This window comes from Nesoenas mayeri (genome assembly GCF_963082525.1).
Source record: "Nesoenas mayeri genome assembly, chromosome: Z".
Taxonomy (NCBI): Eukaryota; Metazoa; Chordata; class Aves; order Columbiformes; family Columbidae; genus Nesoenas; species Nesoenas mayeri.
The window spans coordinates 56,412,409-56,542,684 of NC_137542.1; the positions used below are offsets into that span (position 1 = coordinate 56,412,409).

The 130,276-nt window shown below is 39.0% G+C and overlaps 2 protein-coding genes across 2 annotated transcripts; both read left to right on the top strand.

Moving 5' to 3' along the window:
- The first annotated feature begins 58,976 nt into the window (after window positions 1-58,976).
- DAB2 (DAB adaptor protein 2) lies at window positions 58,977-84,334 on the top strand. Its single transcript, XM_080363035.1, has 14 exons — window positions 58,977-59,023; window positions 70,655-70,774; window positions 71,853-71,992; window positions 72,718-72,816; window positions 73,130-73,261; window positions 75,277-75,360; window positions 75,604-75,627; window positions 76,127-76,189; window positions 77,798-78,433; window positions 79,281-79,434; window positions 80,242-80,769; window positions 81,290-81,381; window positions 82,190-82,257; window positions 82,979-84,334. The coding sequence occupies exons 2-13, from the start codon at window positions 70,681-70,683 to the stop codon at window positions 82,250-82,252; spliced, it is 2,109 nt and encodes a 702-aa protein (XP_080219161.1). The 5' UTR covers window positions 58,977-59,023; window positions 70,655-70,680; the 3' UTR covers window positions 82,253-82,257; window positions 82,979-84,334.
- Window positions 84,335-86,414: 2,080 nt separating this feature from the next.
- C9 (complement C9) lies at window positions 86,415-107,344 on the top strand (the record flags this gene model as incomplete). Its single annotated transcript, XM_080362832.1, has 11 exons — window positions 86,415-86,500; window positions 91,590-91,707; window positions 92,358-92,505; window positions 93,899-94,046; window positions 95,677-95,815; window positions 98,112-98,330; window positions 100,615-100,855; window positions 102,255-102,383; window positions 105,811-105,989; window positions 106,154-106,382; window positions 107,184-107,344. 11 exons carry the CDS (start codon window positions 86,415-86,417, stop codon window positions 107,342-107,344), a joined length of 1,797 nt encoding a protein of 598 aa, XP_080218958.1.
- Window positions 107,345-130,276: the final 22,932 nt, after the last annotated feature.

Here is a 130,276-nt window from a genome sequence, read left to right on the forward strand (position 1 = left end):
TCAAGTCCTCAGCGATACTCTTTCCATGACAGAACCAGCATAGTCTAGAATCAAAGTCTTGCTTTTATATTTGGGCCATCTCACAGACAACCCGTTTCAATTCATCAGTCAAAAATTTTACCTCAGACCTTCCTGTGCCCTGGGTGAGGAACCAGCAGCTGAGGCAGCGATCAAAGGCATTGACTGAAAATTTGGGAATAAGCAATTAACCCAAGCTCATCCTAATGATCTGATAAAGCCAGAAAGCGAATGTGGTCTTTTGCTCTTTCACAGTCATGTATAAAGTAGATTATGAAATAGTAAATTATAGTTGGAGAAATTCTCATGAGACCCATACATCTAATGTATGTACAGAAATACAGTGCTAAGGACTTCTGAAACATGCAACTGGCTGCATTGCTTGACCCAAACGGCTGGAGTTGTCATCAGTGGTACAAACTGGCGGCCAGTTGTGAGTTGAGTTTCTCAGCAGTTGATACTCTTCGGCATTTTTCTAAATGAGCTGAAGAGTGGGGTAAAGTGCACTCTCAGCAATGTTCACGGGGAATTAGGAGGAGCGTTTTGCACCTTGACAGGTAGGAGAGACAGGCTGACAGACACCTCATGCAGTTCAACAAAGTGAAATGCAAAGTCTTGAATCTAGGCTGCTATAGCCCACATGATGATACAGGTGGTGAACTGGCTGGGCAGAAAAGAGGTTCTCAGAGCAGGACCTGGGGGTTGTGCTGGGCAAAGAGTTGAACATGAGTCAGTGGTGTGCCCTTGCAGCAAAGGTTATCTACATCCTGGGATGTATCAGCAAGCATAGAGTCAATAGGCTGAGGAAGTGATTATTCTTCTCATTCAGACCAAACCTGCAGTGTTGAGGATCCCAAAACTGGAAGTGGTACAAGACAGACATTCACATTTTGGAGTATGACCAGCAAACAGCTATCAAGATGGTCAGGTCCTACAACACATGTCATACAAAGAGAGGCTGAAGGAGATGTTTGTCCAATCTTGAGAAAGTTCAGTCTGGTTCTTTGTGCTGGCTACAGCTCCCTAATGGGAAGGAGTAGAGAAGGTGGAGTTTGACTTTTCTCAGGGATAGAACAAGAATCAAAAGATGCAAGTTAATACAAAGTCTGTATTCATATTCCACGCTAGGTCTAACTGGGAGCAATTTTTCTACTTGTATTTCTTTAGTATTAACAACACAATTGGTATTAGAAATGTGGCACTCAACAAGAATAAGGCAAGCAGAACCTGATCCTTAATTGAAGAATGCTATTTATTGTAATTAAAGTTAGCTTATTTTTTGTGAAGTACTAAATCAAGGAAAAGAAGTTTCATGCAAGCTCATGATAACATTCACATAGGAAGGACAACTCTGCCCACTTCAATTTATGAAGCTATCACAGTTTAATTAAGCTCTGGTCAAATGTAGCTATTACTCAACTAAATTAAAAGGTACATCCAAGATCAAATTTTTTCCTAAAAATCATGCATTCCATCTGCAAGAAAGAGGCCTTGTTAAATAATAGTGGGCTCATGTACAGCAATCACATCTGCATTGCAAGGATAATATTGCTTTAGGAAGCAAAGCAGAAAAGCCTGCTTTTAAAGCCATATCATGTGTGTGCACAAAACAAAGAAGGGATGACCTTCAATACATCTCTGTTCAAGAACAACCTCCAAGGCCAAGGAAACACTGCTGAACTTTCTTACTGAGGACTCACATAAACTCTTCCTTCAAGTAACAGACTTTATCATTGACAGGAGGAAATAGGAAGCACATCTATGAACACTCTCTTGATAACTACGCAGATGTCTGGGGTCCACCTGGCACAAAATGAAACAATGTTTTGACCCTCAGCATTAGCTCTGATAAGGGATTTGCTCTACCATTTTGTGTATGTGATCCATTACAGCTCCATTATGCTCTCTCACAGCTAATACATGCCCCAAAAAGCTTCCTCCTGAAAATAACAGGTCTTTCAATATAGCCATGTGTATATAGAGAAGAGTGTCATCTATTTGTATTGTATAAATATCTTCCTTAAATACTGATATGTGCACGAGGTGTTCTTCATTTTTGCTATGGAACGAATGTTTCACATTCAGTTCCTTCCCCTTTTCATTTATGCAGGAGCAATGAACAAGATGCTGCCTGTGGGGTTTGTGTTTCCGACCAGAAAGACATTTTTGTTTTTCTGCTGCTGGCTGCTTCAATTGCAGTGCTTGCAGAAACCCTATATGACATTCCATAGAAAGAAAACACATGTTGTCATCATCCCCCTCACGTACACACATGCATTCTGCCTCCCGAGGCCTGCAGAGGGTCTATGCAATATTAGTACACGAGCACCCCTTGCCTCTGTTCACCACCAGCTTCAGAATTCCTACTGTGTTGTAGCCTGAGATTCATCTTTGCATGTGTCTTCATTTATAATGTGATTGTCTTGTATCAGATCAAAGATTACTTCCTTCACTAGTAGCTTTGCATGAGTAATTTAAGTCCTGTTGCTGTATTTCTTGTATCTACATTGATAACGTATCTAGAAAGGGTATAGAATTCAACAGTAGTCCCTATGGAATGATCCTGTGGAAGGAACCAATGAGCTGAAGAGCTTTCACTGACTTACATACCCAGACTTACATAGCTAGATTACAGCAAATATATAAAAGTTACTACTTTTAAAAAGCTTACTATGCTGGTCTTTCAAAGAAAACGTAGCAATTGACAGCCTCCAGCAGCTCCCTATGACAAAGTCAGCTTCTCACACCCTGGTTTATTCAAAAATAGTGATTTCTGAGTTCTATTTTGGAACAATATTTGAAAATATCAGTTAAACAGCCAAGAGATATCAAACATAGCTGAGCAGGCCACGTGGATACATTTTGACTGCATTTCTCTAAAAATCAGGTGGGAAAACACTGTTATTAATCCCAGCTCATCGTCTGGCTATTTTAAGACATGTTTGTCTCCCTGTTACTATAACAACATTTTTGTTTTGCAAGGAGTCCCTGCTTCATCTATTCCAGGAATAAATTGAAAGTTTTATTTACTAGTTGTCTATATCCAGAAGGGAAACTGCTTCTTTGCACCAGATGAAAACTATCTACCATAAATGAAAATACACATACTCACATACTCAAAGGTTAGGTGTAGGCATAGGTAGATTGCCTACATGTGTTTAATCCTCTGCTGGAGTTACCCATGCAGCTGGATCATTTCTGCCTGTAATATAAATTAGGACATCTTTATTTCAGGGAACCTACTCCAGGAAAACACAGATACCAGAGACACTTTTTCTAGGAAGTGAAAATGAATGGCTTTTTGACTTCTTCTATCTCTTTAAACAGGAAAGTACATCCTAGGTAACATCTAGCCTGTGCAGAAGAACTTGCAAGTACATATGAACAAGCATAAAAGGACTGAAATGTAAAGAACTGGGATGAGAAAAACAGTAATTGTTCCTATAACCATTCTGGGAGTCAGGGGAATTGGAAATACAAATTTAGGAAAATAAATTAGAGCTAGCTGGTATTACTCAACTGCACTGGTATGAATCACATGACTGGATACTAAGCTCATGGGTTACTGACTATTTAAGAAAAACAGTGGGGATATTATGTGGTTTAGAGTTATTAAAGATTCAGAAGGACAGAACCTTGATTGTATACTAATTCATATATTAAATTATAAATCACAAAATGTTATAATGCTAACACAATGTAATAAGCTATTGAATAGGCTGGGGAAATAGAAATAGCATTCCCCCTTCTTGCTAAAACATCCAGGAAAATAATTTATCCATCTACGGAATGTCAGTTTAGGAGGTTTGGATATTATCTAAGGTCAAGTAGATCAAGTAGTTGTAATTTCTTAACTCTCCATCTGGAGATCAATTTAATTTTGAGTACCTGAGAAGATATTAAGCATCCATAAGGCCTATAATACTAGCCGCACCTTGCTAAATATCCATCATGTGATTGTAGTCAGTTACTAAGTATTTATAAGAAGGCCCTTTCTGTCTTTTTCTTCAGTTCATAAAAAATGAAGAAATAAGAAAACATCTCCTGCACCACAAGATGATCATTAGAAATCCTGTAGAAATCCTGAGAGCAGAACAAATACTTGATCAGGAATCCTTCAAACCCTCTTTGGGATATCAGCAAAAATATGAAAGGAATTTGAAATTGGTAAGGAAGGCTTTCCTAGATGCTCCAAATTGACAACCATTGACAACATAGCAGTAACTATAAAAAACAACATCAAGAGGGATGAAGACATTTGTAACAGCTGCTCATGTATGTGGGTATGCAAAACACCAGTCCATTAGAAATAGTAATATTGGATAAAAACACAGGTAAAGGAAAGAGGAAGTTAAAGAAATCAGTGCAACTCCATGGCTATTAAAATTTAATATGAAAGGATGGAATCACTTGAATTTACCAGACAAAATTCATAGCCAAGAGTTCTAAATATGCCAAAGCTATTGAACCTCTTAACTGATGATAGCCACCAATGGAATAATTTATGCATCAATGTTTTTGTACTGAGCTTGAAGTGAAATTGAATTTGGAATTAGTTCCTCTTCCAGCAAAAATTACATAATTTTTATTTCAAAAATAATTGAGAAGACCTTAAACACTTCATAAACTGCATTTTCATAAACTTGCAAAATGGCAAGCTAGCATCAACCACAGGAATGATCACAGAAAGACTGTTCCATCAGAAAAGTATTACAATGTTATAACATAATGAATGAAAAAACTCTTGGTTTATGGATGCCCTAGGTAGCTGATATATCAGAAAAAATAACTGTGAAGGGGAAATGGGTGTTTCTAATAGGACCAGTTCAAATAAAAATTTAACAAAATAATATAGTTCCTATTAATAGATGCATCTATCAGCACAATTCATTGGAGAGCTAAATGAGATGTAAACTGATCAGTTATAAAGGCTGGCCTGACTGACCTCTTAAGACATTCATTTCAGCAGCATCACCTTAACAAAGCTATATGCTATGCCACATACCGAGAAACACAGGCTGCAATACACACTTTTAGGATAGGAGATGTATCCTGTAAAGCAGCAACAATAGAACGTATATTCAAACACATGGTGCCTGTGTGAGAGGCTAAATGCAATTCTCAGATGCATTAGTAGGAAATCTGAAGGTAGAATTAGGGAAGTAATTTCATACAGAAATTACAGAGTGTCTCATTGGAATAATCTTACCGCATCTGATATCAAAACTTTCTTTTCATAAGAAAGCTGACAGCTCAGAAATTTTTCAGGTAGTCCTGCAATAGCGATTCAGGGAATTATAGTAGAAGATGGAGGAAGGTCTATTTATTTTGCAGTTCAAAAGATGTTGTAAAGTAGGTGGAGCAGAAAAATTTCCAGTAAAATCAGAGACTTGTGTGTGAGAGTATTGTACATCATGAAAGACAAAATTTGTCCAAGCTTATAATACATAGAAAAAATACTAGAACTTCAGACTTGCAAAAACCATCTATTACTTTCTCAATTTCTTTTGGAAAATTGAACTAATCTATGGATTTTTGGCTGGAAGCAGTCAAGAGTCAAATTCTTCATATCCATATAAGTATCAAAGGAAGATTCTTCTGATCAACTATGTGTCTGTAGTTTAGAAAGAAAGGGTATACTTTAATAAAGAAATGAAGAATAATTTTGCCCTTTACCTTAGTTTTGAAAACACATGATATTTCACCAATCATCAGTTTTTTGAAAAGTTTCTTGTTACACCTCTTGAGAAATTGAAGAGAACTTTAGTGAACAGCGGGTGTATAAGAGATAAACTTTATATCCTGATAGCATATTATATTTAAATCACATTCAGAACCTTCCCTCCTAAAAACAAAGCTCTATATTACCTGAGTTAAAGGACAGGTAGTTACTAGTGCTCATCTTCTGACCATTCAGGACAAGTCATTAGTATGTGAAAAAAACACATTTGCTTAAACAAAATGTTAGGTTACCAAGTGAGTCCTGTTACCTTTCCAGTAATGACAAAACCATCCCACCTGACCTGTATCATTATTTCACTGTGCTTTGGTGAGGTAAATTTACTGCCATTCTTAAAAATGTCTTAATTTTCCCTGGAGCTGTATTAGGGAGTGACTATAGCAAAGGAATTGCAAATGCATAAAAGAAGAACATGAATTCACTCAGTTTAGGACCTGTAAAGGAGCCCTAGGATCTTGGATTTGCAGTCAGATGCCTGGTAACATAAGTAATAGTAATCCACAAGGGAAAAACATAGGAGAGAGGCATCTTTTGTGAATGTCACAAAGGAAAATCTTATAAGAAACTCTTTCATGAACATCCCACTCTCATGAAACCTAAATCAGTAATTAATGGTTTCAATTTGCTTTTTTATGTCAGCAGCTACTGGTTTAGTAATCATTTTTACAAGCAATGAAAGAGTGGTGAATATGTATTCACAGAACTACAAATTAACCTTAACCAGAATTTTGATTTATTGGTGGCCTTTGTTGTTCATATACAGAAATATGTTACACATATAGATGACTTTTTTTCAACACAGGAAGGATGCACTTCTTTATAAACACATATAGTATCATTTAAAAGAACACTATATATATGATGAGTGGACCATGTTTCTGCACACACTTTTTTCCAGACAAAATCTGAATTGACATCGTGACTGATTTTCTTTCAACAATAAGGCAGCCTGCCACCTGTGGCACAGCAATTGTGAGTGATGTTGAGTCATATTATTTCATTACATACAATGGCATAAATTCAGGTTTACTTCAGCTACAAATCAAGGTACATGAGAGCAGTATTCAGTTTATCACACTTTTGTTTCTGAGAACTTCACATACCTCATGAGCCCTTGAAAACCTGCTTGAATTGTTTTCTTAAGAAAATGTAACTGCAGAGACATACAGATACAAGCATACAAAGGAATGTTAGCTGTGTCCTTGTGAGGGACTGCACAGACAAAAGAACAGTAATTCTTCCTGAAAATTTTTTCTTGTTGAAATTCACAACCTGAAACTATGTAACATTTTTGGTGATGACTTTAACATATGACATTTCTGTTTTGGTGGAAAATGCCAAAATTAACATTTAACTATTTCTCTTTTTATATTATGATGAAATTTCTTGATAAACAGCTGCAACTGCATCTGTATTTACCACTGCTTATTTTCTATCCTGTGTGAAAAAAATACATCTGTAAACCTTTCTTACTTTTTCTAAAGCATGTTTTCAGATAAGCAATGAAAGGAAAGAAGACATATCCATTAAAAAAAAAAAAAAATAAAACCAAATATGAAATTGCTCATTAGTAGTCTTTTAAAGTGAGATAACAGGATGGTTTTCCTGTGTAGGAAATACCATAAAAGAATCCAGGAAAAATTATACGCTGAGAGTGCAATCACATGATTCCCATGGGGAAGGAAGAAGCCTGGTTGTTTAAGGTCACTGCTCAAGGAACAGGGCAGTTGATGTCTGTATCTCATCAAAGCTGAGAGCTTGAATTGAGCTTGTAAGACACTCTATACTGCAATGACAAGTTGTGACTGCTTGGTTGGCCCAAAAAGCTAAGAAAAAAACACCAAAATTTTGTATGTCAGGTTGTTCCTGGGTAAAACAAATCATTAATAATAGAGTAACGATTTCCATAATCCAAGTTTTCAAATATTAGCTGAAATATATTATTGTAAGGGGTAACATTTGTGCAACTGCCTGTGACAGAACTCTCAAAGTAGAGAAATGAACTTCCATTTTTCCAAATATAGCACATTAAGAAGACAGTTTTAAGTGGCAGCCATACAAAAACTTCAAGAACTCTTTTTAAATAGTAGCAATGAGTAAAAGAAATCGATTGGGAAAAAACAGGGGATTTATTTCAAATGCTTTCATCAGTGTGGATTTTAGATGGCCCTGAAGCTTCATTTAACAATATATCATAAAATTATAATTGAGGACAATGTAATGGTATCATCAGTTGTTTAATAGTGTAGAATTTCCTCTTGAATAACAAAGTAAAATCATGACAGAATGCTTTGTCTGAACTTTGTAAATGAGAATTGATATTTCCACTGGAAATACACCAACTGATCATGTTCAGTGAGATCCTTAGCTAGTGGGAAGAAGCACATTTCTATCGAGATCACTGATACACATTTTCCGGGATCATGGACCCATGGTCACTGCTTTTAGAGTTCTGCAAAGAAAAGAAGAAGGTCAAAGAGACATCTCTTCACCCCATAGCCTCTTTTCTAGTCTCATGACACGGATTATTTCAAAGCATTGTTATTTCTAAAAGTTGAAGTTCAAGTCATGCTTTGCTCTTAACCAGACACCTATTCCTCCTAATCCAGGCAATGTTGATGTATTTCCCTACAGTTCCTTTCCTGGTCCTGTAAAATATTTATCAGTGATTCTCAGAAGGAAACTCAGAATAATCACTGAAGTGAGATGGTCCATGCAGGAATCATTTGAGCCCAGTCAATGTCACTCAGCCACTAAGTGCCTGTCTCTACAGACTCAAGTCTGCTCAGAGATGTGTCCTGTGCCATGCTTCCTCACCCTTCTTCTATTTCCTTTGGGTGGCCATAAGAGATGAAAGAAAAAAACTGCAACTGGAATGCTACCATCTGGAATGAAGGATGGTGAATGGCCTGGTTTTGACTTTAGCCAAAAGAATACAGTGAAAAAGGTAGAGATCTTGCCTATATAACTGAGGGGTCTGTTGTGACAACAGATACATTGGTTTACTGGTTTCAGTTTTGATTTTTGTGTAATCGCTAAAACATTTTCTTTCAGAACCTCATGGCAGATGGGTAGGTCTTCCTCTCCCTCTTCCACACTGTTCAGTGCTTAAAGCAGCACCCAGCGTGTAGAATAACAAGTTCACATCTTCTGTGTCCAGCTTGGAGGAAGGTTTTGATTTCTGACTTGTCAGGTGAGCTTCCTAAATTTCAAATAATGTGGTATGAAGTGGAGGACCTAACCCAGTCTGTCCTGTTTAAGGAGCAGTAAGAGGGCCTGAAGCAGCAAGTGAGTAATTTAGAAAAGGCATGAGAAATTAAAATGGAAATGCCAACCTGAAAAACTCAGATTCCACAGCTCTGTTGAAGGGCTCCATTGTCACCAGCCCATGGTGACAATTGACACCACAGTGACAGGGACACCTGTGCACTCAAACACATAACTGGGGAGCTGGTCCAATGGGCATAAGGGGGAAGAGATATTAATCTAGGGAAATACTAGTACCTAAACCTCAGATTAACCATCTTTGTTCCTTGTTTTCAGCATCTGGATTTGGTCTTTATCTCAGTGGTACCTCTGACTTTGAGAGTTAAATCACAATTGCTTAAGTGCAGGAAAGAGAAAATCATTAAGGCAAAGTATTTTTAACAGTGAACTGAGGAACACAGCACTACCAGTGAGGAAGGATCTATCCAAAAATAAAATAATCTAGAATCCTAGAATAACTTCAGACTGTTTCATTTTATAAATGAGGACTACCGGCACAATGTCTGTATCTCAAGGCATATTGTCTAATACAGACAACTAAATAAATGTTGATAACCTCTAGCCTGGAAGAACACAAATAGGAAAGCCTATGCTGCAACACTGATTTGATATATTGTTCTACTTTATTTTGTTTTCGGCAGGTATAATTGGGAGCTTTGTTTATACTGAGAGGAAAATTTCTAAAAGTCACTCTTTCCCTGCCAGCACAATATTTATATTCATGCTACAACTTGTTGGCATATAATACTGGGTACTATGAATGGCTGTGCACTGGTGCATTTTTCTTGAGGAAAGAGAAACATTCCCAGAGAATTAATACTGGCCTTTACTTGTCCTAAAGTTATTTTTAATTTCATTTGTGGAAAATAAAGGAAATTCAGTTCTCACAGTGAGATTCTACTTACTTAACATCAGCCATATGAAAATTTAAAAAATAGTGTGAACCGTTTATATAGCTTCCCTTCAAAATTGGTGATCTATCCACCTAAAAGGCATGTAAGGTGAATTTTTTTCCAATAGTTCCTGTGCCCCTACAGTGCTGGTAGAGGGAAAACTAGTTCTGAGTATCTGTTTTAAACTGCTAAATCTGGGTGAGATAGTTCCCAGGTAGCTAACAGCTGGGTAATAGATGCCAAGGGGAAATTGAAACAACACATATAGATTATATTCATTACCTTGGCATGATACTAATTTTCACTCTTGAAAATCAATCTTTGTCCAGTAAATTACCACTGAGTATGACTAGACATTAAGTGAGAAAGAACTTTATTTGAGGTCACAGAGCAGATCATCCCAAATTTAGCTCCTTTTTTCAGCAGACAGAAGCAATGGCCAGCAGAATCACTTTTCCTGCAGTACAACTACCAAAGCATTAGCATTATATAGACTGAAGTACCCTATGCAGTGTTTGGCACTTGGCAACAAAGACAGTATTTTCTTGATTCAGTTTGCAGAATACTAATACATTATCTTAGAAAACACTTCGCTAATTTGGAGTGTTTAGCTCCATAAATTACAAGAGCGCAATGCTGATTGTCTAATTCCTTAGTGACAGTTCCCCATAAAAAGTGATACTTCATGGGAAACCACGGTATTTTTGTAATAATTCATGTGTATATGCACACAGCCAAAGAAAGTAGCCAGTGGTTTCCACTCTGTGCACTCACCATTTAGCCATGTGAATAGCGACAGAGTTTAAAATGGTATTTAGATATGAAAATATAAATATTTAGAACCAATTGGCAGTTCTCATGTTCACAAATAGTTGTGCTAAGCCACAGTGTGTTTTCCTGATAGCTCAGGGTCCACCATCGCGCTCTGTTCCTTTACAACCCAACAGAAGTTGATGACATAAACATATCCTTTTCCCAAACACTTAGGCTGTGTGTGATTTAACCTTTAACTCCTGCTTGTTATTGTAGGTGAGATGTCAAATACTTTTTGTGAGCCTTTGGCAAGGGTTTGAAAATGTTTTCATCACTCTTCCTCTAAGTAACATAGGCTGCAGTCAGAGAAGTATCACAGCGAGTTATCCCTTCCCCCATCCCTCTGGCCACTTCCTCCAAGCTCAAACAGGAAAGTGAGGACAATGCAGAGGGACCAGCCACAGACTCACAGTAAATCTGCAACTACTTGAAATGTCACTTCCTGTTTTTGAAGCCTGCAGAAGAACAACTATCCTTCTGGGCCGTGCTGTGAAGCAGAGAGGCCCTAGTATGAGCACTCCCAGTTCTGCTGGTGCTGGGGGTGGCAGGAACACAGAGCTGTGCTGCTCAGCAAAACACCCTGACACTTCCAGGGGTGATAATCAATCTTCCTCTAGGGGCATATAAATCCTGTTTGAAATGTGTAAATGGGATTTTATCCCAACTAAGGCTGCTACTTTTGCCTTAGAAAAATTATCTTTGACAGGGGAGTAGTTTATACACATTAGAGGCCAATTTTTACTGCCAATTTGTACTGAGTTTAATTGTCAGAAGACTTGGGCCACGGCAGTCTCTTTCATTTTGTTGCTTACAAACATCTCTGTAAGTGTTTCCAGTAGATCCTGCTGAAAATATGCCCCCCACACCATAACCCCTAATGTTTGGCATGAAGATTTTCCAGCTGTACATGGTCTTCAGTCCCATTCATCACAATGACAAGTGGGCTTGAGCATTGGCTGCAGAAGAGGCAAGAATGGGTTAAGTCAACACTAACTTAATAGAAAGTTACTGATAGAACTGTGGTGTTAGTGCAAATGATATTTCAGCTCTGTAAGCAGTGTCCAAACTGTTGAATAAGAATTTACAGTAAGTTTTGGCATGACATGAATGCTTTCCCAACCCCATATACTTGTAGACTAAGCTCTGTGTTTTGGAGAATGCAGAAGAAAGCTCTGTGAAATACTTTGTCACACCTCTGCTGTGCAGTACCACACCTAGCTGATTGTGCCTTTCTGGATTCAAATATATTTAGTTTGTAAAACAATATACATTCATATTTAATATAAACCCATGACTGAGGACATGAAATCAGGCATAAGGGGGAAGCCAGTGCTACTGGTTTGGAAAGGCTGACAGTGGAAAACATGTTGCTTAAGTGAGCACATATTCAGTAAAGTCAGGAACTGTTCTGTACAGTAAGCATGTGTCAGTCACTGCCTAAACTGTTTCCAGAGAAACCCTGCGTCAAGAAACTTGCTTAAAGTTCTCAAAAAGTATTTAAAAACACTTTGTGGATGTCGTTCCTTGAGAACCCTAATGAACCCAGAAATCATCAGAATTTCTCATTTTTTGCTGTTTTCCTTATTTATATTTACCATTTGTTCTAGTTGCTTTTATCTAAGTAATCATTAGAGAAGTAAAACAAAGACAGGGAAGATTAAAAATCTTCACGATTTTTTTGGGGAGGTTGAGAACAATCAATGATCAAGTGAGGGGGAATCAAGTGCAACCTCAGTAAGTTTGCAGCTGGCACTAAGATGAGTGGGAGTGTTGACCTACTCAAGGGTAGAAAGGTATCTGGACCAGCTGGATCAATGGACTGAGGGTGATTATATAAGGTCCAATAAGGCCGAGTGCCAGGTCCTACACTTGGGTCATAAAAAACCCATACAATGCTACAGGCTTGGGGAAGAGTGGCTGGAGTGGAAAAGGACCTGGGGGTGTTGGTCAACAGCCAGCTGAACATGAGCCAGCAGTGTGCTCAGGTGGCCAAGAAGGCCAACAGCATCCTGGCTTGCATCAGAACTCGTGTGGCCAGCAGGACCAGGGCAGTGATCATCCTCCTGTACTCGGCAATTGTGAGGCTCCACCTATGTTCAGTTTTGGGCCTCGCACTACAGGAAAGACCTCGAGGTGCTGGTGCAAGCTCAAAGAAAGACAATGAAGGGCCGTGAAGGTGAAGGCTCTGGAGCACAAGTCTTATGAGAAGTAGCTGAGGGAACTGAGGGGTTTGGAGAAAAGGAGACTGAAGGGAGATCCTCTCACTCTATACAACTACCTGAAAGGAAGTTGTATCGTGGAGTGTGTTGGTCTCTTCTCTCAAGTAGCAAGTGATATGATGAGAGGAAATGGCCTCAAGTTGCACTAGGAGAGGTTTAGTTTGCATATTAGGAAAAAATTCTACACACAAAGGGTTGTCAAGCATGGGAACAGGCTGCTCAAGTGGAGTCACCATCTCTGGAGATATTTAAAAGACACTTAGACACGGTGCGTAGGGCAATGGTTTAGCAGTAGACTTGATAGTGTTAGGTTAATGGTTGGAGTTGATGATCTTAAGGGTCTTTTTCAACCTAAATTATTCTATGATTCTATAAAATATGCCATAAAAGCCATGTGATTCCTGTTCCAGGGGAACATAAACAGAAGTCTAAGACATTCTTTCTCATAGGACAGACACTGGAGCATGTTCCAACTCCTTCAAGCTTACCGGCCTGATCTGCAAACACTCAGTGAGGTCCTTGCCAGGGCCTCAGAGCTCTAAAATTCCCAATAAATTTACCTGTTTCTCTGGGAGCAGCCTGGGCACTCTGCTTGGTGAGGAAGGACAAAGCTGGGAGCTGCGGGGATAGTGAGGCAGGCAGGACCATGGCCTTGCAACAGCAGCTCTATCTCACAGGGACCAAAGAAAGGAGCAGGGAAGAGATCTGTGCATTTAGGAAACCGAGGCCTTCAAACATAAATGTCCTTCCATAACACTGTTTTATCTAGCTATCCTGTTTTGCACATCGTCAAGGCAAGTAATTGAGGCTTCCAGTGCCTGCACCCATGGGAAATCCAGGTGGGACTAGCACAGAAGTCTAGAGCCCTTTGTCCTTCACTGAGAGTTTCAGCATTTGAGGAGTTCATCCCATACTTAATTGACACCAAATTTCAAAATACTAGATCCTCCATATGGCAAATATCATTACCAAAAACTTAAAATTATATAACCACTGCAGAGACTGCTTGGAAATAGACTCACACCCCATGTTCTGTATTCACATTTTCACTTCATATTTTCTACAATACAATTCTATTTTAATCCTTTTTTTTTTTTTTTTTTTGACAGAGGGTTCTAACGGTACTCCTCTGATACTATTAGAACTATGGCTTCTTCCTGTGGGATACACTTTCATGTCTCAAATACATTCATGCTGAGGATTTAAGGTGAATAAAGCCCTGTTTATGTCCCTTCTCAGCTTGTGACCACAACCAGAATAATGAGAGCAGAGGTGACTCCATCAGAAAATTCTCCATGTCAAGTGCTTTTGCAATTCAAAGCAATCATTTAGGAATACAAATTGAAGTCTTGAACACATGCTAATGGTTCTTTTTTTTTTTTTTTTTTAAAAAAAAGGCATAATTTTTCGTGAACCATTATCCCTGCCAATAATATAAGAAGGATTTTTTTGGAATTGTCCATTATTTCCTACCACCTCACCTGCTGGAGTCTCTGTGCTTTGGGACAAATGGATCACTGAGGTCACATTAAAGTGAGGGATGCCCAGGTTTCCATATTCCCTGTTAGAGAGCTGGAGTCACAGTTCTACTGAGAGCTCTCAAGGTCCATGTTTAGCTGCAGAACTCCTGTGAAATAGTTCGAAACAAGGATGCTAGGGTTTTGAGACTTTCCACACCTTTGCTGGTAACCTAGAAAACTGTAATTAAATTTGAACCAAATTAAATTTGAACCCTTATCATGTTAAAAATTTCTGCTTCCTATTGCAGGACCATTTAGCTCTGGTTTACTCAGTCAGGACTCCAAAGCAGTGAGAGATCTGGGGACATAGTTGTTCTGGGTTTCTTTAAGAAAAATATAAAAACAAAAACAAAACAAAACAAAAATTTACACTTTCCCATAATTATAAAACTCAGAAATTTCCTTTCTGAAGAGATCATCACCATTTTCAATAAATTTGGTTGGTTGGGATTTAATTACTATAGTTTCCTAAGGACAACAAATGCTTATTGGCCCCTTCATAAGTTATATTGTTTAGATTTCAGGGAAGGATGCAGGGTATTTTTTTCTTACTGTTATTGAGGAAAAATGAAAAAAATAGCCAAAATCTACAGAAGCAGATTCACTTATATTTATGTATCTAATACAGATCTGCTGAGTCTCAGTGGGTTCCATCATTTTAAGCTGGAATCACCGATGTTGTTCCACGCAATAACAGGTACAAAGAGTGTTTGAAAGTCAAAGAAACAATTATAATTAATTACTGCAAAAGTCTTAAGGAGATATCCTTTGACTAAGCACAGATTATTTGCTTCAGAGAAGAGCATGGATTTTTAAGAAAAATTGATTGACTAGAACTATGTGTACATTATGCAGAAAAGCAAGATGATGTATTTTTTTCTCTAATTCTGACCATTTTTAACACAGATGTATAAATACCTGGGACTCTATGGAGCTTGTCCTTACCTACAAAGAGATTATCTCATTCACTGGGTCTAATGGCCTGCAAGCTTCTATCACCCTGCTATTCCTACGTGGAGCATAGCAGTAACAGTTATGAACTGGAGCACTCCACAGATGTGCATTAATAGGGATTAGCTGGATTCTGCCTTGATGTTACTTCAGGGCTTGTACAGTTACAATGACAACACTTCTTTGTTTTTCTAGGTGCATTTCTTTGTTGATACTTCGATTGTAAAAAATACATTCAGGAAAAGGGGGTCATATAAGGCTAACTTTGAAGTTGGAAGTGTCCTGCTGTAACAAAAATGTCCGCATATCACAGCAACAGATAGCATAAGCAGGTATCAGAACCATTTATATAAGAATTAACAGAGATCCATCTGCTCTATGCTGTTCATGTCATTTTTTCTTTCCTGTAGATGAGAAAAGAGTACATTTTTTAATTGAAAATCCATATTCTGGTTTGGCCACTTACGAAACTTCTTGATTTGAAAAAACAAAAAAAACAAATCAAACCAAACCAAACCAAACAAACCCAAAACCAAACAACAAAAACAACAACAACAACAACAAATTAAATGGTCATCCTTTGCTGTCACATTTCCTTGCTGTTTTTTAGCTGCTGGTCACAGCTTGATCCAGTCTCCATGTAAGCAGGGGTAAAACTGGAGCTCTGTGTTGCACAGCAACTGCAATACTATGTGATTGATATAAGAGCACCTAGTGAACCTGTAGGGACTAAGGACAGGATCTGAATTCTTCATATCCCTACTCGTAAGAATGAGCCCCATATCTAACCTCTATACTGAACATCCAAGGGATTTTGAAGAATAGGAAAATAAGAATTAAAGTGCACCTGCCTGATACAGATTATAATCCTTTGAACAAATGTCTTTGAAATACCTTTTATTTCTTTTTTCATTGTTCATGTCTGACTTTTTCAGGCTCACTAGACTACCTCACAGGTATTTATAACTGGGAGGAAAAGCAGAAAATCATATTTAGCCAGCCATTCATTTCTAGGGATTGGGTCAAACTGGAGTTCATGCTTTCAGATTAGACTTTAATATTATCACCCTTCAAAATCAGAGGATTTAGAAGACTTGGTGAAAATAAACTTGGTGGAAATAAACTCATTTGTTTCTCACTTCTCTGACTACATTAGATTTTCCTCTTATTATTATCCTAAAAAATATATTTTGTTAGCCAATATCTCCCAGTTAACAGGTATCCCTACCTTGATATTAAGTAGATATAATTTTTTTATGGAGACACAACGGTTAGCAATATTTTTGTAGTGTTTTATGCTGTTTTCATACGGATGGGGTTGGCTTCTCAGATTTCAATGTATTCTCAGGAATGTCCAAGGCCAATCTTAAACACAAACTAGCAGATTATATTAGAATCAGAGAATCAATACAGTTAGAAGGAACCCTCAGGATCATCGAGTTCAATTATTAATTCCATAAAGTATTAAGAGTCCTTATTACCCAACCTTTCTCCTCATTTCCACTTCCTTTTGACATGAATAATGCTTTTGTTATGAAAGCTTTCTGTCCTGCATTTGGCTGGGATGAAGTTTTTTTCCACAGGAAGCTGGGAGGGGACACAGCCAGGACAGCTGACCCAGAATAGCCAAAGGGATATTTAATACTATATGATGTCACACTCAGTATATAAACCGGGGGAGTTGGCTGGGGAGGAATTCACTGCTCAGGAGGGGGCTGGACATCAACAGGTGATGAGCGGTTGCATTGTGTATTCATTGCTTTGTATAATCTTTTATTGTTATTATTGTTGTTGTTTATCTCTTCTTTTGTTGTCCTCTTAAGCTGTTTTTATCCCAACCCATGTGGTTTACCTTTTCTTTTTTTTTGCAATTTTCCTCACTATCCCACAAGGAAGGAGGAATGAGCAAGCATGGTACTTAGTTGCCAGTTGGGGTTAAACCACAACACTTTCAAAAGCATAAGAATGTGAAAAACAGGTAGCCCAAATCTGTTTAATAAACTAGTCAGTGATTAAAGTCCAGGTACAGTGTGGTTTATGGGACAGACTTAATAGTATCAAATAAGCACTTTCATAAACCACAGTCAACCATAGGAAAAACAGTAACTTCTGGAAATGGCAATTTGTTTGTCTTTAGTTCATATTAGCATTAAACATGAAGTGCCTTAAGATTGTAAAATTGATTTTAAATTATACCTGCAGCAGAACAAACTACTGCCAGTAGAAGTTGGCCTTTTAGGAGTAAGGCCTTTCTATTTTACATTACCCTTCACACAAATAAAATAAAATGCAAACTCCAACCAAAACTCCCTATGACCTTCCTCCTTTATTCGGGCTGCTAGCTAGGTGATCCAGTAGTCCTTAAATCACTTGACAACCTACTTCTATAGACAAAGCAGGCAATAAAACACGCCTTATCAACCAAGACAAAAGTCTGAAAAATTCCTGGTAGGACAGAGTAGGATGAAGCCGCCATGTGAGGTAACTCAGCATGGCTCAGTTGAAATCACCAGTTGAGAACCTTTATGCCTTGGCAAAGATTTAAAACAAATGTTTTAGAACATACACAGCCTTTATGCAGACTCTAACAACATAAACTTTCTTTTCAATTTAAACCCTAGTGTGGGTTTGTATTAAACTGCTTAGCTCAAATTAATGGAGTTGCATGGGGTTTTTTTCCAGGCATGACAAATAGCTGCTGCTCCTTCATGATCACTTGAAAGCACTGAAGCTTCACCCAGCCAAATTACGAAGTTGCTGTTGATACTTTATGGCTATATTGTTCAATGGAGGCACACCACAGGATTTGGCATTGCACCACTTCAGCCCTGTCTCACTGGATCTTATTTCAACAAACACATAGGGTGCAGTGGCTTGCAGCCCACTGCTAGCAGCATCTGTGAAAATGCATGTGAAAGGAATGGAGTTTCCTGGGCTTGCCATTGCTTTGAAGGGATGGTCAGATCAGTATGGAGAGGTGGCCTAGTGTAAAAGGGAAAAATGTTTAAAAATACATATTCGATTTATTGTAGATTTTATGTCCTCAGTTCTGGCATTGGTAATATTCTTCAGGAAACTAAATGATGTCATTTCCTTTCTGCAGGCAAGTTACATAAATGCTGGAATACAGCCACTTCAAACAGCCTTCAAACAGATGGCTGTCTGTGTAAATGCCAGAAAGTGAGAGCAGCAACTTGCAGTAAAAAATGTTGCCCCACACATGGTATAATGTTTATTTTATAACCTCTCTCATGGACTTACATGGCTCATTCTTCTAATTTTTCCAGGCACAAATCCCCTAGGAAGTGGCTGTAGAATACCAAAGTAAAATAAATTAAAATATTATAAATAAAGTAACTCAAGCAGAACAAAGCTTAATGTCTCAATAGATATCAGCCACAACAGAGAGCAGAATATGGACAGATCTCAATATCAAACATTTCATTGGTTTAGTTACTCCAGAACTGGACTTTGAATAGTAAACCCATGAGATTTAAGAAAATGCAATTAAGTTTAAAGGTTTCATAAAGCTTGGTTAGAAATCTTCTTAGCTGTAGGTATAATAACAGAATCCCTTGAACACTAATCAATATTTACTGTAACAAGAGAAAACCTGTTCATAAGACAATGAGCTAAAGTCAGATGCTGTACTCTGCCATATAGCAAGGAGGAGCAAACAGAGCAACTTAGTCCTTAGAAACACAGCCATGAGGACAGAAGCCAGTACTACATGATTAACCTTCCTGGAAAAGCTCATTATACAGGGCCCTGAGCAGCTGGGAACTACAGTGCTACAAATCAGAAAAGAGAAGGAAGACAGCATAAAGGAAGGAACCATCTCAGAGGACGCTCTGCCACCCATCCCAGTAGACATACAGCCAGTGCAGCTGCTGTGGGTAGTGCTGCTGCTGCATTTCTCTCAAATGTCCCTCTTCACCTTTTGTCATGGTGGGATGAGAAGCAGGCAATAAGAGAGGTTCAGCCACAGCACTACTCTTCTAGTGTAAGGGAGAGACTCAGGGACACCCTGAAGGGATGGGGCTAACATGAAGGAATCGGGAAGTTCTCGTCTGGGAATTAAAAAGTACCACAATGGTTTCCAACACCGAAATCTTCTGGCTTGATAAAATCATGCACTGAAAATTGTGGGTGGTGTTTTTTAAAAGGAGTTTGACATTTTTTTCTAGTAAAATCTGACACAATGAAAGAATTCCCTGACTTCCAAAAGAGTGGCAGAAGGCAAAAGCACACCACTACTGGAGCTTCTATCCAGGCAGTTTTGAGGCTATTTTCTTTCTTAACTAAATTACAGACAAAAATATTGCCCTGGATCCAGAACCATGGCTCCAGTGTCATGCCTCTCCCATGTGAAAATTCAGCTCTTGAATTTGGCAGACCAGTTTCCCCCAGGTGGGAAAAAACAGTGACAAAGGGGTCTGGGAATATACTTGCAGTTGAACTTGATTTAGTTGTTCATGCCTGGCGAAGAAGGCGACTACAAACCTTTACAGGTAATTTCTTTTTCCAAAACTTTCTCATCATACAGCAGTGTCTGGTTTCCAGGAGGCTTTCCTGTCCATGGAATCTCTTCCAAATACACGGAATAAAGTAAAAGGGAAAACTTCTGCTAGATGCTGCAGCTTATTTCAAGGACCTTTGCATAACACAATACAGCATTTCTTCAGAGTAGATAGGGAAGCTTCCATTTGAGTTCCTTGTAGTAATGATAACAAATAAAGTCTCATGATATTACCAAATATCATATTAAGCTTGTTGGGCAAGGGTCAATGAGGTTACCAGGGGGCTGTGATTGAAGGCAGAGATATTTCACTCTCACTCCTTGCTCTCTACTTTCCAGCCATTACAAAATCTCAGGGCTGAGACCTGTTTTCTGGGATGCTTTACTCAGTTGTAAAGGTTGAAAAAAAACAGCACTGACAATGCCAGGATCTCAAGAAGAAAGGCAATGTACATAGCAGTGTCCTGCCCTGGAGGAAGCAATGTAGGAGATTGAAACGGGAGCACAGCAGGGACAGGCAGTGTAAATCAAAACTGGGTCAAGACAAGAGAAGAACTGTAAGATGAGCCATATGACTGACATTGGAGATATCTCAACAATACCAATGCCAAATAACTTCAGCAGCATCTTATAGCACACTACTTCTACGTTATGTTGCTATTGTCCATCACTCCTGCAATGGTTACAAACTTGCTTGTCTAGTAAGAGCAGTAATTGTGAGATTCTGTCTGTATAACAGTGTCACAACTGTCAAAGGCTGCTATGTAATTCAGTTCTTGGTTCAAACAGTAGGATAACAAAGACTATTCTCCACTATAACAGCAAGTGACACCAACCTTACTCTAAAAGGTAGCAATCTCTTTTTAATACCTCAGTATCACATTTTATCTCCTTGCACTACAACCACACAGAAAGAGAACTATCCCTGAGTACAGATACATCAGCAAAATAAAGTTCCAAACCCTAGATTTCAGTCTTTTTACAGGACAGAAAAAGTTGGTCAGAAGTCCATAAATACGACATTGGTCTGTAACACTCAATTGTATGAAAAGCTACACAAGAACAGCGTGTTCTTTCAGTTCTTTGCAGTAGTGATCAAAGCTAGCAGTATGATGTAAAGACCCTATACAGGATGGTTTCATGCTCAGAGGAGGTGACAGAGTAAATGAGAGAAAGAGTATAGGGCTTGCATAGATTCTTCCACCCTCCTCTAATTCTGTGCCCAAAGGACACTGTGTAACCGTCTGTCCTAGGACTACGCCTGGAGCAGCGTAACCCAGTGCTATCTCTTGCTGTGGCTGCCAAAGCTGAAATTTAATCTGAGTTATTTGTGCAGTTTGCCTTATCGTTCAGCGCTGCGAGGGGAAGGTCTGCTCACTCTGGGGTCATTCTGTGCTCACTGAATGACAAGGCCAAGGAGTCACTTGGAAGAAGGTACAAGCAGGTGCTGGAAAATGACAGCACATTTGTTCCTCTCATCTGCAGCACTCTTTTTTCATCTCCAAGGAAACTGATTGATCCTCATTGCCAATGCACTAGAGACACAGAAATCCACTGCAGTGAAAGCATGAGTCAGAACTTCTCGATACAACTTGAACAGTTAAAGAGCCAAGAATCAATACACTCCACCAAGGAAATAGAACCGAACGTACCAGCCATTGCAGCAATCAAGTCACTACTTTTTTACAAGTTACAAGTTCTTTACTTAAGGTCTTATGACTGTTTGGAATGTCAAACTTCTCCATTCAGGATGTTTCTTGCCTGTATTTTGTATGTATTTGATTGCAAAAGAGCAGTTTAGCAATCCTATTACCTTAAGGTAGAATTGTGTCCTCAAATGTTTTTATGCTTCTCTTGGGCTCTGATGCCTGAACTGCACCAAATAGTCTAATAAGTTCCATATGCCCATTTTTTTGAAGAACTGATTTTCAAAGCAGCAAATGTTTTGATGGATTGGCTCACAGAGAGCCTGAATGCTGTTATACACATCATTTAGCATTCCACAAGGCCCCCACTGTTAAATTCTGGGAATGTGTCCAGAGTGACCTACCTAATACTGCACTAACTAGCTTTCAGGAAAAAAAAAAATAAAATTCTTAACCATTGTGCTGCACTAAAATATATTTGGAATTTGAATGTGTATTTGCTGCCCTAGTAATTTGTGCTTGAGGTGTGTGGGAATTAGGCTGACATATAGCTGCACTAACAGAAATAATGTTTTGCATAAAACTAAAAATATATTTTTAAAGTAGGTCACACACTTCATCAAAAACAGAAACTGGGCCCCCATCTTTCAAGAAGTTAAACACCACCTGAGAAGCTGATCCTCCCCCACACACCAAGTTCAGGCAAACATGAGCCTGTCCAATACTATCTAAAGAACAAACCAATGTATTATAGAGATCGACACTACATTCAGAGCATAGTGGAAATATTTAAGAGAATGGAGCAAACACATATGCCTGTAATTTAACTATATGTTATGAGTGCATCCATGATTGGAAAATAAATGCTCACAGATTTATTTTGGTTAAGGAAATGTTCTAATATTTTTTTTTAGAGACTTATACTCTAGCTTTGATTTTTCCATCTCTTTTTCCAGTGGCAATTTGTTATTTCTCTTTTCATATACTACTTTTAGGTCAAAACATTCTGGAAAGCAGGTGTGCTTTTGCTAATTTCTTCACATGTTGAATACTAGAGACTTGTGCAAACTGAGAAACAATGATCAGTTTAGTACTGATCCCCCAGGCTGAAACCAAATGATGCTTACCTTTTCTGCTGACAGGAAGGAATTACAATGCATTTGTTTATTAGGAAGGAGAAACCTCCTGATATAGCATACTTAATCTGTGTACAAAACCCACAAAAAATTCAACATCTAACATTAGACCAAAGAGAGATAAGAAGTAAGCAGTGAGAAGCATATATGTGTGCCACGATATTCTGCATCTCTGTACACATGGTGAAAGGCAAGGCAGGGTTAATGACCCAGGATAGTTCAGCAAGGTCTATGTTTGGCATTGGTAGTTACTAGACATGTTCTGTAGCTGATGTGGAAATCCCTTATGTATTTACCATAAGACACATAATGGCATAATTTCTTTCACCAAAGCCAATTAGACTGCAAATACAAAAATAATTGTGTGCACACATCTGTATGTGTGCACATATGCATGTAAAAGCAGCTGTTCAATGCAGGAGTACGTATACCTGCAATACTAAACAGGATTTCCAAATCTGTACCACTGTCACACCACTATATTAGTTTCACACCTCTAGGCTTACTTATTTGAGATAGTTTTCACTGAAGTAATGTTTGGTCCAACAAAATGTGTTTTAGAGAGGAAATAATACCTTGTAGACTGGATGGCTTACACAAAATCTGGGGATATTTTATGGGCTCATCTTAATACCTGTTCCACTTTGAATGTAGTCTACAGATTTCTGTTTTCACCAGCGACTATGCTGACCTGTTACCACAGAGGCTGGAATGCTTCTGGCTGTATCTGTTGCCAAGATGCTGGAAGACTGGAAAAAAAAAATGAGACCTTTGCAAGCTCTCAGAAGTCTGTAATGACAAATACAACATGTCTGGGACATGCTGTCAAGAATAAGACACCAGTTCTGGACAAAGATCAGTGGGGGTTGTAAGTATTTGTGCTAAAGTACAAAGGTATAAGTGTGATGTTGAAACCATGTATTTGAATACACAAAACAGCAACAAACTGGAGGAGACAGAATAAGGAAAACCAGTAAATTTACTGTCTAATAGCTCTTCCTTATTAGATCTTTTTTACCTCCTGCATACTACCTTGCACTGCCTGATACAATGGATTGTGTGGTTGTAATAGAAAAAGTAAAAGTTTTACCTGTTAAAAGACAATTGCTTTGGCAGCAATGCAAATTTAAGACACTATTATCCTTCCCACCCATTATTCATTCCCACCCTGTGCCACTCTCCTCAGCTGAGTTGGCACAACTGTTTGTGCAGCAATGCTGTAAGGCACCGTGAATCAGCTTATAAACATACCATTTTTAGAAACACTTCCAAAAACTGTGTTTTCTGAAGCTCATGATCTCCTCAGTCTGATTCATCGACAGCTGCACAAACTGTTGTGCTGGAGCATCTGGAGGGGTGATGCATTAACTTGTATAATTAAATGAGTAGAATTGCCAAAAGCTTCAAATCACAGCCTGCTTTCTATGTGTATTAGATGTTTGTTCTCCTAAGAAACTGATTAGTATTTCTTCATTGAGAACCATCTGGGAATTACTAAATCAACATATAGAGGTTGTATAATACATATATACATCACCCTCAGGTTTTACTGTCATGTGGTGCTTTCTGTAATAAAAGACACTGAGAAGACAAAGTTAAAATTCCTGTTGCAGGAGAAACATAGTGTTTAGAAAGAATACCGCATCTCTACCACTGATGCCCCAGGGCTTCAATGTAGAACACATTTTGCAAAATCAAGAAAAACAAAAGCTGTGAATGTTCAGGAATCATATTCAGGAACAAAGCAATGGTACTTGGTTGCTCTGACCTCATTAATCCAAATAAGTGAGCATAACACTGATTTACAGTTGGTTCTGCTACTTCTGCTACAATCACCACTTTAAAACTACTTTGCTTAGGAAGGTTTAAGGAATAACTTTGAAATTATTGTTTTAGCTGTTATGTATTTCATTAGAATACTTGTTTTCAGAAGGAACAAACCCTCAATATTATATCTGACCAATCTACATTCCACTAGCAAGCATCACCACAAGAAATATTTCACTTATCCAAATGGTGATGCCATCCCAAATTATTTGGATTTATGATGTTCTAGTAATAGGTGGGGTAAAGAAGTTGATTCACATGCTTGTTTAGCTCAGCTGTCTACTCACCCATGTACAGCAATAAGCATTTTTCAGATCAGCCTTTCACAGGCAGTTTTCTGTGGAGACATGATAAAAATAAAGTTATTCTCATGTAACTGCAGAAAAGACTCAGAATATTTATTTCATGCACACAGACTGTAGACACAAAGCTCTGTATTTCAGATTTCTGGATGTGATTTTAGGTAGCCTTTCACTTTAAAATACTTGTTTATTTAAAGTCCTGCATACTATTTGAAGGAATGGGTTAGGCTTTTTGCATTGCGTTTTGGCTGATAAGGAAGTCAGTAACCAGAGATCTCCCTAACCACTGGGAAATCATGAAAAGTCACAGATTATTGCCTGTGACAGTTCTGGGATTTGAAGACTGCCTCTAAGCTGAAAACCCCCAAGATATCACACTGCCCCAGTCCTTAATGAGATGTGGGATTTTCCCTGTGGCCCCAACTGAAACTATGGCCAAAGCCAAAGTCTTTCTCTGTACCAAGACCAGGCAGAAAAAGAAAAAAAGAATATATTTCTCCATCACTGCTCCAGTGTGAATATGACATAACATAATTTATAGAGCAGTGTGTCACCACTCACCATGGGGTCCTATATCCTATGACAAAACCTTCAACATGGAAGAAATTTTCCCTAAATTCAGTTCTGATTTTTTCAGACTGGTCATCAATTTAGCCCTCTCCAACAATCCCTCCTAAGAGGTGAGAGTGTATGTATGCTAAATAAATTTTTCTGCACTTCCTGTCTATCAAGGGATCTGTTAAGAAATGGTGAGCTGAGACATACAGGTTGTTTAGTTCTGCCCTAGGTTGCTACTTGGTTTGGGACTTCAAGCAACTCCAAGGTTATTCGGTTGGCACTGGCTCTTTTATGGTCCACGCTCTCAGTTTTGCTCAACAGAGGTGAAAAAGTGGGTCTGTACTGCAAATTTAGTAACAACCCTTGAAGGAGTAAAAAATGAAATATTCTTCTTTTTTTTAAACTAAAGATACATAAAATACAAAAATGTAGTTAATATATATTTAAGCATTAGCACAGGACATATATAGAGCAATTACCTGTGTAGAGAGGAGAGTTTGACAAGATATTTAACTGTAAAATATAAAGACCTTAATTTTGCCACAACTATGCCCATTGTTCCTTCAGCAAATGCTGTTTCTATTCTACGAAGCCCACATACCCTTTGTTGTTGCTACTTACAGTTATTTGGAATAACCCATAGCAGTTATTAATAGCCAATGGTCTGCTAAGAAGTAACACTTAAATCTTCACCATCTACTCTGTCTGGTACTAAATATTTCCTCTGAAAAGAACTGCAGATGTTCACTTTAATTTGTCTGTGTTTAAAAAGTCATTTATGTGTTGAAAGAACAATACATTTGTAAATGTCCTCTACAAAGAAGCAGAAAACCTGCGAGAAAAAGCAAGCAGGATTTATGTCCTCTGTGACCTCGTTTATCAGGGCGTTCACTGGTCAAAATTTAATGTAAATAATTGTGTCTTCCTCTTGCTGACAGTCTAAGTGTTTTTGCTTGATCAGCACTAATAGGGAAAAGGGTAAGAGAAATATTAAATTATCAGGCCTCAAAGGAAAACTCTATGTGTAATACTGCAGAGCAACAAGGACCTATCAGGGATGATAACTGCATATTTCTGGAGCCTATTTAGCACTGCTGTGATCTTGGAAACCAAAGCACATCTTAATATATCTCATTCAGCTACTGGTATGCTGCATTCCCATGTGATTATTTGAAGTGGGAGATCGTTCTGAAGTGCAGGGAACAAGGAGGAGGTGAGGAGTACACTAACAAGCCTAGCTGGAGGGCCTTGGGGCAGGGGAACCTGGGGCTGGAGTTGTCTAGGCAGCAGGACAAGAACTTCACAGTGCAACAGCAACGAGAGCCATGCCCTTCTGGGCACCAGACAGGAATCGCACCTGCAAATTGAGGCAGGTTAGAAAGATTCACCCACATGCAGCCATGCAAACTCCACCCTGGAGGCTTTGGTTTCCATAGGATGCAGTCACTGTTCTCAAACCATTTTTAAGCACAGCATCAAACTTCCTTGGTCCACTTACGGGTGACAGTCAATCACAGTACCCAAATTCGGATGACCTTCAACTACTCACAATTCATCTTATACAGTGATGACACTCTTTAATTTTACTGCAACAGCAAGACACATCCTGGTGGCAAGGGAGAGGAGGCATGGACAAAGAGGAGGTACATGGGGAGTTCAGATGAGAAAAAGGGTCTAGAGGGGAAGAATATTATTGTAGAGGCTTTCAAAACCTGAAAGGCCTTCCCCTACCTATGTCATCCTTCTGTCTGTATGCTAGTGTTTTTAAATAAGTATACTAACACAATGAGAAGAAATTAGGACATGGAGGGAAGTACTTTACCAGCCATAGGAAAAGTACTATACCTAACCAAAAAGATCTGCTCAGATCCATTTGAACAAATCTGAACATGTTGTGTTTCAGCCGTTACGTACATCTCCTTCAGGACTTTGCAGATCAAGGCAAGAAGTATGTCAAGGCATCAGGGTCAGGATATAATTACCTTGTGACAGGGGCCAAGAAAAGCCTATGCAGCAGAAACCCATTCCCAGGGCCTAGGTGGCCTGAGAGCACTAACCATGCAGGAGCACATCCAGCCAAGAAAAGCTTTGCACACATGAGACTGGGACAGAGGAGAAAGGAGCAGGCAGCCACTCACTTATGCATAGAATGTGGTGAAAGAAGACAAGACTGTGATGTTGCTTTCAGAGTTCAAGCTCCCTTGCCCAGTGCAGCCCATGGTCCTGCCAGGCCCCTCTTTCCCTGGGCTCCTTCCATCTCCTGTACACTCTCCTGCTCTAAGACTCCTCCCTATCACCTGGCACTTAATTCTTCCAGCCACGACTACCTTCCAACCCTTCACCTTCAGTGGTGGCAGCAGAAACATACAAAGATCAGATATATTTTCTGATAATTATCACCTCCCTCTCTTAGAGCATGCCTATTTTTGGTGAACCTGAACACTTACCACGGGAATATATAGCCACCACTTTCTGATTATTTTCTCCTTCTTTGTCTTTCTCTTACTGAGGACACTGCAGTCTGTTCTGATTCTAGTCAGCAATACATGCCCTGTCTGCCCAAGGGTCTCATGGTGAGAAAAATATAGTAATAGATATATTTTTAGTATTTCACTTACATGTCCCAGCTAGTCATCCAGTAACCATATGCCCTGGTGCTAATAATTAAACCTTTGTAGTCTATTACAGCCCACCAGCAAATGCCATGGGACCTGAATATCAGACCCAGCCACAGAACTCTAGCAAAACTTGGCAGAAGTATTTAGCTGGTTCTCTTGCTTGCCTTTTCCTCCTCCACTTCCCTGTCCTGACTCCTTTTTTGTTAGTTTTGGAGACATTGACATATGCGAATATGCTACAGAAATGGACACCAAAATTCCGCAGGGTTCTGAAGGAGCTGGAAAAAACTCATAATGCTTAGGATGGGCAATGTTGTCCAATTCCACACCCCTGGTGCTAATTACAGCAAAATAAAAATTCTGCTCCATCCCAGGGATGGTGCTTGAGCCATAGCCATCATTCTCACTCCTTACCACTTCCACTGCCCAATCTACCCCTGACTCTGAGTCATCAAAATCACCTTTAGCCTTCTTCACTGCTGACAAACAGGCCAGATTTAGGAAAGCAGCAAGGCAGCAACACCAGGATTTTGCAGCACTTCCAGATCTTGGGACTTTAGTCATCCAGTCAGTGGAAAAGGAGAGGAAAGTAGTGGCAACCAAGTTTCACTTTTGTCACTATTGAATATTATGACATAGTCATTTAAAATGACAGCAGATACTGGTACTTCCCAATGCTGAAAAAGTTTTTGAGGTTCCTACAGTGACCTGGAACATTTATCAGTATGAGGAAAAGTAACTGGCCAAGTTAACAGAAGTGAAAGTGCAGGGAGGAAGCTACTGGCCCAAGCTTCCTCTCAGTTAAGGTGCCAGAAAGGTTTCCACTGGTTTCAGCAAGAGGTGTGTTATTACTGCAGGTCTGAAATATCTAAAAGTCTGTAGACCCCATAAAACAAAGAATGACACTTCACCATTACCAAAGACCCCCGTAAATCTTGAATCATGGCACATTGAGAGCAGAAAGGTTAAGGCATATCCATTCATTGCCTGCAAAGTGAAGAGTGAAAGCAGCCTGGGAGCTAGCAGAGATCCCTGTGTGATGGAGATGGGGTGTGGGAAAGTCATTCATCCTGGAAGCATCTGGCCACCCTTTCAGCAGACCACACTCTCCCAGTGCCCAGCAAGACACAGGAAGATAGTAAGTATTCTGCTCCTCTTCCTTGCTGGCAAGGACAAGACACAGGCATTAACCCAAGAGATGTCTCTTACATCAATGTGAGGTCCCAGCTTAACATGGTATTGAGACAATTGAGGTAACCAGGAGGTTAAAGCTGGAATGCTGACTGGATGCTCTAAAATCAGGAATAAGGTCATAGATATCTATAGAGAATATAATTTAATTATGCATTGATGTTAGAAGATCAGGGCTCTAAAAGTTCCCAGAATTTTCTTTTGTTCACCTGTACTGGTAGAACTTAACAGTAGAGAAGAACAGCTACTTAATGACTTAAACAGACATTTCAGTAAGATCCATTAGAATATTTTTCTAACATTAAAAAATTTGCATTTATATCTATGGTTGTTCAGTCTCAAAATGGCTGTTTGCATCTCGTTATTTTGTCGCTTATATATCTATTTACAGATTCCACAAAAAGTTCTGGAACTGTTTGTACAGAATCCTTGAGGATTAATAAACTGCTACCCTAAGAAGTAACAACCAGAAGAAGAAATAGTCACCTCCTTCACACACTATTTTAAAAGGATAAAAATAATTTTATAAAGTATTTTTACTGTCATGAAAAGGATCCTGTGACTGCACCAAAGGCATGCAGGACAGTGATTTTTTTTTTCATATAATGTTATTCAACCACATCATTATGTTGGCTGCTGAAACATAACAAGGAATGTCTTAGGAGAGCTGGTACAATGTGCCCTGTAGGGTGTTCTTACCTCTGTCTACTAGAAAGAATCCCTGTTTAAACATTTAAAAAACAAATCTTGTATTATTTTTAACAGCTGTACTTATGATTGCCTCAAGAAGGAAAGAAAGAAAGGGGAGAAGAGGGAGGAAGAGGGAGAGAAAGATAGACAAAGATAGGAAAAAAAAAATAAATATAATGAAGAAAGAGAAAATAAAACTAGAAGAAAGTGAAAAGATCAGGATTGTTCTTCAGATTACCAAAATGTATGGTATTTGTTTCACATTTTACTGTTCTTCTCACTGACTTGGTGGTGAAAAAGACACCTTGGACCACATCTATGACACAAATAATGCACATCTGAGCAGAAATGATTTAAAAATAAGAGAGAGACTGGTTGAAAACCTGAGGGAAAAAAAAAAGGCTGGTGTGTCAAACAGCAAGATAATTACAGTAATGCTCTGCCACTACATGAGGCTCTGTGTCTGTATCTGGAAGGCAGGACATGGTCTCAATGATGTGCTGTGAGACTTTGGGTAACCTAATTGATCTCTCTCTGTTTTCCCACCTGTAAAATGGAAATAATTATACTTGTCTCCTTTCAAATATTATTTGGGATTTGAAAGACAAAGACTTCGTGTCTGATTCCAAGGGGATCATGACTTCTCTTCAGCCTGAAAAAAAAAATGCATTTTCAGAAGTGCAGAACTTCCAGCAAATGTGACTGAAATCTGTGACTGAATGATATGGAGCTTGTTCACACTGCAAGTGTGGCCCCAGAAGTTTCTATTTGTACTGACAGAAAATAAACCAATTTCAGTCTTATCTGTGGTTGATTCATTATATCTATGGGTACAATACATTGCATCAAAATAGATTTTATGTTAACAGCTTTTTGTTCCCATCCATACAATGCCAAATGGTGGTCGTCTATGTAAAACATGATGATACAGCATTGAGTTAGCTTTCTTGGTTTATTCTTAAGAGACTGATAAACACACCCTGAAGGAGATAAAGAGTTAAAGCAGAATGAACTTCCATGGCTAGTGTATGTTTACATTTCTGTACAGATCTCCAACCAGTTTTCCTTCACATTTGCTTTCCTATAAACACCCCATTTCCTGTTGCATTTATCTGTTATGCCCTGCTATTAACCTAAATTGTGACTGCCTTGGATAGGAGCTGCTTTCTTAGTAATTTTTTAAAACGTTTTGTTTTGTTTTGTTTTGTTTTGTTTTGTTTTGTTTTGTTTTGTTTTGTTGTTGTTGGTGGTGGTGGTGGTGGTGGTGGTTTTTTTTACTGCCTATAGTAAAAAAGCAACTGGCAGAGGCTAGTTTAGTCAGTATTTATGCTAGAATCAATATCAATGATAGGCTGGGGTGTCTGCAAGGAAGGAGCTTTTGCAAAGGCTAAGGATAGCCTGATGTGCTGAGCCACCACAGTGTCTTCCATATCAATGAGCAAGCAAAGCTGACATGGTTACATCTGAGCTGCTCAGGAACATCTGCCTCCACAGACTCTAGAACAAGCTGATGGGGGCTACAGATACTCAGCTGAGGCCAGCCTTAGCTAATGCCCCTCAGGCAGACACCTTGAGCTGTTCAACTTGGCCATCCCTACACCACAGCAAGAGTCCCCCATTTGTATCTTTACATCACGTTCCATCAATTCTAGAAAAAGAAAGCTGGCAGAGTAACAATAATATTACTAATGAAGCCTACTTGTAAAGTTGTGGCACACACATGGAGAGCAATTGCAAATAAGCTCTTCAAAAATTTGTTAACATCACAGAAAGACACCTCATCACAGTATTTCAATAAACAGGAGATTTAAAATTTACTCTTGGAAGTGATGGTATGCAGTATAAGATAGTAAGCAAACATTGACTTCAACAGGAGTAATTAAACATCAAGGTTTATGGATTTACAAAGCAAATATTGGTGCAGGATGAAGGCAAGGTTAATATTTGCCTCAAGGGATAATGTATTTTTGTCATCAACAAAACTTCAAGTTATCCAAGGCTTCCAATACCCTTCAGGTCAGAGTGGTGTTAATCCAGAACTAGTCTATTGAAGTAAATGGAATTGTAGCAGTTTGAAGAGTGCAGCTAGGCTTAACATAGTTCTTCTTTTCCATCAAAACAATAGGCTGATATCATACATATAATTTTGAAAGAATCCTTTAAAAATCTTAGTCTCATAGAAGTTACTGTTAAACATAAAATGTGGAAGTAGATCTATTACAGCATGACATGACTGAAGAATCAGTGCAAGAAGAATTATTTTTAATTTCTGAGATGGCAGCCAAAATAAGATAATATGTAACCCAAAATAAAGAAACAGATAAATATTTGAATAGCTATTAGTTGTAATGGTCATAGTTTTAGAAAACAACAGGTAGCTTCTGAAAAGATTTAAAACAAGAAAATTTGCATTAAGTTCTGAATGCCTGAACCTGCCTTGAGTAGAATCCCACCAAACTGATCTAAAACACTGCTGAATTCTAATGTTAGAGAGTTACCCAACTGGCCTTTTCCAACTCTTCACTAGTGCTAATTTTGCTTACTTATCATATAAATCCAGATCTCTTGTGATTACTCACTCTCATTAGCTGTTTTTGTTACATGAATGTCGTATGAAAGATTTCCACAGAATTAAACCAGTAAAACAATGGAAAAAAATGCAATTGCAAATGAGGCAAGCTCATCTATTTTCTGAAGTCTGCCTTTCCTGTCAGAGATGTCCCACAGGTCATATGGCCTAAACTCTCATTTAAAAAAAAAAAAAAAAAAGACCAAACACTTCAAATGTCCTTTCAAGACTTTCTCAGAAGGAAGAATTTCCTATCATCAATAATACATCAGGTTCTTGTGCAAAGGGCAGCCACGAAGGATTCTTGCAACATCAAAAACAAATCCATCCTTGAGGGATATTTAAAGCATATTTCAAAATAAGTTCTAACAAAAACAACCAGCACACACATGACAGAAACATTTTATTGTCACTTCTCAGCCATTAGGTAGTTCTGTGTGTAAATGATTTCTTACACTGTTATTCTACTACCTGAATGTTATGGTGTTCTCCTCAGTTCCTGAAGAGATGAAAAAGAGGGTTTATTATGTCCCTTTCTTTACATGTAAGACTGATCACTTGACAAATCTTTTGCAATTGCTTTTCCAAGGACAAACAAGGAAGAAAAAACATCCAAATTCATATCATCAACGTGTATGGAGGACTTTGATACCAAGCTGGTTTGCCCAATGTAACCCCAAAAGGCATAGCATAAGAGGAAAACATAGCTCTGAAAGTATATGATGTTGGTGTTGGCAATGAGTACTGCTGAACTGCAGAGAAATACTGCTTCTGCTGTTTCCTTTCTGCAGAATACATCTGCTTTTGGAAGGCTTCTTTTAAGGCATTTTCTGCAAATATAAACTGTCAGTATATATGGGTTGTTTGTTAGTCTGATCAGTATTTACAAATTATTTTTGCTGAATCAGGGATAATTGTGTTTGGCCAGGGTACCTGTAAAGTTGGAAGGAATAGTGAAAGAGATTAAGGTTCTTTTTTTAATTGCAAAAGTCAAAGTAGCTTGTATTGTACATAGAGATTCAAAGAGTTTGGCACATGCATCTATGTAACCTTAAATTAATGGTTATTTGTCCTAATAGAAAACAAAGCCGAAATATTTCAAGTTGAATTCAGATTGTATGCTTTTACTTTCAGGGGGGATTTACTCAGTATAAAACCACAGAATAGATCCCAAAGTCATAAATTATATTCTTCTAATTGCAATCCTAATTGGAAGGAATGAGCAACATCATACTATGTTATAATTTGTGGTTTGTTTGTTAGGTTTTTTTGGTTGGTTTTTTGTTTGTTTGGTTGGTTGGTTGGGTTTTTTTTGATAGTTAAAGTCTAGCAGCCAGTCTTAAAATATCTCAGTAGAGTATTTCTCCATAGAGTAGCTTTAATGGGAAATGGTGTAGAACTGTGCACTGAAGTAAACTCAAGCCTTGTCAAATACAAGATTGTTAGTTCATGACAACCGCAAACATTTGTAGCTTTGTGGCACATTTGTTTCAAAGTGAACTTCAACTGCCTTAAATAATTTTGCAGATGGCAGATTGACTGGCAGAATCTGCAGATTATTTTTATTTGTGTTGGCTGTCTGGTGTGTAAAACCTGGACACATGCACACAGCTTGTGCAGATCAATGAGGCTGCAAACAAACAGCATATCTGACATCTGAATTACCTCTGACATGTGAGCAATTTGCCTGCGTACAAACCTAGGTTCCAGGAGGTAACAGACCTTCACTGTACTCACCAGACCACTGACTCAAGCCCTATCTCCCAAGACATGGGTAGCAATATGAGAAGTTTGGCAGGAGTCAGTCATACTTGCCAACAACTCTAAAAAGCCCCACTTCTCCCTCACTTTTCTGTGGTTTTGGAAGTGTCCTCACAAAAGGTGGGACTTGCTGTGTACATTCTGCTGTGCACATGAACAGTGACCTACTTTGGAAACCCCAGAGGGATCATAGCTGCCCTGTATGATAAGTTCAAGGCACCTTACAATGTGCCAGTTGCATCTCTCTGGGAAGTCACAGTAAAGCCGTTAGCTAGTGTGCAAGAAATCTGTTTTGCACTATCTTTTCTGCAGACAGAAAATCCAGTATCCAAACTGGTTTCCTTAAAATTCATACTTAGTGTTTTTTCCCAGATTAAGAACCACGTAAAACCTAGTTGATCTAATTTTTCTCACAGATCCACTCCAGGCAGCTAAAGTTCTGCTTTTCAGCATGCCTAGAAACATTTACCTTGACTAGTCTAAGTCATTTAGAACTCACCTTCCATTTGAGCATAGATTTCTGTCGTACATCAGCCCTAACCTAGACATGATCTTAACACAGCAGAAAATCAGAGTCTGCATAAAACATGACCAGAAAGAGATGGAACAGATATTCACTTTTAGCCAAAGCTCCATGGTTAGAGCACTCATGTGGGAACCTTGCCCCAGATTCTTGCTCTGAACTTGGAAAGCAGAAACATCAAACCCACATTTTCCACAGCAGATAGATGTCCTTTCTGCCAGTGCAGAAAGTCAAGTACGCCCACTGCTTCCCAAAATTTCATTTTTCTATGGTAAGTGGAAGATCTTCATTGGAAGAAATTAAACCTGATCTCTCACTTTCTCTTCACTAAACAGTCCCTTGTCCTCTATTCAAAACACATTCCTGCAACAAGAGAGGTGGCTCTCAAGCCTGTCAGTTAGAGGAGCTAATACCTGGATGTGTAGAACCTGGGTAAAAGACTTAGCTAGTTACAGTGGGAATGGCTGATGTTACCTTCACTTCTGGAGGTGTTTTAATAATAATTAATTAATTAATTAACAAGAGCTTTATTTCTTTTCTGAAGAAAGACTACAGGCATCTAGTTATCTAATTTGTGGGATTGGAATCCCAAAGTAATTCTAAGCGAAGGGAACCTCTTTGCTGCAACCCAGCACAAGTTAACCAGCTTCTGCTGTTTCCTTTCTGCAGAATACATCTGCTTTTGGAAGGCTTCTTTTAAGGCATTTTCTCTTAGAGGACTTTAGCCCCCAATTCCTTACTGCAAAATCACTTCACATGCTTCAGCTGTGTTAGAGATATTCAGGCCACTTCCAGGGGAGGAAGCAAGTTTATACAGAAGAGTACTGGGCAGACAAATTCATCAGGAAGCCTGAAGGAGCCCAGAAGCAACAGAGCTTTCTGACCAATTCACTTTGTCTGAATGTCACACTGGGACCACTGTTTTATGCCTGGTTGAGGACAACTGTAACTCAGGAACCACTGTCCTGTACTGCAAGTGGAAGTGCCCTAATTCAGAAAATGTGCAAAATGTGAATTGCACTGCCGATTTTGACTTTTGTCTATCCACCATACCTGACAGTGAAAATATGACACCTATTTCATTTGGTCTTTTGTTTTCTAAAGTCTGAATCATCTCTAGACAGAGGGATAGGCTACACACAGAAATTGAATGTTTCAATCATCTTCAATTTAGTGAAATGAGAACTACAGGACAAATACATAGGAGTAAAGTATTTTAAACTGAGTAGTTGTTCTTCAGTTTAGCAGTCCAGTGTTATACCTCTACACAAAGGAGTTGAAATATTGTAATAAACTGATGTATACATGATTTTATAAATCATTTTATGCAATGCCTCCATGTAGACTTCAAATAAGATACTTTTGCATCATGCAGTCTGTAAACTGAAAATAAGCAATTGTTCATTTTCATAATATATATGTAAATTTAAAAGGTGTAAATCTGCTTTGCTGTATATAAGTCCATACAGAATTTATTTACTTTTTCTATATTTAATAAAATGGAAGGTATACTTTTTTTTTTTTAAATAATCATAATCTAGAACACTTCTTATACCTGAGCATGAAGTGGAAAACAAAACAAACAAACAAAAAAAACCCAACCAAACAAACAAACAAAAAAAGACAAACAAAAAACCCCAACATTTTGGCTTTGGCTTTCCTTTGTTCTTTGTTAAAGAGTTTTGTCACACAACCTGTTATAAACAATACCCACATTCTGTGAGCATGATGAATGAAAATTAAGTGACAATGTCCATGGGATTCACCATTCACCATTGTTTATGATGGGATAATAAACTCCTGCTGCCGTATGAATGGGATTAGGCAAACCTGAATCATTTATGGAAAATAAATTTTTGAGACAAAGATTATTATTTTGTTTCTAAAACTGGAGATGCTTTCCTTTTCTATAGATTCTGTTATTTGCTGTATTATATATGTGATACAGCTCTTTATCTATTCAAAGCTGGCCCTGTAGAATAAGAACTTATATTTCCATGCTCTAAGCTCTTTATAAGTCAGTCTTGTACACATAAGCAGTTCTATTGGAAATATTAAAAAGATTTCTCCAAACACAGACTAGCCCAGGGAGTAATGGCATAACACAAAGTTCTTGGGGGCAGATTGTGCCTTTAAAACACAGTTTTGCATTGCTGCAGTTTGGATGTGACTGATCCATATCACAGATTTCTGGAAGTGGTTGTGTATCAAAGAGACAACAAAATATCAAGACAGATTTACACCATATATCCTGACTGAAAGGAAACTGCTGTGCTGCAACCAGTCAGGGACAATGATGGTCATAAATAAACAATTACCTAAAGTGAGCTTTTTAGATTTTGTAATTAAGTCATATTCTCTTCTATGAGTACCCTCTTGAACTCTAATGGGCTATTGGAAGTAAAAGCAGGGGCATAGTTTTTCACAGCAATAGGAAATCAGGACAATAGTTACCTCAGGATGGTCATTTACACATTCAAACAGATAATTAACTGATGACATGATGGCACAAACTGTTAGGGAGAGACCTGTGCATTCCTTGATCTTGACTAGAGAAGAGCTTATTTGTGTTTCAAGTAACTCTGGTGGACAGTCATTATTTTGCACTGTCTTAAAATGAAGGAACAGTGAAATAAGGCACAGTCAATGAAAATGGTCATACGTATGTTGTGTATATGACCTGTTCTGTCACAAAAGAGTATGTAATAAACCCCTGAAACCCATTCTTTCTTATCTTACTATCCTCAGGTATTCTTTCTTATCATTACATTAATTTTTATAAGAGGATACAGAAGCATTTATTGTTGAATAGCATTTAATGGTGAACCCACATGAGCTGAAGCACAAAATCATCACTACCTAAGGATTGCTGGTGCTTTATGTGGTCATATGTTTGGTGGGGTTTAGTCCCATACTTCAGTATTCATGGCAGACACTGGCCAATCAATTTATTTTATGTGACTATCCATAATGTAAAGATCTAAGTTTCATGAAAAAGAAGAGGTTTTGACATATGTTTTAAAGTTTTTGTTTCTGTCATGAAATAAAACCTAAAAGTTTTGAAAAAATATCTATGAGAGGGCTAGGAAAGAGAAAGTCTGCAAGATTTCTGCACCTAGAAGAAGCTGGGAAGTTTTCTAGCTCAGCTGTAGAAGAAGGTTTGGGAGGAGAAAGAGGAATCACCAAGAGGTTGTTTTATTTCCTCCATTTCCCATTCCCTCATCTGTCTGTATTTTGCAATCTGCTGTCCCTAGTGGCTCTGTCTTTCCTGGTCTATCAGCCCCTTGTGCCTAGCATGGTTTAATCAGTAGTCTAAGTTACTCTTTTACTGTAGCAATGAAAGAAAAGCAAATAGTTAAAAAGTGACTAGGAGTCTTTATGATTGCTGACCTTCAATAGTCTCTATAATGTGACTTTAGGCCACTGAGTAATAAATAGACTAGTGTAATATTTACAGACATGTCTGGAATGCAGTGAGTTCCTCTCTTTCACAAAGTCATTAATGGGTCTGTGAGGAATCAGACTACTGCTGTTCATGTTCCTCCAAAACACTTTTATCTCTTGACAGTTTATGCTGATCTTTCTATCTTGTTTTGGTTTGTTGTTCCCTGATCCATTTCCCAAATCTTGGGTTGTACTTACTTTTGTAAGGGGTTAAACATTTTCAGCAAAACATTCTGTGAACATAATCCTAACCATGGATTCCCCAGCCCACTGATCAGACAACCTCTTGGACACAGTGTTTCTCAATCAGTTCCTTTCAGGTGGAAAGGACCAAGTTGTTTGTACGAACAGAAATTTTCCTACTGAAAGTACACAACTCTCCCTCTTTCCCACTCCAGCAGCCAGTTTCCACTGCTTTGAAATTCTGAATACTGAAGCAAACAGGGAAAATAGGAAATGTGTTTTGGAAAGCAGAAATGAAAACATATGGGGGAGCAATTTCTTGCTTTCCTTCTTTCTTTGCCTCCAAGAAAAAATCTGAATGTAATGGTGGCTTCTGAAAACCCCAGCTTTGCAGAAATAAACAGTGGCCTTTGGTTTTTGAGCCATATCAGGTACATAAGTTTTACCTACAAGAGGGAAGGAATTATTTCCAAATAATAAAAATCAGCACTTTTGAAAACGTAGACCAAACTCATAATATTATAGAGTTCCATTAAAAAGTTTAGTAATTGTTTGCAGCTGCCCTTTAAAGCTATTTATTTTAAATCCTGTGGCACCGAAGGCAGAAAAAAGAAGAGTCTTTATGCCAATCCTTATTCATCACAGTGTTGGATATAAACCCCTCTATTGTGGTCCCCAAACCATTTTTGGTTTGTTCGTGGTTTATTCCAAATACGGACAATACACACAACCACTTAATGTTCCAAACCAAAAATAAAATCACAAGGAATTTACAGAATATGCATTAAAATCCTTACAAAAAAAAAGAGAGGTACTGTTGGAAATGCTGAGTACTGGGCAGTCCATTAAATACAGAATCTGTATCCCCATCAGGTCATACCTCCTTTACAAAGGTGACATGAGGCTTGGGTAGACTCCTTGTCATATAATACCACAGTCCAAGTCAAATCTGACATTTTGTATCCAAAGAGATTTTTATTCCAGCTTGCAATTTGCTGGACTGTGACTCAGCAGATAATTTGGTGCATGGGCATATTAAAGAAATGTTGTTCTCCGCTAAACTAATTTATTTTGTAATATTTACATTGTGGAGCTAAATCTGACTTTCAATAGAATGCGTTTACCTTTCACATAACTATTCCATGGCCTAAGTACCCACAGGGACCTCACTTCCTTGGAAAATAACAGCATTAACTAAGCAAAAGCCTAAGGCATTTTGAACACAGCCCAGAGATTTTGGATCCAAACAATATCTATTTTCCAAGTACTATGTATAATGGAGAATTAATGGAAATTTTTTTGAAGGAATTTCTCTGTGAGGTCAGTACAAAGGCGACTATCACGCTTGGTTATTTTTGCACAATAGCAAATAAGGAAATGTGAGAAATCTGTCTCATGTTATCATCTTCCTCTGACATTGGACAAACTATTCTTGGATTAGCTCAGCAATTTCTTCCCCTTCCATTCCTGCCCCCTCCATTTCTGCACATGTGCAATAAACATCTGCGTTAAGGCAATGACACATTTCTCACTTTGGATCCATTCCTTTCCCTTTTTAGGGAGAGCTGTTCTCTAGAGGACTCAACAAGTGTCAGCATGTTAGTATTTATTTGCACTTATTATAGAAAAGAAAAATTTTCACCACTATAATGTCACTGGATGAAAGTGTGAGATACAGAGAGGACTCAGACTGCAATTAAAGGTCATTTTAATCCTGTCTGAATTCAATCCGCTTTGCCAAATGCTTCTCTCTGACAGAAGCACTGCAGATGATACACAGTAAGGAGGAAAAGAGCAAACAGATGTATGTTATCCAAAAACATCTTCAGCAAAGTAAGGGAAAGAGCTGGAATCTTCTCAAAATGACTGTTTTGCTGAGCTAGTCAATGCACTTTGAGAAGATTTCTCTGATGCAGTGATTGGGATAACTCGAAAAGTCAACAGTAGAGGCTCAGTTAAACACATTTTTCATGGGAAGAATTTATCATTGTGTCCCACAGAATCTGTGCAATATATCTTGTTTTGTAACTGCTCCAATACTGATCACACCTGCCAAGTAGCAGTTCTTCCATTTCCCATTATCCTGTGGTGCTCTCAACTATATCAGCACAGCCATTTGTAAAAGGGAAGAACATATAATCCAACTTCCATCTCCCATAGACAGAGATGACTTCTGATACATGGGTTTGTGTTATTGCATGAAATATGTACTACAAATACTACTACAAAAATAAAAATTATTCTCTTAATATAGAAGAAAGGAAATGAGTAGTGCACAAGGTAAGTGCTTGAACAACCTGAAAAGGCATACCACATGAGACAGAAAATCTATGTAAACAATACAAGTAGTGGATTGAGAGAAGAGTGTGCCAAAAGGAGAAGCAAAATGTAAGCAAAAGCTTACATAGTTTCAAATGTATTTCTTCTATTTTGCAAAATGTATTTGCTTCTCACTTTATCTGCTTCATTTCTCACTAGGCTTTTGTTTGCTACTCTCTCCCTCTTTTAGCAAGAAAGATAAATATTTTTTTGTGTAAATATCTGCCCACATGCTGAAAGTATCCTTGTCACATGCGCAGATATTTAGAGCTGCACCTTAGTTTGCCTGTGATAATCTCACAACAGCTAATTTCTCCCTTGCAACCCATAAGTTTTTTTTTGTTTTACTCTCTTCTGCGTATTCTCCTTTTTGGTGGATCATCTGCAGCAGTGCAGGGTTCCTTGCACAGTTGAGTCACTGGGACCTCACTCTGTTCATCTTCAGATTCGACTATCATTTTTGCACAATGAGATGGCTTTGAATGTTTTTCTTAATTGAGCTCTGGATGTCTTTTGATCTTTCTTTTTGAACTACAGCAATGTAGCACTTGATGTTTTCTAGGAAACACACAACTGCACTCAGAATCAACAGATGACTCTGTCTCTAGTCCAGACCTTTCCTACCCTGTCAATTTAGTTTTCAAATGACAAACTGGGTTAATTTGGTATGAACTTAAGAAACCTGGCTTGCAGAGTTTGTACAGTACAATACTGTTCACAGTGATGGCCCAGGAATGTCTGTGTTCCTTAGTTTACTTTCCTTCTTTTTTGCCTTTTTTTTTTTTTTAAATACTTGGAATCAGAAATTGAGTCTTCGTTTGGTTCTCCTAAATTTCCTGCCAGTTCTCTCTTTTTGGAAAAGGTTTTTGAACACTCTCTCTAAAATTCCCCCTTCTTTCACTTCTTCAACTTAGGAGACATCAAAGATGCACTAATTCTGCCATCTGCTAGACTAGAGGCCAGAGACACTTCTAGGGGCACCACTGCATTTTTCATATACAAAAAAAGAAATACCCTGAAGTTTCAGATCATCTTCATAAATCACTCAGAGATGCACTCTCTAAAAATCACTCTCCTGCATTCTCAAAAAAAAAGAAACAAAACAACAACCAAACAAACAACAAAAACACACAAATAAATAAACAAGACTGCCTTCCTTCCAATGGTTGCAGAAATCACACTGTTTTACATTTACCTACATTTTAAAAGTAGAGGAAAATTGATTTTTATTTGTATTGTACAGTGCTCTAAATAACATATCAGACTCCCAGGATTCTTTTTACCATGATACTGGCCACTCCACCAACCACTTATCCCATTATTGTCATCATCATCGGAAGAATCACAGTTCTGAATGAGCTCAAAGGTCTTGCTAGCCTATCTCTAGCAGTAGTCATAAACAGATGGCCGAAGAAGACTACAAAAGAAACGCAAGTGTACAGTATTTCCCGTTAGTACTTTCCTATCTTCCCATGCTTCTCAGCTCAGGATCTTCCCAAGCTAGATATGGTTTCCACATACTTAGTAAATCTTACTGGGTTCTCCCACCTTCAACTTGTTCAGTCATTACTTGAGCCCAGGTGTGCTCCTACCTACTGTACTATCCTTTTGGCTAGGAGTTCTGTGGTCCAAAGAACAACTTTCTCTTGTCTGAGCCTACTTCCTGCCAATCTCACTTGAAATTCTCTGGTTTTTTTACTGAAAGGAAGAGTGGACCCTTTTCACTTTTTGTGCTTTTTCATGCTTTTTGTGATTTTATAGACCACTAGCATATCTCCCCAGCTAGCTCTTTTCTACACTAAACAATGCTGGATTACTAAGAAATTCCCATATTTTTGTGACAAGAGATGCACACACTTAAATATTGAGTAGCCTACATGTCTAGGAATGGAGGTTGTCTCTGAATGTAAATGCTCCTCTGCTACCTGTGAAAGTTCATCACTTTTGTCCTCTAATTCCACAATGTTTATAGTCAGCTTACTTGACAAAGTGTATATACTTACAGTTGGTTTATACATCTCTGTGTTTGCTTCTAAAACCCTATTGTAGATAGAAAAATCTATCTACAGTTTTCTAGCAGGCAAATAGAAGTTCTGTTCTGTGGTTTCGGTGTGAATTAACTTCATTCACAATGAAGAGTTTAAGGACTAAAAGGAAATAAATCCATCAACAATTTCCAGGATGACAGAGTATGGTATTTCTCACGATCCACACGAATTCACAATGGGCAGCTTCTCATATGCACAGGCATATTAATTTGATGCAACACAGAAAATCAATACCCAAACAGTCAGATCATGATAGCCTCACAAACAATGTTTTGACTGAGGTTGAAGTTTCTTCCCGGTACAAGTGGTTGGTGTTGTGATTGAAGCCAAGAAGAGCTACACTCACATATAGAAGGCTTGTATTTGACTCTTCCTGTCTGTAGGGAGCAAACTGGGCTTCACACTTCTTCTTCAGTTGCACTTGACAACACCTCCTCAGGCAAAAAGCTTTTTAGCATCAGTAAATACTGAGTCGCAAAACTGAGTTTTATCACATTGTCTTTCTGTAAGCTAACTAATTGCATGTAGAAGTTTAATTAACCCAGATTCATGGCAAGGACAGAATTATAATGTATGTTCCATTTGTACACTACACCCTAGATGACACATTTTGTCTAGCTGTAGAGACACATAACTGAAAGCTTTGGAATAAACCCACCCATCATCTGATCCACCCGGATGTATTCATCAGGATTTATTTCTACACTTATGTCACAAAGAATTTCTATCACCTACTTTTGAACACAACTCAGCTGATGACTGGCACCATCCTGGCTACATGACACTTGCAGATAAATCTTTGATAGTACTTCAGAGGTTCCTGCAAAGAAAATGCCATCTATGCCATGTGACACCTGCAGTAGAAATAATGAGACTCAAAAATACTAATTACTGTCTTTTTCAACATAGCTGTGACATCAACAGAGACATGTAGGACGGGGTACAGCTGCAGGAAACCACCATGCTGCTGTTACATGAGACATTTTCCTACCTGTCATTGCTCACAGAGGGGTGTTGCATGGGTGCTGACTCTTGTAAGTACAGACCAGTCCAGAGCTCCGTGTCACAGGAAAGTTAAGCCTAAACTTTCCAAACTGAATCCCATGAGGCAGCAATATCCCTGCTATGGCAGACAGAAGCTACTAATATTGTATTCACAGAGCACCCCCCTGCAAAAGCAGGTGGATTTGCTGCAAAATCTAATCCGAACAGCTGGATTTATTACCCTACACAGAGACAAATGAGGAAATCTCCAAGAGATGTCCAGCTTTCCAAGAACACCCAAAGATTTGCAGCCTTCCTATAACAGCAATATTATTGCAAAGCTCCACAAGCTGTGCAGAAGGTTCTCACAGGCACACAGAGCCCAGAACTAGCCACAAGTAGGTATAGTACTGAGCTTCCTTACTGCATTCATGGTGGATAAACTGGTCCACCCATACTCCAGGGAATATAGCTCATTTGGGCACACCCTCCAAGCTGAGTCAGACCTGCCACAGAATGCAACAGGTCCCCCTCTTCTTCCCAAGCTACAGATGGATTTAACCCTTCCTTTACCAATATATGTGCCAATTTTTCTTTGATCTTTAATGCCAAAGATCTTGTAGGGAGACACTTGAACAGTTAAACCCTGTCTCTGAACAACAGAGATTGTAGACAAAAGACTCTGTAAGTATAATTTGTGCTTAAACATGGAGGGTCACTGGCGTGCTGGCAGAGAAATACAGGGTTTTTTTCGCTCACAAGTACCATAGTTAGACACAAATGGATAGCTACATCTGTCACACCCCGTTCAGTTTTAATCTGTAGAGTTTTTCCTTCAGTCCCATAGTATGTACCCATTTATTTTTATGAGGTTCATTTATGCAGCTTCTGTCTTGTTTTCCAATTATATCACACTATAGCAGGATTTCCTCACAGTATGTCAAGTACTTTTCTGTATCTATTATTAACTGAATGCAGATTAGATCTTCATTGTTATACAAATAAAAGATCACCCTGATAGACGATGCATAGGATAAATAACATAGTTAACAAATTAGTATAAAATAGTATAAAATACCAAATTAAAGGTCACAACTGCAGCTACTGATGCAAGTAAATTAAACACACTAATTATAATTTACCTTGGCCTATCTGCTTCATCTTACTAGTTATGCAATTTCAGTCACTAATTATAAACTTCAGAAAAATTTCTTTCTTACTATGTGAATACAAGCTTCAATTTGAGATCAGAAATTCTTATTTAAATTCCCCTGACTATCAAACATATCTTCCTTATATATCTGTACTAATTTGTCTTCATTATCCTTCTAGCTGCACTACAGTTCTCTACCTACACATGAACACATACATACTTGCACTTAATCACATCGAGTTTCCAAGCATATATTTACATACTTTGGGCCCTTTCTCCTACTAAGAATGCACCTTTTAATAAACAGAAGCACAGAAAAACATGAGTTGCAACACAATGAAAACTGCCAGTTTACAATAAACATTGTCTAAGTCAACTCTCCTCAAAAGAAAGAAAAATATTCATGATCTAGATGATGCAGAAATTTGGAACACTCAGTTCCCCCTACTACCACAGCTGTAACACCGAACTGTTAATAAACAGATATCCCTGTGTCACAGCTATCTTTCTCAATTTTCACTTCTCCATGAACCAACTTTAGTCTCAGTCCTGGAAGTGGTGCATGAGTCATGCTGCATTTCCCAGGTCTAGTCACATTCATAAAGCTGCACATGTAAGAGTGGCATCTGACTAACTTGGACCAAATTCTGAGGTCTGTCCTCACTGGGACATGGAAATATTTAAGTGAGATCTTGAATGTGTCTACTCCAGCAATGCAGCGGGAAAGATCTTGCAGGAAGTAATGCATCTCCAGTACTTTGACTGGTATAGGTACTCAAGCTATCTAACAGAGAAATTCTACCAAACTCATACCATCCGTGGCCCCCAGAGGAAGGGGTAGGAGAAGTAGGGAGGTGTGCTGAAGAGGTCTGAGTGGAGGCCTCAGAAACCAGAAAAACAGGTAGTGGAGTCCCACAGAGCAAATTCAAGTCCCACAACAAAATTGAATTATTTGAGAACGTGGAAATAATGTAGAATAAGCAAAAAAAATTAAAAATAAACCTTTCTTGCCTCAACCCACAGCCTCCCCTCACCTCAGTTATAACTGGATTCATGGTTTTGCAATACTTTGTGGTATTGCAATTTTTTTTGGATGTTGGTTTTGAAAGGAATTTCAAGTATATCACTCATCACAACTATGTACTTATTTAACAGAAAATCAACGTACAGAGTCTTACTTAACTTTCACTTCTCCAATGCAGACAAGCCATGGGGCCTCAGAGTTTGCTTTATACCCTTTGGTGGAATGAATTATTAGAGACTTGGACAGCAGTGGAGTGGTGGAAATGCTTCTCTCAAGTCAGCAAACTGGAAAGAAATAAGAGGAGGTAGTAAATGGAAGGTCTCTTTACTCCCCATTCCTCTTTTGCCTTTACTTCTGAGATGGGCTAGAGTAGCTGTGAAATCACCCACGCCATGTACTGAAGGACTTCTCTTTTCCACCCAAGTAGAAGTAGGCTGGGGTGCAAGAGGTGGGCTGCTCCTGAGGCAGGTCCACTGTGTAAAATTGCAATATAGATTAATTACACTCTTCCCTCTCTCACTCTTTATAGTTGTGGAGTTTATGCTGTACACATGAAACAGAGGAGCCCCTGACAACTGTTCAAAGTTCACCATTTCAGGTACAAACTTCTGTTTTCAGAGTTCAGTAATTGGGTTCCAGGATATTTTTACTTCACTGAACTTGGATGTTCTTTTCAGAAAGACGAATGGGAACCGGTGTAGTTTTGTCACCTCATGCAAGAAGGTAGCAAATAAAATGAAGTCTTCCAGTACTCTTTGAAACACATTTTTTGCTTGGAATTTAGGCTTATGTAACTGTACACCTGAAGATGTACACCTGCACGTGTACATGACTCATGGCCAGGGAGAGCTATGCTCATCATGGTCATCCTGTGGCATCATCTCTTCTGGAAGTAAAACTCATTAGCACTAATTCTGATAAAAATGTGAGGAGCATCTACTGGGAATTAGGCTGAGACCAGTCACAGTACTTGACATACAGACTCCACAGCCGACAATGTCAGCTTTCAAGAAAGACCTTTCATCAGCTGAGTCAGGCTGCTTGCCCAGCACACCTACAGTGTAGCTCAGGTTCAGTTTTCAGCTAGTCCCAGCATTCTTGGCTACCACAAACTTTCCAGATGGAAATATGGATGCAAGTTGCAACTTTTGCTGAATTTGAATGTGAAGTGAATTCAGTTGTAGGTCCTTTTTAGCTCATGTAGCCATACTATGACATGGATACAGTTTATAACTCTCTGGTTCGCAGGGGTACAATTAGATTATTGTAACATTTAACAGCAGCTCTTGTATTGTCCTCTGTCACCATGTTCCCAGGGCTTTTCAAATCTCACCAGAAGTACTGAGGCTTTTAGCCTTTTCTGTGTCTCCTAATTCTTCTAATATTCCCTCTTCTGTTGGCCTTATACTGACTGAAAGTTTTCTTTCCTATCTGAACACCATTCATACACCATTTTTTTGTCCGTAATTCATACCACATATTCCACCTGGTCATGTGTTATTCGTTTTTGCAAGCTAAGATGTTGGGAGTCCTACTCTCAAATTTGCTCATACTTCACTGTACTGTTAAGCACCTCTTTCCAGGTTACTGAGGTACTTTGCTGATGATGGATGTCAGCAAATGACAGGGCTTTTTGAACTACAACAAGAGGTCCCAATCTTTGTTCAAATCTCTAGTCCTTACCAAAGTAAAAAGGTAAGCAGATAGGTAGGCCGTGGCAATGGGAGCTGTATTTTGAATTGTTAGTGAAACTAATGCCGAAAAACCCCATGATCCACATATACACATCCAAATATCACAACACTTCTACACATCCGTACAGTTTTATCAGGGATACACAATAGGGAGGCTGCTCTGTGCGGGAGGGCAAGCAGGGAGCCGAGGGATGGCAGAAGCGTGGCCTTGTGACAGGAGCCCATTCCCACAGCACCCAAACAAGACAAACAGAGCAGATTCAGTTACAGCAGTCAGGGTCATCTGCAGCCCAGTGACTGCTTAATATGTCTGTAGGGATGAGGTAGATCTGAGGTCTAGCCAAAAGATCTGACTAACAAGGCAAGATGATGATCAGGACAGTGTGGGGGCCAGCCCAGCACACCTGCATGTAGCTCAGGTGAGCACCAGGGACAACGGCCTGATCCTGATCTCCAAGTCCGAGAGCCGCCCCATATGAGACTTGCTGACTATCAGTTGTTTTCCCAGCAGCTTTATCCAAGGTTACGCAGCTGTGCTCTATCAAAGCTGACTTTGAACACAGCTTCCTTGGATGGGAGAAAAAATTTACAGCACTGGCTGGTGTACCCAGTGCCTTGGCAGGGTCCTGGCAGCTATCACTGAGGGCTGGCTTTCTTCATTGTTGGTCCCCACGCTCTGCATCTGGCCTAGGCCATGCAGGGTGATACCAAAGAGGCACAGGACTGGACCCTGGGGTCCTGTCAGGCTGCAATGGTTTTGCACTTGTTTTATGTCACAGGAGTTTGGAATTTCATCATCACTAGCACAGTGCCTGTCACTGGTAAACAGATAGAAACATGAATAGCTACAGAGGCTATTTTCATGCCATGTCCCTCCTGAATCCCAAACTATATCCTCAATATGCTGAAAAATCTACAGAGAAATGTCTAACACACCAATGCACAGCTGGACTAGAGACACCTACTAGCTTTTGGCAGTCTTTCAGTGAGCACTCCAATGCTAGTAGGAAGTATATGTAAGCATTCCCTATAACCTATATTAGTTGTTTACTGTTCTCTGGCTACTATTTTCCTTTTTTGTGAGATCTTGAGAACAGGGACTATGGGTATTTGTACTTGTCTCAGATGGCCAGATGTCAGATGGCAGTTCAATGCAAGGAGTCAGTGAATGATAAATGCTTATTTGTTGTTTACAAAAATTTTAAATTTGTTTACGTTTGAAATTTCATTTTCTCAGTATTACGGATTTGCCTCTGGAAGGGATTAGAAGTTTAATTATTTTTATTCTGAAATTGTCTAATTTTTTAGCCCATAACCAAGGCTAAACATTTTGTACCTTCTAGATCTGGGGATTCTCGGAGGCTGAAGTGTCACAGACCCTATGTGGAGCCTTGTGAAATGGCAATGTAACAGCAGAAGAAGTCAGAAAATGAATGATTTCTGTATTTACAGGAGCCCACATATAGCAATCTTAGCAAGGGAACACTATCCACCCTTGAGATCAACTCTGTTGTCAATGAAAACAAAGTTTCTGGAATCACAGTGCTGGAGAGGACCGTAAGTCCAAGCTCCTACATTCACAGACAACAATGTAAAAGACTCCTTTAATCCTGAAGGGTCCCCACAAACCACAAAATACTTCACAACACCCTATAACAAGCCTACGACCTCTGGTGCAAAAGACCAAAAGCCACAAAGACTCCAGTGTGCCACAGGAAGAGGGTGGGAAAGATCCTGCTCACCACCAACATCTTTAGCCTCTGCGGAAGCAATACTCCTAGGAGATGAATTTTTTGTGAATTTGTCTTGGTTTTTGCCCATTTGTTAGTTAAATAAATTTCCACTTGTGCTACACACCCGAAATAAGCTGTAAAAGAAGGTCAAATATTGCATTTCATATGAATAAAAAAATAAATACCCATGAGTTCCCCCAATTACTTGCCTTTTGTCTCAGCTTTATTAACTACTACTCTGTTGCTTCCCAAATGAGCTGTGCATTAGTGAACATTAAATACAGATACAGGTTTTGATCACTGTCACTGAAGTATGTTTCCCTGAAAGCAGTAACTGAAAACATCTTTCTTCAGCCTAATTTTCAAAATATATTTGTGAAAAACAATCAGAAAATGTGTTTGAGACACAAACCTGTGATTTTCCTTTTCAATTTTAAAGCTCCCAAATGTGGATTGAGGCCCAAATTTATATTTTGCTGACTCAAAATATCCTGTTGAGCATATGGTTTTGTTGGTTCTTGGTTTGTTTCTGGGCTTCCTACATGATAAATTATATCCAAAGACAAATGTAACCTAGTGCACATTTGGGTTTTTTTGCATTTGCAAAAGAAAGGTAACAAGAATAATAGCAAATTTTGCTTCCAAAGAGATGTAGAACCAACTCGGTCTTGGCAGGCAAATGTTGCTTTAAAAGTGGCCTGATAGACATCCCAAAATATAATGAACATGGCATCAGAATATGCTCAAATGGAAATTTGGGGTTGTTGCAAAATCAGAGCATATTATTTTCCCTTAATTGTAGTTTTGCTGTCTAGTACATAGACTATTTTCTTGAAAAACTCTGGATCCTGCTATTCTCAGTAGGAGTTGCATATTATGGCAGTGCTGTTGGAAGTCTGTCTTAGAATGACTGAAATGTTTTTGCAGGGTGTCAACTTCCAAGTCATCACTAATGTTTAAAGTCTCAATAGCAGCTTGCATTGCTATAGTAACCCTTAAAGGAATATTCCTAATAGAAAAAATAAAATAAAAGGAAGCCACATTTTTACCAAACACTCTTAACAGAGGAATTGTTCCTTGGCTATTACAATAATTTATATTTTAAACAAAGGCAACTTAAAGAAAAAGAGTTCCTCTCATACTAGGAAATCAGTTCTATATGCTGCTGCATGATGGAATGTGACAGAACTTGGATACATGCCCCTTCTTAAGAAATATAACTTCTGTCAGCTCCGACTGAAGCAAATGTGGGAAGGCGGTTAAGGAAAGTGAGGCTTCTTGCCAGTAAACTTTTGTGAGGAGTTCTGTGTTTATTAGTGCAGAAAATAAGTCTAACATGATCTTTGTTTTTACCTCTAGGTTAAGTTAAAGACAAGAAAACCACCTTCTGGGTACTTGGTATCATGCACTGTATAGAGATAACTGATACAAAAAAAATTCATGGTCTATAGTGTCACTTCCTCAGCATGAGCTACAGTATATGCAGTAATCATTTTCCCAAACAGAAGCAAATTTTGTTAAACCTCATACATTTTTATAGTCAGATATATGTAGTTAAATTCCATGTTTCTCTAATATATTACATTGTCTATTGAAAATCCAAATCTATTTCATAAAGCGGTAGTCTAGTAACTTGTACTAGGAAAATACCAAATCCATTCTACAAGCCGTTTGTCTCCTAATAACAACAGTGTGTTCTTATCTTCCAGGCTGCCTGGAATGTTACATGGGGAGAGGTGATCATATTTGAATGCTCTTAGATTTGCCAAATCACAATCATTTTTTGCAAATGTCTTTTAATAACATTTCATATCAGTTATGACAAAGGGAAACACACAATCTAATTTGACTTATAAAAGTATAAAACTCTGAAAAGCGGCAAGAGGAAGCTTTTAAAGAAAAAACTTTTAGCAAAGAGGAAGTTTAGAGGAATGAGCAAAGTCCAAGAAGTAAGAGTCACATCTGGATGCTGATCTTACAAGTACCCTGCAAACTGTATTTAATTTGAACTCACAAAATGGCTTTGCCCCAAATTTCCTACCAGTCTGAGTAAAGCAAGTGTAAAAGCCACAAAGTGAGTGTCAGAACTCCAAGATCTCAAGTGGCTAAGATAAAAACATTTCAGATGAAACAGGAATCATCTTAGGCTGTTAAAGCTCAGTACCTCAAAGACAAGTCACAAAAGCTCTGTTCTTTTCAGACTTTCAACCTACAAAATGGGCAGAATGAGGTGACTTAGTGAAATGGGGTTGCGGAGCCTGTATCTTTGACAGCAATTATATTGAACTATTCTGTTTCTTGTCTTCTCTATGTAATATTGTCAAGCCCAAATCTTCAGGGCCCAGATGGGCTCCCATAAAATTAATATCAATTAAAATAAGAACAAAGGTCACTATTTTTTCCTCATACACAATGCATCACAAAGCTGAGCTTTCCTTTTCTGGTATAGGTCAGGAAACAGGAGTTTCCATAATGATCCTCTTTGTCCCTCTCTGTAAACTAAAACTAAAGCTCTGAATGAAACTTTAAAAAGTTTTACATGACAGTAATGATGGGTCAACTTGAACAAAATATTATTAGTCAATTTTTTAAAATTTTAGAATAAATGAAACTACACATACATGGGAAGAATTGGGCCAGTGCAGATGATGTCTGAACATGTACCTGTCATTGATGTGGATATGTGTCTGCTCATGAAGCCTAATAAAAGCTCCCATTTGATGAGTTTATGCCAGAGACTGACAAAGTAAAGGAGGACATTCCTCATGATGTGCTATGTACATGATATGTATGTACATGTAAGATACAAAAATAGGAGTTACCAATAAGGCAGCAATGTTACCAAGAAGACAAGGAACTCCTACAAGTAGAAGTTATTCTAGAAAATATGAATTAAGGAGAAGCAGACAATTCTAGTTGGAGAGGTAGTTCCAGAGAATTAGAGAAAAGAGAACCAGACTATAAGCAACGGTAATACATGCTGTATTGTGTGAAGAGAGCAGGAATAGTTCTAAAAAATGCTGAGAAATAAGTAAAATGAGAGGAAAAGCCTAATGAAAGCTAAAGGGCATGTAGAGAATTAATTCTTCTCCCTAGAGCACATATCATATGATCAGTATTGAAATACCATAAATGTAGTATTAATTTTCTACAAGTCATCACCTCTGCTACCTCTAAGGTGTAAATGGGATTAAGAATATAGAAGAATACAAATAGTTCAGGGCACTGTCAGCAAACCAGCACAAGCTATTCCTCACTGAACCACAGAATGGCTGGGGTTGGAAGGGAGCTCTGGAGATCATCTAGTCCAACCCACCTGCTAAAGCAGGTCCCCCCAGAGCAGGTTGCACAGGGATGCATCTTGTTAGGTTTGGAATGTCTCCAGAGGAGACTCCACAACCTCTCTGGGCAGCCTGTTCCAGTGCTCTGGCACCCTCAAGGTAAAGAAGTTTCTCCTCATATTCAGACTGCACCTCCTGTGCTTCAGTCTGTGCCCTTTACCCCTCATCCTATCATTGGGCACAACTGTAAAGAGTCTGGTCCCATCTTCTTGACACTCACCCTTGAGATGTTTATAAGCATTGATAAGATCCCCTCTCAGCCTCCTCTTCTCCAGGTGAAACAGACCCAGCTCTCTCTGCTTAAGCAGATTAATTTCAATATTTGCATAGGAGACCTGAGCTCTAAGCCAACTTTGAATGTGAAGTTAGTCTGTAATATAAACTGCACCTCTGACCCCCATTCTATCTAAGTTCAGGTAATAAAAGCAATGTGCTTATGAAGGGTTCTGTGAACACAAAATACAAATATTATGTTCTATGTTTTGATGGAATTTGAGCTCAAAAGAAAATGTAATCCACTATGTTAAGTGTTTCTAACTTAGAGGAACAACTACGTGGGCTGAGATAGAAGACAAGCTGCAAAGCAAAGCTGTTTAAATCAAAACTGTCCACAAGACTGCATTGCATGTTTTCAAAATGTTTTTTGAAAGTATTTATACCACCTTTTGAATATTGTTACATAAGTATGCCAGGGCTGGCCTTTCAGAGCAGTATACTACTCTAGGATGACTTAATCAGGATGACTTACCCGATATAGTAAACTCCATTTGGGGAAGATTTCTGAAAGAACATGAACACAGACAGGCTGTAACCAAAGTAGCTTCTGTACAGAAAACAGAAGAAAGAACCATGTGCATTTCTTCTTCTGGATGACTGATTCTAACAGTGTTGTTTCATGGCTTTGACTACTTTTGAGCTAAACACAAAGCTAATGCCACAGTCTCACATAGATGTAGCTGACACATTTTGTGCACTAGTTTATACTTGTCAACTCCTTAATTAAGTACTCATTTACTTGGCCAAATTCAAAGGTGTGGCTTAATTTTTAGGATTTCAGATGAAATTATATTAGCTCAGATTCCCTTCTGCTCAATCTATCTACTTTATCTTTGAAAATGCAATAGAAACCATGTTGGCAAGGCTGTCTACATGTGATTATGTTCTGTCTAATAAGATTCTGTGGGTTTTAATAGATTATTTTGGAATTAGTTAGATCTAAATTGTGTACAATGTGTAACTTATGTAACTTCATTTTACCTATCACAAAGATTTAGGATGAGCTTTCATGTTGACACATACAGACAGAGAATTGTGCAACACACCAAAGACAGGTTTCAATTAACTGAAAAGAGTAAGACTGGGTTTATAAAACAATTTAGATGTCTAAAAATCAAGGCATTTTTAGGAGAATTTGCAAACACAGCTATGCAGGTCAACTATCAAACTCCAGTTAACAATCTGTACAGGTTAGGAACGATGGGTCAGACCTCAGAAGAGGTTCACATGTCTCATGTGCTTGGATGCTAAATATTATGATGCCTAAAATTCAGGAGCCAGCTGTAGACTCACACAACAGAGCCAGCATATTAAACACACACAAACAGAAGGAGCTACAGCCAGCGAACATGAAACACTGCCAAGAGGGATGTGTCTAAAATTCTCCCTCTCTTCTGGACATAGCACCTCCCTAGGCAAGAAGCACACCATGGCCAAAATCCCTTCCTGTGTGCAGGAACATGTGTGCAAATGCACTGTCATCTGGGCCACATATACTGGCCACTCTCTTCCTTCAAGACAGAAAGCAGTTGGCTCACACTATTTACAGAGTAGTCTCACAGGAGAGAATGTGGCCTGGGTATTGGCCTTTCTTCATCTTGACAGCTGCCAAACCAAATAATGTGTTTATTTATTTAACATGGGTGGGGGCAGTGTACTTTTCCAAATAAGATTATATTGCCCATCAGCATATTTTTTTGCTCAGGTGAATTCATGGCCCTGGTTGACCATACCAGTAACCAAGCATGGGGTGTCAGTGATGGAAATGTCATTTCTGTTTCAATTAAAATCTGCTGGCCACTGAGACAAGAACAGCCACCCTAGGAATAGAGGCACTATGCAAGCTGACCATGACCATGTCGTGTGACATCAAAGCATGCCTACTGTCCATGCCAGCACACATTCACAGACAGGCATGAGGCAAGCTGTGGCTGTAGATGAGAGGAGATATGAAAAACTGCTGAATGACTCCGCGAAGCATCTCTTGTTTTGGAAGACTATGTTGTGCTGAGAACCAAATCAGATGTGTAGAACCTCAGATCGGGAGAGCCACAGTGCTATAATGGCAAGGCATGAGCTTTCAATTCTAAAATTCACCACCTCATCTTGAAGTATCCCTGCCTGAAGCATGGCAGAGAATGAAGCACTATAGCAAGTCATCCTTTCTCAGCAGTCATCAGCTGAGAGGTAAGCTTTAATTGTTAGCAAATACCACTAAAGGCAATCTAAAATAATTTGGTTTACCTCACATTGCAGCTGGTTAAGGCACAGACAGGGGGGCTGCTGTACCTCAGCTGAGGGGCAATAGCTCTTATACTTCTCTTACTCAGCCACTTCTAAATGGCTGAACATATTACCAGTTTAAATCCCTGTGGCAGTCTAAGCCTGAGATATCCAAACCTGGACTTCAACAAAAAAGCTTTGATTAAATAATTATTCAAGTCTATTCTTGACAGCAGGAGAAACTATTTCTAAGACAAGTTTGAGGTCTGTTGATGCAGTGTTTGGGTACTGAGCCTGTTAACGTGTAGACTGCATTTCCCAGATATATGCCTAGAGATACACTAAAATGAACTCTAGATTATAATTTAAGATTTTAAAACAGCAAGGATGTTTTTTTGCTTCAGATGTTCTGTGAAATTTATCTTTAACCGAATTTATAAAAAGAAGTGGTCAGCAAGTCCAAGTCACATGAGAAACTTGGCTGAGAAGTCCAAAGGCTGAAGTACAAATTCTTCGTATTTCCTTTGACATGCTTTGCCTTCTCCAATTGACAGCAGTGAAGCTTCACTGAAAATGTACTTTCTAGGCCAGTTTTCCATTAATTTTATTCCCATATATTCCAAAGTGAGAATTCTCTAGGGAAAACCTGATCATCTGAACAACTGCTTCATTCCTGACAGCTTTTTTTTTAACACTGAGACACAAGCTTGCAAGTCCTCTTACATTAAGTCACTTATTGTGTGTCTGCAACATCTGTAGCAGCACAGGGAAGTGTACAAGAGCAGACAGTTTACCTTATGGCAAATTCCAAGGCAGTATTTAAAGTTCAAATGAAATTCCAGCATTCAAAGTGGGAGGTTTAAGGGAAAAATGTCCCAGGTCTGTCAGTGAAAAGTTTAATTATGGATGAGATGACACACACATAGTAAAGACCACAAAGGCAGCGACACCACTGTGGAAACACATTCCAATAAAATCTTAAAAGATTACTTTAATAATAAACCATGCATTCCTGAGCAAGCCATCACAAGATTAGCTACCACATTGCTTTGCTGCAAGCGGATTTTTCACAAACTGTTATTGATACCACTTTCAAGGCATTCATGAAAGTTGCTGTCTTCTGAAAGGTATCTGTACTTCGGTGTTTTTATTTCACACTGCTACCCCAGTTTCCACTCAGACTGGAATCCCAGTGATCCTAATGACAGACTGTGGTTTGGGCAGAGTTAACATCCAGAAAAGTGGCAGAAAACTCCGAGATGAAAGTTTCCAGCTGCAACTTCAAGACAATTTTAGACCTGCTGAAAAATGGTTTGTGTTTGGAAAGTGCTGGGGCTTATACTGTTCTGTACAACAAGCGGGTATCTTAAAACAAAAAAACCTTGGGTAGGGACTGAACCTATGCCAGCAATAATAAGATCAGACACAACAAATATGAGAAAAAAGTCATCATCCTGAAAAACATAGCACTCTCCCTGCTATAATCTTTTAATAGTCAGGCTTAAAGTTGTAACAGTCATTGTCTACTTGATTCCATTTTTACTGTAGAGAAATAAAAATCCTTTTACTTTTCACAAAGTCTAAAGCATGCCCTTTAAGTCATGCAGCACAGTACAGATGAAATAACTGTATTCCTGTGAGGCTTTGTGCCTGGATTCCTCCTACGTTTAGAAGGCAATCCTATTACATATGTTTAATGTAACAGTTCTGAATTTTAGCATTTAGTTCAACAATGTGGGACGTCAGCAGAGCTGTTCTAAGTTGAGTTACAAAACAGATAGTGCAGTTCTTCAAGGCTTGAGACACGTTTTATTCTCTAAGAAAAATGGCTTTTTTCCCACTCAGTTATTAACAATTTATCAGTAAAACAGTTTTTCCAGAAGATTATTAGAAATGTCCAAAGTGTTGGTAGATAGTGAAGGACCTCTTGCCATTTCTGTAATAGGTGTAATTTCATTGCAACTTATTGCTCACCATTGACAAATGAAAAGCATGTTCATCTTTTCCAAATTCAGCAACAAATGTTATGAAACATATCTATGACCATTAGTGCAACTAGTTATAGTATTTCCATGAAATGTGCCTGGGGTTTGTGTTGGGCAAAGCACAAATGGTAATCCTGCTTATGCTAGCACTAGGCTGGACTGCTTTATAGAAGTTGCTTTGTTACTGCTCCATGTTTAAACTAGGCACAATGTCATCCTTCATGTTAGGCAGTCTGTGTAACTCCCACAAAGCATGCTGAGCAAAGTATTATTCTTTAAAACACATACTGCCCCAGGACCAAGCAGCTCCAGTCCTGCTGCTAGGCGTCTAGAACAAGGTGTTCAAAACAATGCACAGTGCAGTGCAAGCTGTACAAAATCAACATTGTTAAACATGAATACAACAGTGTGTCAAGGAATTCAGATCTAATGCTGCAAATACCAGCATATGCAGAGCCAGCAACCTGCTAATTGTAACAAATGTCTCCTTACTTATGTGGTATGCACTTCCTTCCGTGAACGCTAAGCTAGTGTATAAAAATACGTCCCTCATGTCCTTTTCGGTTAAAATTAGCACTTCTGAAACAAAAGAACAGGCAAGTGAGATGAAACTCTCAGCTTTTAGTCACCTCAGGCACAGGGCTCCTACCACTTTTGCTATTCATAAAAAAAGAGTACCACACCATATCAAGGAAGCTATCAAATCATATGGTAGATTTGAATGTGGGTGATGACCAAATGCACCCACGAGTTTTGAACCCTGAACTCCATAGTGGTAAAATCACTTTGTATTAAATATTTCCCTCTTCCAGAACACTTAGAAATATCTATCAAACTATCAAAAGTACTAAAACTGCAGGAAAAATGTTGCTCTTTTTTGTCATTTTAAATTAGGTGTTACTGTAGAGTGCAATATTATAGTTTTGAACAGAAACATTTTGAACTGTTTTGAGAAAAAAAATGTTGGGCTAAGTTTACAATCTTGAGAAAAAAAAAAACGTTACAAGGACAAAAATGTGATTGTTTTGTTTTGCTTTGTTTTTTTTGATTTTTGGTTTTTTTTGTTTTTTTGGTTTTTTTATCAGAGGCTCTTTCATACAAGTTGGAAAACAGCTGTATTGCACCAGGAAACAAAACATGATAGATGTCTGAATAAAGATGAGTGGGAAGGATAAAGGTCAGGTCTGGATGTGACCCAGAAACTGAATTGCACTGACCCAATATTTTGGTTCAGCTAGCCACAGATTTGGAACCAGGGGTGGGGTAGGGGATGTTGGTTTGGGGTTTTTTTTGTGAAGAAAAATAAAACTGGTTTGGACTTGAATTTTTTAACACCATCACTGCACCCACGGTTATGCAGACAGATGGGAGGACCCATTTTTTAGAAAAGCATTTCAGGCCTATTACTGCGTAACAAGTATAAATACCTGTGCCTCGCAGACTGTGGGCACCACACCACAAGTTTCTGTGTCCCCACAGAGTCCTCCTGTCTCCCATTCCACTCCTCTCCAGGCGTGTTCTTCGGGGTGCTAGGACCCCCTCCTCGCAGGGATCTGCCCGGGTCTCAGCTCCCTCACCCCCGCAGCAGGGGCCGGAGCGGCGGCTCGCAAGGGGTTAACCTTGTGAGCACCGACACGTTGAGGGGGAGTAGCCAAGACCAAGCAGCAAAAACATCATAGCACATTCCTGGGTAGTCCTCAGCTGCCAGCATCTGATTAAAACCATATCTCTCGCTGTGAGTGGCTAACTAATCTGAAGGCGAGAGTACAACTGCATATTAAACCGGGCCCCCGGTCCCAGCCAGGCTACCGGCTGCAGTCACTGGATCATGCACAGAGCGGCACGGATCTAGCCTGTAAGTAGCTTTGCGAGAGGGGCTCGGCTCTTGCAAAGCCTACGGTGGGGGGAGAAGGGGCTGTCACCGGGTGGAAGGCAAAGGGGAGCGGCGGGGGTGGGGGAACTTTTCTCCCGAGAACGTGACAGTGGGTGCCTATGGTGAGGGCTGACAAAGATGGGCCGCCGCGGGGTGGAGGTGCTCCAGCCGCGGCCGGGCCGGGGCTCAGCCTGACTCGGCTGCTCGCATCTCCCGCGGGCAAAAGCCGCCGGCGGGGCCGCGGCGCTGGCCGGGAGCGGCCCCAGCCCCACAGGGGGGTCTCAGCCGCGCCGCGGAGGCGGGAGGGCAGGTCGGGGCTGCCTGAGCCAGGCTGCGGGGAGCGTGTCCCGGCCGAGGCGGGGTGGAAGCCGCCTGGGCTCTGGCAGGGCCGGCACCCTGGGGAAGCTTGGACGCAAAGTAAATGCACATTTTCATTTTTGTGTGTGGGGAGGAGAAAATTAAGGAAAGGGGAAAAAAAAGTGTATAAACACTAAATTTCATTTAAGTGACTGATAGGAAAGAGTATCTCTAGTAGTAGCAGAGAGGAGGAAAGGGTTAGGATGCTGTGAAGCATGGGTGGGTTTTTGTGTTGTTTTCGAATGGAACATCCTTGCTAGTCACCCCGTTGCCTGCTGGCGAGTCTCAGGTACTTGTTTCCTTGATAAATGGGTATAGTCAAACATGTCCAGAACTAACTGGAATGAATCTTCTACCTTGTCAGAGAAACTGACTTCTCAGCTGATGAGATTTAAAGTCTAATGATCATCATATGATGACACTTATGTTGGGGCAGTGCCTGTGCTCTGAGCAGTAAGGTAAATGCAGCTGGACTTCTCTGTAGCAGTGCTACCCCTCAGATAAGCTGAGGCTGGTTACTTGAGCACTTTACTAGGGAAGCATGCAAATCCACTAGTAAGGTAGGATTAACTTGATTCTTGAGTGTTTTTAAGGGGATTGGAGGTGTAAGGAACTGTTTTAATCTTCTGTTAATGGAGGCAATATGCCTTAAAATGCTATATTTTTGCCTCTGATATTTTCTGTAACTTCCATAAACAAGGCTGCACAAAAATGGGCCAAATCTGAGAGTGTGTATGTTTAGATTGGCCTTTTGTATGCTAAGGAATAGGCATGAGTATGCTTAGGGATGGGAACTCCTGTGTAGACAGGCAGAATAGAGATGCAGATTCAATTAAGGAAAGGTAATTATGAAGCTATCTATTCTTGCTGGCTATGAAGACCTACCAGGCACTAATAAACTGAAAATATGTTCTTCTGTCTGACCTGTTAGGCAGTTATAATGCAAGCAGCTCTTCAGATCAGCTTCCATTAGAACCTTCCAGGAGGTCAGTGAGGGGAATTGGAATCCAAAGAAAATCTTTAGATTCCCTGAGAAGGGGATTTTTTGAGGGAGTTATCTGAAATCTCTGTCCAAAAAAAGATGATTGCTGTTGCATCCAACACAATGGTTCTTTAGTCATAATCAGGTTTCTGAAATTTTCTGAATGGTCTGAGGATGTGGTAAAGTCTAAAGCAGAAACTTCTATTAATAGTAACTCTCCAGAATTTGCATTTGGAGGAGGAGAACCAAGTGTTAGAAATGATAAGGAGGATGTGAGTGCTAAATGAATTTCAGGTGAACCATCAGAACAGGCACTTAACTAGCATATCTCATGACCTGAAGTATAGGAAGGCTCAGGATAAAGTGGAGTGTATGCTAGGTTCTCCAGGTCTTAAATGAAGAGGTGATTCTGTTGAGGGCAATCTAACAGGGTCTTGTGTACGTGTCACTGTAGACGGGAGACCGGGGGAATGATGAGCACTATTCTGATAGTCCTGTGACTTGGGATACTTCTCAGGTCTTGTGCTCTTACTTCAAACAAAGCTATTGGCTGAGCACCGAGGTTGTTCTCATCACTATCAGTTGGAAGGATAGGCCAAATGCCAAAAATCTGGTAGTTCCCTTTTGTCGAGGTAGAGATGGTTATCCAGTCTAACATGTGCCTTCTACATTTCCAAGTACCTCTATACATCTGCTGTACACCACCCACCTTCTCATTGGGGGGTCAAAGTGCCTGCCTAACCCTATTATCAGGTTCTGTGGACCAGTAGCTGCTATGGATATACTTCTTGCTTTAGGTCTTTAAGTCACAAGCAGATACAGAGACAGTCTAAACAGGTGAGTATAATGTATACAAAGAGTGACAAAAGAAGCTCTTGCATATTTGGCTCTGTGGGAAAGCAAATATGTGCACTTAGTGTCAAGGAATGGGGAATCAAGGACTGTCATCTGGACAGGATATTTAGGATAAAAACTGTAGCTTGAGATACAAAGTAAATCAATGTGCTGTAGTCACTGGATATTGTTGCTGAACCTACAGATTTTTCTCTTATGTTGATGCTTTTCCCTACTGGTGAACTTTATACTTCTAGGACTTTTCTGTGACCTGCTGAGTTTACCTGGTGTTTTGGCAATGCTTGTGGATTTTATTTAGCAAGGGTAGCAATATGTGACCACTACAGGAATATGAATTTGCTTGGACAATGAAGCAAAAAATTCCACATCCAGAGAAAGCCAACGTGTTCTGGAAACAGTAATGATAATGTAAATCCTGCTTGTTGGCTAGATTCTGTCAAAATAAATTATGAAGATATAGTATGAAGGCAACTTGTAATCTGCAAGGATTTGGGGAAAACAAACAAACAAAACCCCAAAACAACAACCAAAAAAACCCCCACTAGATCTTGCATGTAGACTAAAGGATTATTAGTAGAATCAAGTCTCTACCTCCTGGGGAGTGGGAATGCTAAGAGGTCTTAATGAGCTTGTGCTAGAAGGTTCAAATAGAATCAGGTGTCTAAGTACCACAACTGACAAAACAAACTGACTTTAGAAACCTGATTTTGAGGCTGTATCTAGGTTCAAGGGTCTCAGGGTTACAAAGAAGGTGGTTGAAGCATAGTGACAGGTCTAGTCAATAGACAAGAGGTACCAGTTTCAACAGGATTAGCTTTTTGATACAAGCTGGGCAGCTGAGTGCTGAACAAAGCATCTTCTTCAATCTAACTCTTGTTGGCCCTGGTTGACATGGGCAGAGACCATTTCAGTTTCCCCTCTTCTGAAAGCATGTGCTTTGCCTGTGCTATGGAGTGCTTTAGTATAAGGTGTCTCAGCCTTGCAGACATTTACTCCCAACTATCTGTGTGTTGTTTGGACCTTTTTAAAGCTTCATAACTGGTACATACCTTAAATCTCAAAGCTCAGATGCTACAGGGCCAGTTAAGGACAGACTATATTGGCCTTGGAGCTGAATTTCCTGCTCCTCTGTCAGTTAAAGTTGCATTCTTAAGCAATAAGATGAGGGGTGAAATACTTGATGAGGATTATCTTTTGAACAGAACAAGCAGGTCTGAGAAACAGGATAATAGACTTTTGCCTTCATGACAATGTCAACTAGGAACTAGCTCCTCCAGCAAAGTGTACTCAACTCTTAATGCTGATGTATCACACAATAGCAAGTCTCCTCCTAGGAGAACTCTCATACATCTGCCCTATAGCTAAAACACCTATGGATGTGACTTTCTTCCCAGGAAAGAACAAGACAAGTTGGGAATATGAAGGATATGGTGTTGATATTGCAACCCATGTTTTGTACCTTAGAGACATCTTCTGGACTCTCTTGGAACAGGGTTGTTTGTTCTTAAAGGGAGGGCATAAAGGCCACTATATGAGTAAGAACTAGTTTTCTAGTAGCTTGAATAGCAGATCTATCTGCAAACAACTGCTAGCCTGGCTGATGGAAAGTAAACTCTAGAGCAGGATGGAAGGCTGACACTTGTTCTTGTATGTTTCTGATGGATGGGGGCATCCCCATCGTATGATATCAGAGATGATAGATAGAGATAGAAAATAAGAGAGAGCCTGGTCAAGGTTACTTTAGAGTCTGTAATTAGTGGCAATAACAGGAACTTCATCCATGGTACGTAACAAATGTGTGACTATGGTTACCAATAGGGAAACTTAAGGCAGAACAGTCATTTGTGAAACATGATTAGCTGTTTAGTAGGACAGCTACTGAAGGAACTGCAGTGAAGCTCTGAAAATCCTGATAATCGTTTTTACCTCAGGCATAGATCTTTCTGTACCACCTCTTTAGATTTGTGTCTTGTTCAGTTATTCATTGCCTTTCTTGCTGTGCATATAAGGGAGAGTTGAGGCCCTTGGTAATAACTAATCTTGAAGGCAAGAGTAGCCCTTGTGTTAAGCAGTATGCTTCATAATGCCTAACCAAGGACTGAAACTGCTATAGAAGAACCTGCCCTCAAGGTGCAAACAGAATTGTCATCAGTCTTCTAATAACACACCGTGAATGCAACTTGCACCTGCTACAAGAGACAGTATGGATTGACTCTTGTGAAAATGACTGCTACAATAGGTTATGTAAAGAGAGGCACAGTAACTGGGGCTTAGGTGGAGGGTTCTTCAAATACTGCTGAAATGAATACTTAAGTAAAGAACACTTACAGTTCGGCATAGGCTATGCAGAACATATGCAATCTCTCTTAGTACAGCTTGCGCACACCCAGACTGTGAAGAGGGATAACTCTGCCAGCACTGGACAGTTAACAGCATGCAGCTGAAACAACCTATGATAACAGCTTCAATATGTGTCAAGTTCCTGCTCTGAGAAGGAGGTAAAAAGTATGGTTATTGGCAAATGCCTTTTGCTATACTAACTAGTAAGATCACAAAGTCCTTCTAGTCAGAAGGGAGATAGGAGTACAGTTGGAAATCGTGTCTGAGCTGTTGTCTACTGCAAACTGGTTTGCATCTGAGCAAACACTAGCTGCCTTGATTAACAACTATTTTGCTTCCAGGTTGTTTGGTATGTCCAGTGAGTCTCAACAAGTAGTACTGACAGAAGACTGAATGGTATGGACTGCAGGCACATGATCTGAGATTCTTCATCCTGTGAGTAGGCAGGTGATGGTTTCCTGAGCAATAGCTAGAACAGACAACTGGCCCCTTGCTCAGGAGCCTCTGATTTATGAGGCTTCAGCACTGCAAACTAGAGAGAGTAGTATAGAGAAATGGCTTCTTAGCAAGCTGCAAAGCATACTATTTTTGTTGGAAAACAGACATGAAGAAACTTCTTGTGGATAACCTGAATATATCATCTAACAATAAGCCTGTGTTACCAGCAGCTCTCTATCAAGAAAAAACACAGCGGAGTATCTATCAGTCTTTACCTAAAAGAAGAATCTGGAATTCAGATGCTGGTATTGCTGGTACTAAGAGTGGTGGGGTTTCTTAACCTAAGAAATTAACTAATAGGTTGGAATTCCAAATACTGAACAGAGGTCAGAAAGGTTACTGCCAAGACTTCTTGCAAGATGCTGCATTATTCCTGAAACAATAATTTGAGATAGACTAGTCAGGTGTTTGGACACTGCAGTTCCTGGCTGAAGAATAGCTGTATCAAACAGACTATGACAGAGCTAGTTCCCTTCAACTTGAGATAAAGTTTTCATGGAACCAGATAACACTAGCCCATGAAAAGCATTTGAATTTTGCCCTTCAAAGTAAGCAAAGGGCAGTAGTTGCTAGCTTATGTCGTTCCAAGTTACTAGTCAGGTACAGATTGTTTAAACTGGTCATGACTTTTCCTAAGCCCTCTGTTCTAATATTCCTGCAACAGCTGTATTTATTCCAATGACAAGTGGATGAAAAATCAAAAATAGAGCTACTTTGGTTGCTGAGTTGAGAAGTAACTGATTACTTCCTCAGAAATCATGTGCTCAAAAGCATGGCAAAAAGTACTGGTCCAGTTGCACCACTTGAACTGACTGACTTGCTCAGTTCCAGCTGCTAACTTAGTGATCACTTGGCAGTGATTCAAGTGTGTAGAAAATGCTTTTGGGAACTTAGTTTGAAATTCTAAGTTCTTACTATAAATCAAGGAACTTGGAGGAGACTGATGCACTGTTATGATGAGAACGGACTGTTCTGTTCAACTGATAAACTAGCAGTTGGCAAATTGAAAAGGTAAGACATCTGGGTAGATTCATAGACATGATCCTGTACTAGCAATGATACATGCCAACATTTGTAGCTGACATGACTAATTAGAGTGCTAAGATTTTTATCTACTTTGCAGTTGCTCCTGAGGGAAGGGAGCAGCATGAAGGAGGTACTCCCTGAAGTGTCCATTACCACACTTCTATCCCACTGAGCAGATTAATGTCATCCTTTCCTGTTTCTCATTACTGGTTGTGTATGATCAAGACAGCTGGACTCTGTGCTGTATCCTGCAATATGTAAGTAGAGCTATAGCTTATTCCAAAAGGGTGTTCCTGTTGGCAGAGCCCCTAGCATAACGCTGCCTTAATTCCTCAGCAAAATATTGAACCATCTCTTAGGTGAGAGGACAGAACATCAAACAGGACTTAAAGCTAACTGTGTAAAAGAAGTTCCCCAAAGTAAAATCCTGTTAATCTGAAAATATCCTGGCCAACAGGTCAAGTGCCTGGGTTAACTAAGGCCATGATACCAAGCAAATGATCTCTTAACCACAAATCATATTTCTAACTACCTGTGGCCCAAACAGGACAGTTATACAGTCTTTTCATCCTTTTCAGTTCTATCTTGCAAGACTAATCACAAGGACTTGAGTTAGATTTAGTGGTATAAAAGCCCCTATTCAGTCATCTTCCTGGCAAGTTATGCTGCACTTGTATTCCAGACATGGCACAAACTGGAGCACAAGCTGCCTGTGAACTTTCTGCCACTGCTTGTCTATAAGCAGGTACAAGTTCTGAGTGTGAACAATATGTATCAAGTGTAATTTACATGCAAAAGGCTGGTATCTTTCATGTATGTTAGTCACTGGCTATGTTAGTTCCTAATAGACAAATTCAATTGTTTTAATAGAGGAAAAAAATAAACGGCAGTGCTTGCATCAGAACAAGCAGCTGTAATTTTCCATCTAAATCATAATAATTTTGTCACGTTACAGAAGGTTTGTTCAACTTGAACTCTTAGACACTGTCAGATGCTAGAGCAACAGGTGTTCTAGTAATGAAACAAAACACTTAAGATGATATTTTATTTGACTCCTGAGCTTGAAAGACCCTATTTGGAAGGCAAAAGTCTGAATAGCACATTCATGTTTCTAATTTATTAATACATGCCTAGTGCTTCTCAAGGCTACTTGGGGCACTACCATTGCAGCAGGAACAAGACAGAAAATCTAATAGTTATGCACATAAGGATTTGTTAGATGCAAAGGCAAATCAATCATATAGTGGCTCACACAACTGCACTATTCTACTTCAAATGTGTGTAGAATGCTGCTAGTCAGGATAGTCCATTATTAGGGAATGTGTCTGGCTTTGTAACTTTGACTCTCACCAGTGATTTTTATGTATTGCTGTTTAGCCTTTAGTCTACTTCCTTGGACTGCAAAACTGAAGTCTTGAATTCCCTCAAGTAGACAGCTTGTTTACCAGCCTTCTGAAAACAGCTCTTCTGTGAAGAACTTGATGACTCAAGATATTTCTAAGAATACTTTGTGCAGGTCCTGATACAACCTTCTAACCAGAAGAACCTGACTTACCCTTCCATAAGTGGGGGATGGAACAACCTGCTTTGGAAGCATGTTCAGCACTTGCACTATTGCTGTGCTTCCGGTCACTATTTTGTCCTAACAGGCTATATTGCCCTTGGCAGTAAAAGCTTCTCTTGTCCTCTCCTGGCCTCGCAGATTCTAATTTGAGGTTAATATTTACATGCAATAACTCTTTAAGCTGAATCATGTACTTGCAGTATCAAGGGACAAAGAAGGAGCACAGGCTGTGAAAAAGATGAAGTATTAGACTACTGAGTAGCTATTCAGCTTACCTGCCTTGCCTCTGACTTTCAGTGTCCTTAGCTTCTTCTCAGACAAACCTTCATCAACACTAAGGCAATTTTCTTTGTCTGAGGGGAAAAAGCCTATTGTCCAGTCTTTATATCCCATGACATGCTACAGCCATAATGGAGATTCTCAATTATTGTCCTGTCTTTAAATCCCATGACAGGCTACAGCCATAATGAAGATTCTCAATCCCCTGTGCATAGGACAAAAATATAGTAATTAAAGGTAGCTACCATGTTGCCACCCCTTGTTCAAATAAGATATAACTGTGAAAACATCTTTTATAGGAAACTAAATGTTGTTCAACAAAATTGTTATGTGCTTCAAGTCTCACTAAGAAACAGGTCCTTCAAGGATGGCTTGTCACTACCAGCAGCTCTCCTCATAGAGAGTTCAGAGGAGACACCAAGAGCACAGTATGCCTGAAGTCCCAGGGTAGATGTGTGGAAATGAGGCACAATATTGAATGGAGAGTTGCCTGACTTGAAACAGTAGGTAACTGCTCATACTTAAAAGCCTATGTGGTGAGGACCTGAAATGGCTGTTTGCTAAGGAGTGATCAGTGCTTGCTCTTCACAGGAGAGTCCCTGTAGGAAAGAAGGAAGATACTGTCAGTGGTCTCTTAACATGCCCCTTCTGGAGTAAATTGAAAAGTAGGTGAGCAAAATGTGGTGTGTATCTACTGATATAGGCAAGAACTTGCAGTCTAAGGCTTTTGAAATAGTACATTTAGCATAGTAGTTAGAATAGGCCATACAATTTTTTAGTGAATAATTAAGCTGTCGTGACAGCAATGATCTTTACCTACATGGAGAAGATTCAAAAGGAATCACTTAACAATCTGCTGACAACGTTGCTCTGGGTATGATTTGTTCTTCACTATACCAATGTAACTGAAGGCATGACTGTCCTTGAATGCATGCCCTTGATGCACATGCATCTCTAACACTGCTGTAGTGCTGGCTGACTCATTTCATATGAACTCAGAATTCAAATGCAATAGAATAGTCTTTTTTCTAGTCTTTTGTTGCCTTACTTCTGCAGTCTGAATAAGGAAATACTAACGGACTGAGCAGTGTAAAAGGAAGTATCCAAGCAAAAGCAAGAACTACAAACAGAATACTTTTAACTTCATTTTAGTTACCTGTATGTGGAGCACACCAGCACTTGCCATCAAGATAAAGCAAGCCTGAGTGTGCACAGTTTTGACTTGGGTCTAAAGCATAGAATTTACTTGAGACTGGCTTCCACAGGATGGAAACACATGGCAATAATGGAGGGATGACTAGAGCTTAAAGTTGTCAGCTGCCCATATGGATTTTTAACATTTTGTGAGTTGCCAAAGTGAGGTCTTTTTTGTGCAGTTTTCTTGTTATTGCTTCTTAACTTTACTTCAGGGTGAGATACTTAGTGTGGTTGTATATCACCAGAGCTGGGTGTAGCTCTACCAAGTAAATTGGAGAAGCAGGATCACTGACAGGCAGGACTCAGCTCCTTCAGGTTGCCGTTTCTTCTTTCCAGCATGGAGCTGGGCAGTGTCCTAGAGCTGTGACTCAGCTCCTGGATAACATATCTTAGCTCTGTTCTTCTCCAGGCCTTTTTGTTCTGTTCTCTAACAGCAACCTTCCAGATAGGGGTGGGTGGTTAACTGATGGTTCAAACTTAACTCCATTTTTCTTTCCTCTCTGTTTCTGAAGGGCTTGATAAACCTAGGGAGAGGCTCATTATGCTGAAGTCTAAAGGCTATCTCCACCCAAAACTATACCATCAGGCAAGCTAGTCTAGTTTTAAAGAATTTGGTTGGCTTCATTTTACTGGTTTCATGTATGATTTTTTTTTCTTTTTTTTTTTCAATGGGCACACTTTGTTTTAGCACTGGTGCAAGTATCCTGCAAAATCACTGTTGGCTGTAACAGTTTCCCCCTTGATCCTTTGTCAGAATGAACACACAAGCCACTCTTCCACTGATAATATGTCCTAAATAACAATGGTTTGCTATATCAAGTCTTCCTCTAACATTTACTTCTGCTCAGGACCACTTGAAATTTTCACAGCAACACCTTTGTTCCCTCCATCAAATGTTCCCTTGCTGTGGCCTGGTAAGTTGTTTATAAAGAAGAACAGATATAGCTGACGGAGATCTTTCCTATATGAGCACTTTATCTCAGATTTACTTGAGCAATGCTAAATGTAATTCACAAACCATCTGGTATTCAACTAAATTTTTGTATTAACAGCTAGTTCCCTAGGGGCCTTGCTCCTGGCTAAATGGAAATGTGGGCCTTCAGGGTGAAATTCCCTCAGACGTAGGAATTTATGTTCTTCCTAGGTTAAGAATCAGTTAAGCATTGGCATCCATTCCTCTGTTAGTAGCAAGCTGGATGAGTCAGTCTGTAACTATTGACTTAGTAATGAATTTAGGGAAGAGGGGAAGGCAGGAGTGAGAACAAAACCCTGAAAATAACTTCCAAGTAATAGATAAAGCACTAACAGTATCTAAGGCAATTGAGGAATAGACTATTGAGAATCATAAGCTTCTAGTGCTAGAGGATATGCAATGCTTCAGCTCTTGTATCTGGGTATACAGAATGTCTCAAATGGTGTGTTGGATAAAAGGGATAGCTTGGTCTGTGGCTGTTCACCTGGACACAGGGGAAATTACTAGTAGATTGTAGCACAGCTATTTAATTATCTAAACAATCTCTTGTCTTCACTTGTCACTGTAAAATTCAAGGGACTAACTGAAGCCGCTGCAATACCCTAGATAGGAGATTCATAGAACACTTTCTGCAGCAGATGTGACAGTCTAGTTCTTTCTGGCTTGGTATAGGTCATATTCAGATCTCCATAAAGACAACAGGAATCGCTCTGTATGGCAAGTGTGAATCAGTGCTTCATCTATGTAGGAACAAAATATGGTGACTGCAGATTAGGGGTTTCTTTTAGCATATTTTGCACCTCAGAGGCAAAAGAGTCTCATGGCATAGAGTTAGGAGTTAAGTTGCACTAGTCCATAGTTTCTGTTAACTTGCAGGTTTTTTGAGAAATATAAGCTTACTTGGTTATTACTTCTGAGGTTTGGGCTTTGTTGTGTTTTGGGTTTTATATATATGTGGTGTGTGTGTGTGTGTGTGTTTGTTTTTCCTGTAACAGCCTGTCTGCAGCCTAAGGAATTTATTTGCTTTTACCTGCTGGGTGGTATAACCTCAGACTTCCACTAACTGTAGAAACATGAATAAGATCTTTTGGCTTCTTTTGGGTGATCTGGTGTCATCTTCATGGGTATTAGTTTTCTAGGATCCTACTACAGAGACAGAGCTGGCAGTGCTGAAGGAGAATAAAGCAAAATATCTGAGGTTCTATAAATAGCTTTAAAGGGTAAAAAGCTAAAGGTTGATAGAGTAAAACAGTGTTATGCAAGTACAGTCTGTACATGTAGATCAGTGTGATCTACTGATTAGGTATTACTGAGCTGAGGGTTCATCACTTTGTAGCCATAACTTTGTGCCCTCTGTAGCCTGAGATGAACAGACAGTGAGCCAGATGTCCTATACGATAACTACTAAACTTTCAGGCAATAGTGGGCTTCAGTATTCAGCAGAACAGAAATGGACTAACAGGTCTAATAAGAATATTTCTTCTTCAAGGTAAAATATTATGTCTGCCTACTGATTATTATTTTGATTTTTAAAAACTACAGCAAGCACAGCTGACCACTGTCTCATCATGTCTACTGAAGCTGAAACTACTACCATCAACAGCCAGCCAGAGCAACAGGCTCCACCAAAAGCACAACCTTCAAAGAAGGAAAAAAAGAAAGGTAAGAAATGCTTACTTCTTGAACAACTTCTCTAGACAGTATACTTAATATTTTGCACTTGCCTAAAGCTAAAATTGCTTTCACAGCATAGTTGAAATAACTCTGAGGTTTCAAGCTGACTGGAAGAGTGAGTAAATAGGCTGGTAAAACAAATCTAAGCAGAAGTTAGGCTTTTAGCTTCAAAGGGCTTTTTTAGCTTTAAGTTCAAAAGTTCTCAGTTACACTTGTCTTTTTGGTGACTTGTTGGGCTCAGCAAAAGCTCACAGAAATGAAAGCTTCCTAAGGAGATGACCAGACCCAGGATGGTCCACCCATTTCCTCCTCTGCCTCCAGAAAGGGAGTGACAAGCTGGACACAGATACAGATTCTGTTCCAGAGAAGCCACAAAACTCATTTTGTAAGAATTATTGTGTATCAGATGATAGATTTTTATTGTATATATAGATTAAGTCATGTAATGTAATTACCTCATACAGAAATATACACTTGAAATACGTTGAGCATGCAGAGAAGAAAACTAAGTTATGAGAAGTAGTGAAGAATAGCAGAAACAGCAAATATAGCTAATATCTCAAGTGATTATAAGGATGGGGTTACTAGGACTTGCCATAGAAATGATGGTGCTGGTAGAAAGTTCTGGCAAAAGAACTGAGAGATTCTTGCACACCAAGCAGAGATCTGAGTACACCAGAACTAGAGGCTGACATCAGGGTGCTCAGTAAGCATTTCAATATGGCCGTGGAAAGTACTGTTTCTGCTTGATGTTTTTCCTTAGCATTTCTATCTACTTGGCTGTTGCCTATACACATTTCAGTTTGTGTGACAAATAATTGTTCTGAAGTCCCCAAATATTAAGCACTGGGCTCCAATTTTTGAAATGAAGCTAGATTCTGCAAGAGCAGTGTAACATTAAAGGAGTAACTGTCTTGCAGTGCACACAGTACTGGAAGGAGTAGGAGTTGTTAGCTATACTCAAGGGACATTTTTAGTATGTACTTATATTTTTTAAAAGATCTCATAGCCACAATATAGATATTTCCCTGTTAAAAGAAAAAAAAAACCTCTTCTCTGTTTCCAGGGCCAGAGAAGACAGATGAATCTCTCTTGGCCAGATTCAAAGGTGATGGTGTCAGATACAAAGCTAAGCTGATTGGCATTGATGATGTCCCAGAGGCAAGAGGAGACAAAATGAGTCAAGATTCAATGATGAAGCTGAAGGTAAGGTCTTGAGCTGACATGTAAGGAACAACTTCTGAATAGCCCTCAGTAAGCAGATCAAATGATCATTTTGGCACAATTTCAAATACGGCTTACTGGTAGTATAGTAATAATAGCACCATCCTACATGGATGTTGCATCTAAAGCTGTAATCCCTTCTTTGAAGTATGGTGTTTCTCTAATAGCTTGGGAAGGCTCCTTTGGGTCTCCTGTAGGCATCTGGTATGGATGCTAATAGTATTAATTTGATCACAAATAAGTGAGCTTTGTTTTGGATGGGAAGGACAGAACTCTGCGCAATGTAGCACTGCGCTCAAAGCACACATTTGCATCCTGTGACAATAGTAACACCAAGGGATCTAGATAAGCCAAAGAATAAATGAGACCCTATATCAAGAAAGATGATTACTTCTAGAGTGCAGAATGCTCACATAGCTTCAATCAGGCCAGGAAAGCTCATAAAGATCCTGCTACTGCAGCAGTTTTGTGAACTCAGAAAAGAAGTTTTAAAGCTTGAAAATATTTACAGAGGAAAAGCAATCTAGTTCAGACCTAGTCAGGCTTATGTTACAAGAAGAATGCTGCTCTAACTGTACACATACACAGGAATAACTAGATTAGTATTGGTAGAGTCACAGCCATGGGCTCATGAGGAATGTAAGTAAAAAAGTTAAAGTTCAATCCAACAGCTGTCTCATCAATACTTTGATATATATCTTATTCAGGGAATGGCAGTGGCAGCCCGTGCCCAGGGTCAACACAAACAGAAGATCTGGGTGAACATCTCCCTCTCTGGTATCAAGATAATAGATGAGAAAACTGGGGTAAGATATGACTTATTATCAATATGATTCTCAAAGCAAGTGAGGCACTTGAAAGTTAGACCAATCTGAACTAGATACCTTAACTGCATTGTGTCTCCTTTCCACATACAAAAACTGCCTTGTGAAATGGATTGTACTATTGAAGCCCACTGCAAGAAATACAGATATATCTTATTGCAATAAGTCAAAGGCTGATAAGTCTGAGTCTTGAACTTAAGCTATTTTCACAGTTTCAAATACTGTAACTACAGAGAACAGCAGCTATTAAATCTCCAGCAATTTAAACCTGTAGTTATTTTTTTCCCAACTCTAGGTCATAGAGCATGAGCATCCAGTAAACAAAATCTCCTTTATTGCTCGGGATGTAACAGACAATCGTGCATTTGGCTATATTTGTGGAGGAGAAGGCCAGCATCAATTTTTTGCCATAAAAACAGCACAACAGGTATGGAACAGACACCTTTTTTCCACTTGTTATGAGTAATGCTATTGTGTAAACACTTAACATATGATAAGGTGTTATGTTGGTACCTCTGAGGTATAAGGGAATATGAGCACAGATGGACAGGCTCTTCTCCTAGAGGAGGGCAGAAGTTGACAGCATCACAAATGGCTTTTATCTTGTTCACCTTCTCTGTAGTCCAGAATAAAAACTTTTGAGTATCATTATTTACTGTTATTAACCTTGCTTAACATGCTTGTGTACTATGGAAGTCACTACTGAGACAAATGGAAGAATTATCACAGGCTTTCCTGTACAGAGGCCTGTTACTGTCAGTGAGAATGCTAATTCTCCAATCAAATGTCCAAGGCTTCTCTCAGAAGTAACAGGAATGATATTAGAATTCCACTAGCCCAGTTCTCATGATGCTTTGTCTTGTGCAGCAGTGAAAACAGACTTACTCAATTGAAATAGTGTTTCTGGGGCCAGTGAATGGTGGTCTGGTCCTCCTAGACTTACTTCTGGGAGGAATTCTAATCCTTCTGTGATGGGTTTTCCACTTGCAGAAATCCAGTATGCAGAGTTTGTCTCTTCGAAGAGAATCTGTATATAAGCTGCATTGGAAACAAGCTACTTGGAATTACTTCTGAGTATTATGGAACTTTCTAAGTGTCCTGAACTTAATTTAGATATGTATAATTTACTAGCTTGTCATTTTAAATGACTTTGTAATAGTCTCCATAATGACTTGATGAGCCAAGACTTCAAAGCTAGTAACTTCTTCATACACATCTGTTCCTGCCCTCCTATAGAACCTGCTGGCAGCTTCATGCCCACTACAGGTGGGACGCAGGGAATCCCTGTCCGAGAATGTTAGTACATGTTAAGCAGTTGAAACACCCTCTCCTAAACCTGTTTTATTAGTTATCGGAGTCATGTGCTATATTGGCTTTTCTGGAATTGTAGATTAAGTACAAAAGCCACCTGTGTGTGTTCTGGAGTGGAGTCTGTTATTTCAGAGCTTTTCACCATGAGGTGCCTATAAGCTTAGCCAAGCTGTAGCTAGCTTTTGACTTGCTGCTAATTGTTTTTAACATAAACTTATCTAGCTGAGAAATAAGGACTTCTGCAGCTCTAGGCTGCTGCAGTTGTACTGACAACTCTTGAAATGGCCTTTCCTGCAGCTGTGTTTCTAAAACCTTTGATTAGGAGAGGGTGATGTTCAGATATAAACGGTGACTTCTGTTCAACATGTTTTCTGCTCAAGCCAGAGGTAGTGGCTAAGCAGGGAGACAGACTTGTTCTATTCTAGACACTTAAACTACTATGTGCCTCTGACACAGCTGCTATGTTCCTCAAGACAAAGTTTCAAATCTATGTGGCTGAAGAACCTGCCACAACCTCAGTAATGACTCAGAACATTCTTATTAATGGGGGTGCAGGGAATGCAATGCCTTTTTAAGTCATGCCAGATTTTCATCCTGATGCAGATACTACTTAAAGCTGGTATCTACTTACATATCTGAGGTGATGATAACCTTACTTTATGCTCGCCTTGGTGATTAACTATTTACATCCTGTTTAAAATAAATGTAGCTATAGAAGCTTTTTCCAGGTTCAGTACTGGAGTTGGTAAAAATAGATAGAAAATGTTTTCATTTTAGGAGACTATCAGAGAGCTAGAATAAACTTTGCGCTTTTGAGGAAATGTGATTAGGACCTGTCAAGCACCTATGAAATCTTCTGCTACAAGCTTATTAGCAAAAACTTAGCAGACTTAGCACAAATACAGCTGCTTTCCCTCTGGAGTTAGCAACAGTTCTAAGCTAGTTGCTCCCCATTTATTCATGGATTCTGCATAAGCTCTCCTATGTGGAGACTAGGCAGTCCTTTAAACTCTTGCTTTTCCTGTTTTCTACTGTTGCACCATTTAGTAAAGTCTGGCTGGCTGCTTCCTGGACTTCTACTGAAGCAAGCTGTGAAGCAGTACATGGCCTAAAATCTATGTTCTTTTTCAGGCTGAGCCTCTAGTTGTTGATCTGAAGGACCTCTTCCAATTAATATATAATATGAAGAAGAAGGAAGAAGATGACAAGAAAAAGGTGAGTAAAATTATAGAAAATGCATTAGTCAGCATAAAAATAAAGCTTACTTCAGCTTTGACTTGGCTTTTGGGCGCTTGTAAGACACTCAGGTCTATCTAAAACCAGGATCACTTGAAGCTATTGGCTGGTAGTTGTACCAGCGGTTTGATCTCCTCTGAGATCTGGTAAGCTCTCCCAGCTGACGGGCTCTGGATATTCTACATGATGTCTGTGTACTAAAAGCCTTCTTTTTTTCTTTAGAGTGAAGAAGCAACTAAGGTTGAGGTAAGTCACTCCAACTTGGCCTCGCTTGGTTAGGTATGCTGGTGCAACACAACTAGCTTTGACTTTCTCTACACTGTCAGCATTACGGAGGCAGTGTCAGATACTCATTTAGATGGAAGTGAGTAAAAGGGGCCTATAGAACCAATACTAAGTAGGGATTTTCCTCATGCTTCCTCTTTCTATCACTTGCTCTTATGAAGTCTGCAAGTCCCTTGCTTAAGGCAAGTTTTAATATTTCAGTTATTGCTGACACTTATGTATCTATTACAGAATGGTAGTGAAGCACTACCTGCTGATCAAGCTGACAAAATGAAACTGGTAGGTTAAATTTTAGAATTTTATGCTGTTGCTATTAAGGACTTCATAACTGGCTGTCTCTATAGTGGGTGGGAAATGTAGGATTCAGAGATGTGTTTATAGTAGGTATGTATAATGTTTAATTCTTAGTCTCACAAGAACTCTAACAGATACCAATTCTTTCCATATTTCTGGCTTCAAGGGAGCTGACCAGATGGACTTGTTTGGGGATATGTCAACACCTCCTGATATGAGCAGTCCTACAGTAAGTAGAATCTAGCTTAGTTATCTTGGTTCCTGCTTTGAGAGCAAACTTAGTCCTAATAATAATAATAATATATGTTTTAACTGTGTTAGTCCTAATAATAATAATATGTGTTTTAACTGTGTTAGTCCTGGTTTATGGTTTCACTGAGACATCTGTCTAGTGACAATGTACTAGTGTCTTAGGACTATAATAGTATCTACGTCCTAACTGGAGTAGTTAATGTCATTCTTATCCAGCAGAGTTCACTTGAGATTGCATGATAGATAATCCTGTATTGTTAGTCATAGAATCATACAATGGGTTTGGGTTGGAAGAGACTTCAAAGTTCATTTAGGTACAACACCTCTGCCATGGACAGGAACACCTACTAGACCAGGTTGATCAAAGCCCACCCAGCCTGGTCTTGAACAGTTCCAGGGAGGAGGCAGCTGCAACTTCTCTGGGTAGCTTCTTCCAGTGTCTTACCACCCTCACAGTAAATAATTTTTTCCTAATATCCAATCTAAATCTACCCTTTTTCAGTTTAAAATCATTACACTTTGTTCTATCACTACACTTCCTGACACAGTCCCTCCCCTTCTTTCCTGTAGGCCCTCTTTAGGTACTGGAAGGCTGCTATAAGGTCTCCTGAGAGCCTTTTCTTTATGCTAAACTACAACTGTCCCAGCCTGGCCTCATAGGGAAGGTGCTCCAGCCCTTTGATCATTTCTGTGGCATTCCTCTAAACTCACTGTGACCCAGCTGCAAGACCTTGCACTTGTCTTTGTTGAACTCATGAGATTCACATGGGCCCACCTTGCTAGTGAGATGTCTTGGGAATGTGTACTAGAAGTACCTGTTTCTGCTGCTATGAGAACTGTTGGAGAAACTATGCTAAAGATGTTTAAAGTTGAAGCTCATTTAATGGACAAATGAATCCCTAAGTCTCTGAGTGGACTCCTGGCTATTCTGGATGAGTAGCTCTAGCTCAAGATATGGTCTATCTCCACACAAGCATGTGTAAACCTTGTCATAGCTCAGTATGACCCCCAAAGTCCTACTGGTTTATTCTGGCAAGTGTAGGTCACCATCAGCATGATACAGTTGGGGCTATCAATCCAGCAAGAGACCAAATCCGACTCTTCTACTACCTGCTTAGTGGAGAGATGGCATATTAACATTGTTGACCAGCAAACAGATCTCTAATCTTAATCTGAGATTACAACTTGAAGTCACACTAAGGCAGTGTGATTTCACAACTTGTCAAAACTGAGAACTAGAAGTCAAATAAGGGTTCTTGACCCAAGTGAATGTTTAGGTGTAGTTAGAGCTCAATGACCCTATAGTCTCTAGGCTGCATAACAAGCATCTGGTATTTAACTATGGGATCTTAAAATAGGTGCTTTTAACATTGTGTGATTTGCCATGATTTGACCACAGCCAGCAGTGCTTGCCCTAATGGCTTGTAAGATTAAGATTTAGTGCAGCTTCACTGTGACATTTGGTACTTACTAGTATAATGTATTAGATACTAGGATTTCTCCTTTTGCAGCTGTTTTACTTGAGCTTTTGTACTATGCAGCAATTCCTGCATAAAACTAACTCTTTTTCTTTCCAAACAAATAGGAAGCTAAAGAGATTCTGTTAGTGGATCTAAATTCTGAAATTGAGACCAAACAGACTTTTACAAAAGAGGATCTCTTCTTGAATGGCATCACAACCTCTCTTCCACAACCAAAGCCACAGCCACCCTTCTTGCCTGAGACTTCTTTCTCTACCAATCTCAGCTTCTTTCCCACACCTAATCCAGATCCTTTCAGTGATGATCCTTTCACACAACCAGACCAATCTGCACCACCTACATTTGATTCTCTAAAATCTGCTGATCAGAAGAAGGAAAGTCTTACTACCTTGACATCGGCTGGTAATGGTGCTTCAAATGGTGATATTGACTACTTTGGCAAACAGTTTGACCAGATTTCTAACAGAACTGGCAAACGAGAAGCACTATCAAGCCAATGGCCACCTGAGAGTAAGTCGCCTGCAACAACCACTCCAAATGGGGTACCAGAGAGAGAACAGAATGGCTTTCTTAAAGCCACATCAAACCTGTTCATGGAAGGTCCATCCAAAGGAGTATCTCTGCAGAATGGAGTAAGGCTGGATTCTGAAAGCAATATCCAGCTCATGTCACATGAGTCTATAACAATTAGCCCACCACCACAAAGTACCAAGCCAGGAAGAGGAAGGAGGTCTGTCAAGGTGAACAATGTTCAAGTAATTAATGGTGATATGCATGCTTCTAGTTAAAGAATCTGGGTGAAGGAAGCTTTTCTTTATTCATGCTGTGTGACTGACTGAACAGCTTCATAACACATCTGCTTCTACCTGTCATGCTTACTCTAATCTCTCTGCAGCCACAGTACATTCTAATATTCTGAGTGCTTCGTAGTAGCTATGGTCACTAAATTATATACTTTCTTCCTTAATGCTGCCATACTTCTGTAAAGGTCTGGTAAGTATGCTACTATCTATATTAACACTTGTTATAATGCCAGAGCCTGTTACAATAGCTGTATGCTCATCAGCCTGTGGTTTGCTAACAATGAGGTACTAATACTAGCTTACAGAAACCTATGTGGTGCCTCAGTACCTGTCTACTGAGAGCAATCTCAGTGACTTTCCTGATTAAACACAGGTTGGCTCTAGGTCACCTGCATTTGTCTTGCACTCAAATGATGCAAAACTCTGTTTCTGACCTTGCCGCAACTGCAAGTGTCACTGCAGACTGAGCAGCAATGTTTACATGGGTAGGGGGCAGGGAGAAGCTCATTGTGAGAGTTAATAATTGAGTCACTTTAAGTCTTGCTCTTTTGCTGTCGGCTTGTGACTACTATATATTATACTTACTTAATGCCATGCATGTCAGCAGGCATGAACAATATGGTGAAGTTGAAATTCATGTGTTTGGTCTCTAAAGGATACATCAAAGCTCCTTGCTGTGGTCTAACTGAAAAGCTTGTAGCTCTGGACTAGGGAATCTCAATCATGCTAGCATGTGTTCTGACATGCCCTCTCACAAAGCTTTTTTTTTTTTTTTTCTTTCTAGACTTCATCAAATGACTTATTTAGCACAAACTTCTTTGTGCCAATTACAGAGAACCTTAGTTTGACCTCAGTGGCACAAACAGGACCTGCGCTAACTAGTTCACTGGACCTCTTCAAAACAAGTTCTACCACAGCATCTCCATTGGCTGGTCTAGGTTAGTTCACAAAATTAAGGTTTTGCTCCAGTCTAAGCTATCTGCTGCCACCAAAACATGGAGTTATATTTTTCCTTCATGTGTAATGCCATGCCCTTTAATCTATGTGCTGTCTGCCCTAAACTATTAGAACAGAAGCCTAAACTCTGCATCCTTCACTGGAATGGGGCTTTTTGCTTAAATATTGACAGCAGAGTGCTACTTCAGATATACATGGTCCAAGAGAGCCAAGCACAACTTGGGAGGCTAGGGTAACACTGATGCAGAGTATTAATAATAATTTACATGGGGTAATTACATGGCAAATGCATCTTTTGCTTCTGTGCTAAGGCCAAATATGTTCCTTCTCCTGTTATATCAACCTCAATTCTTTTCTCCCAGCACTAAAAGGAAAAAAATTAAACCCTTTCTCACCTCCTGACCAAATGACTTGATTTTTAAATGTAAATCATAGAATCATTTGGCTGGAGGAGACCCTTAAGATCAAGTCCAACTATAACCTAAATCTAGCACTAAAACATGTCCCTAAGAGCCTCATCTATTTGTGTTTTAAACACCTCCAGAAATGGTGACTTGACCACTTCCCTAGACAGCCTGTTCTAGTGGTTCATAGCCCTTTCTGTGAAGAAATGTTTTTTAATAACAATTTGAGTCTTCCCTGGTGCAACTTGAGGCCATTTTCTCTCATCCTATCACTTGCAAACAGCACATGAAAAATGTTTTGCTGGTATCCTCATTGGAACTTAAACACTCCTGCTTGAGGTTTTCAGGTGACTGAAGTGCTGTGTAACAACAATCTCCCCCCAGGTGGCTTGCCAGTAACTTCATCATCGTGGAATACACAGACACCTGCCTTCACTCAGGCTGCATCTGTCTTTCCTGGGTCTATGATGCCTGCTCAGCCTACAGGATTTACTCAACCACTTGCCTTTGGTACCCAAGCAGTGCCAAGCTGGAGCCAGACCACATCTTTTGGCCCAACAGCCCCTCAGTCCTCTGGTCTCTGGGCACAGGGAGCACAAGTTCCATCTAGTTCATGGGCACAGCCATCCAGTGCTGTAAATCCCTTCCAGAGTAGTGTGTTCCCACCTTCAACACTCCCTGCTCAGACACCATCTGTACTTCCCTCCTTGTCAACAACAACTAGCCCACCTCAGCCACCACCGAGAACTGCACCTCAGAAGGAACTATCCAAGAAAGAGAGTGATGCTTTTATTGCTCTTGACCCTCTTGGTGATAAAGAGATGAAAGATGTCAAGGAAATGTTCAAAGACTTCCAGCTGACAAAGCCGCCTGCAGTACCAGCAAGAAGAGGAGAGCAGCAAAGCCTTTCAGGTGCTTCTGGAGCTTTCAGTAATTATCTTAGTAGTAACGTATGAATTCCTCAAGATAGTACTTATTATGGTGACAGGGAAACTAGCAATCTGTCTACCAAAATGACTGGTAAAATATTTTTTGCTCTTCTGCTTGGATAGCTGCTCAGGGATTGGGATGGCTGATCACTTGTATTTTCTGATACAATGAAAAAAATTATTTAATGGTTACTGAAACAGAGTGTTAAAGGTCTATCTCCCCTAAATACGTTACAGAATTGGTCAGTGTCAGTGGCCAAACACTGACACCTAGTGCCCAAACTAAACTAGAATGAGGTAAACTCTACAAAGTCAGAAGTCCCGTGTATTTTAAGTGTTGTGAGGGACAAGCAGGAGATAAAATTGTGAGGTCACTCAGAGTGATTTCCATGTGGGACATTTTTGTGCATCTAATTAGATGAGTTTTGTTGTTGCTATACAGGCAGAGCTGGGTCCTTGTTAATGCTGTTATGTGAATACAGCAGTATGTCTCTTTCCCTTAGAACCACCAAAGCCTGTTCTCCGACAAAGTGTACTGCCAGCTGATGGCCTATTTGAAAGTCAAGCTAAAACAGACCCCTTCAGTGCCTCATCTGTAAGTAGTAAAAAAGCAAAACAAACAAACAAAACCCACCAACCTTTCTTTCTCTTTGACAACAGGATTGCCTGTGTTTGAGCACTGGCTTTATCCTGGCTTTAGAGGCTGCGGAACAAAACTTCTTGCATATCTGAGGCCAATATTTAGTCTAACAGAAATTATTTGTTGCAAGAAAGTTGGCAAAGTAGTATTTTGTTTGGCTTGGGTCCGTAACCAGTTCCACAGGCTGCGGAAGTCCTCTTAGCAGAAGGTTCTTCAGTAGTGGGTGCTTCTACAAAAGACTGTCAGTGTAGCTGCAAAAGTCTTGCACCTCAATTATACTTACCTGTTTGTGGAGCAGACTGGGTGTTGTGGACTGTGCAGCTCTCTTACTGAACAAATGGGAGGCTCCCATGTTCAGGACCCCCTGGGGGAGGAATTGGCTTAACGACATCACTCTATTTGGGACACAGCACTTGAAGCCCTGGGTGGAAACACTGGATCAATCCCAGATTGCTGACTTAAGACATCTAGCACTTAGCTAAAACAGACCTCATCATGACTACACTGGCTTATCTCCAAATGAGTGTTCAGGAAGCACACATGATTTTTCTGAAAGACACTTTGCCTCAGACTGGGGTAACTGCTGATACTGCTTTAGAGGTCTTTTCTCTTGTTGAAGTGGTACAGTTAATGTGTATTTAGCAGAGTCTCTGCAGTGTTCTTTCCAAGAAGTGTTTGTAACAGGAGCTAGCTGATTCAGTCATGCAGAGTAAACCTGGTGAAACCTGGAAATCCACTAACAGCCTATGATCTCTCTCCTTAGAACAAATTTCAGAAACCACCTTCTGGTCCTTTTGGTGATCCTTTTGGCAACCCATTTGCATAGATCAGGTAAGTTTTCCACTAATAAGACAACCTACTTCATTCTCGGAAATTGATTCAGAAAAGCTTTGGTAAAGGGTGGGCTAAAAAATGCGCTAGCTTAATTCTGCTCCTCTGAGATAGGACAAACAGTCCCTAGAGGAACATGTCTGCTATAGAGTACCTCTACATAGATTTGTACATAGCTGTGTTCTGGCTAAGCCTAGGGAAATTCACCACCTTAGAAATAAAGATTATTCTTTCACAGACTTAAGTCTCAATGATATAATAGATGTGGAATTCCTTTCCTTGAGGAAAATTAGTGGGTAAATACGTGCTTCAAAATGCAGAGGATCTGACTGTATTCCTTCAGATCTCTCTTTAGGAAAGTGCTAGCACACAGTGCCCCACACAGCTTTCTGAAATTTAATCCCCTAAGTAATTGTGGATTTGTACTCTGGGTAAATTGAAGTAACAGCAAAATAAGGGTTGTTATGAGAGCTTTTGTTACTAGAAACTAATGTAACTCAAACTCTCATATAATTGACTAAAGAACATGTACTGTCCAACTAGCAAGTCTGTTCCTCTGCCATATCTCTAAATCTTGTCCTGAAATACTGTCTAGCTTTTAACAGAAGACAAGGGTTACTATTTATTACTTTAGTTTTATTTTCAATGGCTCTAAGCTAGCTTAAGCAATAAAAATATAATTCATAGATATCCTAATGCTAAGTCCTTTTCATCACACTAGGCATAACCAGAAAAGAACAAATGGAACAACTGGACCTCTTCTCAACATGATTTTTCTACTTGTTTCACTTTTGCTGTCTGCCACTCTTGCTGCTGTTCCATGATGTCTGTAATCTAAAGTATGTCCAGGTGGATTGAAACATGAACCCTCAAAGAACATGCTGTGAAGATAATTCAGGGCAAAGCAAATGGAGAGTTGGACTCATGCTGAAGATCCAAATTCAAATCGGTGGATGTTAACTTTACTTTAGTTATTTGCAATATTTCACAGAAGAGCTTAGCAACACTAAGTCATGTGTCTTGTAAATGTAGTCACCACAATTTCTCATTTCTGTAGCACTTACTGTCCTAAAATATAGGAACTGAATGTACCTGGGGATAAAGTGTTGCTTTCATAAAAGGGGATAGAATTAGTAGCTGAAACTACACTTTAAACAACAAGGTCAGTTGCCTGTTATAACAGCAGCCAGTTGTAAAGTTAAGTGGAAGCTACTCTTCTAATTGGTGACTTGATATGACTTGGTCTCTGAGCCAGAAAGCTGTAAAATATATGCTAGGGAAAACATATTCCAGTACTTGTCTATTTAGCTAATGGTAAAAGTAGCATTCTGCCATAAATGTTTAATAAAGGGACTAACTGTGGGGTCTGTAAACAGAACTGCTGGGGTCCTGAGTACTAGAGGTCTACACTGCAGGGTCAGATAAGCTGAAACACTTCTTGCAGAACATTGAGGTAGTCATGGACACTAACTGTTGTCTTGGTGCTAATATGGCTTTTTTCAGAGAGGGAAATCTACTAGGATTACTTTTTTATTAAGGGGGCTTGGCAGACAAATGGAACAAGCAGATGGGCTTCTTGCATATATCTTGGTGAATATCCTTGATGTTGCTCAGTTTGAGTTGTCACATGGTGTAGCATGGCATGTTTTCACTATGTTAGAAAGCAAAAAAAAAAAAAAAAAAAAAAAAATTCATGGCTTCACTACAAGCCTAGATTCCTTGTGAACAGGTGTATCGCCTCTGTGCCATTAATGTGAGGTTGTTCTCCATCTCTTCAAAACTGTGCCTTTTCTAAAGAACCTCCTTACTAAAAGATGTCTAGATCAGTTGGTTATAACTGACTGTAACAGCTACATTCCTGGCCAGTGGTGATGGCTGATGTGTCAGAGGTTTTTCTGTTAATGCCAAGTATAAACTTGAAATAGTATTGTTAAATCAAATGCCTAAGCCATTACTGAACTGAAGAGCTAAGAAAGTCAACTTGAATACAGCCTTAGTACCCAATTCACCCAGTCATGCAGTTAGTCTTGTGTATAAACCTCTCTTGCACTTTCTGTAATGCAAAAAAAGCTATGAATTTAAGTATTTGTCTCAAACTGGAAATGTAGAAACTTACGGATGTTACACTGTTATATAAAACTGTAGTATCTCAAGTAATGTTACCTAAAGACATTAAAAAAAGCAACTCTTCATACCAAACAAACATTGGTGTGACTGTTCATTCTGTTCTCCATAAATCAATCTTGTAGTCCAGTTGGTGCTGAAGTTCAGAGCCTGTTAAGAGTTGTTTCTCCAAGCTTCTTACTATAGCTGTCTGATAGCTGTCTTGTCACCTTCTACCTTCTTGCATCAGGCTTATTCAACAAATGCTGTGCCACAGTGAAAAATAAATTCTGCAGCTGACGTAGTAAACTGTTGCTAGAAGCTCATCCTGTTAGCTGCTCAGCTCAAGTTTGCTACTGTTAAAGATGCTTTCATGCTCCCTTTTGCTGGACCATCCGAGCTGGGTACTTGCATTGCACTGAGAAGTGTCATTAATTCAGCTTTCCTATTCTAGCTTTGTAGGATGTCTAAACTGATCTTGAGAAAACCAAATCAGAACATTTAGCTTGTGTTCAGAAGAGATTTTACAATTCCTTTTAATGCAGATGGCTAAAAAAGAATAAGTCCATTAGAAAGTTACTGATTTAGACTAAATTTTAGTACTATAACTGTCAGCCTGCTCTATCACCGAATAAATAGAGTGGATGCTTGCTTGATTACTTTTAATACCACTTGATTGATATGGTTAAGGGATTGAAAACAACTTATTGAAAGGGAGTTGGTATCCAGCCTGAAATATAGGTCTTATGGTGCTTCATGGAGAATCACTGGGCCAGGGGGACACACACAACACAGACACTTTTTTTCCTTTTCTGACTGCATGGCAGCATGTAATATAGTAGTCAGAGTTAACATTAGAACTAGAAAAAACAATTGGCTGTCTTGGTGCATAAGTGAAAGAATGTTTTCCAGCATTTGAGTTAAGCATTTAAATGACCATTTGCTGGTCAAGCTAAAATTAACAGTCCTACGACGCTGAGGTTTTGAAATAGCTGTCAAGCTGATCACCAAGAACTGGTTAGCAGGACCTTTTACTTGCTGGTCTGCTAGCTTAGTTTAAATGGCTGCGTATTCGGATCTAGTCTTTGCCTTAAATAACTGTGAACAGTAGTGATGTATATAGCATCAACTGAAGCAGGTTTGATGAACCATTACGATATTACAAATGTCTGTCTTGCATTCTTGCTCAACAAATGAGTTCATTGCAACTGGACTTTTCAAGCTGGACTGAGACTGTATTGGATTTAAGTTCCTCTAAATGAAATTATCCCAAACTCAGGACTGAGTAGGGGAAAAAAAAATTCCTGCCCTATTCCACATACTCTTCTCTCCCCATCACACAAAAAAATGGAAGAACAGAAAAAGTTAGGGTTTTTTATTTATTCATAGTTATTTGGAATATCCTTGCACTAGGTGATTATTTTAAGCTTGTATCCAGATACTTAATTCTTAACTGCTAAACAGCAAGCTATTTATGAGTTACTTCTGTATTGTGACTGTGTCCAACACATGATGCCTTAAATCTGGATTACAGCAAAATAGGCTCCTTCAAAACCACAAAAAATTGCGTGTTCTTTTATATTGGCAAGGGGGGAAGGAGGGGGAAAAGAATCTTGGGACTTAATTCCTCCAGTAGTACGAATGAGGATTCCAAAGTTGCTAGATGTTGAACTTACTCTTGTAAACAGCCTTGCTTTAGAAATTATTTGTTCCTTACATGAGTAACTGCTATGACAGCTTTCACTAGGCAGTTAACTGTGCTCTAATTAAATAGAAAATGGCTTTTCTGTATTTAAAAGTTACTAGTAAACAAAAATGGCTTGTTTTTAATCTTGAGAGCACTTTACACTATTCCCAGTTTCAAAGCAGGAAAAAGTGGGATTTTCAGAAGAGTAGACTTTGGAGCACTTACCGTAAGTTAGTTTTGACCAGTAACTGGCATTCTTCCGTAAGCACTTTTTTTTTTGTTTGCCTTTTTGGTAATAAATAACAAATGGAACAAATAAAGAAATTGCGAATTCAGTCATGGCAATCCTCGTCTATTTAGCCACAAAATGAGAAACACACGTGTTATCCTGCAGCTTATATCCATATTATGCAGTTTAGAGGTGGCTGCCTCACTTCTGGGGGAAGGCGGACGGTAAGTGTGCTTGGTTTTCTGCAGATGTCTATAATGCTTTCTTCCTTCCAACACAGGGCATAAAACTCCAATGCAGAGTTTGGTAGCTCATGCAGATATCCAATGAAAATGGAAGCTACTACTGTGTTTCAAGCAGTCAAACAGAAATGTTTTATCCACAATAAAGGTGTTTGTTAGCTGTTGAAGCCATGTTCTTGCAGGGAGGTGGAGCTCAAGCAACTGTTATCAGTTGCATGCTGAGTGTGAGAATATAATTTATTCTCCATCTATTTATTTCCGAAGATGCACAATTTTATGATGGCAGTACTTCTATTCCTTTTTAAAGTCTCCTAGACTGCTTATTTCTAAATCTTTGGAAATATAGCTTTTGTTTTTTCTCTGAAAGCATCACTAGAAGGCCAAAGGCTTAGTCCATACAAAAATATAATGTGACAGGAACTGAAGAAATATGCTACCAGAAACAGAGCTGCCTAGTCTAAATGTAATTTGTGAGCATGGTCAGTACTAAGTGATGAAAGAACGTGAGCCTCATAATAGATATATTTACATTAAGAAAAAATTGGGATCCATTTGCTTTAAGACTTAAATTACAGCATGTGAAGCATTTTGTGAGGATATAAATACTATTTGAACAACTGAGTACTGCCTGTCACCTGTGTGTCCAGGCCTCAGGGTGGCTGCTGCTATTATCACTTGAAATACCTGAACAGACTTTCAAGAGCAGCCTTCAAAACTATCAGGATTGCTGCTTCGCTTTCTCCTTATTTTGGTAGTTATTATATACAGGACAGGTTTGAAGTATTCTGGCTGGACTGTTTCTAACTATGATTATCATGAAGAGTTCATAGTAGGCAACGTGGGACAGCAGCTTGACTTCGCATCATACCAAAGACTATGCAGCTTCATGATGGTAGTAACTACATTTGGCAAAGCTGTGCCTTTGTGTGATGCTATTGTGTTTCCAATTTCAACAGAGCTTGCCTTCTCTCTTTGTCAGTTCTAATTGTCAAATCAAAACTTTTTATTGAGTCATCAGTTTTGTAACTGATGAGCTGAACAGCTCTGTGTTTTGAAGTTGGGATCAACAAAAAAATCACCAAAGCTCTGTGGCCTGAGCATGTACAGAGTGTATTGTGCAATCCAAGACAAGGTGCAAGCAACTTTGTGTACTGGTTGTGAAATGGGTTTTGCTACTCCAAAGAGCACTCTTCTGTCCCTCAAACCTCCTCAATAATGGATGACAAAGAAGGTATTTCAATTTCCATGCTTGTCTCTGAAGTTTTTGCTCCAAACTGCCACCCTCATTGACATTCTTCAGTAGCTGAACTGCCTTTATCTTCTCTCATATTTAAATTGTGTGACTTTATATCTTGTGTTTCAACACGGTTTTTACGCAACCCTTTCTGCCTAGGTTTAATGTGGGGGTGACAAGCCTGACAATTTTCCTGGTATCTTTGTCTTTTCTAAACAATATTGTTGAATAAAATGCTCTTTCCATATGTGTCCCTCTGAATTTCCAGAACAATCTGCACAGTGGATGCATTGTTGGTGTTTCAGAGTTCACGAGCAACATTTGTAATGAATTTTTTTCTGATATATGGAGGTTCTTTTTCTTCTCTAACCTCAAGTAAATAAAAAACCTTAAAACTGGATCTGCAGTAAATCACCTGTACCTTTTACGCTTTACTAGAAGGCAACCTGGGGGTCTGTGTACATCACCCAATGAATATTGCAGAAGTTGTTCAGTTGGGATTACATGAAAACCTGTGCCACCTGAAAGTCAGCTCAAAGATTATCAAAAACTCTGGTTGGCAGATAACTGATGGCAAGAATTCTATTTGCACTGAAAAGTTCTACTCAGCCTTTCCTGCCTGGGATTTTTATTTTAGACTCAAAATAATGACTTACAGGAACCTTTGGGACACTCTTTATGTTCTGTACTAGCCTGAGTCTGGTCACTCTTTTAGGAATGGTAACACTTTACTACGTGCAAGGGGGTTTGGCTGCATTTTTTAGTTAATAATCTGAAGTTTCAGAATTGCATTTCAGGGTAAACCTCAACAGTACCTAAATACTTGGTAATTTCTTGGAATAAGATAAACATTTGCCTTTAGAAATCCTATTAGGTACCCTAATCTATTATTGGAGTCTAAGGGTTCCCACTGCTAACTTTATTGACAACCTACCAGTCTTTAACCCAAGATGCCAGAATAGATATTGATACTCAGAGGTTTATAGTTCTACATCAGTAAGGAGATGGAAAGATCATATATTCAGCCAACTTTGCAGACACAGGAAAAAACAAGCTAGTTCTCATCCATTTACTAGACCAGTAGATTTCAGTTTCTTCCCTCTGTTGATGTTACTGTTGAGCGGTTGAAAAATATTTAATAAAATATTGTACACCAACTTTTCAAAGCATTGTCTGTTCATTATGAAGTTACAATAAATTGTAGTATTGCTGGAGTATTTGTAAGATGAGCTAATTACAGGCAAAGGAATTGTTTTTGAAAAGGCTGGTGGGCTATATCAAACTTCAAGTACATTACAACTTTCCACAGTTTCATAGAACTGCAGAGTATATTGAAACTTTTAGGTTAGGAAGAATCTCTGGAGGTCTTGTACAATGTTCTGTTCAAAGCAGAGCCTTAAGTTATCCAGGCATCCTTTCAAACAGTCCTGAGTATTTCCAGTGAGGGACATTATACGATTTCCCTGGGCAACCTATTCCAATGTTTCATTTTTCTCGTGTTAAAGTTTTGAGTTTCCCCTGAAGTAATTTTTCTTCTGTAGAAGTTTCTAGGAGATACGGTATACCTTTTTCTTTCTTATTTTTGAGTTATAACACTTAATATAACACAAGGTAGGTGTGACTGCAGCACGACTTTAGGTGGAGTTATGATTTCAAAAATCTGCATCTGTTCCCAAGATGGAGTATCATTCTGATGTACCTAAGCATGCATGCTTCGTCAATATTTGAAATACACACACATGCTAAGCATGTTAGGATCTCAAAACCTCAGCAGCACTAGGGAAAGAAAGCCGGCCCCTGAGTGGGCATATGAAAATTGAAGAAAAATCTCGAATTGAATGTACCATGGTTAATCTAATCACAGTCTTTTGGGGCCAGAGCACAGAGACAGATGATCCATTAATCTGTGCCTGATAGCGATCATTAAAGGGTACTCAGGAGAAGTGCAAGAACAAGGCAGGTATTCAATACTTTCTCCCAGGCTCCCAGCATTTTTGGCTGTCAACAAGCAGATTACTGATTTAGGTGCTCAGAGTCCACCAGAGAATCAATGAAAGGGAATTCTGTGGAAAATGGACTTTTCACAGGGTTAGATCTGCACCTTCTATCAGGTACCCCAATTTCTGTCACCAAGCACACAGCAAAGCCTCATACCACCTAAGAGTTTGAGATGTCCGTCTTATACGGATATAGTTCTTACTTCTTTATCTTGTTTCTGCTACCCACAGAAATTGGGCATGTTTGTGCTTTTTGCTCTTTCCTTTTTTCAGAATCCCACCTGCTAATAGCAACATCCTTGGCCAAGGATCCATTTACTGCAGGCCCTAGCTTGAGATCAGGAGACTTCTGGGAAGACAATTGTTTAGGAGCAGCAGACAAGACAGTGGGAGTGCACGATACAGACACTTCCAGCAGCAGCTCTGGTGCATGTTTACCGCTGGAGTGTGTGACAGTGGAAAGTTTGAAGCATCTGAGCCAGTCAGGGTCAGCTGAGTGTATAAAAGGTTGCAAAACAATCCTGTGATCCTTGAGCTGTTTAAGATTCAATAGTTGGAAAGACACACAGGTTGATTTAGTGTCTCAATAACAACTTACTATGTATGTAACTTGAACATACAATAAATGCCATCAGAAAGCTGAACCAACTGGTATATCTTCCTTGTCCAAACTGCAGATTTCTCAACCTTGTGGTATCAGGTTACATTTGTTTGGACTCCTGACATATTTGTATAAGGGAAGGGGGTCAAAGAGTGGAGGGCAAGGCCCTGCCTGCAACAGCCCATACATCATGCTGCGAGAGCTGCAGGTCTGCCAACTAGCTGGGCTCAGCAAAGAAGGTCCCATTGTAGAGCAGTGGCAATGGCATTAACCTGAAGAGATGCAGAGAGAGATTGCTTCACAGTGGATGAATACTCAGCATGTAAGGCCAAATTGGAATAAATTACAGAGAGCAAAGCTCTCTGTTTTCCAGCATTGTTACCTGTGAAGATAAGGTCACCAGTAATCTACTGGCCTTGTTTTTTTCTTGAAATTAACAAGTCCTCTTACAGTGCATCAGTTTAATGTCTAACAGTGGGTACTTTAAAGAAACTTATTTCTATAAAGTAATGGTCTTTCACTTACTGAGAGCCATGAGTTTCATGGCATTTAAAACTGGGCACCGATATGAAGAGTCACTCTGAAAAATCTAGGCCTAACTGGTGAAGTATTCAACTTGGCAAGCTGTAGAATACTTAGATAGCTAAACACTCCTCTGTTTTTTCCAACTATATAAGTCAAACTATTAGCAAATAATACCTTTATTTATGCACCTTCTTTCAACTCAGGAAAGCATTTTAACTTTTACCTAGGCTTAAAGGAAAACACCACTAAAGTAAATAAGCTAAAATAAATCACAAAGACATGTACTGAAGTGCTGCATCTTTTGAGATGTGCTGCTGTGCCTTTGTCTTCAGCTTGAAGTATGGGGAGCACAATCACTGTGTGAATAGGGGAAATGCAGATGTCCTCTGTGTATTATTGTTTGATTTTCTTCAATAACATGACCCACAGAGAAGCATGAGTATGCACAAAGATCTAAAGAAATCTGAGATTTCTAAAAAAGGGAAAAAGAGCTGGCTTATTAAGTCTTCAAGGTTTTTTTAATGTAATTTTAAACCACCAAAGATTTTAAGATTAAGCAGATGTTTATACATCGAAGTACCAAGCACTGCTATGAAAGTGAAGCAGAAAGCAGCTTGAAGGTGCTTCCAAAATTTTGGTCTACGGTCTAAATACAAGCTCATATGTGATTTTGGTGTACTGCCCAGGACTGTACTGGAATGTTTTGTTTGACAGCTCTTCAGAAAAAGCTTTCCACAGAGGAACAAGAGAACTGAATGCTCCATCTCCAATAGATTGTAAGCTGAGCAGCTGGAGCACGTGGGGGCCATGTGACCCATGCACCTATCAAAGGGTAAGCTATAATTGGAAGTCTTTGTTCCAAAGCCACAACAAAAGAGACATTACCTATCTGCCCTTTGGTTATGGGAAAAGATCAAATTTCAACTCTTAATATTGTATGTTCATGTTTGATGAAAAATACAATACTTTCAGATCTGAAGCCATAAGAGTCAGAGAAGACTACATCCAGATGTACAAAACTTGTCAAGCATTCTCATTCAAAATGTTTTCTCGATAGAAATTTTCTATATGAATATTACTCTTCAATACACTTTTTTTTTTAATAAAAATCTTTTTTTTTTTTTTTTTTTTTTTTTTTTTTTTTTTGTCAAAAGCAGACTTTTATTTCCTTAGGGGAGTTCTTATGAGACTTCAAGACAGTGAAAGACTTGAAAGCATACAAGATATATATGATGTATTTCCTCCCTGGACTGAAAATAATGAAATAGTGAAATAAACTAAGTAGTGAAAATTAAACTTCTCTACATACCTGCTAAGGAATTATTACTAATTATTTTTTCCTGCACACTTTTTTTACACCATGAGCCATGCATATGAATTTTCAACCAAAAATTTAACCAAAGTTGCTTCATTTTGGAAAGTTCCATTGTTACATTCTCTTTTCTATCTAAGCAATGTTAATAGTCTTATTTATCCTTCAAGTTTCGCTCTAGAAGTATTGAAAGATTTGGACAATTTGGTGGAACACCATGCTTGCAGACCTTAGGAGACACACAAATCTGTAAAACTGGTGAAATATGTCCTGAAGAGCAAGAACAAGATTGTGGTACTGACTTCCAATGCGATTCTGGTAAGTTTAGGTTTCATGCCATACTGTTGTTAACCAACAACTCACGAAAATGTGTTTTATGTAATTCTGTGAAGAAGTTATCTCACTTTCCATTGAAGAGAAAATACATAGACAAAGAGAGAGATATGTTTTAGTGCTTTTCTAGGTGGGGATGATTTCCCCAGTGCCTTATTGCTAGGGTTTAAAAACATTCTCCAGTGTGTAGACAGGTGGCTTGCAAAGTCACAATGCCAAAATCACAGCATGACCAATATTTGACAAGGGGTACATTCCTTTCGTCTCGCACAATAATTTGTATCTAGTTTAAGTTCTTCTCCCATATTTTCCACTTCATTATTAAAATCTGAGCATATTGTGAGTGTCCTTTCTTCTGGTGTAACTGTTCCACCTGCTACAGAATCACTAAGTTTTATGAAAAATCACTGGGAAAAACTAGGACTGAGGAATTTTAACAAAATGGATAGGGAGGTTTACTGACCAAAGTAGCATGACAGATGCTAGCTGGAGACCAGAATGCCTCTAGATCCAAAGTAATATGTAAGTTTGTGAAGTGGTACGTGCATGGCAAATGGATGAATGTCGTGTTCAAGACCCGTGATAAATTGAAATAAAATAGTAAAAGTTAGTGGTAATAAAACTAGTCGAAACAGGAAAGGAAAGACGGTAAGTGAATTCTGAGTGCCAAGATGTTATCACTATAGCCTTTATTTGAAATGTTGTGAAGAGCACTTAGGAAAGAAAAAAATTAAAGTATGTGCTTAGCTGCTAGCTCACAGCCATTGTGTGGCACTTTCTGGTGAAGCAGTTGACAGCAAAAAGTGTTGTTTTATTATGCTAGGACTAAATTTACCCCAATTCTTTAAATTCTGTAGAAAAAAATTTACAAAAACCTGTGATATGCACCCTCAGGAAAATTACTGTTTCACTGTTGGTTTAGAACATAAATTGCTACCGTTTTAAAAACTATTTTGTCCAAACAGATATAGTCCAAATAGCAAAAATTTAAATAATTTATAAATAAGTATTTGTTGATATTGAATTAATATTTTTCTGTAATGTCTTAATACAAATTCAAACAAACAAACAAACACAACACAACACACTAATAAACAAAGGTTCATATAGAAACAGTCACAGGAAGTAACAATTTTCTGTGAATAACAGCAGTTAACCTGTCACTTAATTTTCTTAGCCATCCTAGTAAACTCATAGGTAAATATAGCAGTACAAGTTTTTATTTTCATTTGAAGGAGGCAGAGTGTAGGACTGTAATTCCTTATGACAATAACAGAAATAAACAGACAAAGGTCCCAATACGGAATAGCTGAGGATGTCATTTAAAGTCCATCCTGGCAAAAAAGTGCATTCATTCCATGTTTTATTCTTCAACTAGGTCGATGTATAAAGCGACGACTTGTGTGTAATGTAGATAACGACTGTGGAGACTTTTCTGATGAAGATAACTGTGAATCCGACCCACGATCACCATGCCGTAACCATGATATTGATGTGTCTGAAGTTGGCAGGACTGCAGGGCAAGGGTATGTAATGAAGTAAAAAGTAGTATTGGGCATCGTGAAGAGTCTAGGACTGTCCCTAAAGCCAGCTGAAAACACTGGGGCACACTGACATTTCCAAAAGCAGAATCTGAATCATGTTCTCGTTTGTATTCTGAGATGCTATGTAGGTTTTGGAAGAACAACTAACTACTGTTTTGTTTTGTAGACCTGGGGAAGATAAAATATTTATATAGACAGTGTAAACCAATCATAACATTAATACATAGAATCAGACATAGAAATTACTTAATTACATTAATATACTTACAATCTTTATCATTTAAATGATAAGTTTATATAGATATGTTTCAAGTGATATTTCATAATGAAACAGTCAATCCAAATTACTAAAATCCAAATCTAAAGAGGAGAAAATGTATCTCGATTATTTATATAACAGGATGCCTTACTGCAACAACACTGTCTGAAGATTTTTTCCAGTATTGCGTTCTTCAGTTCCCAGATCTTTGTTGTTTACAGTTTTGCTCATTAATCTAAACCAAAAATTAGTCTTTCTATTCTCAGACTACGCTGGATTTCTTTCATTTCAAACAAAAAGAAAGCGTGACATATTGTTTATCTACAAATCGAGTCAGACTGCAGCTATCTAATGTGGAACAACATGAAAACAAACGCATGCTACAGCGCCACCTTGTGTTTAAATGAAAATTATGCTTCCTTTCAATTTACTTTTGATAATAGTACTAACACACAAGAGCAAAAATACTGCCCTTGTATCATGGGGAGGTAAACCAGATACTTAGACAATTTTGGAAGTAGTTTCTTTATTATTTGTCTTATAATACATTATGAAAATCTTCCATGAGAAAATGTTGTATAGATGTGTAGTAGTGATGCCAGTGTGATGAATTGATAACCACTTTCTACACTCAGGTAGGTATATGGACATGTATCAGACACAAATATTGGAAATACTGGAAAGGTTCAAACTTGTGAAACAGACATAGAAAGTAAGAAGAAAAAAATCCTCCAAAGAGCAGTTATTTTTTAAGTCTTTCTTCTTGTACATTGTAGTGGTTCAGATTTCCTCTCCTCTGCTCCAGAGAATTCTATTACTCCCCTATGGCACATCCTGGAAGAAAAGACAATGCTAGAAGTAGCTGTATATTCCTCCTACAGATTCAATGGATCTTGTACACACTCAGTACCAAAGTTTCTACCAGCAAACAAACTAATAGAACTTATGAAAAAAAAAAAAAAAAAAAAGGTTAGAAGTAGCTGTTGATATGCCCCTTTTACACCTATAAGGAACACTTCCTCACAAATACATTGGTCAAGGAAAAATTGGTTTTACCTCCTTTTGTTCCTGAGAGTCTCACTTTATTTCATGTTTAGTATCTATCTTTGATTTATTTCTCATTATTGGCCCTTAAAATGCTTTGCAAAAGATATATTGTTATATCTGTTACACAGAGGAGACAACCACAAGAGTTGGGGCAAGCTGTTGTGGATGAAGCTAGATTCATTTCCACAGATATAGTCGCCATCTCTTATAGAATCTGACATTTTCAGTCATAATACCATTGTCTACAGACTATGGGTGCTGACACATCCTTTTTGAAGCGTAACCTCTCCTGTATTTCTTCTGTAGAATCAATGTTTTAGGGATGCAGCCAATGGCCAGCCCATTTGACAATGATTTTTTCAATGGTCTTTGTGAAAGAGTGCGTGATGGAAACACGAGGACATATTATCGGAAGCCATGGAACGTGGCTGTTCTCACTTATGATGTAAGTCTAAGTCCTTCTGTGAAAACTAGGGTATGTTTAACTGAATGACAAATCCTGACATCCTCTTGGAAGTCTCAGCATAGCTCTTTATTCAGGCAGCAGCTGCTTCTTAGCACAGCTTTTGATTAAGTCCAGAGGCAAACAGGTTATATTATCATTTGCTTTAGCAGTTAAGCTCAGTTGTATCAGAGAAATTCCCACATGTTCATTGCTGCACCTGTGCATACTTTCTGGAATGTTTACAATAGCAGTGTATGAGATGAACAGGAGATGTACAGAAAGGAATATGTTACCTTACTTTTACTGAGTAGGGCATCAATCAAGCTGCTTTTTCAAGGACACACAAAAGATACCAGTAAAAAGGCAGCAATAATATTATGATACTCTGGTCCTGCTTGGGCTCTCTAACCAAGTAACATTACTTTCTTTGTGCCACTGAAAAAAAAAAAAAAAAATCTAATAGGCTTTTGAAATTCAGACTATAACTTTGTCACGGAGACACCCCGAGGTTAGTTTAAGGGACAACAGGGTCCAAAACAACTTTTATTAAACCGTTGAGAAACAGGGTTTTAGCACTCCAAAAGTGACTTAAATACAGGTTCGGATATCAGTTGAGGAAAATTATTAAGGGGCAGCAACTAATACAACAGGCGGTCCACAGAGTGCATGCACATGGCTTCACCCAAAACAATGCTGGAGCCGTCCCTGAGTCCCAGAGGAGTACACACTTGCCTGAACACAGTGTGGGATTATTTTAGAAGAGATACACGTACTCGTAGTGAGTACAGAAAGTTAGTACACTCGCGATTGTGTGAGGGTAAATTTATAATACACTCTCAATCCTGCGAGGGTTAATTTACTTACACATGCAAATGTGCAACGAATATTACACGTGCTTATGTGGAAGAACGGGAGGAAAATACACTCGTGAAAATACGCTTGTGCGAGGAAATAATTTATACACGTGCTCGTATTGAGCATGCAAAGTTACATGTGCAAATGTGCATGGAAAGTAGACGTGCTTGTATTAAGCACGGAAAGTACGCGTGCAAATGTGCACGGAAAATTACACGTGCAAATGTGCATGGAAGGAAAATACACCCGTGATTATGCGAGGATTAATTTTACACGTGCTCATATTGAGCATGGAAAGTTACATGTGCAAATATGCACAGAAAATATAAATATGTTCGCAATCCTGTGAGGAGAAGTTTTACTCACACCCGTGGAGGTAAGGCAAGCGGAGTCTCCATCCTGGGGAGGGAGGCTCTCGGTGGCAGCATCTTGCTCGTGCTCTGAGAGACCTGCGACAATGGGCGGAGTCTCGATGAGAGTCTCGTTTTTATTGGCTGATCAGATCTGACTGTAGGCATTTCGGAAGCTTCTCTGCACCCCCACACTGGCTGTGGGTGCCCCTGAAGCCTCCAAACATCCCCCACACTGTCCGCAGGTGCCCAGCGGCTCAGTGGCACCTCCACTCTCACTTCTCCTAACATCCCTGGCCAGGGTGCTCTGGGCCAAACAAAAGAAGCTGTTAGCCTCAAACAGCAGAGAGAGAGGGAGTTGTTCCTACTCCTTCCATAGTGAAGGGGGAGAGAGAGGGGTTTGTATTCTGCCACAAACTTCCAGTGAGGTTTGGACACCAAAAGTGTTCATGATTTGGAAACATCCATATTGTCTCAAAAATAAAAGAAGTATTTTGCTTACTAAGTGCTTTGCCTATCTCTGTAAATAGGAACTTAATAGAACCATAGCAACTTAAATCAGATCCTGCCCCAAATTAGTGAATCTAACCCAGCTATATTTGCTCATATTTGATTTTGATGAAACTATATCAGTTACTAAAACTCTATGGTCTGGTAGCATATTAAAAAAAAAAAAAAAAAAAAGAACACTGAAATAGGTATTCTGAATCAGCTATTGTCTTCCATATGAAAAGAACACAAAATCATAATTCTAATTCATGTCAGATGTCAAGACCTGTTAGCAAATCTTATCTGTGTTCTAGGAAGGAGCTACATGTACTCCTTACATGTAAAGGAGCTGTTGACACACATAAAGTACATTGATAGTGTTACATGCTGAGAATTAACATTCATTGAAATATTGTCACTGCTGTTTCCTGTCTAGTTTTGAACTACTGAGCTGATCTAGATGACAGGGTAATACTTCCATTTGTTTTCTTTTAAAAGAATAAAGAGCTGTAAGAAAATGTATTGCTAATCTATGTAAAGTATGTTTTTCTATTACTGCCTGGTTTCCTTTTTCACACAACCTTTTTATTATCTTTTCTAAGACAAAAGCAGACAAAACCTTCACATCTGTGTTCTACCATGATCGTGTAAAAATGTTACGAGAGGTTTACATAGAAAAACAAAAACACTTTAATGCTGACCTGTCTCTGAAATACACACCTACTGAAGGAAGTGACAAAACTGCTTCAGAAGGAAATTACAAGTATCACTATAACAAGAATTCAAGTTTAAGTTCTATCTTGAAAAGTTCCACAGAAAGGGTAAGTTTAATCAAACCAAAGGGTTTAATGTAATCATTTTACAAACAGTAAAATTCACAGTGTTGTAATAATGTAATGTTAATCTTTCTAAATATTCTAGTTGCCTGTTGCTTTTCTGTCATTTATTCACAGAAATGAAATAGTAAAAATACTAGGGTTAAGATTTCAAATGTGGCCAAAGCATAATCAAATGCAGCTTCATTTTCCCACTGTTTACCCTTGACTAGCAACCACCCTCATCTTCAACAGTGGCTTGATGTTAGAAAGGGCCAAAGATCTTGGACTTTGTCTTGATTAGAAACCAGATCTGATCTAGTGCAGTGTGGCTAAATTAGGTCAAGTCCTGGGAGAAAAACTACCATGGATTAGGCCTACACTAGATAAACACAAAAATAGCACACTGCCATGATTTTGGCCTGTATCTGCTCTTGTGCTCTCATAAACAAAGCCCATCCTCTGCTGCCCTGCAGTATGTTTGAAGGGAATGTTCCCAGTGGACAATCCATAGAAAGCAAGCCTATTTTGGAGGTGCACAGAAGCCATACCACTCTACCTGCCCTTTGAGACAGATGAAAACCCCAATCATATTTTATTTACTACTAAAAAAGTAGCCTTAGCATCTAGTGGGGTCAAAGAGAGAGACAACAAAAAATTATACTAGTAATGCTAGACACTATGGCCTAATACAACAGCTAGGTGCTAGTGGAATTAACTGTCCGGGTTATATATCCTTTCCCACCATATAGGCCACAGTCTGTGATTGCCACAAGCCATCATGTGCAAGCTACATCAACTGCATAGCTCTGAAGTACTCCATATGCAAGGAAGAATAGATCTGCCTAACCTGACAGTCTTTCGAGTTTCTTGTCAGCCTTGTTGTCTAGGATGCCTTCAGAGCTCTAGAGATCCAATGGTTATAAGGGAAAATTAAGTTAACTTTTATAACTGATTCATTAAAATAATGCTGTAGAGAAAGGTCTGTACAATAAAGAGAAGCTGACATACAGCACTGACTTTGTATTGATATGAGTTTTCTTGGGACAGAAATGGACCATTTAAACCTCAAAGCATTCATCTCCACAAAGACAAAAGATGAAGTTCTGTAACTCAGGGTATATTACAGGCCACTCATAGTCTAGTGGCTTGGGACTGGAGTTTTGGCATCAAATCATTTCTTGGAGATCAGCTTAGAAAATGAATCAGATCTGTCACTAGCAGGTGTCTGTCACCATAAACTCGAATTGTTGCAGGTTAGTGGAGTGGCAGTCCCTGATTGAGAACCCTCCAGGGCTCACCTGCAATCTAAGGCAAGGAGCAGCCCAGGGACACCAGGAGAGTAAGGGAATTTGCACATGCTTGATGGCTGGAACATTTGCACCTACAAAAATTACCTCACAGAGATTCAGATACCTGATGATTTTTGTCAGTCTGAAACAGCAGTTTAAGTTATTTTAAATGGTGCTAGCTAATGTGATAGTCAGTTCCTAAATCCCTTTTACATACCTCCTGTTAGGCCTTACTATTAAGGAAGTCATATAAGTGCTGCAGATAATAATGGGGTATAGAAGGCACATGTTTGCTTGAAGTCTTAAGTGTAACTCTTTCACAAGACGTCATGTGTTACAGGCAGCAGCTAGGTCCTCATTTCAATTGTATTAAACCAACTGCAATGTAATGTATGAAAATATCAGTCACTAAACCTAGAGTTAGAATGTATTTATAGGTCAAATACCTCAAGGGGATTTTTTTTGTGCGATTAACTTTCATTTTATGATGTTATTTTGGGCTTTTTTGGTTGTAATTGGAGTTGTGCCCTTCCTTCTGACAGTCTAACAGAGAAGTGAAACAAAAGAGAGAGGAACTTAGTTCTGCTCTGACTATAAACAAAGACAAAACTCCATCTGACCTCAGTGGGCAGTTTCTGTTATCTGGCAAGCCATATGGAATTTCTTTTCAATGTTATGAAAATCAAAAACACACTTCTGGTAGATACTGTACTTAAAGAGAAGACCTTGTCAAATACATCACAAAGAACTTGATGAAATTAGTAAGGTGAGAGTTCTGCAAAACTAGAAGAACAGAAATTATCTAAATCCCTTTCTGCTTCCTCAGTTTAAATTAGAGAACTCATAATTTGAATTTAACAACTGTGTCCCTGTTCCAAAATGCTAGATTGAATACTATGTTTAGAAGTGCTGCAGCTTCTTGAAGCAGAATAGAACAGATTTTGCTGCTGTGCTGCATGCCAAAATGGCATTTTCATCTTATTTCTTCTTACATTCAGAATCAAACCTTCCTGCATATAAAAGGAAAGATTCAACTGGGAAGATTCCAAATGCGGAGCCGTGATGTCCGTCTCACAGATAGTTTCCTTGATGATCTAAACTTCCTGCCTGCTGAATATGATAAGGGAGAATATTTTAAATTCCTAGAAGATTATGGAACTCACTATGCGGTCTCTGGAATCGTAGGAGGAAAATATGAACTTGTGTACGTGCTGGATAATTATGCTATGTCTCGAACAGGTACGGATTCTGTTGTTTTTGTTATGGTAGGCAGATTATCACCAAGTCTCCAGTCATGCAGAGAGATGTATGAGGATTCTGTATATGGAGTACATGTGTATATGCGTATACTGAAAACAGCACAGTTCAGTGTGTGCTGCTTGTGGCACAATAGGGACATTACAGAATTAGATGAGTTCAACAGAGATGAGAGTCAGTCTTTGTAGCTCCCAGAATTATGTATTTTAAGTCTGTAACTGAGGAAAAAAAAAAAAATCTTAGACCAATCTCTTTGAAATATTAGCAATACTAAGTGGTGTGACGTGATTCACAAGAGATCCTCAACGCCTACAAAATCTGACTAGAAAATCTGCCTAGGAAATCTTAAATCCAGTTTGCTGGTTGTTACCTTCTTGTCTTACATTCTAAGAGCATGGTGGTGGTGACAGAAAGTAAGGAATGAATTGAAGAACTTACTAGAAATCATATGGTGCACTTGAGTGTGATTAAACTGTATAACAGACTTTAACATTCACACTGGCATTTTCCTTGCTCTGGTTAAGATAGAAAAGTAGTTATTTAATCCTCTCTCTTGTACAGTTGAGATACATGTGGGCTTGTGACAGATTAAGTGATCATTCTGGAATAAAGTTAGAAAAGGCAATTCTCATGCTGATTTTAGAGATCAAGAAATAAGCACCTGCTGCATGGAGCACCACCAATAATATTACTATCAGATGTTCAGGCTATGCAAAGGGATATGGGGCAAAGATGTAATCTATACCAGCATTACTCTCTTCAGCACCTGGAGGTTATGGTGTTGGATTTTTTTTTCTAGTACCAATCTTGACCAAAATTCTGTCTGAACAGAAAAGTGACATTTCAGATGACGTGTTTGAGTTTAATAAACAGAAAGGAGGTGTTGGAGGCAATAGAGGATAGAGCAGGATTGAAACTTATGTCAATAGAATACTTCTATGAGATTAGTGGTGTTAATTAACTTTATGAGCAAAAGTAGTGGAGAAACATGTTTGCAATTGGGAGACAGAGACTGGGAGGATTCTGTAAATTAACACATAGAAAGAGCAAATGGTAAGCAGCTGAAAAAGACAAAATTCCAATAGAATATATGGAATAGTGGTCCCTTGAGGGACATCTGCTTTCAGCTAGACCAAGGAAAACAACAATCAGTTTTTGGAGGGTTTTGGACTTTTTCTAAACACTGTACATCTCACCTGCCTCTGTTCAGGCACTTTAAATACTATCATCCTCATATTCATTATATGGAAGAGGAAAAAGCAGAAGATAAATGGGAAGAGGAAAACCATTAACATTTCCTATAGCCCTGAAATTTATTTTCCATGAGTAATAACATCATTTATAGTCATCCCTTTAATCACCAAATTATTTCCATTTCCAGGTATCAGTGTTGAAGATGTGAAAAAATGCCTTGGCTATCACTTAGATGCCAATATTGCATATAAAGACTTACAGGCCACTGTTAATATTGATGATGGTAAATGTGAAAAGGTTCACATGAAGGACAAATGTAAGTTTATCCTGATTTTAAATTCTATCTTTTGCTTAAGGAAAGATTATACCAATTGATTGCTTTTTTATAATGATATAGTTATTGCTGGTAGGGAAAGGACCAATCCAGTAGACGAGTAGAGGTAAAACTACCATATTTGCATTCTACCAGGGCAAGCCAGGCTTAGCTTGTGTCCTCGGTAGACACACACAAAAACACACTTGTATAACACAGCTTCACTCCCATTGCTGGTACAGACCCCCTGATGCACATCAACACACACGTCCCTACACACATTACGGATGCCTCCACTCTGGCCATAGCTGCTCAGGTTACACAACAACTGGCCCTTGGATCCTCTTGTCTCCAGTTGCCTCACACAGACACACACTCATATGCAAACAGGCCTTGGCAAACCCTAGGACCTTAAGGTATCTCATGTTTTTGGCACAGAACCCCTGGTCAATCCAGCAGCCTACTATTCTAGTTGTCTCACTCTGGAGACACCTACATTTCTAGGTCACTTTGATACTTGGCTCCCAAGCCACTTGCTGTATTCACTTACTAGTCTGGCTTGTTACTTGTTAATGATCACACACTGACATATGAATCTTCACTCAGTTCAGATATTGGCACCACAAACACCAGGATCCTGTCAGCCATTGTCCAAATCCAGTTGCTGGCATTCAGATCTCCATCCACACGCATGTACCTGGAATGCAGTCCTCTCCCCCAGGAAAACAGTTAGAAATAGAAATTAATGGCAATCCAAGAAATACTGCAAAAATCAACAACAGCACATGGCAGACAGCCTCACTGATCAGCCACCTTTCTATATGCAGTCTCCTTTTTTGTATTTATCCCTCTATTTTTCCCATTCTTGTTCCTCCCAAAGCCAACCTATTCCCACTTACCTCTTCAATAGCAGTCCTATAAGTATAGTCTAAGTATTTAAGTTTGTGCAATCTCAAAATGCCCTCTTCTGCACGCAGAGAGCCTTTCCATTTACTCAACTTGTGGTTGACTCATCCTCAGCCCCATCCCGTGGGGCTAATGGGTCTGCTGGGATGGGTCTATGAGGAGTCCAGGCAGGGGCTCCCTTTCTGTGATCAGGCTACTTGTGTTCCCTTTCCTGCCATCATTCCTTTCTGATCCTTTGTGTGTCTGAACATGAGTCTTTTATCATAGAATCATATAACATCCAGAGTTGGAAGAGATGTACAAAGATCATCAAGTCCAACTCCTGTCCCTGCATATGAAATCCCCACAGTACATATCATGTGTCTGAGGGCATTGTCCAGTCTCTTCTTGAACACTATCAGGCTTGGGGCCATGAAAACCTCCCTGGGGAGCCTGTTCCAGTGCTCCACCACCCTCTGCATGAAGAACCTTCTCCTAATGTCCAACCTAAGCCTCCCCTGGCACATCTTCCTGCCATTCCCTCAGGTTCTGTCATTGGTTGCTGAAGAGATCAGCGTCTGCCTCTCTTCCCCACCTTGTGAGGAAGTTGTAGACACCATGAGGTCTCCTCTCAGTCTCCTTCAGGCTGAACAAACCAAGTGACTTTAGCACTCCTCATGCGGCTTCCCCTCCAAACCTTTCATCAACTTCATATCTCTTTTCTGGACACTCTCCAGTACCTTTATATTGTTTTTATCCTGTGGTGCCCAGAACTGCACACAGTGCTCCAGGTGAGGGCACACCAGTGTAGAGAGAGCGGGACAATCACCTCCCTGCCCCCTGGCAATGCTGTGCTTGATGCACCCAGGACACGGTTGCCCTCTTGGCTACCAGGACACACTATTGGCTCATGTTCAACTTGAAGTCTACCAGAACCCTCAGATCCTTCTCTGCAGAGCTGCTTTCCAGCATCTTGTCCCCCAGTCTCTATGTAAAGCCAGAATTGCTATTGCAAAATCCTGTACTTGCCCTTGTTGAACTTCACGCAGCTGGTGACTGCCGAGTTCTCCAATTTGTCCATATCACTCTGCAGGGCCTCTCTGCCCTCAAGAGTGTCAACAGCTCCTCCCAATTTAGTGTCATCAGCAAACTTATTTAGTATTCCCTCAAGTCGTGTGTCCAAGTCATTTATGAAGACATTGAAGAGAGCTGGCCCTAAGATGGATCTTTGCAGAACCCTGCCAGTGACTGGTCACCAGCCTGGCATAACCCCATTCACTAGGAGCCTTTGAGGCCAGCCCATCAGCCAATTGCTCACTCACTGCACTGTGTGTTTACTCAGCTGTGTGGTGGATATCTTGTCCAGGAGGACACTGTGAGAGACATTATTGAAGGCTTTACTGAAGTCCAAAAATATGTCATTGACAGGCTTTCTTTGGTCAACTAGGTTGGTAACCTTGTCGTAGAAAGAAATTAAGTTTGTTAAGCAGGACTTTCCCCTCATGAAGCTGTTCTGGCTGGGACCATTGACCATGCTGTTGTTCAGGTGGTTTTCAATAACTCCCAGAATAATCTTCTCCATGATTTTGCCACACACAGAATTGAGGCTGACGGGCCAGTAGTGGCCTGAGTCATCCCTGTTGCCCTTCTTGTAGATTGGGACAATGCTTGCCAGCTTCCAGTCATCCAGGACCTCTTCAGATTCCCAAGAGCCTTGAAAAATCACAGAGAGAGGTCTCACTATGACATCAACCAGCTCATTAAGCACCCTTGGATGAATCCCATCAGACCCCATTGACTTGTAGGGATCTATCTGGAGTAGCAAATCCTGTACAAGTTCTGGATTGATTGGGAGTTTATTGTTCATGCAGCCATGTTTCACTAAGCCATGGCTATGGAGGCCCCCAAGTCCATCTTCATTATTGGAGATTGAGGTGAAGAAAGCATTAAACATTTTGGCTTTGTCTATGTCCCTGTTAATAAGGTGACCATGCTTACTGAGTAAAGGGCCAATGTTATCTCTTGTTTGCCTTTTGCCATTAACGTATGTTAAAAATCCTTTTTTAATTGTCCTTCACAGTACTGGTCAGCTTCATTTTTAATTGAGTTTTGGCCACATGAATTTACATGACCTAAAAATTGCAAAAGGCAAAGAGATTTACTACTGAGCACAAAAGAGCAATTGTTTTCAGTGCTCTGTTCTTGTGTTTTTGTTATGATGCTACTATTCCAATTCCTGACCTTTTCTGGTTCAACTCAGGTGATACAGTTGCACTACTCATATTATCTTTGACTTTTTATCAAATATGTATGATCTCCATAATGCCTCTCATTTTGCATTACCCCTTCTTTTCCTTCCAGGTATATGGTTTTCTAATTTAATTTTCTCCCACATAGGAGGTATAAGCAAATTCCACCACAACCAGTGAGATCTTCTTTCTACAGTCATTTTGCAGAGGTGGAATGTTTGCATTAAAAGGACAGGGGTTTTTCAATATTCATGGCAGTTACACTTTCTTCTTCACTCTCTTCCTTCATTCTGCAGCAGAACTTAAGGATGATGCTATCATTGATGATGTCATCTCATTTGTTGATGGAGGGAAGATTGACTTTTCAATTAAAATAAAAGAAATGTTACTGCGAGGATCCAAAATGGTTGACGTAGAGGATTACATACAGTGGGCTAAATCTTTAGTTGATGCCCCAGTAGTGATACAGCAACGGGTAAGCACAACTTCTTCAAAGCTGTTGTTCTTACAGTTTGAAAGCTTTTATTCTAAGATGGAGGTGAGAGTTCAAGTTTATAATGAACTTTAAGGTATGGGTATACCAAAAGGATTAAGAACTTTGGAAAAGTATGTTATGTATGGACACTTTTTCTTCTACAGCCTTCTCCAATACATACACTTGTTCCAGTTAAGATGAGAAATGCATATTTAAAGAAAAAAAATTTGGAAAGAGCAATCGAAGACTACATTACTGAATACAGTGTGTGCAAATGTCAACCCTGCAAAAATGGAGGCACCCTTGTGCTGGTAGATGGAGCCTGTACATGCATGTGTTCAACCTACTTTAAGGGAATTGCTTGTCAGATTCCCAAATCTACATTAATTAAAGGTTAGTACCTACTCCAGAAAGACAAAAATTAGCATATTTGTTATTGTGAACAATATCCTGAAAAAATGAGCCTTCGTAAGGACAGAAGGATGTCACAGTAGTTCCTTATACCTAGTGCTGTCAAAGCTCATGGGTATATGGTATGGAAGCTAGTGTAAGTTACTGGGTTCTTTCCATAAAGAGGGCACTCAGAGTTCATTGTCTCACATACATTGTTGTGTCTTGGAATGATACCCCAAGCTCATTTAAGTACACAGGAGCATTATTGAAGGATTGTGCACTAACTGTAAGCTGATTTCAGGCAAAATCAATCTCACCATATCCAAAGCTGTTATGTCTTCAGTTTCCTGTAGAAGCACTGTGTTTGCTAGTGTATTATCATATTTCATAATTACTGTGCTGGATTAATATTAGATTGGTCTACAAAGGGGAAGAGGTAGATTAATGCAGTTCCACAACTGACAATCTAAAAAATTTATTGTGCAGTAAGCTCATTCCCTGTGGCCAAGTTTTTAAAGTGTAGGTGCCCAAAATAGTCCTTAGGACTTGATATTCAGGCAGCTTCCTAGAGTGGCAAAAATGTAGAAACCTCTGGGCTCTTCAGCAGTCCCACTGACAAGGGCATTTTCAAAAGCCAAATCTGAGCAAAGGAATGTATTCTGGGGGATGCTATGATCTGCAGGGTCACTATGATCAAGAATGCAATAGTTGTATCATGGTCGAGCCCTAATTAATCCTTCTGTCTCTGCACAGAAGACAAAGAGATACTGAACTAATCTTATTATGGTGTCTTAATACCAGTTGTCACTGATGGAGGCTGGAGCTGTTGGAGTGCCTGGTCCACCTGTATCAATGGAGAAAGCACTCGAACTCGTCAGTGTAACAATCCCACACCAGAACCTGGTGGCAGACCATGCCAGGGAGAAAGCATTGAAAAACGGCCCTGTGGAGAAGAAAAATAGTTAATGCTACCCAAAAACAGGTAGGTAGCCTCTCTAAGTACTAATATGTTATTGCTGTTTAGAATAAATGGTCAGCCAATATTTGCAGCATTTCAATGACACAGCTGAAATGATGGGTAAGTCCCCTTACATTTCATTTAAATCTTGATACTGCTTTTGAAAACAGCCACCTGCTAGCTGAAACTCATTTGCGTTTGAATGTCTTGACAAGCAACGTTATATCACAGACCTTCAAGAGTAAAATGGTTAAGAATAGATGAAATATCCAGGTCTTAAAATTCAGATTCCATCTCTAGTCAGACTCTCCGTCAAAAAGTTATGTCTTAGGGACAAGGAAAGAGAAATATTTTCCAGAAACAAAATATGAAGACAATTTGGGAGTCTGAATTCTGTTACTTGAGAAGTAGAATGCTTAAATCCAACATAGGTACCGCTATAGCAGTTTTTAAACATTTGGCTTGGAAAAAACAGTTTAAGAAAATGTTTAGCTACATGATTCTGTCAGGGCCTTTTATTTTCAATACCACACTGCAAAGAAAAACAAGAACAAAAAAAAAAAAAAACAACAGGGTTTTGAGGGTTCATGTTCTGGTTCATAAAATGGTGAAGTGGTCAGAACTTTATTCACCTGTTGAGAAAATGAAGCTTGCATGCCACTTTTATGTGACAGTAAGAGTATTTAGACCTAGGAGGAAGTGTTTGGGTTTTATGCTTAACATGTTAACATAAGTTCCTTTTCTCTGGGAGGCCACAATAAGAAAAGAGGTGTCAAGATAAGGAAAAGGTTTTGAATGTTTGCTCGCTGAAACAGCCTGATCATAAGTCTCACAACATGACCTCTACCTGCACCAAAAATATGTATCAGAAGATTTCTTTTATGCCTACATTCTCTCAGCTTCAGTGGAGTTCAGCTACATTTGATATTCTCCTTGTATAGCGCCCTGAGAAAGCACAGCCACAAGATATAACAGCACTCATGGGCCATCTAGCCCTATATCAGAGAATTACAAACTGCTTCCTACAGCACTGCATCTCCAGGTTATCAAAGCTACATATACCATAAATTATTCCACAGCTGGAAGAGAGAATTGAGAGAACATGATATAGAGCTGGAAAATTGAGAGTAATATGAGGAAGACAATTTTTTAAAAGTATGGGAAATAAAATAATACTAGCAAGTGTCACATTAAAAATAGAGTGAAGACTGGTCCTTTACATAGTGGTATAAAGAAACTGAATATACAATTTAAAAACAACAACACAAACTAATGGTAGGTTCGTAAACATGTAGATAATTGTGCTTGCACAAGAAATCCTAAAGCATCAATTTCACCAGGATGGGAAAGAATTCTGTGGAAATATTTCTATGTCTTTCACTATTCTTGGACATTCCCTATGTTTCTAGGTCAGTGCTATTGATCTCTTGCTAAAAACAAGGTATCACGTTAGCATTTGCTTGATCTAGTGAAGCTGGTCTTCTTTCAAAAAAGTCTCATAAAAAGCTTGATTTTATTCCTGCATTATTTCATTGACATGTTTCTATTCAGCCATGACAGCAAATACCATGACAATTATTCATGTTATGTACTTATTCAGATATGCTTTCTCTGGTATGGCATAGTAACAGCTCTTTTTAAAAAAAAAATAAGCTTACTTGGGCTCCTGATATATCAGACATGCTGACTACTCATTCTTCCAGCATAAATCAGATACTTAAGTCCTCTGAAACTCACAGTACATGTTTCGATACATTCTTCATTAGAATGTTCTTACATTACAGTCATATGTGAGAAGCAGTGAAATCTTACTCATGAGAGTACTATTTCACTTGAATTTTGACCAATATATATGTCATAGCTAATATTTTCTATCACTTCTTTACTATTTTTTCTCCTTTTTCAGAAGACAACAATGGATTCCAAACCAGTTCTAGAAATCACAGTTTCTGCTGGCCAGCTAGCTATCCAAGAGCAATGGAATGTCATAATTTAAAAGCACCTGCTGCTTAAATGATCACTAATACAAACAAAGTAATAGACAAATAAACATCTTAACAGAGATGGGCTGATGCAGTGCATGTGGTCCATCTTTAATTTGTCTGTGACCATCATTAGAGCATGAATTATCGATCTTTGGTAGTCGGTGGCATAATGGTGTCCCCTTGTCAATGTTTTTTTCATAATTCTTCGTGGTATGTTTTCAAAATTATTTTCAAGGATTCTAAAGCAGCATGCATATTAAAATAGTGTATATAACATCAGCTGACTGATGGTATACTCTTAGTAAAGAACCTGGGAGAGTCATTATTTTCAGCAAAATGCATTTGTGGATTTATTATATTTCCAATACCACATCTTACCACTACTGCATACCCTGAATCACCAGTATGTTTATGAAGACATGCAGCTTTACTAGAGTTATTACTCTTGCTCCTCCAAACATTTGCTGAACAATCTGACATTGTATCTTGTCTATGTCAATGTGTCAATGATTTTTCTATGAAATCAGAGGCACATTACCAAGAGATAGAAGAGTTGTTATATTAGCATCCATATTTTCAGTAAAATTCCTGAAGGAAACAAGGCTGAGGTAATTGTATTACCATTATACCTGTCAGTCTCCCTCAGTGACTTTTGAACCTGACACACGATTACTGGAAAATTTCTTTGGAGCAGAGAGGAAGGATAGTTCTCAAAGAAGTTTCATGAAAATTCGTGACTAAACAAAAAGAAATTAGTGTCCCTGTTGAGGAAAAGGTATTAATGTTAACTTAGCTATTGTCCTAGACACCAGAAAATCTACATAGAAGCAAGATACAAGAAAACAGATTTACTTTTTAAAGTTAAGAACAAAGGTATATGAGGGCTGAGCAGACTGGAAACACAGGAATGATGAAAGCCATCAGATTGATGAGATCAGTCCCATGCATACTTGCAGTCGAGGTCTGGAAGAGTCACCTGGAACCTTCTTTACTTGCCTCCTGCCCACCACAAGTGACCCTGAAGTTTTTTATAATGGTACCCAACAAAATTCACAAAAGAGAGCAGGAAAGAGAACTGTTTCCCAGGCCCCTATGATAGGAGAACATCCAAAAAGTGAAAGTATACTAATGACCAAAGAAAGTGGATTATACCCTGTGCTATTAGTATAAAGTACTAGCTAAAATTTGATGAATGAAATGTCAGTTTTTGTAAAATATCATGTATACAGTGTACTTTGCACAGTAAGTTTGGGGGTTGTGGGGATTTGAATATTGCTAGTTAACACTCCTCTTGAAAGGAAAGACAAATGAAAAGGAAGTTACATCTCAGGTAAGCAAGGTTCATCCAAAAATGTCTGCCTTACAGTATAATTCTTGCAAATAAAGTAACAAATTGTGTTGAATGATGACCACCATTATTTTAATCAATTTTATTCAAAGTATTTAACTTCTGCATAAACTCCTACAATCTAGTTCAGCAGTACTTAAAGGGCATCTTTTGTGGTTTTAATATAAAAGCAGACCAAAAAAGGCCTTTCACTGGTTCCTGCCACCATGAAGAGTTCCCCTTACATCACAGAAGTAGAAATAGACTTCCACTAATTAATAGGTTTCCACCACTTAATGTTTCAAAGTGCAAACACAGGACTCTTTCAGAGGACAGAGCACACATGCACCTTGAATCCCTGCAGTCTCTCTGGGACATTTCAGAAAACCTCAAACCTAACGCTTAGGTACTTCGCTGCACTGTGCACCTGGAATAAAGCTACTCTTGGTGGAATATCTGATGTTACTGCTTCACTGTGGGAACAGCACCAACCTTCATCATGAGCAGGGCTATCAGATATCAGGAAATCCCTCTCAGACACAGCAGTTCCTAGCAAGCTGCACATACAAACATTCCTGGTTAAACAAAATAAAAAGGTGATAGGCTTAGGGAAACCAACCATAGTCTGAGATTTAACCCTCAGTGGGACCAGACATGCTGACTAAGAATCTTTCCTGTACAGTTAGTATTCTCCACTTTACAAACTTTTTTTTTGCTAACATCAGAATCCTCCCTGTCCTACCATTAATTCTCTTTCATAAAATTGCTCACATAGCATATAGAAGCCTTACTGACCACCATCATCTGTCTTCTTTGGAAGATCATTATCAAAACAAATGAATATAAATGAATATAAAATGTTGTCTAGTTTCTACTTTAAATATACTCAAATCCTATTTATACCCATTTGATTTCAGTCTTTTATTTTTGAGTATAAATAGTCATCCTTCATACATTCAGACCTTGTCATAGCCTCTTTCATCTGCATTTAAGTTAGACAAGGCAAGTTCTTGTAGGGTTCTTTGAGAAGCCAGGAAGTCCTTCTACTCGTACTTGAGGGCTTCACCTGTACATGCATCAGTTTAAATTTATGGTCATTCAACATAGTTGACTAGAACTGCACACAGTATCCTAAAGGAGCTCCCCTCTGTGCTCTGCACAAATTCTTTTCCTGCATCTCCTGAAAATAATTTGCTTGTCACATGCACATGTCATGTTAGTGACTTATACTTACTGTCTCCCTGGCTCAAAGCAAAACTTCTTGTTCTTAGCCCTAAGTATTTGGCTTTATTATTAAACTTTGGTAGATTTCTATCACCCTAATATTCAAAGTCTTCTCATTCTTCCTGTGTAATGACCTGATTCTCCCCAATATTAATAAAAACATTCAGTTTAGTCCATCTTCAGTCCGTTGGTATAGACCCAGCTCTTGAATCAGACTCCTGACCCAAGTAATGGGTAGGATCAGTCCCATGACCTCTGCCTGCAGAACACTGCTAGTAACCCCAGTTAAACTCAGGAACTCTCCTTCCATTTCTAAACTGATATTGCGTTAGCCAGCTGCTTATTTACTTTGCAGTCTTTCTCACAGGTCACATCCTCTCCTGAGTCTTATCACTTGAAATTCAACAAAGGACTTTATATGAAATGCTGTGCTTAAATCTAGATAGATCGTTAGTTGTATTACCTTTGCCTAAAATTCCAGTTAAACTTTGTAAAACAGATATTAAGTTATTCACACATAATCCATCTTTATTGAAATCTACCTTAAATGTAGCTAGATACACCTAATATCTTGTCTTTCTAAATGTTTTTTTGAAATGTGTTCTTAGAGTTGCATAATTTTTCACTCAAGTAAATAAGTCTGTAGCTGCCAAAGTAATTTTCTGGCTTTTAGAAAATAGGTAATATGGTTGTTAATTGCCAGTATAAGTGTATGTAGTGGTATTTGCAATTATCTGTATAATAGATACTGTTGATCTTTTGTATTGAATGTTTGATTAAAAACTAGTCATTTGGGACTTAAAACAATGCAGCAATCCTTTCAGTGCTCTCGTACTGAGCCAATGGGGAAACCCTGATTTCATCACAGAATGCAGTTTAAATCTCGTTTCTGACACAGATATGGTATTTTATCTTACTTTACTATCATTTTTATTTGTCCCTCACTACTTCATACAGAGAAGCTTACTTCTTGAAAGCTCAACTGATATTTTCATTTAGAAGTTGGACATCACCCAAAATTTATCAGTGTTCTGCCTCCCCTGCATTTAACATGTACTTCACTCTTCTTCCTTCCTTCATCTCATTTCATTAAGCCCTCTGTTTCAGCTTTTTTTGCTAGATCCAGCTCAGTGAAGTTTATGGCCGCATGCCTTCTCTTGCTTCAATTTTTGTGCATAGAAAGTTTGCAGCAGTGCAGAATTTAAATATCCTGTCAAGTCAGAACAATCTTATTTTTCTGATAATATCAGCTATGAGGAGCTGCATAGTCAAAGGTTAATTGACAGAAATCCAGTTCAGCTTATTAGAGGAGTAAAATTACTTCAGATTTTCAACATACATGAAAATCTGAGTCAGAAGGAGACATGGATAAGGTTAGTAGTATAGCCTGAATACAATCAAATTCAGGAACCCCAAGTATGAAAGACAGAAACAAAATATGTTTGACTTTTAATTCAGTCAAAGATTAGTAAAAAACATAACAATACAATTTTCTCAGCAGCACAGACCTGTTTTTTGTTATAATCTTGGAAGTCATAAAATGAATGCTCCTTCACTGTCATTCGTCCTTCACAGTGCTTCAGTGTATTCCAAACAAATGCTGTTAAAAATTCTGTTAGGTCCCTGATAGTATGCAAAACAAGGATTTTGCTGATATCTTTTCCTGTGACGGCTGGATAGACCACATATGTTTTCAAAAAAGGAAGTACACAGTGGAGGACAAAGAACATTTTTTACTCTCTTTATTAGAGTTACATATTCTTTAGCAGACTTGTGGAGACAGAGAGCCTGAATCTATGGTAAGTACAGAGCTCTATTCATGTGCTTTTTATTACACGGGTACAAAAGATTTAGTACTAAAACTGCATGGAATGTGACTGTAAAACTTTAAAGATACTTCTGACAGTTTTCAATTCAGTTCCTTAGAGCTGACTTCCTGCTTTTGAGGGCATGAAGGAAGTTTTTAGGTCTTTTAGCTCCTTCAAAATATTTATTTGTTTGTAGGTGCCTTACTGATTCTGGCATTCAAAATTAAGAAAAATAAACAAGCTTCTTTCAAGGCTAAACTGACAAATTAGTTTGTGTAGCTAAAGGAATTTGGCTGTCAAGTGTCAATGTGACACCAAGCAAGAAATGAGTCAAGCCTTTTAATTAGATTTCCAGAAAGCAATTGCACTACACTACATTATTTTGTTACAGAAGTACTTCATAACTAAAAAAAAAAAAAAAAAAAAAGAGGAGGGAACACTTGAGACTTATGCATATATGTGTAAATCTTCAGTATAGTTGTTTTGGTTTTTTTTTTTACTAACCTGTAGAATTTGTTTTCTTTAAATACATGTTCTTTAAAATTCCAAGCACTATGTATATGTCAGATTTTATAAGTATTTTATTAATAAACCAAATCAATAATTGAAAGAGAAGTCATTGTACAGATAAATGTTGATAAGTGTGAAATCTGAGTAGCTTTTCAGGCCATATTTGCTCTGGGAAATAGTTTAGAACTCCTGGAGCAGCTTGTATACTTTCATCATGGTACATAAACCCAAATAAAGCAAACTTTCCCTGAAGGTAGTATTATAATACTTCAGATGTATTCTTTATTTGAAGCAGTCAGTCTTATTTCAGAGAAGAAAAGGTCTCTCACGAAACTTAGAGAAGAGCCCAAGCCATAGAATTTATTATCTTCACAATGAAAATGGTCTAGTTTTGTCCATTTCACTAGCACTTGAAAAATGACGATGTGAAACAGTGATGAATGCTGAATACAGCTCACATTTAACAATGCTTCATAAATTTCAGAGGGTTTTGATTGAGTTTGCTTTACACAACGATCAAATTACCCCTGAATCTGAAGCAATGGCCTCAAAGTGTTTACATAAGTAATTTTTTATATTTAAAATAGAATGCAGATATTTCTCATTTTATTTATTTCTGTTGTAATGAATCCCACTGTGCAGAATCACGTACTAAAGGGCAAAATACTTTGTTTATGCAATAATTCAGTTCAAGTCTTGACTTACTCTGGATTTACATATGGATAAATGAGATCTGAATAGGGCCATCATTTCTGCCAAACTAGCATCTCACTGTGCTGTTGCCTGCTGATTTCTGGTTGCTGCAGAAATTCTTTAACTTGAGCTAGTCATACATGAGCCCAAATATACATGGAGTTTATGTATTTGCAAAAACCCACATTAACATTTGCAAGTTTTTCTCCTGGCATGATTCAATGTCTAGCTGCTTTCACAAAAGGGTGTGTTTGGAAAGAGTATGTAAATGTGCAAATACTTTGAACACAGGACCTCTGCTATTGCCAAATGCAGTTTAAAAATAAGCAACGATTAACAGTTTCACTTTTTTGTTTCAATCTTTTCAAAACTGCAGGTTGTTTTCTCTGAATCCAGACATCAATGACAATTCAAAGTAATGTAAACCATGAATTCATACACTTACTGTATTTCCTTGACAATGTTCTATAGCACTATAGAGAAAGGAGTTCTTTCATCTTTACATCACAGGCAACCCAGAAGCTGCACCAAGGAAGAAAAACCACATTTTTTGTTTTTGCTTTGATGTTGCATGAGTAGAAATTAATATTATAACAATATAAAATATAGGAAAAAAAATAGGAGGAGAACAAAACAACTAACTGAAGAAGGTGAAGTGAGCAGCAATGTAGGAAAGTTTGTTTTCTGTCATTTTTACAGTAGGTACAGATCAGAATGCTTAGGAGACAAGTTTATTCCTAAAAAAAAAAAAAACAAACACCAAAACAAAATAAAACAAACAAAACAAACAAAACAAAAACAAACAAACAAACAAACAAACAATGAACCCTTTGAACATGGAATTGGGCATAACCTGGTTAAGGCTGGTTCTGATTTTAGTGCATAAAGTAAGGGATGGAAGGAGCAGAGCTAGGTCTGCAGAATCCCAATATCCAAACGAGGAAAAAAACATAGAAATCACGTTTTCAATTCTGACCATAATAACAAAGTTAAGTTTAAATCAAAAAATGAAAAAAATATTAGAACTACAATTATAGCTCCTTTCAGGTGTAGCTTCATGTGAGAATGAAGCTGATGAATGTGAAGGAAAAATAGAAAATTTTCCTTTGCCTTCAAGCCAAGACAAGATGTGTTGATTTCTGACATAGAGAAATAGTCCTTAATACACCTGTCTTCTTGTAATGACACTGGTAATTATCAAATTTATTATAAGAATCAAACAAACTTTTGAGACATGAGAATTGGGATAAATATTCTGATGCAAATATGGCAAACTAAGGAATTTGGTTCATTTATTTGGATCTACTGTTTACTGGTTTGGTTTCTTGTTTTAAAAAGGAGGGGGAAAAAAATTAAACAGAAAAGTAGATAAGACTACTGGCAATTATTTATTCATATCATCTAGATGGAGCTAGAACGGCAGTTCAAAAGTGAGGTGCGACACATTTTTCAGATATCTCACTTTGGAAAGTGTTCACACGGCCTCATCAGTGTTACTAACTTTGCATGTAATTTGTGGCAGAGTCTGTCATTCACAGGCAATTCCTGGACAACAGCTATTGTACCATAATTTGCCCTGAAATAACTCAGTCAGGGTTTAGTGCTGTACTTCTGTAACATTCATCTTGAAAATGCCTTTGTGTTCTTCCAGAATAGTGAAAATTAATTAATTAATCCTTTGTGACCAAATTTCTGTCACACAAATATATGGTCATTTAGTGAAGTGGTCTACTTTAATGAATGGTCAGAAAATGTTTCTTCCTATTCACAACTGGTTACATCATATATCATATAGCCATTCTGGGGGCTGACACTGAAACCCATACTCCTAACTGCTAGGAAGGGATGCACACCCCTCTCCATCTGTTCTTTGATGAACCAAGTGTGCCTTTGCTTTATTCTTTTGAAAGAGACAGGATTCAGGCATATAAAGTGACAGTGAGGACTGACAAATATATTAATGGTTATCTCAGAGCTAAAGATGTTGGTTTCTTCATACACTCTCTAAGATTAAGATTTAGTTAAACTCACTAAGATTTAGTTAAACTATTGTCATTTTAGATGTTCCCCTTGTCAACAAATTCTGCTAAAGTAATCCTGAAAGGTGCCTACTTCAGCACTTATGCCCATCATTTAGACATATAAGTCCACCATTTAGGAAGAATTTTCAAAGCTGATATTCATCTGCTGTCTAACCGTGCATGCCTTAAGTGAATGTCTACACTGCACAATGCAAAGCTATTCAGAGGTTCCCAAGGAGTTATACCAGATTAAAATCTCCATAAGCTGGAGACATAACATTGGCCATGACTGGGACCAACATAGTAGTGAAACATGAGGAATGGAGAAATTCTGCTAAAGAGGATAGGTTTCTACACTTATCACATTATGGAAGACCATACCACTCTTCAGTCAGTTGAACTTCCTTTGTCTTACAAACTTTTCCAGTGCTAACTCACTTGTCCCAGTTAGGTGGCCCAGCTGAGATGGTGGTTTCTAAGAATCTCTCTTTGTCTTTCTCCTGTATTGTAGGGAAGGTCTAAACTGGAAAAAAAAAAAAAAAAAAAAAAGATAGGCATCCAAGGTTTTGGATACCTCCACGTGGTGCAGCATAAAAATTTGTGTGTTTATAAATGCAGTGTCTAGTGTAGCCCATGTTCTGCTGTCATCCTAATTAGATTTTAAAATCACAGCATTCCATCAGTATGTTATTCCTCATTTAAAGGGCCTTCTGCCTCATTCCATCAGGTTCACAAATTAGATAATCTTCTCTGTCTCATGAGATTTAGCAGGCCCATTTGAAAAGCACTGCCACATCACCTTCATACAGTGGTTCAGTGATGAAAGCAGATACGTTGGAAAGTTATACCTCTGGTCATGCCATAAAAAACCTAAGCAGTGGTTGGAGCAGTGCATCAAAACTAGGTTTACCAACTTCTGAATGCTTCTGTAAATACTGGGCTAGAGAGATGCTTTACCCTTACCTGAACTGAAGAATCTTCACACCTTTCATACAAAGTAATATCACCATCAAAAGAGAGATGGAAAAATCCACCGTCAAACACTAATCACCTTTGGTTCCATGTTAAGGTAATTCTCAGCAGATCTGTGGGTTTCACACTCTTTGGGCTGTGTTTTCTGAAAGTTATGTGTGAGTAAATGAAAGTAAAGAGGAGCTGACCATTCTTAAAAGTAAAGTACTCCATTTTTCCAAGCACACGAATTCTTCTAATTCTTCTCTGGCATGGGCAAAAAGGGGATATGAGGTATGTAAGGCCATCACAATGGATTTTAAGATCATTAGTTTCACCAGACACACACATGCAAAATATAAAACAATAATCTCTGTATTTCAGGGCACTATTTTACAGCCAACTTTTGTGTCTCGATGGAGTCCTACTGATTCTGCATAGGAACACACGATTATATGACAAGCTGATAGATATATATTGATTATATGACAAGCTGAAGGTCTGAACACACTCAGAAGGACCAGCCTCACAAGGAACCCTGTGTGAATGTACCTCTTCCTTCCTGCAAATATCTCTGAGGTCACTGGACTTCAGATAGCCACAGAAACCAGAAGGTCCGGGTGTCTTGCATAACTGGGAATGTGGCAGATTTTGAAATTAATTTGTGCGAAAACACAACTTGCAAGGCTAAGAATAACAAAATGTTCAGGATTCTATTGCCTTTGTGAGTCAGGCACAAATTTCTGTCTGTCAAGCCCAAACAGAGCATAAGAAGTACAGAAACACTGAGAGAGAAAAAACTTTTTCCTGACCCTTAGGTTACTTTCAAAACGACTATAAAGAAACATCCGTCCCAATGAAAGCCAAAACTGATTTTCTGCTGCACTGTATAAGACACAGTGTCTTGCTGCCAACCTGAGACCCCCATGATACTATTGCAATGTGTTAATGAGAGTCCCACGACATTATTAAGGAAAACTATTGGCAAGCCAGGTTGTGTTTCATCAGGCCATGTCTGTACTCAGCCCATTCACACTGAAATCAGGCAACATCTTGGCCCCTTTAATAGAAGTGGAATGAACTCCAGCCTTCCCTGCCTCTGTACTTTGCAGCTTGGACAAAATGCAGACTTGCAGAGATCTCTAAAACTCCAAACAACAATACTTTTGCTGAACTTTCATATGGCCTTCATCCTTTAGGATTTTTCCTATTTCCAATGGGAGAAAAGAAAAAGAAAATGTGTTGGACATGTAAATTACAAAAACAAATTTGCTTGCTTCAAGAAAAAGCTTCCACAGTTGATTCCTTTCCCTGAAACTGCATTTAGTCACTATTTATTATAGTCACACTCAAAGGTGGAAATTAGCAGCATTTGCCCTAATATTTTATTTTGATAATAGACTCTTATTTACACTTACAAGACCTTTCTGTAGTCACTTATTCCAAACTTGTCTCATATAAGTATATTGTGAATATCTCCTAATAGTTCACGACAGATAACACAATGATATCTAAAGGGGCACTTTTAAATTTTCTATTATAAGAGTAAAGTTATCGTATTTATCAGCAGGTCATCTATACTTGACTCAGCTATCTGGGATTAAGAACCTGATGGGATTTGTGGATAAAAAGTCATCTTTTTTAGGTATTTTTTCTTACAAAGAGAACATTCATACTGTTTTGTATTTTAATTAATAGAATCCAACAAACTAAAAAGAATAAAAGTAGATTTCCATCAGTGTTACGGGATCTTAACAGGAAAAATCTGAAACAAACATAAGTAGCAGCTACCTTCAGCACCATCCCCCAATTCAAAGGTGGAGTGCATAGAATATTAAGGAGAGAAAGACTACACAAAAATGTTCAAAAAGAAAGGCTCACCCATGTTCTTACATTGAAGTTGTGAAAAATGGCCCTCAACTTGTAGTGCTGTTATTGAAAGGTGTGGAAAATTTGTAAGAACAATGTATTACATACATATAAAAATGGAGCACATAGGTAGTTTTCCTAATTCAATCCCTAAATATTGTACATTTTTTTTAACAATTTGGGGGGTTACACTTTGATGGAATGAATGGGGATGAGAAAATCTTGTGTAACTTAGGTTTGCAGTTATGGCTGGTTGTTCCTTTCACTTCTGCTGACACATGTGTAACAGCTTCTCTTCCCATTAGTCGCTTGTGTAACAAAGATTTGAAGAAGTGTCACAACCCCCACAATACCATGGCCCTTCTATAAATCTCTGAGGGCATCTACATTTTGATTCTGATGATGAATCATAGGGAGGCTGTTTTTCTTTTTCTCCTAGAGAAGAAAAACATTTGGAAATAGTGTCCCCAGGCTCTCACTTCTTCCTCCTGTACAAAGCTGCTCAGAATAAAAATTTAGCCAAAAGTTTTATTTTCAATCAAATCTCTATTCCTCAGCCTCGAAGAGCAGTTACTTGGGCTCAAATTTATGCACTAGCCCACAAGAATTAAGAGGAGATATATGGACCTCCCTTAGCCAATCACTGGTGCCTTTCTGCTTCGTGCTGTTATTCTTACCAGTAGCTGTTCTATCTTCCACACTGGAAGCATCCTGCACAGCTGACGATCTACACAATGGCCCATCATTTAATGGATGACCAGCAGACTGACCTTCTTTCAATGTAGCCAACGCTCAGCAACAAATTCAACAGTATGATCCTGAACAACAAGGAAAATGCAACATTTTATTTTTCCCATACACTTTAGCCCTTGAAGCAGAAAGGCTGGTGCATGCTGCCTCATTATATGTCATGGCCTGTAGCCTCTGTGAGGAAACAGTGAAACTGAAGGAGACCCTGCTGAATTTCACCTTCTCATTTGCACGTACCCTGTAAACAGCAGGTTCAAGTGCCTGCAAATAATAGACTTGGTAAGCAAATAAATTTGCATGATTAAAGTTAAGAAAGCCATTATAACTTCTTTGTCTCTGAGGCAAGGCAGCACGACCAAACTGAGCAAACACAGCAGCATAAACCAAATTCATTGTGCTCTCAGTAGGTAATCAGAGGACTAGGACACATGACACACAAGAGGCTCAGAGAACTGGGCCTGCTCAGCCTGGATATAAGGCGGCAAAGCAGAGACTTTATTGCTGTCTTCAAATATCTAATTAAATGGCGTCATACTTGTGTCAGAGTTGCACAGGGGTAGAATGAGAGGCAATGGAAACAAGAGGCATTGGAAACAAGATGCAAAAAGGAAAATTCCAATTAGCTTTTTGGGGGTTGGTTTTGTTTGGATTTTTTGGTTGTCTGGCTTTGTTGTAGTTTTGAGTTTTTTGTTTGTGTGTGTTGTTTTTTCTTTTAAACAGTGAGGGAAATCAAATACTGGGACAGTCTAGGAGGGGCTGCAAATTCTCCATCCTTGTCTGTAGTCAAAACTTAACTGAAGAATGCTCTGAGCAATCTGGGGATATCAGCCCTGCTCTGAACAGACAGTTGGACAACTTGAATTCCAGAGATCCCTCCTTACCTAAATTATGCTGTGAGGCTATAATTTGTAACAGAACTGACACTGCTGTTACAGGTCACTATTGTGCAAGCATGCAGGAATGAAACCACAGAAAAAATACATCTGCAATAATTGTACAGAGAAAGTACTGCATGAATTAGGGTTACCTTCTGTTTAATAGCTGAAAGGTGTGATGCATCTGGTCGTAGGACAGGTGTAGACAGAAGACGGGACACATGGGCCCACTTATCTCTCATTTCCCACATCACACATTCCAAATAGGAAATGAAAAAGGAAAAAGTGAGTTTAGCAGAAAAAAGGAGTCTCAGGAAAAAAGACAGGAGAGTAGGGCAGGAAGAAAGAAGTATTCTTTTTGAAAAAATAAACTGTGAGTGTAGCTGCAAGGCTTCAGAATATGAGGTTAGTGTACACTCTCTGTCCGAGCTGACTTTAACAAAAGAACTCTCAGCAGATGTAAAACTCATTCTGATTTTCTGTTGTAATTTTTTCAGAGGCAGAGATGAATGCATTCTTGTTTAACTTAACTTCCCATTTCTTCCATTTATTGGTTTATATGACAGGTTAACCAGTGACTTTAAAGCCACCAGTCTTTGTGACCAACCTGCTATCACCTGCTAAGTATCAGGGATCAGAATTAACTGGTAGGCAAAATAGACCGTTTTAAAAGCCCAAAGGATTAGACCATAGAAAGGATATTAGGCATTATGCAAATGCTAGGCAGAAAGGCCTAGTAAATTTTTTGTTGAAACATTCTTTATAAAGATGTTTGAATTAAACTGGGTTTTCATTTTTAAGCTTTGTTGTCTTTGATTAAAACTCCCATGGGAACATTTCTGAAGTTATTTTGTGTTTTGAAATATTTATGCTGTGGGAGTAGGCTTTTTGTTGTTATTTGGGCCACGTCATTGTCTTTGTTATTGATGTCAGAAAGCGTACTAAACTTAGAAATGATATAAAGGGCTGAATTTACTTTTAATTAAACTTGAACATTCTGAATGGGACATTTTTCCAGATACTTGACTTCATGTCTGACAATCCTTGGAAATGTGTTGCTCATACAAGAAAATTCGCACTAGAGAACATGAGATCGCTTGCTTGAAAGCAATTCTGAGGCTTGACTGGTTCTTCAACTGGCCAGATGGTCCAGGAAGAAAAGCATAAAAAAGAACAAAAGGCTCATATGGGAGACTTTGCAGTACAGCTCTGCTGGGAGATGGGATCAAGAATGATTCTGGTCATGTGTAGTGCAGAAATCACTCTATGTTTGTATTTTGCTTGTTTCTCTCTAAATGACCACACTGTCCTGAAGGGTGTGTTCCTACCTTTTCTCTCCTCCACTGTAATGCTAACTTATGGACTCCTCACCCAAGCACTCCTCTCATGCAGTTACTCCAATGCTGTGTTTCTTTGTATTACTGATACAAATGCTGTGTCCTGTAACCTCAACCAGTAAAATGATCTGGATTGAAAAGCAGCTCTCCTCCCATGCCCCAACACCTTTTTTACCTCTCATTTTCCTTCCTTTTCTTGAATATTTTAATCTGTATTTTTTCAGTGACACATGATATAGAACAGTCTTCAGCTTCCACAGGAGCAAACCTGAGGGGAGGTTGGTGAGTCACCTTTACAAACTTCAGTGAAAAATAGTAGATGTAATTACAGAGGCTCCTAGCCTTTTGGAGAAACAGTTTAAAAGTGCAATTGTTAGGTGTCCCATGCCCCACATCAGCGTCAAGAACATATTGTTTTCCCAGAAGGTACAACTAGTCAAGCTGACCTAACACCATGACAACACAGGTTCAATTTTTCTATTGTGAATTTTCCACTGATGTGGTTAAACTGTTGACTTATAGGAGGATTTGCAGAAAAGGTGCATAGGACATGTGGCAAACTTACGAACAATAATTTATAAACAAGTAGAAAGCGTCTACAGCAAGAAATATTGCATGCCAGGCCTACACAGGGGATTCCTAAAATCTGTTTGCACAGTGGCGGTAGCTGGACATGAAATGTATTCTTGTCTTCCTTCCCCCACTTTCCTATCACACATCTTCCCTTTCACAACCCAGACCCTTATTCTACACCCTCAACCTCCTACCTGATACCACACACAAAATGAGATTTGAATCTGTTCCCTACTTCCTCACAACATAGCTTTAGCTCTGCCATTGAGAACCCTGACTGCATCCTGTCACAGTCATGTTTCGTTCTGCTTTGGCCTTGATCCTGCACTCTCAACCGGTGCTCAGTCTCTGCGCTGACTGAACTGACAGAACAGACTGGGAAACAGGGAGCTGGTGGTCCAGCTGCAGAGTCCAGCAAGTTATAGCTGATCTACTGGTGGGTAATAACTGCCTATGCGAAGGCTCTCTTCAGCCATGTGATAAGCACACTAATTACTTGCATGGAAGAATTTTATTCTGCAGCTCAGTTGGGGTGGAGGTAGCATTTCAACAGAACAAACGGCAGACAAAACTGAAAGTCACTGTTATCACAGAATCATAGAACAGCCCGGGTTGGAAGGGACCTTGAAAGATCATCTGTTTCAACCTTTAGCACTAAATCTCATTTTGAAGTAGCCTACAAACTGCTAGTACTACACATCACTTTTAATCACCTGCTCTGTATGTGCTTGCACTTCCTATGAACTCTGAGACTAGACAATCTATAGAGAGGTCATTAAATGCTACTGAAGGACAAAATCCATGAAAGTGCTTAGCACGTTTTCCTTTCTGGCCTTTGCAAATCAGCTGGATCTACTAGAATCAGAAGTATTTTTCAAGAAATTTCTCAATGCAAAGCACAAGAAACTGAAAAAACATAATAAGAGGTAGACAAAAACATCTGATTCTAGATTAAGTGTATCTGAGATCGTGAAGCCTTGTTAAGCTAGTTCCTGATGTGTGCATATTCATTTGTTGAGAAGTTTGCTCTTAAAAAATTAAAGATATCAGAGATTTTTGTAAATAGCCCCCAGTGCAAAGCACTATACTAGTTACAAGAAAGAGACACTACAGAATGATATCAGATATCAGTTACATGGTGTCTTACCCAGCTGAACATGGCATTTAGTGGTAAGCTCTACACTGTAGCTCCTTTTTGGTCATTTCTTGTGTTATTCCTGACACAAGAGCAGAACAAAAGGAACCCAGCCTGGAAAGAAGGTTTCCTACCTAGCTCTTCAGTGAGTCAACAGACATTTTCAAATTTGGCCCTATCTCTGAAAGGTCCGTTCTTGAGAGCACACGAAGAACAGAAAGACATAAATTCATTTCCTTAAAATCTATTTTTGTCTTAACTTTATCAGGGATTGCTTGACTGAACAAAATCTACCACGATTTTTTTTTTTCAAGTAGATGTTTTTTTAAAGCAAAAGCAACCTGACCACCTCTGATATGATGTGAACAATAGCTACTAAATGTAGGCCTCATCTCCTACTTTTTAAAAGGAAGCAAATGGTAAGAAATCATATGATATTAACAAAACCTAAATTGTTCTCATCAGAAAGATTTTATTCAGAGGTTTAAGGAGGAGATTTTGAAGGGTAAAGGCCATTTGCTACCCACTTCCCAGAGAAAGCTCATGATAACAGAGCTAGGTGATGCCTGAAGATGTACAGACATCAGCTGTGAGTCCTCTGTACCACCATAAGAAAGTGAAGAAAGGTCAACAATGAGAGCTGGACCTTACTCAGAGCTGAGATGCTTTTTAGGAAACATGGGTTTCTGTTTTGCTTCTCTGCACTAAAAGCAGAGCTGAAGAGCTCTGAAGAGCAGACTTGAAGAGCTGATGGGCAGGAAAGGAGGGTGTTAAATTTGAGTGTAGAAGCATGGGATGTCCATCCAGAGAGATCCCTCTCTCCCTCTCACAGGACTTGCACCACTCCTGGAGAGACATTTGCATGTTCTTGCACATTTGTTTGTCTCCCAGGCAGAGGCAGAGAAGGACGCGTTGAGGAGAAAGGGAAGTCAGGAGTATTTTGCTAAAGTTCTCTGTTCCTCTTCCTGCTGCTATCAGCAGCTTGGGGTATGTGAAGGGGGGAGGTTGGTCCCATGGATAATCCCCTGGCCAACCATTTACATGAGAACATGCAGAGAGGAAACTGAAGCAACTTCATCCTTGAGAAAGTTGTTTCCTCCCTCTCTTCCCACCCAATCTCCCCTTCCCCCTCCGCAGGTTCTCTCATCTCCTCTCCCTAGGTGCTAGGACACTGCTGACAGCAGCTGCTAAGATGGCCACCCCTACGCTTTCAGGCTTGCAATGGCTTCAGCCAGCCCTGGTTCCCTCTGTGACAGTCTCAGCCCCAGCAGGGAAGCACAGGGCAACACAGGGCCCCATGTCCTGATGCAAGGGAAAGTTGAACATAGGCATGGCTGCTGCTGAGGGGCACAGGGGTGAGGGAGCACAACATCATGAGGGCAGGCAAAAGGCCGCCCACCCTCCACAGCTACCAGAGCTCCTTTCTCCACACAAACTGCTGGTGACCAGCTCTCATCAGCCCTGCACACTCCTCCATTCTCCCTCTCACCTCGATCTCTACTGATTTCCCCTCATACACAGCTTCTAGCAACTTCCTAGCCAGCCTACCTCCTTTACCAAGATGGATGCCAGGTCCTCTCCACATCCCTCTTGCATCATGACAGGAGCTGGGTGCTGCAAGCTCAGCCGTCACAGCTACATACACATCAACTGTAACTTAGCTCATTAAACCATCTAATCAAGCTGCCAGTGGTGATCAGCTGTGGCCCTCAACCAGGCATGAGATGTGGGTTGTGAGGGCTGTTGGTGCTGGTACAAGCTCTGTGAGTCCTCCCAGCCTGTGTTTCATGGGGTTGTGTCTGTGAGCACCAGGGCTCTTGACCATCATGGTGAACTCTTCAATTTCAAGAGAGTTTTCTGTTGCTCGTGGAGGATTTAGTGAAAGCCTGGTGCTACTGCTTGGTCTGTCTGAAGCGTTTCCTGCTGCTACACTGCTTTCAATTTCCCCTGAACTTCTGCTGATGAACCCAGGCAGACAGAACACAGGAGTACCAACACTGGCAAAAAACCAGCACAGTTTGCAGAGCAAAAAAGTGTAATTCAAAAGCTGCTTTATCTGAGCCCCCTTCATGAGTGAGCTTCGTGGCAAAAGGGGCAGGGAGGAGACTGTGACATGGCAAGGGACACCGAAGGACTGCCTAGGGACAGACAATAAAGGGGGGAGTGCAGGGCAAAGAAGATGAGTAATTTGGTGGAATATGACAGTTAATACCTCAATATAAGCTTTGTATTCAAAGAAGAACTGCTTAAGATTTGAGCAAACAGAGCATTTCTAAGGTCAAGTCACAAAAAAAAAAAGACTTTTGGAATGAGTTATTTATTACAGTGCATATACCCAAACAGAAAACCAGGGGTTTAACATGCACCTGACTTTGAACCTTTACAATATGCTGGACTTTCCTTTGTGACAGAAATCCATCCTTCACAAAGCATATGCAGGACAAGAGGAGACTCTGACAGCATCTTTCGCCTTCTTTCTTAAAGTTGCCGATTCTACCTTTCTCTAGTAAATATAAATAGTGGAAACAGATTTCTGCATTCTTTGTTCAGACAAATATAGTATTAATAGTTGACACTTACAAGAGTATAAGGAATGAATTATGACAATTTAAAAGAGGCATAGGATTGACTTGAGGAGCTTTCAGAGAATTCTGCATGTCGACTATCCACAAACAGCACCTGAAAAGCCCGGTTTTTCCCTTAAGCAAGATAGTGCATGTAGACACCAGATAGTGCTGCTTAATTTGCCGATGGCCACATCAAACTTCTGTCAGAAATACTAAAACCACCTTCAAATGGCAACCCAATGGAAATGCAACAGCACATTTTTGAGGAAGTCTAGCCCTGTCTGCAGACACTGATAGCACTGACTGACACTGCAAGAAAAGTTAATTCTTGTGGCGTGCTGTAGGAATTGCAGGCAGAAGATTCAGCCAGTGGTCAGGAATATCAGGTTTTTACTGAAAATCAGGTACTTTCCAAAGTTATGCTGTAACAGGACCATGGCAGTAGGGTGGGACTTTTTCCCAGAACTCCTGACTTTGGGGAACAGCACAACAGTACTAAGCAGGACTCCTACCTCTTTGCCTTGCCCTCTGATGAGATTCATGTACTTGAAGTGTTATCTCCAAGGAGCAGCATGAAACCAGGTAGACTGTGACTTTCTCAGTGCAAGTATGCAGAAACAGATAATTCAGTGGAGAAATATGTCATTTGTACTGCTGCTCCTCATCTGCCACTAGGAGGCAAAAGACTCACGAGAGTAAGGAGGAGGCAGGAAGAGAAATTTCAGTGAAAAACTGCTAACGTTGACTTCTTCTTGCTGGGCACTCCGCACATTTGCATGTGTTGTATACTACACATACACAGGCCAACACTATTCTGACTTAAAAAGAAGACTGCCAGACTTTCTTTAATGATATTCATGTATCCATCCAAAGGTGCTCTCCCATATACGTTTTTTTCTACATATACATGGTTTAAGGATTACTTGCCCCAGCCAACCGTCTGTATCTTTTTCTTCTCCCACTCTCACTCACCACTAATTCTGTTATGTTTTGGGGTCATGTAATGGACTAAGATCAGTGAAATGGCAAAGGTTCAAAAAACATGGGAAGAAAAAAGATTTTTTTTTTATTTTGTATCATTTCCCTTCAGTTTACACCACCTCCAACAGTGGTACTGACACAGCTGTGGAGGTAAAGAGATCCTTACTATCGAGTACTTTGTGAGCATTGAACTGGAAAGCCGAGATGAGAATGCTCAACCTTTCAAAGTATTTCAGAGCACAGGACAAAATCAGTAGACCAAATACAGCTTAAAAAGACGGACTTGCACTTGTGGCATAGAAAGTCTTTTCTCTCTTATCTTACCACTACTTTTGACAAATTTAATTTTAGGCAGCCACTTTTCCTGAAAGTACGTGGAAACAGAAAGCTAAATAAATGCTCTGATTGAAATAAATACTTACGGCTACAGTCATTACAGTTGCATATGGCAACACACCTTTGCTATTCTGGGATTTAGATACTGGTTTTAGTCTACACGGAGTCTGGAATGGCGTTCTTATATGAAAAGGCATTATCATTATTGATATTCTTGTCTTGCTTGAATATAATATTGTGATTTTGTTGCTGTTGTTGGTTTTGTGAAAAATAAGAAAGGTGAAATATCTATAAGTTGCTTTCAGGCTTGCAGGTCCTGTTCCTTAAAATATTATTTCCTTCAGATTCTTTCTTTACCTAAAAGTAGCTAATTCCCCCAAATCACTCAGAAATGTCCTTCACAGAAATAAGTGGAAAAAACTGAGAGGATCCAGGAAGCTGTTGCACCTGCAAGTGTAAAATGAAGCGTATGGTAGACATCGCAGATGGGCAACTTTCACAGCAATTTCACAGCATAAACAGTTATTTTCATTATGTTTGTTGCAATTTATATTCTCAGCAGCATGCTATCAGTTAGGGATATATTTATTTCTGTGTATTGGATGAAAGAGAAGACAACAGGAACTGTCTAGCATTCAGAGTTGCAAAGATGAGCTCCGTCTTTGATCGTTGCATGAGTTGTTTAGCACTGATACTGTGAAGAAACTCTTGCAGCCATGTTTACCCATGCAAAATGACTATATTGCTACAGTTACAACTTAAAATAGTCGTGAAAACTGCCAGACAGTGTAGCAACAGTCACAAAGTATAATCTGCCTCAATATTAATAATACATGCTTCACCATTGGTGATGATTGTTTATTTTCACAAACAAATGTAATTTTATAAATAAAGTAGTGTGTTTAACAGAATGACTAGAATAAAGAATTGCATTTCTCCTACTAAGAAAAAAACATTGCGTTATATAACAAAAAAAATAGTTGTCATTCCCAAGTGGCAAATATATAGCATGTGGCAGTGTTTTTAACTGAAACAAGCTCCATCCGGCACTCTAATAAGCTTCTGAACTAGCTAAGAAGTTTTTGTAATATTAAGTCGAAAATAGCAAGCTCTTCCAATGTTTTATTTTGACATCCACAGTGTTTCAAAAAATACTAAGCAAATAATGCAGAAGGAGAAGTGATTGATGATGAGGAACAGTAAAACAATTTCTTATGAAGCTCAGAGACACACAATTTTTCTTCTGCAATCTCGTTCCTGTGCAGAGCTCCAGCATCTTCACTAAGCTGTATTTAGAAGGTTCTGCATTCATGATTTGGGTTTATCTTATCCACAAACACACATTTATAATTTCTTGTGAAGATTATTTTCTCAATATTGGTTTTCCTATCCTATATCACGCTTCAAAGTCTGATTTGTGTTATGAACTCACAGGCACAAAGACAGAAGACATGTATGATCAAAGTTTAAATATACATATATATATATATATTTATATATTTTCATATAGTAAAAACTTTAAAAAACTGGCCATCAGAATCAGTAGAGATCCTACTAGCAAAGGTAGCAGCAAGCAAACACATTAGTTGACAACTTGTGAGTAGGAATATATGCAGTCAATCTCAATGGCAGCCAGGGACTAAGCTGGAAGACCTGTGACGGATGCCCTCTTGCATTTACACTTGTAATTGCCACACATATTTATAAGCCATTTGTATGTAAAGATTCACCCTTGTATGCACCAATGTAGTTTCACAGGACACCATAATATGGGGTAAATGCAATACTTTTAGATATCACATGGTGAATACTGCTGATGGCAGTGGCCAGACTAAACACATTTTAGTTCCCTTTTCCCCCACCACTTCTTGCCTAATATCCTGAGGAGAGCAGTTTTCTTTACTAATGATGATAACGAAACCCACAAGCAGCATTCTGATGTAAACCCTTGCTGAGAAGCAGAACTCTTAGCAAACACACCAAGCTCTTACGGT

What these genes read in the sequence shown, in the direction of transcription:
- DAB2 (XM_080363035.1), top strand. Translation starts at nt 70,681, where the DNA reads ATGTCTACTGAAGCTGAAACTACTACCATCAACAGCCAGCCAGAGCAA. An exon ending in AAAGAAGGAAAAAAAGAAAG is followed by an intron (nt 70,775 to 71,852) that starts GTAAGAAATGCT and finishes CTCTGTTTCCAG; the next exon opens with GGCCAGAGAAGACAGATGAA. An exon ending in AGAGCAGCAAAGCCTTTCAG is followed by an intron (nt 80,770 to 81,289) that starts GTGCTTCTGGAG and finishes TCTTTCCCTTAG; the next exon opens with AACCACCAAAGCCTGTTCTC.